The sequence below is a fragment of the Urocampus carinirostris genome, chromosome 1, assembly GCF_059441175.1.
Source record: "Urocampus carinirostris isolate Australia breed hairy pipefish chromosome 1, RoL_Ucar_1.0, whole genome shotgun sequence".
Classification (NCBI taxonomy): domain Eukaryota; kingdom Metazoa; phylum Chordata; class Actinopteri; order Syngnathiformes; family Syngnathidae; genus Urocampus; species Urocampus carinirostris.
The window spans coordinates 57,136,611-57,253,936 of NC_142349.1; the positions used below are offsets into that span (position 1 = coordinate 57,136,611).

The 117,326-nt window shown below is 40.0% G+C and overlaps 2 protein-coding genes and 1 non-coding gene across 3 annotated transcripts; all 3 read left to right on the top strand.

Moving 5' to 3' along the window:
* Positions 1-49,971: 49,971 nt before the first annotated feature.
* On the top strand, positions 49,972-50,168 carry LOC148376341 (U2 spliceosomal RNA). Its single transcript, XR_015848358.1, has one exon. It is a non-coding gene; the product is annotated as a U2 spliceosomal RNA (small nuclear RNA).
* Positions 50,169-65,426: 15,258 nt separating this feature from the next.
* Positions 65,427-95,158, top strand: LOC148376342 (zonadhesin). Its single transcript, XM_088319648.1, has 29 exons — positions 65,427-65,622; positions 65,690-65,736; positions 68,731-68,805; positions 70,032-70,246; positions 70,327-70,408; positions 71,518-71,915; positions 72,494-73,058; positions 73,130-73,326; positions 75,812-76,201; positions 80,004-80,296; positions 80,373-80,641; positions 81,286-81,363; positions 82,335-82,472; positions 82,552-82,808; positions 82,883-82,967; positions 83,050-83,091; positions 84,578-84,712; positions 84,779-85,035; positions 85,114-85,198; positions 85,548-85,784; positions 85,865-86,005; positions 86,378-86,634; positions 86,698-86,782; positions 86,863-87,450; positions 88,240-88,448; positions 91,538-91,691; positions 91,776-92,122; positions 94,346-94,475; positions 94,568-95,158. Exons 1-29 carry the CDS (start codon positions 65,546-65,548, stop codon positions 94,708-94,710), a joined length of 5,976 nt encoding a protein of 1,991 aa, XP_088175774.1. The 5' UTR covers positions 65,427-65,545; the 3' UTR covers positions 94,711-95,158.
* A 7,715-nt stretch (positions 95,159-102,873) lies between these two features.
* LOC148376343 (collagen alpha-1(XIV) chain-like) lies at positions 102,874-112,587 on the top strand. Its single transcript, XM_088346451.1, has 14 exons — positions 102,874-102,944; positions 103,061-103,120; positions 103,251-103,310; positions 103,452-103,511; positions 103,628-103,687; positions 103,817-103,876; positions 103,995-104,129; positions 105,949-106,107; positions 106,177-106,296; positions 108,984-109,148; positions 109,240-109,389; positions 110,523-110,549; positions 112,077-112,144; positions 112,220-112,587. The coding sequence occupies exons 8-14, from the start codon at positions 106,044-106,046 to the stop codon at positions 112,298-112,300; spliced, it is 675 nt and encodes a 224-aa protein (XP_088202577.1). The 5' UTR covers positions 102,874-102,944; positions 103,061-103,120; positions 103,251-103,310; positions 103,452-103,511; positions 103,628-103,687; positions 103,817-103,876; positions 103,995-104,129; positions 105,949-106,043; the 3' UTR covers positions 112,301-112,587.
* The last annotated feature ends 4,739 nt before the right edge of the window (positions 112,588-117,326 follow it).

Consider the following 117,326-nt stretch of genomic DNA (forward strand, 5'->3'; position numbering starts at 1 on the left):
TCTTGTGCCTTCATCGTAATTCGTTTGATGTATTGCTCTGCCCTTTAGTATTACTACAAGCATTGTACCTAACGCAAAGAAAATGAGTACACGTAAAGGTTTTACGAAGCAGACAATATTCTTAAATATATAAGAAAGCTATTGTGGGTGTGATTTCAGCCAATAACATATCAGCATTTTCCTGATGCCATGACACAAAACAATAGCCACCAGTATTTTATTAGATAAGTGCTAATAGCTGACAGGCACTATCCGCACTAACACCACAAATGTTAAATTTTATACAATTATGGGCATGCAAAATAATTTGTAGTTATTGTCGTATCATGTGGAAAATTCCGTAAATAGAAGCAGAAAAAACATCTTATTCCACACTGTAAAGTGAAAATGTAGTAAGGCGGGGACACTGCAGCCAGGGGTTCTACCATACAAGTGTTTCCCATAGAATTGTATGAGACCCTGGTGGGCAGACAGTCTAGAACAGGGGTGGGCAATTAATTTTTATCAGGGGCCGCATGAGAAACCTGAATTGTGTCAGAGGGCCACCAACTTTCTTTCATTGTAAAATGCTCAAATTAAATATTTTGAATAGCTGATGCTGATAATCAGAAGAATATGGCACTCTGTAAATATTTATATTAGGCTATGTGAAATTGTGGTGTATTGGTTAAATAAGAAAAACAATCATTGAACCAGTGCAATTTATTTTTAACTTGTTAATTTCCACAAACAATAACTTGTAATGTTCTCCACCTCATGTTACCTGTTCAGTGAGAATAATCCAGTCTGTTCTGGGCTTGAACAAGGGCATCGGAATCTGGCGGAATGTCTGAAGTGGCTATGCGAAGGACAGCTGAGAGGTGGTCAACAGTCATAGAGGATCTATGTTTGGATTTATTAAACTTCATAACTGAGAATGTCTGTTCACAATGATAGGTAGATCCAAAGAGGACTAGGATCCTCTGAGCATGCTTCCTCAGGTGTGGAAAGTTCTCCTCTTTGAGGGAGTAAAAATCCAGCAGTGAGACTGACTTGAAGTGACTGCCAGAAGTGTGTCAGACTGCAGATCTATGAGTTCCATCTGAACTTCACTTGGGGCATCATCCACACTGCAGTTGAAGGGAGAAGAGACCATGTGCATTTCACTCTCAAGAGTTTTGAAATCGCCTTGAAAACTCTGCATGCAATGTTTCTAACATGGTTGAGTACTTTTGGAGGTGATCGCCTGATCTTTTGGCTTCCTTAAGTGTTGGCAAGTGGGTCAGAATGTTGTCCTTCACTTGGCTTGAGAGAAGCTGCAGTTTTCTCATAAAAGCCTTCACTGCACTGTACATCTCATGCACAAAAAGGCCCTTGCTCTGCAGTTTGACATTAAGTTCGTTCATTAGTGCGGTCACATCCACAGTGAATCCGAGGTCTGCCAACCAGTCTTCATCTGAAAGTTCTGAGACGTCATGACCTTTCTGAACACAGAACTCCTGAATCTGGTTTCTCAGGTCCCAGACACTTTTCAGAATTTTGCCAAGGCTGAGCCACCTAACAGTGCAGTGATAGCTTATGTCACCATGTTCAGGCTCATTTTCCTCCAACAAAGCAACAAACTGTCTGTGATTTAAAGCTCTCGCTCTGATGAAGTTAGCTATTTTAGTGACAGAATCAACAACATGTTTCATTTTTAACACTGTCTTATACAACACTTCCTGATGTATGATACAATGCAAAAATGTCAATTTCTGATCAGGGTTCATTTCTGTCACTTTATTCTGCATTCTCTTTAAAAGTCCAACATTTTTCCCGGCCAGATTTGGACAACCATCTGTTGTCACACCTGCAAGCTTGTTCCATTTCAGTTCTAACATGTCCATACATCCATACATGCATTTACCTCTCTGAACAAGTCATTACCTGTGGTTGTCCCTTTTATTGACTGCATGGATGCCAACTCCTCCTAATTTGAAAGTCTGCGGTTATCCCACGTAAGAAGATGAGCAGCTGGGCGGTGTCACGTACATCGCAGCTCTCATTCAAAGCCAGAGAAAAAAAGTCAAAGTCCGCCGCTCTTTTCTTCAGCTGAAGCTCTAAATTTCCCGTGATTTCCTCAATCCGCCTCGTTACAGTGCGTCGGGAGAGTGAAACGTTCTCAAACGCGCCCTTTTTTTCTGGGCACATCAGCTCAGCAGAGTCCAATAAACACTCCTTAATAAACTCTTCGTCGGAAAATGCCCTACTTTTTCTGGCGATTTTATGAGAAATTACATAACTTGTCCTGACGGCTGCATCTCTGGAAGTGTGAAGTTTAGTGAAATATCCTTGTTGGGTTTGTAGTTTTGCTAGCAATGCATCAGACTCCCTTGCACGCTCTTCACCAGACAGGTTTCTGTATTCATCTTCATGCTTGGTCGTGTAGTGGCGATTCAAATTATATTCTTTAAACACAGCAACCTGTGTACCACAGACTAAGCACACTGCTTTACCTTTAATTTCTGTAAAGAAATATTTGGCAGTCCATGTCTTGTTGAAAATACGGCATTCGTTATCAACTTTTCTTTTCTTGGGGTGTACCCTGGCGAACAGTATCACCTTCACTCACTCAAGTGTATACGCGCGTGAAGGCGCTACGTCTATGACGTGTATATGTAGTCAAAATAAAATTTCAAAATAAAAGTTGAATTTTTTTTTTTTAATTTATGGTGTTTATGATTGGTCTTACGCGGGCCGGACAGGGACGTACAAAGGGCCGGATGTGGCCCGCGGGCCGTAATTTGCCCAGGTCTGGTCTAGAACAAGGGTCTCAATCCTTTTGAGATTTAGGGTTATACGTAATTAAAATATATTATAATGTTTTTAGTAGTACAAGTCTAAAATAGCGCCACATGGCGGATGGGTGGTTAGCACACAGCCCCACGGTGTGGAGGTCCATAGTTCAATCCCATCAACCGCAGCCTCCCGTGTGGAGTTTGCATGTTCTCCCCGTGCCTGCGTAGGTATTCTCTGGGCACTCAGGTTTCCACCCACACTCCAAAGAGGTTGATTGGCCAGTCCAAGTTCTCCCTAGGTGTGAATGAGCAAGTGAATGTTCTGTCTCTATGTGCCCTGCGACAGGCTGGCAACCAGTTCGAGGTGTCCCCTGCCCACTGTCCAAAGACGGCTGGGATGGGCTCCACGCCCCCCACGACCCTACTGATGATAAGCGGTGCAGAAAATGGATGAATGAAAGTTTTTAGTATTTCTGTGGGACTAATTAAACCCTAATGGCCCTCCAGAATCTTCCTATGGTATGCACTGCATATATCATGTTGTTTAGAACAGTGTTTCTCACCTGGTGGGTCGCGACCTACTTTTAGGTCACACCCCTGTTTCCAGTCGGTTGCGGAGTTTTTGCCCTGCTAAAATAATGCTCAGAAAAAAAGAATATATCTGGAGATCAATTACACTTCTTAACAGATGGCAATTATAACAAAATAAGTGCAGTTCTCCCATGAATTCCTCCAAAATTAGGCAAGTTATATAAGTAATGTGGAAAAAGTTTTGCCTATTTTTTTTTCAAAGCACAATGTTTTATAAGTTTTAAGTTTGCCCATTGATAAGCCAATAGACAAAAATTTCATTTTGTGTAAATTATTCAAGAATCTTGCGCTTCTTGTTGAATGTATTTTGAGTTTGTAGATAAAACTGCCACATAAGAAATGTATTTTTCTATCATAGTGCGATGTTGATTGTTTAAGTTTCTCTGCTAAAAGTAAATAAATTGAGTTGTTTTGAAAAATACATATATATATGTATATCTATATTTGCTCATTTTTATTTCATGTCTGCTCATGTTGAGTCCGTTAAAAATGTCTGAAGCCAAGTAACAGTAAATCGTTTTTGATTTCATTAAAAAAGCAGCTTTCTGAGCATTAAAGGGAATATGAATACTTAAAGTTGTTTTGGTTCTGCTGATCTTTTTCTTTTGAAAAAAAAGTATCTGTGGTTCAAACTGCACAATCCTTTTATTTTCGATTCGGGTCACGGCCTGTAATTAGAGTCGGTGGCTAGGTCCTGACAGAGACCAGTTAAGAAACATTGTTTTAGAACAGTAGTTCTCAATTGGTTTGACTTGAGCATCCATCATTAAACCCTCGTGAAAAGCTAAGACCCAAATCAAGAAAAGAAATATGCTTCTCAAATTTAACCAGTAAAATGATAGTGCAGTTTAAAGAAGCGTTAGGGTAATAAAGTCACCTTTTTTTCCAAAAATAAAATTACCAGCAAAACCAAAACGACTTCAAGTACCATATATACTCGCATAAAGGCCTACACCTCGTATAAGCAACCTTTTAAAACTGCTTTAAAATAGCCACATACTAAAAGACTTTTATACCCAGAATATTAAAAATAAAACAATCTTCAACTCAACATTAATAGTTTTGTCAAAAAAAAGATCAACATACTGGTAAAAAGATAGATAGATAGATAGATAGATAGATAGATAGATAGATAGATAGATAGATAGATAGATAGATAGATAGATAGATAGATAGATAGATAGATAGATAGATAGATAGATAGATAGATAGATAGATAGATAGATAGATAGATAGATAGATAGATAGATAGATAGATAGATAGATAGATAGATAGATAGATAGATAGATAGATAGATAGATAGATAGATAGATAGATAGATAGATAGATAGATAGATAGATACTTTATTCATCCCTGAAGGGAAATTCACATTTCCAGCAGCATCCCTGAGCTGAGAACAATACAATAATAAAGCAAAAAGAATACAATATACAAATACCCAGTGTGACGTGCAAATGCCCACGGCCCTGAAAAAAGCTAGAAATATAAAAAAATTAAACCATTTTAAATGTAACTTCAAGTAAAGTCATGTTTTTTGGATTTCCCCTAATCAACAGAAGTCTCAAAGGAAAGCATGGACCACAGACTAGTCAAAATTAATAGAACAATAGTGATTTAATCACCAATGGCCAAGACAATAGACAACATCGATCATAAAGTATAGTAAAATAACACACTCACTTGATTTAAAGGGGCAGTGTGTTGTATTTAGTACCTTCATTCAGTAGAAAAAAACAGTGATTTGAATAATAGGCAAAAATACATGGACTATCATACCAATGTTAATTTATATCAATATTTATAGGTTGAGGAATGTGTACTTATTTTGAATAGTAATGTAGCACTTTAATGGCAGACAGTACAATAATTCCATATTTCGCCATCAGTTCCTTCTTCAACTTGATCATTATTGTTACTGTTTTCCACTTTTCCTGCACCTTATCAATACATTTCTTCTGACCCATTATTATGACAAAATAATAATAAAAGTAATACACAATACCAATGAAATAAGATGCGGTCCTTTTCAAACACAGTTGGGATAGCGCCAGTTGACTGAACAGGAAGAGAAGATCCAGCATGGATTGCCATCTACTGTGTAATTGACCCTCTGTTTTTTCATTTTCCTAGCATCACATTTCCACGGCAAAGGCCTGTGATGTGACCCACTGAAAACGGGTCCTCGGCCCACTTTGGGGTCCCGACCCACAAGTTTAAAAACAATCCTTTAGAATAACCACAAATGTTTGTCTGCTGATTTTCAAGACTGCTTACTAACTGCAGGACTGATAAATATTCTATATAAGCCTCGTTATGTACACAGCAAATTCGAGTGAGAACAAGAAACACCGACCTTCCTGGGGATTGTGATAGGTCCATCAAACGTGAGAAAAACACGTCTCCGGAGGATACGTTACCAAGGGTACACGATAAACATCCAGTAAACACTTTGATGCATACATTAGGATAATGCCACAGCTATAAGCAGAGCTTTAGTTTAAATATGCATAGAATTCCAGAAAGGTGTTTGCGACAAGCCGCCGACTGGCTGCGGATTTAGCCGAGTGTAGAGAGGCATAATTAAACGGCAAAGCCATGTCATGTTTCGAATAAAAAAATAGGTCTGAGTTACAAGTGTAATGTATTCACATTTATTTGTACGTCCTCTAAGGAATCAGACAATTTCGGATTGTCTTTGTTGTTTTTTGTGAGAACGGTGTGCAAAAGTGCTCTTTGGAATTCAAAAGGCAGCGCACTGTAATACACGGACCTTACCTTTTATTGATTATCCTTCGAGCAGTTTTGACGGGGACTCCTCGGAGAGTTCCGCAACAGAATTAAAAGCATGGAGGAAGAGGACGTGAGGTTTTCTATTAGGGTTGAAATCCGACGGTCTGTCATAACCGCTGCCTGAGAGAGAACTTTTGTTTATTGCTGTCCTTGCACCACCATGTCAACAACAAACGGTTAAAAGCACAATTGGGAGGATCTTTGCAGGGATTTTTTAAGTACCACATACTAGAAAATGTATAAGGAAGTCAAGCGTGTTGTACACAATGTTCTATACATTGCCGTCAACCCAGAGGTGGGAGTACATTTACTCCGTTACATTTTACTTGTGTAAGTTTCGGGGAATTTTGTACTTCTAGGGTATTTTCAAATCCCTATACTTTTCCTTTTCCTTGAGTAATTATTTGAGGGAAATTTTACTCCGCTACATTAGGCAACATTGAAGTTGTAAGTACGTGTCTGTCTTTATTATGACAGAGACCTCTGGAAGGCACTACCATGTTTAACCAATCAAATGTAGCAGCCTCGTCACATGACCATATTCAACCTTAGAGGGGGAAGTGAAACAGACCGAAAATGTCGCTTAGCAATACCGACCAAGAAAACACAGAAGAGAGGAGAACCCCTCGCCTCACATGTCAAGTCAAGTCAAAGGGCTGCACAGATTTTTGCAAACCACAGACTATCCCCTGATCTAAAACCTACAAATAATACACATATATTGTCAACATAAAATATAGGTTATTCATAGGCTTAAGAATAGAAGTGTGTTTTAAGCTTAGATTTAAACATTTCCTCTGAGGTTGAGAGCATTTTTCCCTTAAAAGGGTGCAAAACACCAGCTACAATTTTCAATGTCTCCTTTGTTCAAGTTCAAGGGCTAAGCTAGCTTGCAGAGCCTGTTAAGATAAAAACGGCTACTTGTCAGGGAAGACCAGAACAGAGCAGGAGACCCCAGAGCGTTCATGCAATTCATTATTTGGGGAAGCGTAAAGGTTAGCGGGAGGCGCGATGACCGTCGAACGTCAGCAGCAACGCCGTGAAGACAACTTCGGAAGACGTAGCCAATCGTAGCGTGGGACGGAAGCAGGTTGAGTTTACCAGGACTGGAGACAAGATCGTAGCGTGGGACGGAAGCAGGTCGGATTTACCGGGACTGAAGAGAAGATCGTAGCGTGGGACGGAAGCAGGTCGGATCGGAGGCAGGCAGGCAGAATCAGGTAAACAAGAAGGCACGGGTAATCGGGAGAGTCATACGGGGTACAGAAGTAATCCTCAGACAACCAGGTCTCGGCGTAGCGTGCTTAAAAAGGGAACATAAACCAATCAGGAAGCGCATTCCCGCGCGTCAGATGATTACCCCAGGTGGCTCCACTTGGGTAATCATGACATTACTTGGTGCTACATGAGCTTAATTTATTGATTCCATACAATTTTTATTTTATTGTTTGTTAAAGAACATGAATTTGTGTTAATTATTTTAATCTAATTTCAAATTAAATGTATTTTTTGTTGATTGGATGGACTTTGATAATTTGATAATCTGAATGGTTGTTTTAAGAGAAAACAATAAATACGACGTTGCTGCAGTTACTCAGTACTTGAATCATTTTTATATATCATTCTGAAGTAACAGTACTTTTACTTGAGTAGAATTTTACTCTACCCACCTCTGCATCAATTATCAATCCTATTCTAATTCTAATATAAGAGATGCTCCATCTTGTTTTTCCCTATCGATACGCACAACCGATTAAATGATAGGTGTGAACATATCACTTCTAAATATTATACAAGTGCTCCGATATTGGATGGCACCCATGCCTTGGCTTAGAAAAATGTGTCACTCATTCTTATCAAGTGGCAATAATGTACTTATTAGTATATTTAATAAATGTTAACGTTTGTCCGATTATGGCTGTAATGGTCTCTGATTGCGGCGCATACTATAATTCTCACAAGACAAATTTAAAATTGGTATCTAGTATTTTTTAGTACTTATTATTGGTATTTTTGACTTACCTGTATTTCTATCATTCTGTGAATGTACAGAGACCCCCTCATTTTTTCAGATATCAAGGGCCCTCACACAGTTCAACATGCACGCCCAGTCCACCCCTGTGTGGTCCCCCCAACCACCACACGAAAATTGGATCCCTTGCTAGGACCCTCGACACACCATAATGGACATTGAAGCAGCCCTGCTTGTGTGGGTACAGCACTAGGTGGTTTCCTAGTTGCGTGCTAGCATCAAGTGTTAGCTTAGCTAGCCGAGCAGTCTAGGCTATAGGTGTCCCCTGCCCACTGCCCGATGTCATTAGATGTTTTGCATTTTAACCCTGAAAAAAACTGAAAAAGTAATTATTGATCCAGCTAAATTTCTTGTTCTCAAACACTACTCGGAACCTTTATAAACGTAATATCAACCAGAGTGATATGCTCAAAAATGTAGGTGGTCTTTACAGCCCCTTGAGACTTTTTGTGATTAAAGGCTATACAAATAAACATAACTTGACTTGCCAACCAATCCCTGCCTTTCTCAAAAATCTGTTCGCCCCCAATATGAAAAGTCCCTACCACCAAGAATTTCTCAAAGTGACTTTCATAATCTAACTGAGTCAGCATAGATAATGCTGTCTTTTTTCATAGATGGGTCTTCGGGGGCCCTTGGCCTTTTCAATAAAATTTCGGTGATGCGTTTTGTAATGCATTGGTCATACTTCAGCATAAACACACAGATATGGGCACGCTCCGCTACTTCAGCAAAGCAGGGCACTTCTCCCTTAAATTGCCTTTTCTCCAACTGCCTTTCGTTACGCGTTTCACTCGGCTGCGCAGATATCATTTATTTATTTCGTGAAATAAAACCCCCCCTGTTGCGACACAACAACCCCACTGACCTACAATAGACACTCGGAAAAATCGAACGACGGGCAGCGGCGAAAACGTAAGAAGGAAGATCGATAACGGTAGGGAGGTGACGATTATTGAGCTGTATAATTAATATAATTGGAGCGGAAATTGACAGATGACGTCGCATTTGGCTATCTTAACGTCTATTCTTCCTTGACAGGTACTGGGAGAAAGAAGAGCGGTTCGGAGTTAGCGATTTGCCATTACGTGAAAGTCAATTTTGCCTCCTGTCTTTCTTTTATCCACGACAATTATGGGGAGTGTGTTTGTCTGGTGGCAGGGAAATAGGCTGGCTTTTGTTTGGACGAGTGTCAGCCATAATGAAAAAGCAGCATCAACTCCCGATGGCGGCTGTTTTTCAGCGTCTGTCTTGACGCCGGGTAGATAATAACTATTGATTGCTATTTAGAGACGAAAAAAACAGGAAAAGAGTGATATACTGCAGCCGGGTTGGGTGAGTACAAGGTTAGGGCATGAATTATTTTTGCAGTATCACACATGTCAAGTCAAGTCATGTTTATTTGTGATGCCCTTAATCACAAGGAGTCTCAAAGGGCTGCACATAACACAGATTATTGCAAACCACAGCCTATTATTACACAATCCCCTGATATAAAACTTTCATGAGGGCTAGGAAAAACTCAAAAACCTCAACATGAGGAAAATGAAGAAACATTGAGAAGGGACCACACATGAGGTAATCCCCCTTTCAGGACGTCCAGGCTGCAATGGATGTTGCAAAAACAAATAATACACAGATATTGTTAACATGAAATATAGGGCGTTCATAAGATATACAGTAGAATAGTAGTGTTTTAAACCTAGATTTGAAGATTGAATCTCACGGGACAGAGCATTCCACAACACCAGGGCCCGAATATGGTTCTCTTCTTGGCTCTTGGGATCACCAGAATATCAGCATTTTCAGAGCAAAGGATCCGGACCGAAACATACATACATACACACATACATACACACATACACACATACACGCATACACACATACACACATACATACATACATACATACATACATACATACATACATACATACATACATACATACCTACATACATACATACATACATACATGCATGCTATTCTTCCTTGACAGGTACTGGGAGAAAGAAGAGCGGTTCGGAGTTAGCGAAGAGCGGTTCGGAGTTAGCGATTTGCATGCATGTAATGGTCTCTGATTGCGGCCCATCTATCTATCTATCTATCTATCTATCTATCTATCTATCTATCTATCTATCTATCTATCTATCTATCTATCTATCTATCTATCTATCTATCTATCTATCTATCTATCTATCTATCTATCTATCTATCTATCTATCTATCTATCTACCTACCTACCTACCTACCTACCTACCTACCTACCTACCTACCTACCTACCTACCTACCTACCTACCTACCCAGTTTATATCCCTCGAGAGAGGTGACCGACAGCAAGACAAATACATACAAAAAAACAAAGAAAATAAAAAGGGGAAGAAATAGCAAAAAACACACGCAACATTTTTTGGAGATCCATGGCCATCCCGAATGCTCAAACACCCAAACAAGTTAAGCACATCTGCACCCAAGTTGGTCATGCTTTTGCCCTCCAGGATGAAACGGGACACAAGAAAGCGGCCATGTCACTCGGGTCAGGGTGACACAACACACTTCTGTTCAACAGCAGGGCCCTACAGCTTACACCGGTTTACCCCTGCCGCATCATATAGGACCGAGACCTAGGGGGAAATAAAACCTGAATGATATGAGGGAGCAAGTCCATGCATGATTTTCTATAATACCAACAGAACCTCACTGTGAATTTGGAAGAAGAGTAGATTTTTTTCCAGGAGAAAACTTAAACCACTCTTGAATTATCTGAAGTGAATGTTAGGGCTATTAATCCAATAATTACATCATACAGCTTCGGGAAACATGTCTCCAAAAAGAAATGCTCAAATAACTTGAATTTATCAATCAATACTTACTTTGTTAGCAATAAGTAGAATGACAAGATGATGTCATAAGCAACAGAACACGGATGTACGGATCAGTGCTTTTTTTTTTGGAGCCAAAGCACACATTTCTTCATTAAAAATCTCGTGGCACACTGTCTGTCGAAAATGCATAAAAATTAATTTCCGGCAGCAGTTTCATGTTTTTTTTTTCAAGCTTAAATTGTTATGTTGCCAAAACTGACACTATAGTATTTTTTTCTTATTATGTGTTACCAAAGACAGGTTATCTATTTTAGTTAATAATGTTGCTGTAATTTCACAATAGTTGTAACTTGTTTTTATTATATTTGCATGTTGTTTTTTAAGAAAATTAACAGAAATAATACTTAAAATTGTCATAAATGATCTGTCCGTAGAAAACCTTTTTCCATGTCTTAATAATTTGTTTCAGTTTTTGTAAGTAAAATAAGAAAATAATATTAAAATAGGCGAGATTATGTTAAATATTTATCCTCTTAAACATTGTTTCAACAACATAAATTGTAAAATATACTGTACCACGTCATGTGAAAATGATGAGTATTTAAAAAAAAAAATAGATGTAATCCAAGACCAAATTGTATTATGACCAATGTTCCCTCTAACCTGAGCGCGTGAAGGTAAAAATACAAGGGTTCCCCTGATGTTGTGTTCTAAATGCGGTGTTTTGAAGTCAAGGTCAAAGTAGAATGAAGTTGAGTAAAGTCAGTAGAGTTTTTCGAGAACCGGCTTCTTCGGCTCGGCTCACTAAAAGGAACCGGCTCTTTCGGGTCCTAAACGGCTCTTCAGGTTGTTTTTGCTTCTTTCATCCCTATATGACCAAATATTATGAAAAAGTATGCACAAAATGACTTAAAGGAAGGGGGAATAGAACAAAAAAACAAACAAAAGGAAGAGAAAAAAGAAGGAAAAATTCAGAAAAAAGCCAGAAAAAAAGGCAAGAAAGAAACAAAAGAAAAAAAAGTAACAGCGCGGAAAAAATAAACACAATGAGATTTCTTTTAAAGGAATTAAAAAAAAAAAAAGAAAAAAAACAGAAAAAGAAGACAAAGTTTGTGTTGCATTCAAATAATTTCCAATTATACCAAGTCAGTCTTGAGGCCAACATTGTACTTCCACCAAAAAATGTGATTAAATACAGTTGTGTGTCGTGCAACCGACTAAATAAGCCCCCAAAAATGTTAGTAATATGCGACATAAGATACCAGGAAAAATAAAGAAATGGAAATCTTGTGAAAGAATTGTTGTAAAAACAAATGACGTTTGCAGGCCGTACAACCTTTGCAATAATACATTAGTCAATTCATTCAAAAGTGAAAAAAAAAATTGCATTGCCGGAAACTCAGTAAAATGTAACTTGATGTCAAGTTTTGGACATGTTTGATAATGACTTAGTTGCCACACTTTGGATATGCTGTTGCTCACTGTTGTTTCCAGCATTGCTTACCGACTTTGTGTGAAAGCTCAGACCCGTGGCAAATTAGAGGGAACATTGATTATGACCTCTGTAGACGTTCAAAATATATTTATAAAGCCCCAATGTGTAATATTTTACCCCTAGATGGCACTCTGTTGTCTAATACTAGCGAGGGCCAGTTATACATGGCACAGCGTGGCGGTTGAATGTCAGACAAATATGGCACGATAAAAAATAGCATTGGTATGATGGTACCACTAGGAGGCACTAAATATAACACAAATTTCCCTTAAGAAGAACATACATGATTGTAATCTTTCTTACGAGTAGTGGTAATGGCCAAGCTCTCAATTGCCTTACGCAAATTACGGAGCGGTAGAAAGCAAACATGAGCAAATTGTTCTACAGAAAATCTAAATACATTCTAAATATGAGGAACGAAAATGCATTGGTTCATTGTAACAAGAAGTATCGGCTGATTAAATAGTATAGAACTCTCCAACGCCTCGAACAGATTGCGGAGAGGTAGATGGGAGACAGGACCAAGTTGTGCTACCACTTCTCTAGAAAATTGAAATATATTCTAATGAGGAACATACGTTTTTAGAATCTTTCTGACAATTTTGGCTGACTGAATCCTGAAAACCGAGCTCTCCATTGCCACGGGAACATTATGGAGAAGTGGAGAGTAGACATGACCAAATGGTAGTACTACTTGTATAGAAATTAAGAATATAGTCAAATAAGGAATGTAAAAAGTGTTGGCTAAAAGAATAGTATAGCGTTGCATCAAGTAACTAATCATTCGGTTCTTTTCTTCTATTGGGCTGATAACTGCGAGGTCCAAAGACATGTTTTAAGATTTAATCGATTGTCTACCAAAGACACGTTTAACTCTGTAACACAAAGCCAAAGGGAAGATCTAAAAGCTGTTCACTCGCATCTCTGGCAGTGTAGCTTCAGTTCAACATCACAAGGTAAGAACCTTTGCCGTCAGAGGCAAGTGTGAGTATATCTGGGGGTGGATCAGAGATTCTAAACACTGAGCCTTCGATTCTGCAAACACCTCTACCACTATAAGCCAAAATAAACCAGAGTAAGAAGAGCTTTCTTACCCACCTGGGCAGGGATGATCCTCCACCTGCTACAATGATTTTCAATCTAAGTCAGCTCAACTCTTTTCACAAACCTCAATCGGGAAAATCTGGACCAAAGCTGTCCGTACAACTTTAGATGCGTTACTTCTACGTTGGAAGCTTAAAAAAAGCTGGCGAAGAATGTCAGGAAAGCAAATAGACTGTTTTGAGTCATTGTGGTTCTGCCTGGCAGGGTTTCAAAATCATCCAAAAAATCAAATTAATATCTAAAAATGATCAATACCGAGATGTATATGTATAAGTTATATATAATATCCATGTTATCCAGTGTTGTAAACAGTAACTTGAAAAGAGTAAAAAAACTAAAGTTCTAAGGAATAACAATATGCACTACACATAATACCTCCGGAATACAGACTTTTTACTTAGCGGTGAGTAATGAGATGTTTTTGGCCCCTCTTTACAGCATTTTCTCCACTATGCAAGGTAAACAACAGATTATTTCCGATGCTGCAAAAAATGGTCTCCAAGATGCCTGTCTGTTGTTGGTCAATGTTATGTTCGATGCGGGTCTGCTATTGGTTTGCGTCACACTATAATCAAAATGCCTTTATGCTATTGGCTGAACTACCTCCCACAATGCCTTTCTGTCCCTTTTATTCAGTTCAGAATTTCACATGATTTGTAAATACATTGCAAGTTGTTGATACAATAAATTGTTTTTTGTAGTATATTTTCTATGGGTCTAATTTAGTTGCCTACAATGTTTCACTCAGTTGTTATCAATGGCAATTAAGGCAATTCAAGTCAAGTAATTTGGGTCAACATTATAGGCAGTACACTGACAAACCATCAAAGTGACATCCATGAGTAATTTTGTGGATTTTGAGGAAAGGTAAAACGGAACACATCCAGACAAGAGCATGTTTCTTTTCCCTCGATTCAGAAGCCACACTCCACAAAATGAATCCTAACTACCAGCTATTGTGGCCTCAGTTGGACACAGAGATAGGGGCCACTCCCCTCTTTCGAAGTTGCCTCTGAAACTCATGCATGGAAATTGCCCGCTTGATCCAGGACAACGAATGGGGACCCAGCAGGACTGCAAAGAGATAGGAGGAATGAAAAGCAAGAGCGGTAAGGCAGCCGTAAGGACATTGTCCTCAGGTAGAATGCTCAGCACAGAAATATATAGACAGGTTCACTATCTATGTGTTCAAAGCCCTGCGAAAACCTGGTGCCAACTGCATGCGACGCAATGGCAAAAAGAGCACGGCAGCGAACAGGAAAAACATACAGAGAGTAATCAACATGGTCCAAAACATCGGTTGCTCTCTGCCCATTCTGATAGACATTGCTGGCTTTTAAACCTGTAGCAGAAACATCATCATTATGAAAGACAATTCTCCGTGCAACCACCACCTCTTTGATCTTTTGTCCTCTGGTATGCGCTACAGGTCCCTCAAAACTAGGAAAAATAGGCTAAGAGGTAGCTTCTTACCTAGGGGCATCACAAACCTAAACAAATGGACAAAACTGTGAAAACTTAATTTCATTGCACTATTCGTCTTTATTGAATTATTTTTATTGTGACATAGGCCAGTTTTTCTAAGTACGATGTTGTGATTATTTTTTTCTCTTGCCTATTGATCCTGATAGCCTTAATCGATTTTCTCTTCAAAGTTCTTATATTACGTGTTTTACCTTGGTGTGCCATGTTGAATCTCGATGCGTGTAGAATTTGTCCAGACCTACAAATACCTGGGTGTGCAGCTGGACAACAAACTGGACTGGACTGCCAACACAGAAGCTCTATGTAGGAAAGGGCAAAGCCAAGTCAAGTCAAGTCAAATTTATTTATATAGCCCTTAATCACAAAAATGTCTCAAAGGACTGCACAGGATTACAGTTACAAAATTACACAATTACCTGATCTTAAACTAGCAAACCAGCATGCGGGCAAGGAAAAACTCAAAAACCTCAGTGTGAGGAGAAAAGAGAAACCTTGAGAAAGGACCTCACATGTGGTAATCCCCCTTCCAGGATTGAACAGGGTGAATTACAATTAGCATTACTGTACACAGAATAGTAAACACTAGGTAAGATGTTGAAAATGTCCGGAAAGAGCATGACATCAACGACGACGCCAGCTGGTAAATGCAGGGGTTGACATGCTGCAGGTCAGACCCCGGTCCGCTGACCCATCCCAAATCATCCTTCTCCATCGTATCAGCCAGGCAGGCCTCAGAAAAAGACAGGACAAAACAGAATACGAGGTGGGCATCAATCATATGCTTTGGAATAGAAGTGTGTCTTAAGCCTCAATTTAAAAACTTCTGTTGAGGTTGCAGATCTTATCTCCAGAGGCAGGGCGTTCCACAACACCGGGGCCCGGATGGAGAACGCTCTCGAGCCCGCAGACTTTACTTCCTCAGAAGGCTGGCCTCCTTCAAAATCTGCAAAAAGCTCCTGAAAATATTCTACGAGACAGTTGTGGCAAGCGCCCTCTTCTATGCGACAGCGTGTTGGGGAGGCAGCGTCAAGAAGAAGGATGCCTCTCGTCTCAATAAACTGGCTAGGAAAGCGAGCTCTGTTGTGGGCAAAGAGCTGGACAGCCTAACAACAGTAGCTGAGAGACGGGCACTGGAAAAGCTGCGGTCAATCATGGACAATCCATCGCATCCACTTCACAGCATTATCTCCAGACAGAAGAGAAGTTTCAGCGACAGACTGCTGTCACTGTCTTTTACTACGGACAGACTGAAGAGATATTTTCTTCCTCATGCCATGAGGCTCTTTAACTCTACCCGGCAAAGTAAAAGCCCACAGTAAACCACACCACCTACATTGCATATTACCGAATCTTATTGCAATATGTATTCTGTGTAGCACTATTTAGTTATTCTATATAACACGCTACAGTGGGCATTTGCACGTCACACTGGGTATTTGTATATTGTATTCTTTTTGCTTTATTATTGTATTGTTCTCAGCTCAGGGATGCTGCTGGAAATGTGAATTTCCCTTCGGGGATGAATAAAGTATCTATCTATCTATCTATCTATCTATCTATCTATCTATCTATCTATCTATCTATCTATCTATCTATCTATCTATCTATCTATCTATCTATCTATCTATCTATCTATCTATCTATCTATCTATCTATCTATCTATCTATCTATCTATCTATCTATCTATTGCACAGGTGTCAAACAGGCGGCCCGTGGGCCAGATCAGGCCCGCTAAGGGATTGAATCCGGCCCGCGAGACAACACTCAGAGAAGCGCAAGAGAAAAACAAGCTGCAGGTTGAAATATGTCAACTTGATGTAGCCAAAGCCAGGTGCCTCGAACAAAGACACTGTACTTTCTCTCTCTCTCTCTTTCTCTCTCTCTCTCTCGTTTTTTTTCCTTTCCACTCCTTTTCTCCCTCTGTCTCTGTCTCTTTCACTCTCTGTGTCTCTCTTTTTCTCTTACTTTGTTGCTCTTTGTCTCTCTCTGTGTATTTTAACCTCTTTTGCTCTAACTTCCTTTTCCTCCTTTTTTTTTTCTCTTTTCATACCCTTCGCGCTTTCTTTTCTCTTTTCTCTCTTTCTGACTTTCTATTTCTCTTGGGATTTCCTTCTTCCTCTCCCTTTCTTTTCCCCCTCTCACACGACTTTTTATCTTTTGGTTCTCATGCTCTCTCCCTCTCTCTCTTTTTCTTTCTTTGTCCGCCTTCTCTCCTTTTCCATCCCTCTTTCTCTTATTTCGTTATCTTTCTTTTTCTTTCTCTTTAATCTACTAGTCCGGCCCCCGACAGAATGTTTGTTTTATCGTGTGGCCCCCGAGTTAAAATGAGTTTGACACCCCTGATCTATTGGATCCCTCAAGCCGTGATCTATAACTCTCACTGGAGCGGTTCGCAGCCAAGTGTGAAGCATCGGGATAAAGATCAGCACCTTCAAGTCAGAGACCATGGTTCTCAACCAGAAAATGATAGCAGGATCGTTCTGGATTGGGGATGAGATCCCGCCCCAAGTGGAGGGGTTCAATATATTTGTGGTCTTGTTCATGGGTCAACATAGGATGGAACAGATGATCAGTAGACAGATCGGTGCAGCGTCTGTCGTCATGCGGACCCTGTACCATGTGTGTGTCATGGTAAAGAAGGAGCTGAGCCAAAAGGTAAAGCTCACGATTTACCGGTCGATCTACGTCAGCATCCTCAACCATGGTCATGAATTGTGGGTCATGACCAAAACAAAAAAATCCCTGATACCACCGGCTTAAATTAGTTTAATCCAGAGGGTGGCTGGGCTCTCCCTTAAAGATGGGATGAGAAGCTTGGTCATCCTGGCTCCTCTGCATTGAGAAGAGCCAGTTGAGGTAGCTCGGGCATCTGTTAAAGATACCTCATGGACACCTCCCCCGGGAGATGTTCTGAGCATATCCCACTGGCAAGAGGCTCCGGAAATGACCCAGGACACGCTGGAGTGACTATGTCTCTACGCTGGGCCAGGAATGCCTCGGTATCCCGTTGAACTCGGTTGATGAAGTCACTGGGGATATAGAGGTCTGGGCTTTCCTGCTGAGGCTGCTACCCCCGTGACCTGACCCAGGATAAGCAAAGGAAATGGATGGATGGCGCATTCAAACATCACTACTTGTATGTAATAGGTGATAATAATTAACTAAAAGAATAAATAATGGAAATATTCATGTCAAAGAGAAATCAAACTGTATGTACCTTTGGTACAAGGTTAATTGAACTGGTACAGTAGAGTTGGTGGGTGGATGCAGAAGGTTGATGGAGACTGAGAATTAAAATTCAAACAGATTTTGCAAAAATTGTCATGTTCTCAGAAGACTTTGCTGCATTAATTGTTTAATTATTTTAATCCTATTATGCTCTTCAATTGGTTATGGTTGTAGGTTGTCGTATTTCTCGATAAGCGCAAGCTTTGCTTCAATGGTAAGCGTTTTTTACGTATCCCTTAAGAATCACTGCAAATTTGAGACACATAGCTCAACAATTTAGTTTGTTACACAGCATTCTTAATTGAGAGGGAGAGAGTTCAGTCAATAGCAAAGCAACTCCATGAAACTGTAACGCAAATCCAGAGCAGACCAGCATCTTATATGATGTCAACCAACAGCGGAAAGGCATCTTAGAGATGTAAAAGGCAGATAACAGTCATACGCAAAACCACGTAAAGATAGAATTTTGGACGTTTATGGACAATTTAAATAATTGGTTGTGGATTTTGTACGGTAGGGATAATGCTGTAATGAATGATCAACATCGTAACTAGAAAATATAGAGAACCCAGGACTTCTAAACCTGGAATCTCCTGCATTGGTTGGATTTAGTTTTGATAACGAACCAGATTTTGTGGGCTTTGCAAAATCTTGACGCCCTGAAAATAACTGGTACTGAATGAGTTCATTTGTCCATAAGAAAATCCCATACACACCTGCACACTCTATTTCTTTCTTTCCAACTGTGCTTTACATTCTAGTTCGACGTAAAACCGCAGCCAGATTGTGTGATCCATGCAATTTTGATGAAAATCAGCAGGGTGCAGGCAACAGTGTTTAGCTCAACCAGCGGGAGAGAGAAGAAAATATGGAAGAGGGAGGAGAAGCTTACGTGATGTTTTATTCAAGGTTCTGCAACAACAAAGACGCAAATTTTCTTTACATTTTCTCTTAAAATCTATCATTTAGGGGAAAAACGTTTTGGTTAAGGATTACAAAAAGACCAAGCCATGAGAGTTCAGGTAGCTTAAGCACAATGAAACCTTGAGTAATAAATCAGGGCAACATGGGATGCCTCATTGAAGGCAGCTGAGTGTCTCCAAACAACGGCACGCCAGAAAAGACAAGCTAGAGCGCCCCGTCGTTGCTCCCTGACAAAGTGCACCGAGCCAGTGAGCGGGTTAGCGCTCACGTTGATGGATCGCGACAGCGCCCTTGTTTCTACTCACCGTCAGTCTGCAGAGACATTGTCAGATTGAATTGTCGTATGGTGGATGTGGTATAACCCCCTAAGATGAGGTTAGCTAAGTATACATCAAACAATAAAACTGCCTTAGGTCAAGATGAACTGCACATAGTTCACTGAATATGATACAGGAGACCAAAAGTTACGGGGTCCTGATCAGTGCCATTTTTACACCAGATGTAATGGATTGCACAACTTACAAAAAGTTAAATTTTTGACTTGGGCAGCACAGCAGCGCAGTGGTTAGCGCATGTGCGGCACAGCTCATGTCTTGGGAACCTCCTGCATGGGTTCAAATCCAGCTCTAGTCTTCCTGTGCGGAGTTTGTATGTTCTCCCCGTGCTTGCGTGGGTTTCCTCCGGGCACTCAGGTTTCCTCCCACATTCCAAAAACATGCATTTCAGGTGAATTGGTTGGTCCAAATGGTCCCTAAGTGTAAGTGGTTGTCTGTCCCCGTGTGCCCTGCGATTGGCTGGCAACCAGTTCAGGGTGTCCCCTCCCCACTGCCCGATGATTGCTGGGATGGGCTCCAGCACCCCCGCGACCCTACTGAGGATAAGCGGGGTAGCTAATGAGATGAGATAATGACATTGTTGACTAATCTTAAGTTTTGAGGATAATCAAGATGCTTTTGGGCAAATATGAGAAGAATATTTATGTCCTTTTGTAACAAGGAACTCTCTTAAGGGCCCGGTCACACAGCCTTTCACGGGCGTATCGAGGCTGAATCACGGCCAAAAATTTCTGCCTGTGAAGCAGACGCTGTTGGACGCTTTGAGATCGCCATACAGACGAGATACAGCCGTGCTTTACACGCGGTCGGAAATTCACACGCGGTCGGCCGCGCGAAAAAGTTTTGCGCTGCTCAAAACTTTAGACCACGTGTAACCGCGGGCGCCACACGTGGTACACACGAGGTAATGACGCGGTACAGACACGGAACGACGTGCTACGGCCGTGGCCAGGGCGTGGTTACACGCGGGTAGGACGCGAAATTTTAGCGGGTAATCGTGGGTGGAGCACGGTCATAGCACGTTTGTTCTGCGCCTGTATCGCGGTGTCATCACGTGAATTAGCGTGTGTAACGCGTGTGACGGTCAAACGCCTTTCTCCGCATATATATAGCGCGATTTGCCGAGCACACGTCAGTTGTGCTCGAGACGTCAAGGGGTGAACATGGATCCCCGCCACCGTAGTGACCTCTTCTTAATCCATTTTTATTTCTTGACATTTCTTTTCATTTCATAATTTAATAAAATAAAAATGAAAAACTATTACAATAATAACATATTGGCTTCTTCGGTGCCATAGCTTGAAGTCTTGATCTTCACGGGACTGTGTCTTGAGCAGTCATGATTTCTACAGTCCGGCTCGGCAGCTTTTATACCCGTGGTCCACACGCGGAAATGACGCGGAAATGACGCGATGAGGAAGCGGAACAGTCGCCGGCGTCTGTTTTGCGGGCATACCACCGATGAACAGCGGGTTGGCCAATTTTGCGCATTTTCCATCGCGGGCAACCACGGGCAAAAAAAAAAATCGCAAAATTTTACCCCCGATACAGACGCAAACGGCTGTGTGACCGGGCCCTAAGGTAAGATCTCAGGCGAACTGAAATTCGAGTCGGTCGGCCCGAAATGTCAATCTTCAATATAGGCTCTGGAAGAGCTTCTCTCTCGCTGTTTTCATTTTTTGAAGTATCCACTGATCATGTGTTCTGAGTTTCCTTTTCTTTGTGCAGATTTGTGCAGCTTGTCAAGTGTCAACCCGTGCTCGTAACCTTGCTACTCTGTGTCCCGACAGTGCCAACGTGCTCGCCAGCGCGCTATTTCGTGCTAGTTGACACAACCACCACTTGCTACTCTGTGTTGAACAGTGCTGTTTTTTCTATGTCTTTACCTGGGGTTCAGCATTGGCTTATGAGAACAGGTTTTTAAATTCACGTAGTATCCCAGGGGTCAATTGCATATCCACAATGAGAGCCAGCATACGAAAAAATTCTTAGATTTCTGCCTGTGAAACTAAGATTTCATTTTATTCCCTGTTTAAAAAAACCTTGTTTGACCTTTTCCCTAAAGCGTTTAATATTATTCCTCTACTCAGTTTTGCGACTTTCTTCCCCGTTTAGTACTGACAAGACCCAAAGGGGCCCTGCTGTATGATGGAGTGTTTTTACGAAGTGCTTTAACGTTGACTCAAGTAGTCGTAAAATTTATCATCCTACGCACAATTCAGTTGATGGAGATTTTGTAGAAAAAAAAACAATGAGACCCAGCCGAGGCCTTATTAATAGTCGTTTCTTCGCCACCACGACAGGAGGACTGAATAAAGAATGACCGCAATGTTCTGTCTTTATTATTTCATAGGGAGCAAGTTGGCTTCCCGTGATTCCTCTAGCTATCGCGCATCAATTTTAGCCTCGAGGGGGTTATTTTGAGAAATGGCGGAGCCAACAACAGATCCTCTCTCATTGTTGTTGACTTGTTCAGTTATTCGACCATGCGGCAAATGGACACATTCTCTCCCCAAATGGAAGCTTCACTTCTGAATGATTAATTAGCAAAAAAAAAAAAACAACCTTTCGGTGGATGTTTTATGGCAGCCGATGGGCTCTTGGCAGCCTCTTGGGCCATCGCAACTGCGATGCTGTTAAAGAAAAGTGTTGATGGCAGCAAAAAACAAAGACTTTCGAATTCATGGACTACTGCTTTTAAGTAGGCTTTGAATAGCCTGGGTTAAGGTTTTCGTGTACAGGTCAATCGGGGTGTTTTCTGAAGTGACAATTTGGAAAATCCAGGTTCGCACACCTTTTTATAGCCGAATTTAAGCACTTTTAAAGCACTTTCAAAGCTTATTTTCCAATTTCTCCAGTAAGTCAAGCCAAGTCAAGTCATGTTTATTGGTAAACCCCTTCTCACAAGGAGTCTCAGAAGCCTTACAGACCTCAGACTATTGCAAACGACAGACTATTATTACACCATCCCCTGATCTAAAACCTACATGAGGGCAAGGAAAAACTCAAAACCCTCAACATGAGTAAAACAAGGAAACTTTGATAAGGGACCGCACTCTACTATGTTTTTTTTTTTTTACCTGAGGAAGAACATTTTCAGCCAAAAACGGGGCATGAAAACTGACAAAGACCTAGCAAGCTAGATAAAAGAAAAAAGAGGTACAGTTAGTTATAGCTAGTGTAAGTTGCTAACTACAGTGGCTAGCGTTGTTTTGTTCAGGTACAACTACTGTTGTTTTCATTTTATGTTTTGTTCTGTTAGAACTAGTTGGTGTTCCAAAATATTCCATGTTGTATTTTGTTCAGTTGGAACTAGGTATTGTTTCAAAGTATTCCACATTGTCCTCATGTTTTATGTTTTGTTCAAATAAAGCTAGTTTGTGTTCCAACCTACTCCGAGTCTTCCTTCTTTCATCTTTTGTTTATTTAGATCTAGTCAAATTATATGGCAGTAATGAGCACTAGAGCCTGGGTTGATGTCTTTGAATTCCGAAAATGTGTTAGATCTGTTTCATTATATGATAACGATACATTTTCTGTAAATAGATTATTTTCTCTGGCGAAGCCGGAACCCAACACAATTTGATTCAATATTTCAGTCCATGAACTTAAAAAAACAACCCCCCCCCCCAAAAAAACAGGCAAAAACAAAATACTCGGTCCTGTTTTTATTTAATGCAAAATTTATATTAAAGGCATTAAAAAAGAACAAGAAGGCAGCAACTGAAAGGCGTTGACCCTCCTTCAGGGCCACTTCTATTTCCGGTGCGGGTAATTGTAATGTGTTAGTCAGAGCGGGAAGTGGAACCAATGGAGATGTGATTAGTCTGGCTAGGGAGTAAATGAAAACCATTATCAAGGTTTTCCTCTTAATGCCAAACGCGGCAAAGGTGATTTAAATGGCTAAATCTGCAGCGACGATCCGGAGGAAAGGGGGAGCCCAACATGCTGATCTTGTTTTGTTTTGTCACCTGTCTTTGAATGAGCAATATTTGTGCTAGTCTCCCCCAATACAATAATGATTTAAAATGACTCGCCTTTCTACACATTACACCAGGGGTTGGGAACCTTTTTGACTCAAAGAGCCATAAAAGCAAAAAATATTAATTTTATTTTGGGAAAGAGCCACACCATATATTATGAGACAAAATTGCTAAACCCGCACCCCAGACAAAAGCTTAGTCTTCAGCACATTTATTTTTGATGATTTGATAAAAAAGATGAAAAGAGAATAATGGCAGAGCCCCTGTCCCAAAATCAACAAACATACCACTTTAAACTTGTCTCTTTCTTGCAATTACTCAAGATCGGTTTAACTCCTTTTGACCCTTTTTTTCATACATATTGGTTTCAAAACAAGATGCAAGCAGTTATTGTGTAAAAACGTCACAACATTCTGCAAATAGGGAGCCTAATGAGCTCACTTTTGGCGCAGATGGCGTAGGGCGAGAGATGGGAGGGAGTGCTTGCGCTTTTTGCATGGCTCCACCCATCCCTCCCACTCACCCAATCAAAAGACTAAGTTCTCTTCCGGTGTTTTGGCGTATTTACAGTGTGTTCTGTGGATTCATCATAAGGTATCTGAACACTGAACACAGATTATATAGTGAACTTTTATATAAAGGATTCTTAAGCGTTGTACAGCCAAAACGAGTTTTTCCCCCCCCTTTTTTGTGTGACACCTCGACTGTAAATTGTAGTGAAAAACGTGCCCTATATATAGCATCGGTTATTTAGCTTTGAATTGGATTTGCGTGTACCTGAATAGGATGAAGAATTCAAATTTCGAACAAGATGGAGAAATTTTGCATGCAATCAAATTTGTCTCTGAGCCATAGATATTCATAGAAAGAGCCATATATGGCTCGCGAGCCATAGGTTCCCGACCCCTGCATTACACCATCCCACATAAATGGCTAGTGGTTTTAATGGCTCAGACAACCTAATGATGAAGTTGTGTTGGTGTGGAAAGCCTTGAGATACAAATTATAAATAAATTCTGTATGCTCCTAATGCAAAATACACATTTTCTTCTACATCTAAATTAAAGGTACAGGAGGTTACAGCATCCCTATCTTACGATGTTTTCATATTACGATGTGGGGGGAAAAGCACAGGAAGAACATAGAAACTCCGCACAGGATAGCTGGTAACTGGCTTTGAACCCATGATCTCAAGACTGTGCCGCGGACGCGCCAACCACTCAGCTGCCGTACCACCCAGGTTTTGTTACCACTATAACCTTTGCTCACTGACACTCTTTCTTCTCTCAGAACTTTGCATTGCAATACAAAATGGGGGCATGTCCAGTCATGACAGCTGCTTGCTGTGGAACGTAAATGTGTCTTTCTTATCGTGAAGCTTGTCATTCATTGTTTGCGGTTTTCTATTGAAATAAGAACGTATAGTATGAGTATTATTAGGGCCCAATTTACGATGACACAATCATCACTCAGACTTAGTCAACTGCTTAATCTTCAACCTATTAACACCTTTGTGTACAAGTTGAGCTTTTTTTAATAAAGCACAATTAAACATAGTTTAAGCCAACTGCCTTTGGGCATATGTTCATGATAATATTGAATTGTTTTTTTAAATGTCTTTGGTGCAAATAATTTGTTGTTCCTTTTTGTTAATTACTGGTTGGTTGGTTTTTTTGTGTGCGCTGTGCCCAAATAAACATCATGATTTTTTTAATTTAACTGAAATAAAAAGTATCTTGCTCACACACAGACTCACACACACAGTCACTATTAAGATATCAAGCAGAGGCTATGCGTCACGCGAGCTACTGGGCACTAACATTACGTTTCCTCACTTAATCACTCAGACTTTGTCAGGAAATGAAAATAAAAACTTGATCCTCAATCGTCCTAACATTGTGTGAAAATGGGTTTTCATTTTATATACACAATTAAACACGGATTAAGATGATTTAACCGAAATAAAAAGTATTTAACGCACACACGCACAGTCAATAATCAGCTTAAAAGCAAGCGCTAATATCAGCTAACTACCAGAGACGAATGTTGTATTTCCACTCTTGAAAAAGGAAATAAGAAATGAATTAAAACAAATAATGTAATGAATTAACCTTCAACTGAGCTCCCTTCACCCTCGTCGGTGACTCCATGTTTTGGTTTTGATTGCTGCATCGCCATCGTGGTGCTCCCATTCCATATTACTTTTGCTAAGGTTCAAGAGACGCACTTATTTGTTTTGAAAGGTGTGGAGTGCACACACACTTTTGCAGACTTTGGTCTAACTGTTTTCTCCGTGTCAGTCATGTTTCATGAGTCAAATTGACCGTAGCCTTTGAAAAAAGCCCCTTAGTTCACACTCCACCTCATTGGCCCTTCGAGATGCTCAGTCACGGATGAATCACACGACGCAAGGAACCGATGAACTAATTCGTTTCCAACGCTTTTAGTCATCGATTGTATTCGATTTTATCCATTCGTTGTTACAACCCTACTATATATTATTCTGATACTAATGTTCATTATGCGTATGTGTTATGTTTGTTACGTTCATCCATTGTGATTTCTGGGTTTTTCTTTTTAGTTTATCTCTCTCTCACAGTGGACATACACCTACAATGAAAATTTCAGACCCCTCCATAATTTCTACGTGGGGAGAAATAGCAAAATAGAAGGGTGTTCAAGAATGTATTTTTTTCACTGTTTATATACTGTTTATATATATATATATATATATATATATATATATATATATATATATATATATATATATATATATATATATATATATATATATATATACATATATATATATATACACACACACACAGTTCTGAGGTCATGAGATCGAACCTTCCTGTGTGAAGTTTGCATGTTCTCCCCGTGCTTGCATATATATATATATATATATAGAGCTTTGTATATCTGGGGTCCATGGTGACAGACAATGGGGACCTAAAACCAGAGATTCTCCGCAGAAGAGCCCTGGCAGCATCTGCTCTGCAGTCTCTCTGGAAACCACTCTGGCGGCACCAGACCATCGCACGCAAGACGAAGCTCCGCATTTACAACCTCGCCGTACTCCCTATCCTGCTTTATGGCTCAGAAACATGGCCCCTGAACGACACCCTGGCCACAAGAATCGATGGTTTTGATAGCAGGGCTCTCAGAACCATCGAGAACATCAGGTGGCCCCAGCGAGTCTCCAATAAAGAGCTCAGAGCCCGCACGTGCCAGCCCCAAGCATCTTCCTTGGTCGCACAACGCCGCACCCGCTGGTTTGGCCATGTCCTTCGTCTACCACCAGACCATCCGACACGAGCCATTCTCCAGTTTGACCCAAAGGCCGCAGGCTGGAGACGACCACGAGGGAAACCCCGCACTCGATGGCTCGACGTCGTTGCGGGCGACCTCCAACAACACAGAGTTGCCGTAGAGGATGCAGAACAGCTGGCACAAGACCGCCAGCATTGGAAAAACCTGGTTCATCTGGTCGGCTCAACGCACAGGGACGGGACCCCCCGACCTTCGCTGGAGCAATAAGTAAGTAAGTAAGTATATATATATATATATATATATATATATATATATATATATATATATATATATATATATATATATATATATATATATATATATATATATATATATATATATATATATATATATATATATATATATATATATATATATATATATATATATATATATATATATATATATATATATATATATATATATATATATATATATATATATATATATAAGGGCAGCACGGCGGCGCATTGGTTAGCGCGTGTGCGGCCCAGTTCATGTCTTGGGAACCTCCTGCGTGGGTTCAAATCCAGCTCCAGACTTCCTGTGCGGAGTTTGTATGTTCTCCCCGTGCTTGCGTGGGTTTCCTCCGGGCACTCCAAATTTTCCCTAGGTGTGATTGAGCGAGTGAGTTGTCTGTCCCCGTGTGCCCTGTGATTGGCTGGCAACCAGTTCAGGGTGTTCCCTGCCCACTGCCCGATGATTGCTGGGATGGGCTCTAGCACCCCCGCGACCCTACTGAGAATAAGTGGTGTAGCTAATGATATGAGATGAGATATATATATATATGATATAGCATTTTTTATCCTTTTACCTAAAAATAAAGCAAAACTAAAAACAATTACACTTGAAACCAGCATAAATGCTTATTTTGTTTGAGGAACTAGTTAAATGTATTATATATATACTGTATATGCATACTAAAATGTGCAAATATTGAAGGGAAGATAAAGCAAGAATATTTTAAATGCAACACATTTTGTAGCTTTCTGTCTCAGATCATCAATCTTAGTAAGTATTCTGGAGAAATCCTAATGCATAAAACTGAACATGTTTACACTGCTGCATTTATCTCCATTGCTGTAATAAAATGTACTTTAAATCTTTCAGTTATTTGGCTTCCATTAAATGACTAATTATTCAAATGTGGATTAAATATTTTGGTACGGTACGCAAGAATTTCTCTGCTCAATATAATTCAAGCTGTAACAAGCATGAGGAAAATAATTACTTTTTTCTCCTGGGTGTTATCAGTGCACAACTTTCAGAGTTTGCAAAACATAATCGAGGCAAAGTATTAACGCAAAACTTCTCAGCAGATATCGAGTTTGCTTGCTAAATACCGCAACAAGTCAATGCAAAGGAGTTGTTATTTCCTTTTAATGAGCAGTGAAGCATTGCGTGCTTAGGAAAGCTTTATAGTACAAAAGGGAACTATTCACAGCGATGAAAAAAACTAATCTGAACGGTGCCACGCTTTTATGGATTTAAATTAATACAAAAATGGATGAACACAAACTTAATAAACCGTAATTTGAACCGTTTTGAGGAATGTTTTTTTTTTCTTTTTCGCTTGTGATAACGTTAAAAGACAGAGAAAACACAGCAATGTGTTTCCGTAATTGCTTGAGTGCTCCGTGTCTAGCTGTTTATTTTAGGCGGATAAAAGCATGTCTGGATTTCACTGTTGGGTAGTGCGAAGGGACGTTTACAAGGTAACACCAACAACACTGGGAGTGTAGAGCTTTTAGAACAGACGAGGTTTTGAAAGTAACGCAGAAAGATGAGAAGGGCAGTAGACCCCCGGGATACAACATTGAGATGGGGATTGGGAAAGAAAGGTATGGTATCCAGAGACCGGGTATCCCAGATAAAAAACATTAAAATAACAGAATATAATAAAGTAAGTACTACTTGTATATAACATCTGTGTATGTGATTAACTTCACTAAATAGATATACATGTAAAGGACATATCATATTTGATCTACCTTTGGTGAGATTTGACTTGAGTTGGTTGAAAGGAGTAATGGATGGATGCAGAGGGAGAGGAGAGGGCGCAGAAAAACTTTCTTGGTTTAATCACCATGTTTTTGTTAAAAATGTTACAATTGTTGGTTGGATACTTTAGTGAGCGTATCTCAAGTAAAAATGTTCAAAACTGAATATACATAATTTATATTGGTAACGATATCCACTAAATACAACTTATATCTAATACACATGCATTTGATTAAAGAACATGATTAAAAAAAAGCGATATACATGTAAAGGAAACATGACATTTGATTTACTTGTGGTTAGACAGGACTTGAGCCGGTACAGTAGAGTAGTGGGTGGAAGCAGGGCTGGAAGAGAATGCGGGTATGAAAACTTAAAGTTGTTTTCCCTGGTTGGTTGTACAGCTTATCAAACTTGTAAAACGTTTTTCTGAACGCTGGTTTGTCAACGGTATTGAATGCCAATGTACCGTGTAATACAATCTGTTTGTGTGTGCTATTTTACAATGTCAGGATTGTATGGCGTGACGCGGGTGTCAAGACAAGTCAAGTCAAATCACATTTATTTGTATAGCCTTTAATCACAAGGTGTCTCAAAGGACTGCACAGGATTACAATTACACCATCGCCTGATCTTAAACCAGCATTCGGGCAAGCAAAAACCTTGAGAAGGGGCCTCACAAGTGGTAATTCCCCTTCCAGGATGACCAGGGTGCAATAGATTTAGCATTGGGTAACAGTACACAAACATAGTGAACACCAATAAAAGAGAACATTAGGTTGTACTGTGTAAACTTCACGTATATCAAAATGACAAGCTGCAACCCCTGGATTGTTTGCTTCTTCAGGATACCATGACACAAACCAATAGTGAACCAGCATCTTGTATGTCTTCGACTAAAACAGACAGGCATTTTGGAGACCTAACTCGTCATACGTACAAACACCACAAAGTTTGAATTCTGAAAATGTTGGAACACACAGAATAATTTATTTTCGATGTTTGTTCAACAGCAGAGACTCTAAGAACCTGTGGCGTGGGATCCAGACCCTTAAGACTACAACCCCTCTCTACTCTCCACAGACCTGCGGCAGCCCCAGCTCTCTGCCTAACAGCCTGAATGACTTATTTGCCTCCTTTGAAGTGGACAAACCACCATTGCACAGAAGATCCATCTTCTCCTTGGCAACTGGGTGCTGACATTATGCCTGGACAGCGTAAAGTGATCTCTCAGGGGGACAAATGCTCCGAAAGCCCCAGGTCCTTAAAACAACCCTGGTCAGTTCCTGAGACACTGTGCTGGAGAGATCACAGATGTCTTCACAGACATTTTAACACTTCTTTGCCCCAGGCTGTCGTCTCAACATGCCCCAAAGCCACCATGATCATCCCAGTCCCTAAGTCGTCTCCCTCCAGCTGCAATGACTACCGCCCAATAGCACTCCCTCCCAAATCTCTCGATCTGCTAGACATGCAGCACATCAAGTCCGCCTTCCCATCCGCCCTGGACCCCTTCCAGTTTTCATATCGGTCAAACTTCATGACCGACAATTCCACCTCCATTGCTCTCCACTCAGCCCACTTGCACCTCAAGTCCAAAGACTCCCATTGCAGGAGACTGTTCATTGAATTCAACTCAGGTTTAATACTATAATCCCCCAGCAGCTCATCAAAAACTTGATCCGCTAGCAGTTAAAAATTTCCTGTGTAATTTGCTGCTCGACTTCATTTCAGGGTGCTCACAGGCAGTTCCAGTCGGCAGAAACAGCTCCAGTACCATCATAATAAGCACCACGGCCACTGAGGTTGCGTGATGAGCACCCTACTCTTTACTCTGCTGACCCATGACTGCATTCCAACGTCCAGCTCCAACCTTTTTATTAAGTTTGCAGAAGACACGTCTTTGGTGGGTCTCATCAACAATGGCGGCGTGACAACCTATAGGAGTAAAGTGAGCAGGCTGCCCCAACAGTGTAAAGACAGCAATCTCCACCTGGATGTGGAGAGGACCAAGGAGATTTTTGTTGATTTCAGGAGGGTGCACACCGAGCATGCCCCACTCATGATCAACTGTGCTGCAGGGTGGGCAGTACCAAGTTCCTTGGCAAGAACTATAACATCACATCCATGCCCAAAAAAGCCCATCAATGGTTGTATTTTCTCTGCAAATTATGTTGTTGATGTTATTTAGTGTGGAAAATGTCTTGACGAGGTCCAAAAAATACATCGTAATTCACATAGTAACATGAAAATATCATCTGCTTGGGACGCTGTAGCCTGGGTTCAAAAATATCTCAAATCAAAACAAGAGATGCGTGCCAACTCATCGGCACTAGAGGTAAACGGGATGGAAAGGGAAAGCGGTGCGCCGGGTAACGAGGGCTGATTGTTTGTGACTGCATCGTACGAAGGTTGATTTCCCAGCTGAAGAACCAGGGCGCTCCACGCACATCACAGCTGTCGGCGAACGAATTGCGCCCGTAGCTTGAAAATATAAAGCCGGATCCGCTTTGCTATTAAGCTTGAAGGTGATGATGTGTGTGTTTTAAATTTTTGCTGAGGCAATTCAAGTCTATTTGCATGGAAATGTGCACTCGGGCGCTACACCAGCGAGATGTAAGAGGAGAGGTGGCTGAGACTGAAGGGCGGGCGCGCTCGATTACCGATCTGACGCTAAAATTTGCATGACAGTTTGGCTCATCATCAGAAATCGTCTTCTACGTTTTTTACATCCCGTCGCAAATGTGGTGTTTTTATAAAGCTTTGTCTCATGTAAAGAGGTGTAATGGTACATTATCTTTTCGAAAATGTGTTGAGGAGGTTGGATTTTAAAGGGAATGCAAATAGTGTTGGGCGCTATCCTGTGCCTTGCTTAAGGTATGAAGAGGTAAAGAGTAGACACGACCAAGTTGTGTTACAACTTCTTTAGAAAATCTAAATATATTCTGATGAGGAACATAAAAGCTTAGAATCTTTCTAACATATAGTGTCAGCTGATTGAATATTATACCGTGGCGTCAAGTAACATTATCATACCTGTCAACCTCCCCGGCTCCATGCCCTTACAAACTGTCGTATTTTCCCTTACAAAATACAAAAAAATCTTACACCATATGTTTTTTCAAACGTGTTTATTTATGTAGTTTAACATGTTATATTGTACATGTGTTTCGTTATATCATTCTGTACATATTCTTGATAAAAAATAAAGTAAAAAAAAATCAAGAACAATTGTAATCAGCATAACTAAACTATCCATTTATAACACTTTAAATTTAAATTGGTAAATAAAGATATTTTTGGAGGAAAAAATTAGTTGGCATTTCTATTTTGTAAACCAAACTATAATATCAACCATTGATGTGTAGTGCCTAATTTCGACTCCCCTGCAAAATCCTCCCCCCTCGCGTGAACGTGCATTCTGCCGCGCTTCTGATAATAGCTTTATTGTTTTAATAAGCTCATTATATAATACGATTACTCCTTGTGATTAAGGGCTACACAAATAAACACGATTTGACTTGACATGCCTAGTACATCACATTTAAATATAAATTAAACTGATATTCATTTTTTCTTTAAATTATTTCAATTATTGTTTGATTTGAGATAATTTTGCAAAGAAGACTGGGCCAAAATCCCTCCACAGCAATGTAAAAGACTCATTACAAATTACCGTAAATGTTTGATTCACGTTATCGCTGCTGAAGGTGGCCCGACTCGCTATCATGTTCACAGGGCAATAACTTTTTCACAAGGGGCCAGATAGGGTTTGATATATATATATATATATATATATATATATATATATATATATATATATATATATATATATATATATATATATATACATATATATTTTGTGCTTAATTAAATAAAATCAACATTTCAAAACTGAATTTCGTATTTCTTTGGGTTTTCTCTGTGTGATATAAAAATTGGTTCGATGATCTGAAACTTTTGCAAAAAAATATGCAAAAAAACAAAATCACAGGAAAAAGGAAGGGGGCGCTGTATATATGTAAAAAAATTCTTTGTAATGTACCAAAGTCTCTTTTTGTCCACCCCACCATCAAAAAGAGAAAAATCTGTTGAAAAAAATAGTGCAGATCTACAAGTAGCCACATCAGTATAATGAAAATAGCATACTATATATGAGGTATAGTATGCAGGAAGAAAACAGGCAGGTAGCAGGAATTCAAGCATTCACGTAAGAATATCATTTAGCTGCGTTATAAAGAATCTTTAGATTGGTTGAGTTGAATTTGGGAGCATTAGTCAGCTTATTGTTAAAGTGCACATAACAAAATCAAATAGATTTTTTTGAATGCTTTTGCAACGGGACACAGGTAGATGGTCTAGCTCCAGCTGGTGTTACACATTTGTTTTATATATTTTAGTTTTTTTTCTTTTGGTTTTGTTGTTGTTTTACCTAATCTGCAAAATAGACGGTAAATGTCAGTCTCACACGACACCATTTACTTGTTGCCATTAAGAGTGATTTACTGAACAAGTCTCATTCAATCACGTGATATCCCTTTTAACATATAAATACAAAATAACATTTCCATCAATTGGTACTTTTCAAGAATCATTTAACAAAAACACCATAACTGTACCTTCCAAAACAACTCACTTTGTGTTATATGGTAACCAAATATACATATCAACATCACAGTACACTTTTAACCCAGCCCCGCATAACGTAGCATACCTCACTCTGTTGCTTATGCTAACGGACGACTCACTCGTACTATTTCACTTTTTGTAAACTTTACAGAAATCACAAACAACCTTTACAAACATATTTTCACATATTATCATCCTCACAGTAAGTGTGTTACCAGTATAAACATCTCACCTGCAAAATAGATGGTAAATGTCAGTCTCACACGACACCATTTACTTGTTGCCATTAAGAGTGATTTATTGAACAAGTCTCATTAAATCACGTGGGTTCCCGTGAGACTTGCCCCAAAACACCCTTCTCCCTTACCTGTGAGACTATGTCATCTAGTGGTGATATACTGGTACTTCACTTTTTCTGCTTTACAAAACAACACCAAAATCCCAAAACATAACATTTTAACTAGTCAGCAACCCTTGTTGCGCCACACTTTGTTCTGATGAGTTGCTGCGACAAATTAGCAATCGCTGTCATCCTCCCTACTTCTCCGACCTCCTTCACACTGCCATGCCATCCCGCACCCTCAGATCATCTTCCTCGCCCCAGCTCACTGTACCCCCTGCCCGCATCAGCTCCATGGGGAGAAGAGCTTTCAGTCACTCTGCCCCCATCTCTGGAACTCATTGCTGCCTGTCCTCCGAAACTCTACGACCCTGTCCACCTTCAAATCCCGACTCAAAACTCACCTCTTCAGACTTTTCCTGACCATTTGCCTCACATTCCCCCCTTTCATCTCTAAGGTGTTTTATTTACTATTTATTACTTGCTTGTTTTACTCTTTACTCTTGCTTTATTGTTGTGTCCTACTATATGTACAGCAACGTTGGGTTTCCTGAAAGGTGCTTCGAAATACATTATTATCATTATTATCATTATTATCTGTCAGGGAAGAGAAGAGCACCTTTATCAGTTTTGCGAAAAGCAGCCAAGAGAATCCCTCATCTCATTATTAGCGTTTGACACATTTTTCCCGAAGGGGCAGTGAAACTGCCGACTGATAATGAAATTAAAATGCACCTCATTGATAAGCTCCAACAAGCTTAACTACTTTTATGACTCTGAGCTCATGACATCCCATCATTGGCAAAGATAACCGAAGCGGAATGTGATTTGAACAGGATTAATTGTGTGTTTTATACTATTCCAAAATACCTGCAACATTTTGAATACCCCACAGATCCTTAAAGCCCCAGTGTATGCTGTATAGTTACTCCCACTGGTGTAGAAATACTTCATTAATTGAAATAAAACACTATCGATTCAAATATCTTGAGAAAACACACAAATTCTATCTCAATACTATATTGTTTTAAAGACACATAGGTTTAGGAATTTGTAATTATATTCCACAACGTTCAACTACAGAGGCCCAGATGACGTTTTTGCAAAAGTAGCTTGTCCCAGTGGTGCTTTTTGCACTTGACGGACACTTATCGCACTCACCTGATCCCTAGAGATGATGTTCACTGAATCCTGTCATTCAGGCATCTTAGATTATTTTTACCACTGTTTCGTTCTCTAGCCACTTAGGTGCAGGCTATGGCTCGTCATCGGCGGCTATTGTTATTATTTGCTGCTCTATGTAAATAAAACTTGCTTCATTTCAGTGGGGCGGCAGTAGCTCAGGAGGTAGAGCGCTCATCTTGGGATCAAGGGATCCCAGTTCGAGTCCCAGCTCGTCCGTGTTACATGTCGAAGTGTCCTTGGGTAAGACACTGAACCCCTAATACCCCCAATAAGCAGGTTAGCGCCTTACATGGCTGCAAGGCCGCTATTGGGAAATGTGGAGCACATTGTAAAGCGCTTTGGGAAGTCATTGACTTGAAAAGCGCTAAATAAATGCTGATCATTTCATGATCATTTCAGTGTCACTCACCATTTACAGTTGAGTCACACGATTCAGGCATCTGGTGCATATCATCTTGGACTTTTTTCTCCAGTTTCCTTCTGTAGCCACTCCAGTCAGGCACTTGTTTGCTGGTTATGGCTCACCACAAACCAATATTGTTAATATTAGCTGCTCCAGCTTCGTCCTTCATTGGCATTCAATTTCAACAGGCAGTTATGCAGTGTCTTTAATTGAAACATCTTTGACTTTTTTCAGTAGTTTCCTTCTCTAGCCACATATGTTAGCCACTTGGCTTCAGGGTGCGGCTTATTGTAATTTTCAGCTGCTCCTACTTTTTCCTTTAGACCTGGAGAGGAATGGGTGCCACCAGGCTGTACTTGCCTATGACACACCACAGGGAATTGTCCCCCTACAACCCTAATGGTTAAGTGATCCAACCATTCCACCAACTTTATCCTTTATTATCCATCAGATTTCATAGTTGGTCATGCAAGTAAATGTAGCCGAGTTCGGTGATTCTGGATCCTTAAAAGTATGAAATTTGACTTGAATTATGATAGTCGTGAATTGTTGCAGATGGTTACTTTAATAACTGTTTTGGAAATTGACTGGCAGACCCATGTGACAAGTCTCTATTACATCTACACTGCAACATACTGGCATGCCATTTTAATTACACAACTTATTTACTGAGGTCCCAACCTGCAACCTTTTTGTAGAAAGACCATCTTAACTGAAACTACATGTATCCTAAAGGTGTTTTACCGGCAGCTCACAGAATGGACAAATATTTATACCATTTTATAAATGTTGTCATTTATATCCCGTTTATAAAAAGTTAGCTTCCTATGAGGTTTATTGCAGAATATTCTGGGCAGAAATGAACTACAGAACAACAGTTGTAAAATTCTCATGTCCGATGTCAAGATGGCCGACAATTACTTTTAGGGCGGTCCATGATTTAAGATAAAACCTAAACTTTAAGGAAAACTAGAAAAAGTACAGTGGTAGTGGAAATATCCACTGCACAACGACTCTTTGTTTAAACTGGTACTTAGAACTACTGATAAATGATGTCAGGCTCCAAAATATTATTTAAAACTTAAACAACTGAAAGGCTAAATAATAACGACTAAAAAAAATGAATAAAACTTATAAATGATTCAAATATTAGACCTTATAAATCATATAATCATGACTATAAATGCAGTGATATATTTCAATATTACAGCAGAACTCCAGCTTTAAACACATCACAGACATGTTTAATGATACTTACACAATCAATTCAATACTAATGACTCTAAAAGACTAAATAAATACAAATAAGGTTCAATTTGCAATAAATTATTCCTACTTTGACACTTATCCTTGAGAAGACTCCCACCACTCAGCCTCAACTGACGTGATTATGCAAATACTTCTGAAGATTTATCATTTCCTTTTGGTATACCTCAACAGAGTCAATGCCAAGTTTCAAGCTGTCCTTGGAAAGGTGATGCAGTCGTACAAGGAGGCTCTTTCTCACCATATGTCCCTTTGCAGTATCAGGGATCCCCATCCTTGCACGGGGCGTTTTCATTTGGTGGGTGTTTAAAATTGAAGTAAACCCCAGCGATATACCATTAAACAGTTCTGTGTTGGGGATAGCAAAGAGAGGGTTGCCACATAATGGGTGATCCAAACCAATGCAAAGGTTTCCGGATCGGGAGTTGGTTACGGCAGTATTCCTTAGAGATAACAATGTGTGTGCCTTTATTGTATTTAATGATAACTGCAAGTTTGTTTTCATGGTTATCATGTTTTTGCTTTTCTCTTTAGCATTACTGTAAGCCTTGGGACCCATAACAAATAAAAAAGATTGCAATTTCTTTACAAAGCACACAACTGAATAAACTGAACTGAATAAAGAGACAAGAGCGGCAGTGGCTCAGGAGGTAGATAGCTCGTCTTGGGATCAAGAGATCGCAGGTTTGATTCCCGGCTCCCCCGTGTGACATATTGAAGTGTCCTTGGGTAAGACACTGAACCCCTAATACCCCCAATAAGCAGGTTAGCGCCTTACATGGCTGCACGGCCGCTATTGTGAAATGTGGAGCACACTACAAAGCGCATAGGAAAGTCTTGACTTGAAAAGAGCTATATAAATGCAGATCATTTCATTTCATTACAAGGGGCATTGTGGGAAGGAGTTCAGTTCAGTTCAGTTCAAAAACATATATCAAGGAGCCGTGATACAAACCAAGAGCAGACAGGGTCATCTTAGAGACTTCACGAATCCCAGCTCGTCCTCACATACAAACAGATCACTTTTAATGTCATATAGGTTTTTGAACGGCAAATATTTGTTTGCTGATATTCTATAGTGGGGAAAAACCCTAAAAATCTTATTTCACGCCATGAAGTGAAAACGCCGTAAAGCGCCATCATTATATCCGCGGTTGACTTTAGTTTGCAATTATTTCATATGGAGACACCTCACTACATTGCCAATACAATAAAAAAATGACAAAACCAGAAAATTGCTTCATTCAAGCATTATAAGTGTGTACTTTTCACCCTTTTTTTCAAATTAAACATCAAGCTGGCAACAAAAGCCAAATTACTATTTGCGTGTTAAGACTAACATTTTTCATTCCCTCATAGGTCCAATCCAGACATCATATGGCCTATAGCCAAACCTTTAGCTGTTTTCTTCTCTTCAAGGGATGTTTACCAGCAGGGATTCTACGGTCGCTATTTGTTTTCTGTCAGTTTTGACAACCCGCCGCACAGCATGGGGACAGCATGTTTTGCTCGCTGCCAATATTAAGTTGCCGACTCGGTTAGCATCTCGCTGCTGTGCATCTAAATCACTGGTCTATAATAAGTGTTGGGCATGTTACTTCAAGAGTAATTAGTTATAGTTACTCACTACTTCTTGAAAAATGTAAACGAGTTAGTCCACGGAAAAATAACTATTTTATTAATTAAACAAGAAGTTGGTGTATGTCAGAATTTGAAATTTGTATTTGAAATTTGTATTTGAGTCAGTTGAATAGAGAAAAACAGACAGGTAATTGTGTAATAGAACATTGCATACCTGTCAAGTGTCAACCTCTACGGCTCCATGCCCTTACAAACTGTTGTATTTTCTCATCTCATCTCATTATCTGCACGGCTTATCCTCAGTAGGGTCGCGAGGGGTGCTGGAGCCCATCCCAGCAATCATCGGGCAGTGGGCAGGGGACACCCTGAACTGGTTGCCAGCCAATCGCAGGGCACACACGGACAGACAACTCACTAGCTCATTCACACCTAGGGACAATTTGGGCTGGCCAATGAACCTGACATGCATGTCTTTGGAATGTGGGAGGAAACCGAAGTGACCGGAGGAAACCCACGCAAGCACGGGGAGAACATACAAACTCCGCACAGTATGGCCGGTAGCTGGATTTGAACCCACACACAGTGCTGCCCACTGTTGTATTTTCCCTTACAAAATACGAAATAATCTTACACCATATTTTTTTTTCAAATGTGTTTATTTATGTAGTTTAACATGTTATTTTGTACATGTGTTTCGTTATATCACATACATTGTTAATTAACATTTTTTTGTGAAATACTGAGTTGCTCGACATTATTGAGGTTTATTATTAAAAAAAAAAAAAGTAGCTTGGACGTTCTCTGTAGAAGGAAAAAATACATGCAAATATGATTAAGTAGAATAATAATTTTCTTATTAAAATTATTAATTCATTTTCTGCATTAAATTATTGTTGGTAATATACTGATTAAAGGGATAACCACAAACATCTTTTTTCATGTTCACAGTGGGGTCGCAGGGGGTGCTGGAGCCCATCCCAGCCACCTGGATGTGGAGAGGACCAATCCCAGCCATCTTCGGGCAGTGGGCAGGGGGACACCCTGAACTGGTTGCCAGCCAATCGCAGGGCACACAGGGACAGACAACTCGCTCGCTCATTCACACCTAGGGACAATTTGGACCAGCCAATTAACCTGACATGCATATTTTTGGAATGTGGGAGGAAACCGGAGTGCTCGGAGGAAATCCACGCAAACACGGGGAGAACATGCAAACTCCACACAGGAGGTTCGATCTCATGACCTCAGAACTGTGCCGTACACGCGCTAACCACTGCGCTGCTGTGCTATACAATGTTTGATGTAATTACATTAGCTAATTATCATAGCTTGATTAAATAAGAATTTCATCTTACGACCACTTCAAATTTATGTCGAGTCCTCGGGTTCCACTATAATTCTTTGCAGGAATACATGGTGCATCCCGAGGAATTGTATTCCCCCGCAAAGGATTTCGTCCCTTGCTTAGTAAATGTTTTTTCAAGCTTGGTCAAGCTTGGCAAAGACTTGCCATTGACCTTGACACGGCGTCTGTCAACAGCGTCTAATTATCCTTTCTCTACGGACTGCGTTCCACCGTTCTCCCTATTGATTTTGGCCATTTTGTACCTGAACATTGTCATTAATCTGATTATGACAGTGTATGTGGCCCAGTTCATTAGGCTGGCCCATCTGTAACGGAGGCAGATGCCCGCCGGGCCATAAGGATTCATCACAGAGCCACTGAGGCCTGAAGAACACATCTCGCGGGACAGTGTGACCCACGAACAGTAACGGGGAAAGGAATGCTTCATTTTGGCCATGCGGCAAAGTTTTATCAACAAAAAACAACTACAGTAGTACCTCTTTATAAGAGCACCAATAAACACGAAAATTTTGGTATACAAGTGTTATTCGTCCAGTGAAGTCAAGTCATGTTTATTTGCAGGGTTGGTGTCAGGAAACGGACCGGGAAGCAGGAAATCGGAACTCATATGCATAGACGATCTGTCACTTTAATTAGGAAATAAAAGTTCTTCAACACACAAACGGACCAAAGACCAAACAAAACAGGTTTAAAGGCAATCAAAATTACAAACTAGGTATTACTCAGATCAAAAAGGCATGAACAGGTCTTCAACAAGGTAAAGCAATGGTCTGGCAACGGGCAGTCCCAAAAGGAGCGTTTAAGTACTCCACAAGCAATCAGTTCAATGCGTCTCAGCTGGTGTCAAGGGGCGGGGCCAGTTGGGTGCCATGACAACCGTGCAGGACATGACAGTTGGGAGGGTTACTAAAAATGTAATCCGATACTGTTACTAGTTAACTGTTGAAAAATGTAACTGGTAACGTAATCTGAATACGCTAATGTTGAAGTAACGTAACTGAATTACTTCGGATTACTTTTGGATGATTCCAATACCAAATATATAAAATATATATAAACGACAAAAGCAATAGATTTGAAATTACTAAATCGTGTTTAATATAAATGAACAATGTAGCCTTGAAATAATTTGGAGAAAACCAAGGTTAGATAGTTGCATGTAGTCCTACAAAACAGTGTTCACATTTTAACCACGAAGTATAGTTTATTGAGCAAAAATAATATTATCTCTTTTACATGGCAAAAAAAAATATGCTCCGTTTTAGTTTAGATTAATAGGACATTAGGGACCCAATATTGTTTTTAAAAACAAATGTTTACTTTCTATATTTCTTTTTTACTTGTTTGAAGTGGGAATGCTAAACCTCTTGAAAGTCCAGTTATCAAATTTACTAGGCCAATTAATTATTCTCACAACCAGTGTCTGAAATAACGTCTGCCTGGACGCCCGGGGCGTGCACCTTTTTCGTTGGGCGTACTACTTACAAAACGTCTCCGCCCGGGTGGCAGACAACTTTTTAAAGAAAAAAAAAAACTTTATTCCGATTTCAAAATCTTCGTTCGGTTTGGAAATTTTGGTTCGTTTGGCAATTTGCATACTCGGCAGCCGATCAGAAGCTCGCGTCAAATAACTTTGTTCTTCTGGACTTTCCCTGAGCGTTATAAGGTCGTGCATTTGCATATTCTTTTCCAAAGTGGATGCACAGCGAACACAAGAAAAATGGATAAGAGGTTAGGATTCAAGTCAAAACCTCAGCCGCAAAATGATTATTCAAAAGAAGCTAACAAAATTCATGACGCTACAAAACGTAAACGTACATTAAAAGCATCGTGGAAAGAGGAGTTCATGTGGCTTATAGCAGACGACGCAACGCAAACATTGCACGAAGGAAGATGAGTAAATACAGGTACATACTGATGGCAGTTGGAAAACAGCGATGTCATATACATGCAATGAATGTTATAAGTAGATTTATAATAAACTTAATTTTGAAATGATGTTCTTTTATATATTCTGATTATCAACCCTTAATACTTCACAACAATGTATTTTTTTTTTTGCGATGAGTCGTCTTATTGTGTTTCAAGTTGTGAAAAATGGGGCGGGCAACTTTATGGCTCGACAGGCAACTTTTCAGAGTTGTCTGCCCTGGTGTACGGTAACATTTTCTCATGAGTTTCAGACACTGTCACAACATAACACAGTGATCAAATACTGAATTTTGAACAACTATTACTTGCAATATAAAAAAAGGAGATAAGCGATTAAATTGCCTAATAGGCCTGACCGTATCACTAATGAGGAACTTCGCTGCAGAGTGCCCAATACATACAGGTTTGCTGCTTCTTGAAAGGGAGGGCTCACGAAAATTCAACAAAATGAGTGCTACTTTGAAGGTGAATTAGAATAAAGGTAAAAACAAAAGTGCTTTTACCTGGAACACACTCTGACAAGCGTGCATTGGTGGATAAGGTGCTGGTCGTACAACCTGCACAACAGATATGGCGTTGGCACGTAGCTCCTGTGTGAAAACTGTTGATCTATTAAATGTGTCATTGATTAGTTTTATTATTTAAACAGCACATCATTACTTTGACCCTGTCATTATCGCTTTAGTGGATTTTAATGCACCTTATGGCTATCCACATATGTGGATGTTTATACTTTTTTGCATTCATCCAATGTTTTAAGGTACTTATCTCAGCCCTTATCTTAACAGACAGCTTTCAAAATACATCTGTGTCTAGTTTTTAAAAGGGGCTCTCGTGAACATGTGAATACCTAACTTTGTGAGGAAAATTCCATCCTTGTAAGTTTCATTTTCCATTTTGTTTAAATCCACTCCTTTTTCCAATAAGAGAAGGGAGGGACATTGTGTCATAGCCTTTTGGAAGGAGAATGCTCTCCTGAACAATTGGTCTGGCATGCACTCTGTTTTATCTTATTTTGTGACTTTGAACTCCTCAACTGGACTGCTCTATTCATCCTTATTTTTTCTTCATCTGAATACTCGGTCAGGTCCTGAGAATTGAACACGCAGCGAGACAAATATTGTCGATGCCAACCAAACCTAATCCCTCTCTGTCTCTCTCTCGTCACTGATTAAAATCATGACACAATCCATCAATCGTATAAAGCATATGAAAAATGTTTTGAATAAAATTGAATCCCTGTAAGAAAGTCTTTATTTAAACTAAGCGCACCAGTAAGTATTTTTTCTGTAATGATATAATCACATTTTTTTGTATCCCGATTACGTTATGCCCTGTATTCTGTTAGTCTCCAAACCCTGTTTATTTGTGTAGTCTCAAAGGGCTACACAGCCTACGGACTACAATTACACCATCCCCTGATCCAAAGCATACATCAGAGCAGGGAAAAACTAAAATCCTCAGAACAAGGAAAATGAAAGAACCTTGAGAAGGGTCCGCACGTGAGGTAATGCTACATTCAAGATGACCAGGATGCAATCGATGTTGCAAGGGCATCAACAGATAATACACAGACATCATCATCATGAAATATAAGCAATAACAGTGTCCAGTTGAGAGCTTCCTATTCCAAAATCTTGACCGATGCAGCAGGTTTCAGATGACGGCGCACACGTTCAAGTCAGTAAAATGGTTCAAAGTGCATGCGAACGAGAATTGCACTAGTATGAAAACGGCCTGACAACAAAACCCAAGATTACAAACAAAACAAAAGCCTGGCAAGTTGGCAGTGAGCAGTAAAAGATGATAATCTGGCACGTCTGTGAATGTTGTGAATCTTGCTCTTTGCATTAGGTTAAATCCAAGCTATGAGCTGTACCAGAGGCAACCACTAGAGACCGCTCACTGTCGGCACTTGTGCTTTCCACCAAGCCAGTTGTTTAAAGTATTGCCTCACCTTATAGTGGCTTTATGTGACCCTACTTATGACTTCCAGAAAGGAAATCGATAATGTGTTTTCCAAGAAAAAATGACAATTGATGTCAATTGAAACAAAGTAGGAAATAAAAGACAATTATAGTTGTCGTGTGAGAGACCTAGCTAAGGAGTACAATCGGTCAACATCTCCTATTTGTCTGCTATTAAAATAGAAAAATGTCATCAAGGAAATAAAACCGACCAGGGTTGGGACTGTTTTTTCAAAATGGTGACCCACTTTTGGAGACGAGAAACTTGTGTTATTGTGGGTACATGACAAAAATCAAGTGATGGTGATGCGAAGAGCAGAATTGATGTCTATTTGCAGGGACCGAAAACTTGAAGCAGTGTCAGGTACAACCAGAATGGGTTTAAATGCCCGCCATGACTGGTTTGAGAAATTCAAAACTGACTTATTGGACTATTACAGGCTTGAGGCGTTGTTGCTGTCATATACTTTCTGGAAAATTTTTAACACATTACCTATTGTTTTCTTTAATTTATGCTAAATCTATTGCACCCTGGTCATCCTAGAAGAGGGGGTTACCACTTGTGAGGCCCCTTCTCAAGGCTTCTTTTTTCCTCATGCTAAATAAATGTGACTTGACTTCACTTGAAAAGAGAACTCGCTCTATGACTGTGGTTTGGCATGAAGAAGCAGCAAGTGCAGGTTACAATTCCGCAAGAGAGTTTTTGCATCGCAATGCTTCATTCAAAAAAAATAAAAATAGTATCCTTTTAAAATGTGTTTATGTTTATTTAAAGAAACTTTATAAGTCTAATGCAAGTGCTTAAGTATCATTAACAGTCTCTCGTGTTATGTCCCACCCCTAATAATCCCCTTCCCCCTCGTTACGTTGTCAACCGGCAACTCCCTCCATGGTAAGTACTCTAATAAATTCGCATTTTATTTTGGTAATGTCTTATTCATCGTACTACTGTATTTATTTATGTTTAATTACCTTTCAAACAGGTTTTTAGTTATCATGAAGATGTGTTTCATAGCTATTTAGAGTTCACTGGAATGCTTTTGAGAGGTTGGGAACGGCCCAATTAGATTTTAATTATTTCAGATTGGTAAATTGGCTTGTTACACAAGTAATTTGAGTTATGAGCACGATCCTTGCAGGAAATAAGCCCATATGAGGAGGTACCACTGTATTACCAATCCTTGGTTGTAGATTTAGCCTCTTCCCAGGTTATTGCGTACTGCTTCCATTCTTTGGGAGGGCGGCCATAATTGAGGAAGGTGGTCGAATGATGAGCCCTGTTGAAATCAATAGAGCGCCAAACCCTTGCAAAGGCTCGTTTGGTTTGACATTTGAAAAGGCCGCATGTTTCCCGGACGGGCAACAGAATGGCGGCTGTTGTTCTTTTGTGCCGGGCAAATTGTTTATCGACTTGGAAATGCGCGAGGGAGGGGGTCATTTGATGTCAGCGTGGAGTTCTCTGCAGACGTCGGCAAGGCGCCCGTGTGTCAATATAAGATTCTTTCAAGAAAGGAGGGCTTATCGAGAGTTGATCCTCTTGATCGGTGCGACGCTGGGGTTCAGAAATGCACGTGGTCCAAAAAGACTTTTGCATTGAAATTGTTGGCTAAATAAAAATATAAAAACGAAACCTTGTTTACTTTTTAATGATACTTGATGTTTCCTATTTTTGCTCTTAGCTTAGGGCCCGGTCACACAGCTGTTTGCGTCTGTATCGCGGGTAAAATTTTGCGTTTTTTTTTGCCTGTGGTTGCCCGCGATGGAAAATGCGCAAAATTGGCCAACCCGCTGTTCATGCCCGCAAAACAGACGCCGGCGACTGTTCCGCTTCCTCATCGCGTCATTTCCGCGTCATTTTCTCGTGTGGACCACGGGTATAAAAGCTCCCGAGCCGGTTTTGTGCCCAAATCCGACTCCTACGCAAACCCCCCCCGCCCCTCGCGTGAACGCGCATTCTGCTGCAATCGCTTTTGTTGGAAGCGTGCATTGACGTTGGTGACTTTTTCATCCGCGTTAACAAACGCATTTTGTAGAATACGATCGCACTTTATTGTTTAAATAAACGCGTTATATAGACTAGGATCTCCCAATTGTTATAATTAGCTCGCTTTATTGTTTTAATAAGCGTTTTATATAGAATACGATCGATTTTGTTGGAAGCGCAGCAGAATGCGCGTTCACGCGAGGGGGGGGGGATTTTATATACGGTGTGCATTACCGTTCGATTACGTTCACAACAAAAACAAAGACGGAATGGTTTAAGTTGTATTACATTCCCAACAAATGCAAGACGAAGTGGTTTTGGTTATATGTTCGCCATTACATTCCCTAAAAGTGAGATCAAACGAGGTAAAAGTGGTTGTAGTAGCAAGGGGATGCAAATCTCGGCAAGGATGCATTTCTCGGCATAACACCGGGCTGTAGAAATCATAACCGCTCAAGACACAGTCCCGTGAAGATCGAGATTTCAAGCTATGTCACCGAAGAAGGCAATATGTTATTATTGTAATAGTTTTTCATTTTGATTTTATTATCTTGTTATGAAATGAAAAGAAATGTCAAGAAATAAAAATGGATTAAGACGAGGTCACTACGTTGACGGGGATCCATGTTCACCCCCTTGACGTCTCGAGCACAACTGACGTGTGCTCGGCAAATCACGCTGTATATACGCGGAGAAAGGCGTTTGACCGTCACACGCGTAACATGCTAATTTCACGTAATAACACCGCGATACAGGTGCAGAACATGCTATTACCATGCTTCACCCACGATTACCCGCTGAAATTTCCCGTCCTACCCATGTGTAACCACGCCCTGGCCGCGGCCAGGGCACGTCGTTCCGCGTCATTTCCGCGTCATTTCCGCGTCATTTCCGCATCATTACCTCGTGTGCCGCCCGCGGTTAACACGTGCTCAAAGTTTTAAGCAGCACAAAACTTTTTCGCGCGGCCAACCGCGTGTGAATTTCCGACCGCGTGTAAAGCACTGCTGTATCTCGTCTATATGGCGGTCTCAAAGCGTCCAACAGCGCCCAACAGCGTCTGTTTCACGGCCAGAAATTGCTGGCCATGATTCAGCCTCGATACGCCCGTGAAAGGCTGTGTACCCGTGCTCCAAAGTATTCGCGCTGCCAACCGCGCGTGAATTTTCGACCGCGTGTTTAGCACTGCTGTATCTCGTCTGTATGGCGATCTCAAAGCGTCCAATAGCGTCCGCCTCACAGGCAGAAATTTCTGGCCGTGATTCCGCCGCAAACGGCTGTATGACCGGGCCCTAAAGTAAACTCCCAGACTATGGTTTCACTCCCTTACGATGTTATCTCGTTACGATGTGGACAGTTTTTTGGCCCTCGTTATGACTTTCTTCCTACCATACAACAACAACATTTTTGTTGACGTCATTTAACATGCTCATTTGCAACTGGTTTGGGTCATGAAGATGCTGAAATGCAATTGGCTGAACTCCCTCCCACAATGCCCTTCTCTTTCTTTAAAATATATATTTTTTTGCAAGTCAGGGATAGAATACTGTATTATTTGGACTGCATTCATTCACTATGGTCCCCACAACATGCAATTGTGAAAAGGGAGAAGCAAAACATGATAACCATGGAAACAAGTTTGCGATTGTCAAATTATACGTAGAAGTAAAAAACAAAACAAAAAAAACACTACTCTCTCTAAAAAGCTTCAACCAGATGAACTTTGGGACTGTTATTGAAGATAAGGAGGAAGTTTAAGCAAGGAAATCTTCAGGAAACAGGAAAACTCCTGCGAGTGGAAGTTTTAAAATCAGTTTCATTTTTATTCCACACTCGCTAGTCCACTTACCGAGCACATCACCCCAAAGAGAGTTCACATTTTACGTCCATGTAGTTATATATAAACATTATTTAACCTAATACATGTAACAACACAGAAGTAGTACTTACTACATACTATTTTGTTATTGTAATGGTTTTATTAAGGAAATTAGGGATTCGGAATGCATTCCCTATGCATTAAGACAGGTTTTGTTCCCCCTAATCTACAGCAATGTCTCTTTGCGATCCTCAATGGATTCATATTCCGGGGTCTAGTGTGTGTTAAATCCATCCATCCATCCGTTATCTGCACCGCTTATTCTCAGTAGGGTCGCGGGGGGTGCTGGAGCCCATCCCAGCCATCTTCGGGCAGTGGGCAAGGGACACCCTGAACTGGTTGCCAGCCAGTCGCAGGGCACACAGGGACAGACAATTCTCTGTTTTTGGAATGTGGGAGGAAACCGGAGTGCCCGGAGGAAATTCACACAAGCACGGGGATAACATGCAAACTCCACACAGGAGGTTTGATCTCACGACCTCAGAACTGTGCCGTACGCGCGCTAACCACTGCGCCGCCATGCTGGTGTGTTAAATCATTAAAAGTAATTTTATTTTTATTTATCTATATAATTATTTGTACTAAATGAAGAACTCAGAACATGAAAACATTAGAAACAAGATAAGAAATATAAAGAAGGTACTAGCATTGTTACACTCAAATATGCCCATAACTAATCCCCAATGGGGACAATCATCAACTATATTATAAACAATTAAGGTAATTGAGTCTTTTAAAGACATGGAAATTATTAAAACCAGAAAGCACTGGATATCAGAAATTATACAGATTATAATAAAAACGCTGTAAGAAAATGTGCTAAAAAAATAAATTAAAAACAAATATTTTTTTTTAAAAATCTCTTTTAGTCTGCCGTACCTACTAGCCTTTTCATCCACCCACTTATACCACTGTACCAGCTCAAGTCACTTCACACGTAAGGAAGGTAAAAATTGTCGTTATTTAATATTATTTAGTCATATACATGTTTATTTTATATACTATTTTTACCAATCTATAATATGTATATACCATTATCATTTTTTTTCCTGGGGTATTGGGGTTTTGGAATGCATTAGTCAATTACTGTAGGTTACTATTTGTCCCCATACAACAATTCACCTTGGATCCCCAATTAATATTGTATCCTGGGGTCTATTGTCTTCACATGACAATCTCCTATATAACTGTTAAAGTAACAAGGGGGCCCAGTTGGATTTGAGTTTTTTTTAATACTCTCCGCCTAAAAATACTGCTCCCTTCTATCCAGTGTTAAGTGAGCTTTCCTTTTTTATGCCTCAAAAATGATACATATTTTTTCCGTCAGAGCTCCTTAGGCAAATCCAATATTATTAGAATAAATGCAAATGAGTTGGTAGTTACAATACCAAAGGGTTCATTTCCCATTTTTCTAATTGCGCTTGTGCATGCACGTGTGTGAGCTTTGATTAGTCTTACATGCTCTACTGCACTTAAGCCCAGGCAACCTCCGCATTTTGCTTGAAGCTCCTCATCTTTTCTCATCTTTTTTTTTACTTTGTTTTTTTTGAACAACTGTATTTTTCAGTTTGTAAGGCCCACCTAAAAACCATAAGTTGGCCAGAATTGTTGGTTTCTTAGCTCAGGAGGTAGAGCGCTCGTCTTGGGATCAAGAGATCGCAGTTCGAATGCCAGCTCCTCCGTGTTACATGTCGAAGTGTCCTTGGGTAAGACACTGAACCCATAATGCCCCCAATAAGCAGGTTGGCGCCTTTCATGGCTGCACGGCTGATATTGGTAAATGTGAAGCACATTGTAAAGCGCTTTGGGAAGTCTTCATTGACTTGAAAAGCGCTAAATGAATGCAGATAATTTCATTTCATTTTTTCCTCACACTGAGTTTTGAGTTTTTCCTTGCCCGCATGTTGGTTTAAGATCAGGCGATGGTGTAATTGTAATACTGTGCAGTCCTTTGAGACATTTTTGTGATTAAGGGCTATACAGATAAATGTGACTTGAAATTGGAAATTGTGCTTAATACCGACCCGTTTATGTCCATACCGCCCTGAGATTGCCCGGAAGCTAAGCATGCTCCGGCCGATTTAGTACGAGACCGCCCCCGAATACCAAGTGCCGTGAATCGGGTTATTTAGCGCACGCTCAAAACTAACTGTACCTCTATGTTTTTGGCATTTATTTGTATATTTCAGGATGACTTTCTGTTTTCTCAATTTCCTAACTGGTACCCTAAGTAAAAATAGTTTGATAATGAGATAAAAATTAAATGCATTTTCAATGGCATTTGTATCACCAGTGGTCTAGTGGCTTAGTTTTGGCCCGAGATGGAATAAGAGCTTGTTCTGTCCACTCCACGCATCGCCCCGGTATTGCAGTACCTCCGGGAACGGTGCATTCGCAATGATCGCAGCAAGGCTTTAGGGCTAGGACCTTAGCTTGGCCTTTTGGCTGAGAGTAAGTGTCCCGGCTCCTAGGCTTTGTAGCGTATTATGAACTGACCGATAACGGATAATGGATAATGAATAACGAAGATAGAACAATAACCCTTAAAAACCCCAAAACCCCCTCTGCAATGATCAGGACCCTAACTTGGCCTTTTGGCTGAGAGTTGATGCCAGGTCCTTAGCTTGGCCTTCTTGGCCTTGCTTGGCCTTTTGATGCTAGGTCCTTAGCTTGGCCTCTTTGATTTTTGCATTTCGGAGATGGAATATGAGCTTGCTCTGTCCACTCCACGCATCGGCCCGGTATTGCAGTACCTCCGGGAACGGTGCATTCGCAATGATCGCAGCAAGGCTTTAGGGCTAGGACCTTAGCTTGGCTTTTTGGCTGAGAGTAAGTGTCCCGGCTCCTAGGCTTTGTAGCGTATTATGAACTGACCGATAACGGATAATGGATAATGAATAACGAAGATGGATCAATAACCCTTAAAAACCCCAAAAAAAACCCTCTGCAATGATCGCAGCAATGCTTTAGGGCTAAGACCTTAGCTTGGCCTTTTGGCTGAGAGTAAGAGTCCCGGCTCCTAAACTTTGTAGCGTATTATAAACTGACCGATAACGGATAATGGATAATGAATAAAGAAGATAGTACAATAACCATTATGGGCGACAAAACATTATTTTTGTGGGATGCGCCCTAAAATCCAGCGGCCCTTATATTGCAGAATATACGGTATTTTCTACTACCTTTAAACAGCAGAGATGTAATTTTAATTTTCCGACCGGGGACCAGAACTTCATCACTGGAATAACTGAGATAAATTCAGCCAGAGACGAGATATCAATAAAAGTCAACTGATGAATTAGACTGGATTGAGGAAAAAACGATGACTAAAATGTGAATTTTAGACCGTCTGCTTGGGTATGACATCACCTTCCCACATGTTACTTCCATTATTAATTAGTAGACGTCCTCTGGGTGGTCATGTAACATTTCCGAGTTTTTGCCTGACAGTGCTTCTCTTAGCTAAGAGCTGATGATGTCATAATTTCTGCCCTTTAAGTGACAGTGTATTATAATTCACCCATAGAGGTTTTTTTCGTTTAGAATAGAGCTAAAAAGACAATACAGACGGATAACACCTTACAGAATTAGGAAGACTACTTCCATATTTACTTGCATGATTAAGAATGAATTTCAGCCATTGACAAACAGGCTACTGTTAATTCCCTTGAGTGAGTACAAAAATGTAGGCAAACTGTAAACACCCAGAGGAGCTGAAAAGATCCAATAACTTGAGTTGGTCAGAGCTAGGGAAAGTTTAGCAGCTAGTGGGAAAAGCTATTAAAAAGCCTGTGAAAGACTGCAAGGGCAAAGCGAAATTTGTCATGTATCGGGACCATAAATCCCGTAACCAAGCGACGTTTGAAGGACAAATCAGGGGCAGCTAACAATAATACTACTGGCTAGCCATAGCCTGCAGCCAAAGAAGAGTATTTAGAGGAGGAAACAGTAGAAAAAAAATAAATTGTGAAATTGAGACTTTCGAGTTATTTTCTAATAACTTCAGTAAAATATCATGGTCAAAATGTCAAGCTTCAATTTCAAAGTAGCTTATTAAGCAGCAGAGTGTTCCATATTTATTATTAAACTCACTCATCAATGTAATTAAAAACCCTGATTTTGTTAAGAAACTTTTAGCGGAATGACTGGTCGATTCAAAAACCTAATTAGCATAATTGTCCAACCATATTGTTTTCCTACCGTGTCACCCTGCTCCTAGTGGCAAAAAGACACACAAGTGGCCCTGCCTTAAATTAGTCAAAATGTTAAATTTGGAGACAAATGTGTTGAATACTGAACCAAATATTGCATTAATCAAGCTAGTAGTAAATCAAACAGGCTCTATTTCTAAAGCACACATTACGCTATTGGCTAAATAGTCAAGCCAAGTCAAGTCAAGTCAAGTCATTTTTATTTGTATAGCCCTTAATCACAAAGAGTCTGCACATGATATTGTACAGACTATTAATTCAGACTATTATTACACCATCCCCTGATCTGGAAACAACATGAAGGCAAGGAAAAACTCAAAAACCTCAACATGAGGAAAATGAAGAAACCTTGAAACCTTGACCGCACATGGGGTATCCCCCTTTCAGGATTACCAGGCAAAGGATGTTGCAATTACAAATAATACAGAGATATTGTCCACAAAAAGTTTAGGTTATTCATATGCTATAGAGTAGAAGTGTGTTTTAAGCTTAGATTTAAACATTTCCACTGAGGTTGCAGATCGGATCTCAGGGGAAAGAGCATTCCACAGATCCGGTGCCCGGATGGAGAACGCTCTCGAACCTGCGGAACACTTCTTGGCTCTTGGGATCACCAGTAGACCGGCGCTTTCAGAACTAAAGTTTCGGACCGGAACATAGGGGGAAATCAGATCTGAAATGAGGGAGCAAGTCCATGTATGATTTTGTATAATACTAAGAGAACCTTGAAATCACATCTTAAGGCTAACAGGGAGCCAATGCAGGTTAGCCAAAATCGGCGTGATGTGATCAGACTTTTTTGTCCTAGTCAAAAGCCTCGCTGAGGCATATGTACCGGCTGAAGACTCTTGATTCTGGACTTCGGGAGACCGGAGAGTAGTGCATTACAGTAATTGAGACGGGAGGTAACAAACGCGTGAATTATAATCTCCGCATCCGACTGAGACAGCATAGGACGAATTTTAGCAATGTTGCGAAGATGGAAGAAAGCGGTTCTAGTAATTTTCTTCAAGTGTGTTTGAAAGAACGGATCGGGGTCAAATATGACACCTACATTTTTAAGTGAGTCACTCTGTGTGATGTGACATTCGTCAATGTTCACAGCAGTTTTTGAGAATAAATCACGGCATTTAGATGGACCAATAACTAACATGTCGGTCTTTTCAGAGTCGACTGCAAAACATATTTTTATCGGCCTGTAAAAATGCCAGCATAACTTCCACAATTTAATGCAAAGTAATTTTTGTGTTCAGCATTGTTACGATAAAGAAGTGTCAAAATGTAAGTGTACGATGCGAGCACACAAATACACCCATACCAAGTGCACAGAGAAACTCACGCAAATGTGCCTTTTTACAATCAAAATGAATAATCAGTTTGACACACTGCAAAAAAATTAATCTTACCTTATTAGACAAAAATGCAAAGAAAGCGAAGAGCTAAGTTGGTCAGAGCTTTTATAGGATTCAGTAAAGTTGCTATCTTTGGCAGCTGGCGGGAGTAGATACTTAAAAGGACAGTTAAACATTGTTATAGGAAGCGTCAGAAACCTGAATCCCAGAACTCAAAGTGGCTATATTTAGTGAATAGCGAGAAAAGATACCAAATTGACTAATAAAAGATTGCAAGAGCAAGCATCATGACGTAGAATCTCAGAACCTAGCGACCATTGCTAGCATGACCAGCTGTGGAAGGCGAGTGACACTGAAAGACGAACATGGAATAGCTTACTGTAACGATAGCAACTTAAAACGAGCCATAGCCTGCAGCAAAATGGCTATTATAGGTGGCTAGAGACGGAAACAGTGGCAAAAGTCACATGGGTGAATGGGAGTCAGGGGTCGAAAAAGGCTTGCCTTGAAAAACAGAGGTTTGCAGACGGGCTGACAACAGGGGATTAAAAGGAGTGGGTTAAAATAGTGACAGAGAGCCAATCAGAACCTGCGGCGGGTTGCCCCAAATGAATGGGCACAGCTGAGTCACATCAGTAATCATGACATTCAGCTGCGGAAGGTAGGTGTTCGTTAAGTGCTTCGTAATTCGGGCTTCTGAAATAATGAGATGGCTGCCAAAAATATCAGCTTCTTCAAGTTATCAATTGCGGCAAGCCATAGCCTGTAGCCAAGTGGCTAAAATGAGTGGTTAGAGAAAGAAACAGTGGGAAAAAAAGTGGAAGATAGCTCCATCACGGAACTCAGAAACTTAAGCTTACATGACAAGCTGTGGACAGCTAGTGACACCCAAGATGGACACAGAACAGCTAAAAGAAACAGCGACACTAGCGTCAAGCCACAGCCTGCAGCCAAGTGGCTATCATGGGTGGCTAGAGAATGAAACCGTGGGAAAAATTGGAATATGCTTGAATGTCAGAACTTGGCGAAGGTCAAATGTTTGGGGTGGTCGTGTCCGCTAAGTGGCTGTTGAGTGCTAAAAAACACCACAGGGACAAGCAATTTTCCAAAATGTTTTTTCAGGCTTTTGTAATAGTCAAATGGCCGCTAAACAGGTCAGCCTCTTCAAGTTGTGCGATATTTTTTTTTCTAAATCACGTTAAAGGGATAGTACATGTGTTTTTGCTTATTATTTGAATCAATTGTGTTCTATTTAAATATATGGTTAATTTTACGTGACTAGGGATCACTACATAATATATATTGGGGCTTTAATGCGCTACTGGACTGAAAAATCTTCTCTGATTCTGTTGCAAAAATTAACATTGGCAATGTGGTTTGATTATATTCCAAGGACAAACATTTGCTGCGCTTGTGTTTCCGTTTTACGAGAAACGCTTCAACCGATTAGTTCCAGGCTGAACCCTTCCATTCTCATTGATTTCAGTCACAACCGGAAAATAAAGAAAAAAAATCCCTAACTTAAATCTTAAACTTAACTCTTGGACAGTGCCATTAGGTGTTGTGTGCCATTGAAGGTTAAGTACTATTTAACGACTGGAATAGGGTATGTGCACCATTTTATGGCCAAATCCAAGCACTTTTTAGGCGCTTTAAGAGCCAATTTTCTAATTTTTCAGTACCCGGCATCTTGGTCTCTTTAACTGTCCTCTTGAGTGCAAACCCGTGGATGTCAGGTCCAGAACGGAAACTGGAGCCACTTGCGTGACCTTTACCACAAGTTTTATTGAAAGAGAGAGGAAGGGCTGCTCCCACGATCCGGCGTTTGCTGGGCGCGGGAAGCTAATTGCTCTCGTACTCGGATTGTGATCCAAACACGGAAGTGGATCTTCCGTACCGAGCGATGGCGGTGTCAGGGGCCGAAAACTGGTCGGTAAGCCGGGACTGGTAGAGCAAGACGTGGTCGGGGTCGTAAACGAGACATAAGCCAGAACGGGAGAGTAGACGTAGCCGGGAGCAAAAAGGGGTCGTAAGCGAGGACGGGAGAGCAAACGTGATCGTGATCAGAAAACGGGTCGTAAGTTGGGACAGGAGAGCAGAAGTGGTCGGGAGCAAAAATGGGACAGGCGGGGGTCAGCGTCGAAAAAGGCTTGCCTTGTGTACACGGAGATTCGCAGACGGACGGACAACAGGGGGTTGACAGGACTCGGTTCAAATACTGACAGGGAGCCAATCAGAAGTTTTCTTGACGTTGTGTGTGTTCTCCACCATTCATGTTTTGTTCCGTTAGAGCTAGGAAGTGTTCCTACATGTCTGGATTTGTTTTCCTTTAATGTATTTACAGCTAGTTAGTGTGCCTGCTTTATATTTATTGGTGATGTCAACATGGTATTCTGATAGTTGTTCTGTCAGGATATAAGTGTTGTCTCTTTTTCATGTTTTGTTCTGTTAGAGCCGATTGATGTTGGAATTCTGTGTTCTTGTAAGTATGTCCCTGCGTTCTTTCACTTTTGTGTTTTGTTCAGTTAAAACCAGTTGGTATTCCAATATTTTTCGGCATTGTTTTGGTTTCGTGTTTTTTTTCAGATTGAACCAGATGAATTTCTATTATGTGCTTCGTCTTCTTACTTTCATGTTTTTTTTATTATATTATTTATGTTTTAAGATTATACAGCAACGATGCATAGTCGAGACTGAGTTGAAGTACCTATGATGTGTCTGAATTCGGAAGATCCTGAAAATCTTTGATGTTATGTTTCTGTAAACTATTGAATATGGATTAATTTTATTTAAATAAAACTTTTTGTTTACATGTATGGATTTCTTTTCTCCAGCTAGGTCAGGACTGGTGTTTATCTTAATTCAAAAGTTAAATATAATAGTTGATCACTTTCAAAAAAATGCCTATTAAAAAACAAGTGACATGTTGGTGACCGGACAGCACGGCAGCACAGTGGTTACCGCATGTGCATCACAATTCTGAGGTCATACGATCAGACCTTCCTGTGTAGAGTTTTCATGTTCTCCACGTGCTTGCGTGGGTTTACTGCAGACACTAGGGTTTCCTCCCAAATTCCCAAAAACATGCATGTCAGGTTAATTGGCCGGTCCGAAGTGTACCTAGGTGTGGATGGGCAAGTGAGTTGTCTGTCTCCGTGTGCCTTGTGATTGGCTATAAACCAGTTCAGGGTGTCCCCTGCCCACTGCCCCAAGATAACTGGGATGGGCTCCAGCACCCCCGCGACCCTACTGCTTTAATTTTAATGATACTTAAAACTAAGCGGTGGATGGATGGATGTTGCTGACCTTTCAAGGTTATACAGAAGGCGTAATAAATTACATTCAAGTAAGCGTCATTTGACTCCACCTGCATTCATCCATTTGTCCACCAGCACGGGATATCTCCACTCGGATAACGGGAAGACGTTGAAAGAGAAAAACAATTAGGAGACCGTACGAGGTAATGAAATGGCGGACCTCATTGTAGCGTGTAATGGAGAGCAGTTCGAAGTTAATTGAGGGGAGGCGGGACACTAAACGTGGGAGAATTAGCGGACCCCATTCCTTATCAAAACGCGAATGACAATTATCTCGCTTTAACGGGGCGGAGATGGCGAGATCAGTCATTATCGTAATTAAATTCGTACTCTTTTCATTCATTTCTCAGCAGCGAATGGGGGCCATTCAAATGGAGAGACATCGAAAATCTAGGGGAATAGAAAGAACTTGTAGGTGTTTTTCGGGATGAAAATAATTATGTTTGGCCAATTCATTCACTTTCAATTGAATTCACAGGGAACTATTTTGGCTTGCAAAATAAGCTGTGATACACCAGCAAGAGTGGGACACTGAGGACCTTTTTCAGAAGGAGACACAGTGCCACCTTCTGCTGGTGGAGTGCACACTTGAAGCAGATGTAAATCATTAAAACGAATATGCTCTGATTTTTTTGACAAGGCACTCAAATTGCTCTCATGTGGCTTTAAGATCAGTGGATGTTGTTACTTAGCATCTGTCAACTGGGAGCATGTAAAGCCCTTCTAACTGGTCTGTGATTTAGGGCTATACAAATCATTGTGACAGGAAATTCAGTTTACATTGGAGCTTTTTTGAAAAAATAGGGATTTCTGATCAACATTGACAGTTTTGTCAGGCTAAAATAGGTCACAGCCTGCAAACCTTAGGGTTTCTCAACCCTTTTTTGAGCAAATGCACATTTTTTCACTAAAAAATCTCAGGCCACATGTTTAAAATGTTTGAAAACTAATTTCTGGCACCAGTTATTTTATTTATTTTTAAAGCTTAAATTATTGTATTGCCTAAAATTGTTCTTATTATTTGTGGTCATCAGGGCTTAGGAGGTTAATACAGGTTATTCAATTTGGTTAATAATTTGGGAATTTTTTTAACAGTTATTAAAGTTTTACTACTTTTTTATCTCGTATTTCTACAAAAATAACAACAATAGGAATACGGTTCTATTTTGACTATTGAACACCTGCAAAGAATACTGTATTAGACTGGGAGGTCGGTGGTTCGCGCCCCGGCCGAGTCATTCCTAAGACTTAAAAAGTGGTCGGCAGCGCCCTCTGTTGGCTGCGGCTGCATCGGCTCGCTACAACGGGTCAGGTGCAATCGACATTTCGTTCTGTGTACATTGTTACACAGAATGACAATACAAGGAAATTATTATTATTATTATTATTATTATTATTTGTTTTTTTTTATTTTGTAAGGCAAAACTAGAAAGATATTAAAATTAAAAATTATATTTTTGCAGTGTGATCCTAAACAAATTCATCAAACAAGTTATTCAATATAGTGCACTCCATCAAGAGCAGATTATTAGCATATCGAATAATTTGTAATCTACTGCCACCTAATGTTATGGATGAATGCTACAGTCACTCGGCTGAGCATTTAAAGAAGGCAAAGATACTGAAGAATGGCATGCTCTTTGGTAAAGATAAAATTGGGCAATTTCTAGCAGTTGGTTGGTTGGTAGGTCGATCGGTCAATTGATCGGTCTTTGGTTGGTTGGTAGGTTAGTAGGTTGGTAGGTTTGTAGGTTGGTTGGTTGGTTGGTTGGTAGGTTGGTTGGCATGTTGGTTGGTTGGTATGTTGGTTGGTTGGTTGGTTGGTTGGTTGGTTGGTTGGTTGGTTGGTTGGTTGGTTGGTTGGTTGGTTGGTTGGTTGGTTGGTTGGTCGATCGTTCAATCGATCGGTCGGTCGGTTGGTTGGTTGGTTGGTTGGTTGGATCCCTTAACCACTAGGGCCACCGTTTCCTGTAGTGTGTCTTGGGCAAGTGGCGCCCATCCTTCTCCAAGACAAAACTAGAAAAGGTCTATTTTTCCAAAGAATTAGAACAGAACTAAGGCTCTCTTTATTCAAATTTAACGTGAAATGTATTCAAATACTACCAATCTTTAAAAATTGGACAAACTTCAAAAAGAATTATAGATTTTTCAGTATTCAAAGTGAATCCCAGTGAATTGTGACTAAAATAGCCCATATTTTTCTCATTTAAAAAAAAATAAACCTGGGATCTGTGCTTGAATGTATACAGTACATCTAAGTCAACCATGAATAGATTTTTGACTACTTCCCTGACTCTTTTCCAAAGCAGAACGACAAATGGTGAGTGCAGCGTATATATGGAAAATATCCATTCCTCAAAGAGTCGATCTCTCTGCAGTTGTAGTTTATCGTCACAATGGCCTTTTGCCCTCATCTTTCTGGTCCGTGTCTGTTGGGCGAGGTTGAATAACAAATGGCCTTTTTTATTTGCTAGAGACATGCAGGATGTGTGACAGCTTTGTGGATTTAGTGGGATTGATTACTATTTGTAGACTTCTAGGAAGGGCTACATTTCGGAAGACTATGTACAGTACATCCAGTACCTGATAAGTGGATTTAAAGACCCGATGGAACCATTCTTTGTTTTATCTTTGGACCATACTACACTTCATCCCCAGTGTGTTTGATATAGTGACCCCTAGTGGTTTACAAATACTTTATTCATTTCACTATTGATTTAAATATTAAGCAAAAACACATTTACTATTTAATAAACTGTTATTTTCTAGACATGTGTAATGATATTACACAATATGAGACACTCGTTGAAAAAACTGACATATTTGGCAGCCATCTTTTTCTACAAAAATCCATAAAAACATTTTGCTAAGCTACAGTGCCTAGTGAAAGTATTGCCCTTCCCAGAAACGTTCTGTCATTTCGTGTTTCAAGATGTGCAAAACTGATCGAGACATACCCAAAAACACTTGAAGCTGTGATCGCATCAAAAAGAGTTGCACAAAGTATCAACACGAAGGGGGTCAGTACTTTTGCAATGCCTACTTTTCAATTTTGTGTTTGTTATCACAATATGAACTGTTGAATACATTTGGTTTCTTTTCTCTCATGATGGTGATTTGGAGTTTTTTATTATCTATGAGTTTAAGCCTGAAATATGGCAATGTATTGAAATGTTCTCAGGGTGGGGGGGACAAGACTTTTGCTAGGCACTGTAGCTTTTTACATTGATTCTTTTAGCACTTAACAAGTACTTATCTTCCACGGTTGATCCCTGCATGCGAGGGGACTGAGTCCCATCTTTAAGGAATAGTCTGATATTTCAACTATTTCCTTCTCTAACCACTCATGTTATGCACTTTTTGGGCCGCCATCTTACAACTACAGAAGCCTGAGTGACCATCTTGCAAACGCAGCTTGTCGCTATCGTGCTTTGGAAAGGACACTTTCTTTCCGCAGCTGAGCCCTGAGTCCCATCATTCATGCATTTTTTTCCAATGTATCACTCTCTAGCCACAAATTTTAGTCATGCTATTCAGGCATGTTTGACTTTTGCCACTCTTACTTTACTACCCACAGATGTAGTCCCATGATAAGGCATTTGGTGCGGGGTTTTTTTTCCAGTTACCTTCTCAAGTCTCTAATTTCAGTCCCGTGATTGAGACATTTTAACTTTTCTTACCGTTTTCTTCTCTAGTCACTCATTTTAGTCCAGTGATTTAGGCACCTGGTATTTTGTTATAATCAACATTTGTTTTCTCCACTGTTTCTTTCTCTAGCCACTCATGTAAGCCACCGCTCTAGCCGTTATTGTTAGCTGCTACCGCTCTGTCCTTCAGTGTGTCACTCGCCTTCCACAGCATTCAAGGTCTTGACTCTTGACAACTATTTCTTGCAAGGGCTTTTTAATGGCTTATTTCATTATCCGCTAAAGTTAGCTCCTACCCTAGCTCTGAACAACTCTGGCCTTCGATCTTTGCAACGACTCTGGAGGTGTCCAGTCTGATCGGTCAGTCTCTTGTTGTTTGTGGGAATTAACAGTGGCTTTCATGTCTTGTTGCTAGCTGATATTAATCCACACTGTTTCATTCTCTAGCCAGTCATGTTAGCAACTTGGCTGAAAGCTATGGCGCATTTGTTTTCTGTTCTCTGTCAATGAATGTTGCTCTTGAAACATTTTACTGGCCTCTTTAGTAGCTTCTTCCACTAGCTGCTAAAATTAATCACTTACTCCAGCCTCGACTAGCTCTACCTATTCATTTGATTTAACAGTTCTGCAGGAATCCAACTTGTTCAGTCTTTTGTTGTCGCTTGCGGGAATTAACAGTGGCTTTCATGTCTTGTTGCTGGCTAAAATAAATGCCTGCTCACATATGAAAATAGCCTAATGGCCGCTATTGTCATTGTTCACTATACGTGTGCATAGGGCTTGCTTTGTGCTCCAGTTTTTATTTCACTGTTTCCTTCTCCATCCCCTTATGTCAGCCACTTGGCTGCAAGCTATGGCTCACCTCAAGCAGCTATCGTGAGCTGCTTTGTCATTCACTTTCATTCGTCCTTCACAACTGTGATTCAAACATCTTCAAACTGTTTTCTTTTTCCCACTTTTTCATTCTCTAGCCAATCTTGTTAGCAATTTGGCTAAAGGTTTTGGTGCACCGCTATCTGCCCTTGCTAGCTGTTCTGTGTAAATAAACAGTGTTCTTCAATTGTTTACTGGTCTTTTTAGTAGCCTCTAACATTAGCTAAAGTTAGTCACACCAGCTTTGACCTACTTAGCTATTCATTGTTTTTAACCGCTTTGTGTGAATCCAGCTTGTTGAATCTATTGTGGTCACTTGTCGGTAGATTTCAGGTCCTGTTGCCGGCTAAAATGATTAATCCCGCAAGAAAATTTGAATGTAGGCTTCCGAATTTTAAAAATTGTTTCCTTAGCATATCTTGTTCCAATGCATACACTTCAGCTCCGTTCTAAGCTAGAATGACTAGTGGGGAATTATTACTTAAAGCCCTTATCATGAGATAGGCAAACCTTTTCAACTAATCGTAGGGTGTGTATTACGGGTAATGACGTGACTAAACGATTTCCCAATTTCCTTGAGTAAAGTCGTCTCATTTATGTAAAACACAAAGAAAATGAATAACCGGGACCGACAAAACATTAACCGGACCAAATTTGAATACCTGCCGCACAATGTGTAGGTGGCACCAAAAACCTCTTGGAACAAAACTTTCATCACTAATGTTCTCGTTTTTATCTCTGTGGCTGCTTTCATGTGTAATTTGTCATAAACTGCTCGGTTTTCTTAAAGATAAATCGGTATTATCTATTGTAAAATCAGCCGGCTGTCCCATTAGATAACAGCAGGTAGATTGCATTATCTGGCCAAAATGGCCTTTTGTGGTGCCCAGGAAGGGCTTATGCGTGATGGGCAATGTGTTTAGTTACATCGGAGGTGTACATGAGCTACTTTACAGTGGCTTAACAAAGAGCTTCTTTTTAGCTGGTCAATCCAAATGTTTGTTTTTGGGCCGAGCGCTCTGTTGACACAAAGCGGCTGGACTTCTGGAATGCGAAAGGTGGATGTCTCCCTTATCGCTCTTCCCACCTGTTGTCATTCAGGAGTGAGTAAAAAGAGGCTCTCTAAATATCCTGTTACGCAATAGTTTCCTCACATTTTAAGATATGTTTAGTGTCATGTTCTGTAGTTTCTGTTCTATCTGTCATGTTTTGTGTTTTTAGGCTTACAGTGAAAATGTTGCTCTATTATGTCGCTTGGGTATTTGTCTTCCTTTTACGTTTGTTAGTTGGAGCTAAGAAGGTGAGCCAACATATTTTGAATGGTCTTTATTTCTGTAAGGGGAATTATGGTCTAAGTGGGCCGAGTATACCATATTCTATACTTTTACTTTTAAACATTTATATTTACTCAAAAATCGTGCAGTTGCGTTTTTGAGTTGTTTTCTTGAGCGAGCGCCTGCAAGGTCAAGAGCATAAGCTTCCCAGGCCAAAGGAACTTTGTCTCTACAGCCTGGAGGCCACTGGTGGGCTCCCTATCTCATACCTGTCAACCTCCACGGCTCCATGCCCCTACAAACTGTCGTATTTTCCCGTACAAAATACAAAATAATCGTACACCATATTATTATTATTTTTTTTTTCGGAATGATGCACGATGGGAAATCCCCAGGCGGCAGACGCATGCGCACAGAAGCATCAAACCGCTCGCTTCGTTTGCAATGAAAAAAACGATACCGAGATAGAGGCTTCCGCGGCGAACTCCTTTGACTTGATTGATTTGCCGTTTCGTGATAGTCGGTGTATACCGGATGGTACCCATCATTGACAAATTTGCGTTCTTCCCTACAGATTTCCTTGAACGTCGTACTTGTCTGAAAATCCATAAAAAACCTACTTTGTACGGCAAAACCGTACAGGTTGACAGGTATGCTATCTGTTATCAAACAGGTGCACAAAACTCCTTTTGGCTAACCCATACAACCCAAGGACAGGAGCATAAGCTTCCCAAGCGAAAGGAACTTTGTCTCTACAATTTGAAGACCACTGTTAATTTTCTCAAGACTCCTATTTATTTTCAAACAATGAACTACTGTGATGTATCAATTATTATACTCGCACGGCATCTAGCGACCAACACTATACACTGCATTAAATATGTGATTCCTGTCCAAAACGATCAGAATGCGCTTATGTGCACATGTTTTATTCTATCCTCTAATCACATATCTATGAAACAGTATAAAAAGAGGCTCACGCTTCAGTCTGTGGGATTATTTCATAGCAATCCAAGAACACAATTTTGCCTTGTTTCAATATTCTTTTCTTTAATAAACGAGTTTGATTGTGACTCAAAAGTCTTTTATTTCATCCGGACATCGTTTTGAACCTGACAATTTCTTGTTCAGTTCAGTTATAGTTGTTTCATGGTGTCATCATCTTGGTTATCTTGTTATTAGTTTTATCGAGGTGTGAGTAGATATCCTGAAGCGCCCTTATTTTCATGTTTTGTTCAGTTACAACTAATCAAACATATCCCACGTTCGTTTTTTTATGTTCTTGTTACAGCAAGAACTGTAAGTGTTTCTGTATTATATTACATGTTCTCATCGTCATTGCACTCTCATTGTTATGTTCACATATGGAAATGTTTCTTGTGTCGTCTTCTTTTAATATTTTGTTCTGTTAGAACTGGCTTGTGTGGGATCAAGAGAGAGTTCTTTTGTCCACGAGGGAGTATGTTCCATGTGTCCAGTTTTTATGTTTTGTTTGTTGGTATTCAGTAGATCCATCGTCACCTTTCATGTTTTTTTTTTCATTTTAATATGGTAGACGTTTCACTATTATGTAGCAGTTATGCGTCGTCGACCATGGTTTGATGTCTTAAAATTCTCACTATCTTATTAAACTTTATTGTTCTGATTTTGTAGCCTGTTCAATATTGATGCGTTTTCTGTTGGTAAATCATATTCTAAAATCGTAATTTGTTCCTATATTTATTAGATCTGCTTCTTCGGCCATGTTGGAACAAAATATTGTATATAGTGTATCACAATGGCCTATCAGTTGGCAGTATTGTTCTTAATACGTATAGCACAAAATGGACATTTTTTCATGTGCTGATAGTGGTCAGTCATGATTTGTGATACTTAAGAAAAACACTCAGAGTTGTAGTGTGTAAAAAAAATCTTCAACACATTGTCTAATTTATTTGTTTCATCCAAAAGCAAATATTAGATATTCCTCATATTACACCATAGCTAATTGTCGTATAGTCGTCAAATCAATAACGGCTGAATATTACCTCAAAGTTATCGTCCGGTTAGAAAAAAAAGAATGAATAATGCCTCATGAGTTTAAACATTAGTAGGACTCAAAATCGGGCAAGAAGACTAAGGAATTTTGAAGGAGTGCTGGGAGAGAAGCTCTCAGATAAGAAAATTCTGTTCCATTTCACTTGTCCAATAGTAACAAATGTATTTATGCCACTTGATAAGATTCAATGATATAAAGCAAAGCCTCACTACTTCGAGCTTCAGTTATCCCTGGTTTACTCCTTCATGGAAAAAAAAAAAAAAAAAAAAAATATATATATATATATATATATATATATATATATATATATATATATATATATATATATACATATATATATTTATTTATTTATTTTTTTAAATCTTGAAATAAAAATATTTAATGAAAAGGAAGAAAGAAAAAACAACTGATGGTCCCCACACATTAAGGAACTGCCCTGGCAGGCAATATTCAAGCCGATTGGCCATTTAATGTAAAAAATAAAACAACAACAACAACAACAAATGCTTCCCACACTGACGGCACTGCTCTCGTGACTTCGCGAGAGGGGAGCAGTGGGGGTGCAGGGGCTGCCAATATTGACTTGAGATCTCCAATGCCAATTCATAGTGTCCTAAATGCTGTATTTTGACCGGACACCTGCTCTGCTTCCCCTGCATCTCGCTGAGAAGGGTTTGGCTCTTTCGTCATGCTGCCAAATCAATGCATTCTCTCTCTCTCTCTCTCTCTCTCTCTCTCTCTCTCTCTCTCTCTCTCTCTCTCTCTCTCTCTCTCTCTCTCTCTCTCTCTCTCTCTCTCTCTCTCTCTCTCTCTCTCTCTCTCTCTGTCTGTCCCTCTCTCTTTATTTCCTGAATGATTAATTAATCAAGTCCAACACTCCTTTTCTGGTCATGTTATAGTTATTGCAAATGTTAACATAAAATAAAGACAAAACTGTAAAGAATTCCATTTTGTGTGTGCTTTTATGTTTTAGGGGAGTGTGAAAGTAAGAAGTAGAGTTACTGGTATTGGTCTCCAGACACAGGTTATCAGGACGAAAAATAGTTATTGTGGTTCCCTAATCTTTCTTTCATGTTTCCGTATTGCTCAAAAATGTACATCATCCACAACCTTATAATTATGGCCTAGCAACACTAAAACATCAACCTTATCTGCGTTCATTTCCCGCACATCATTTTTTTTTTTTTGAGCCGTGGACCCAGGGCTTTGTTTTGAACCTGTTAGCCCCCGCCCAACCGACCGCAGTGCTTACCTGGTTCAGCAGTGGGCTATAAAAGCCTGACGTCCGGAGCCTCCCACGCGGAGTGACACAGGAGAGCCTCCCCACTCTGCCGTGCCGGAAAAAAGGACGTTACATTCATTTATCAGTGTTTCCTGACCCCTTCATCAACCATCATCAACATCATCAAGTGAGAGTATTAGCAAAAGAAGGTATCAAGCATGTTTGCAGGTCCCTGGACACATTTGTTGGTCACAGTCACTCTACTCTTCCTAACTCGGACACAGACTTTGTGCAGGTGATGAGTAAAACACCTTTCTCTTGCAAGTGAGATAGATATTCACTTGTATTTCCCTCATTTTTAGGGCAGACATTTCATCTGTGAAATTACCGGACTGGAGAAAGGATGCAGGTATGAGAGAATTGCTATTTTCATGTACTTTGCTTTCTGTACAGTCATGTTCTGTACTTTGGTGCTTTGGTGGAATTTTGGTCTTTGATGTCACAGAGGGTGGTGAATTTATGGTCTCTACGTCATGGAACACTCATTTATTGTTTATCAATATGTGGGTGTATATTATGTGTCCTCTTTCTTTCATGTTGTGTTCACTTTGAGATGCCCCCGAAAATCTCAGGATAAACAGTTAAATGGGCTATTATTCAATCAACATGTGGATGTGTGTCCTGCGTTGTCGTATTTTCATGTTCTTGTCAGGTAGGGGTCAGAGTCCCAACGTAGCCTAGATGGTAAGGCGCCCGCTTTGAGACTGGGAGGTCGGTGGTTCGCGCCCCGGCCGAGTCATTCCTAAGACTTAAAAAGTGGTCGGCGGCGCCCTCTGTTGGCTGCGGCTGCATCGGCTCGCTACAACGGGTCAGGTGCAATCGACATTTCGTTCTGTGTACATTGTTACACAGAATGACAATACAAGGAAATTATTATTATTATTATTATTATATCCTGCATTGTCTTTCTTTCATGTTCAGTTACAGCTTGTTAATTCTGCCTACGTTATATGTCATGGTCTTGTTGTCATGACACTCTCATTCCATCACGTGTGGAATTATTTTCTGCGTTCTCATTTTCATGTTTTGTTCTGTTAGAGTGGGTTGGTGTTAAATTGTGAGGTAGTTGTTCTAGCCAAGCGTGAGTATGTTCCCAATGACATGTTTCTTTTCTATTTTGCTCAGTTAGAACTGGGTGGTATTCCGAAAACATCTAGTATTGTCCCCTTTCAGATTTTTTTCATATTTGCTAGTTTGTGTTCCAACTAGAGTTAAGACCAGGCCTAAAAGAATTCAGACCAACCCGACCAAGGCCTGTGGGTATTAAAGCCCTACCCAGCCCGAGCTCAAGATATACTTAACCATGATTTACAGCACAAATCCCTAAGTCAACCCAGAATTTCACATTTTGTTTGTGAGGACTCGGGAGGAGGAGAGGTGATTTATGATAACAAATTAAAGCTTGTCTATTGTAAAACAATCTAAGATAAACACGACTGTAGAAATCTTAAAATATTTAATATTTATGTATTTACAGTGGTTATATTTACCAAAAATGTTCCACCATTGAAGGATTTTTTTAAGAGTTGACAAGTGAATTCTAAGGCTGTTGACAGGTTAAAATTTAGACCATAAACCACAGCGGCTTGTCAAATCAACTCACATTTATTTATAAAGCCCTTAATTACAAAATGTCTTAAAGAACTGCACAGGTTACAATTACACCATCCCCCGATCTTAATCTAACATGCAGGCAAGGAAAAACTCAAAACCCCAGCACGAGGAAAATAAGAAACCTTGATGTTCTTAACAATTTAGAACATCACTTTGCGAGAGAAACATATGTGTCTTTTTGCTTTCAATTTTGATTAATTGAGATCCAGTTGGGGTTTTTACATTATATTGACCCTTTGCACACGTGACCTAACCAAGTGACAACACCATGACGGGCAGTAGTAAAACCGTAGTAAACAGTGGGCGAGGCCAGTTGACAGTAGACAACAACAGAAAACTACTATACTATTTAACACCATTAGCAATGACTAGTCAAACGAATATTGTGCAACTGTTGGATGAGGTAGCTCAGCTTGACGAAAAGCACAAAGGGCACTATGTAGAGAAACTGAGGATAGCATTAGCAATGTTAGCTAAGGAGCCATGCAGTCTTCCTCCTGACATATTCACACATCTAAACAAATCTTCCAGTCTGCTTGATTTCAGTCCACAGGATCTGTACCACTGTATTGTAAACGGAGTATCCCTTACTGATCTAAAAGCTGGATTCTTACCAGTTCTTTGTAGCTGGTACATTTTACTGTGCTTCGTTTTGCCTACAAATGTCCACCCGAGTCTAAATGTCCGTGACAAAAACGACTTTGTATCTAAATTTTGGAGGATTGTAATAGAACAGTAAAACACGGGGCATTTGTACCATGTATAGAAATCACTTTTGAGCGTGTTGAAAATATTTATTTTGGCAAACTGAAGTTCTGAATGTTCGTCTCTCTATTTATCCATTTGTAATTTGGCAGTTCATTTTGACATAACAGGCTTTATGGTAGAGCACATAACAGTTTTTAATACATTACTGTTTTGAATTCCTGCTTAATCACAACAATAGAAGTTCATTTCTGTAGTAAGTTATGGTAACTGTAAGACACTAACGTAGCTAGTTCGCACTAGCTAAATTATCTTACTCAATGTCTTTGACGTGACTTGTACCTACTCAACATAAAATTTCTTGGAAAAAAATCAAACGCACCTTGTAAAAAAGGTAAGCTGCAAATCCTGAAATACTTAAGGGCTGCCAGCCTGCCAGTGTTCTGACTCAGAAAAACACCATTCCCTCTGTTTGACTGCAGATAAACATAAACAGTCTTCATCAATAGGGCTAAAATTCCAAATCGGGCATAACAGCTTGCTCACCACATAGGAATCAATAACTATAATAAAAAGTGATGTTTATATTCTTCTGTAGGGGTTATTAGTATTTGTTTCAACTCAACTGCTCTTTCCACTGCGGTATACTCAAGTGGCTCTAGCCGTCCGTTATGGCTCTCATTCTGCTAAAGAAGGCAACGTGACGTCATGTGCCAAGGGTCAATAGCTGGGATGTGTAGTAGCCTGTGATGCAGTATATTAGATGTCTTTTAATTCTGAAATGTGTGCTTCATTGTTTTGTTCTGTACACTATCCGATACCGATTCCTTTACTGTAAATGAAAGCTTTTTCGATAATCGTATTACGTTTCTGCCTTTATGTGAACCACTTGTCCTGACATATTAGCTCAAGGCAGATACTTCCTTTTTTTGTTGTTCAAGTATCATATCAATGATTTACAAAAAGGTGACACAATTGGAGATATGTAGTCCATTTATGCATATTGTTTTATCATATTTGACAGAATATGTTACGCAATGCTCCTTTGGCAAACAAGACAATGCAGTGTGCGACTGGACCGTGAGTCATCACAGATCAGGTAAGTTCCATATACTGCAATTGCATTTATACCTGAAACAATAAGAATTTATGTTTTAATTTTTCATATATTCATTATATTTTGATTTTTTTTTTGCAATTAATACTGATCAAGCGCTCCTTCTCCAAACTAATGCTAATACAGCTTTCTTTCTTGTTCTACTCTGCAAAGCTTTTTCATTTACAGAAATGTGAGGTTATATTAAGCTATATATTAAGTTTTTGCTGTTTTATCATATTTTGGACCTTATCTTTTAGTGTAACAATACCTCATCTAAGTGTAAATGTGTAATATAGCAAAACGGTGTGCAGTTTTGCTAATTTTAACCTTTTTTATCCTATTAGAAGGATAGTTAGTGAAATATATAAATGATCTAGCAAAGTGTGATAAATATTAAACAATCTGGCAATGGAGTATTTTTTTAAAAGATATACAAATATATGAAAAACACACAAAATTCAGTATGCATTATCAATATCAAAATCGGGGCAGCACGGTGGTGCAGGGGTTAGCGCATGTGCAGCACAGTTCTGAGGTCATGAGATCGAACCTCCTGTGCGGAGTTTGCATGTTCTCCCCGTGCTTGTGTGGGTTTCCTCCAGACACTCCGGTTTCCTCCCACATTCCAAAAACATGCATGTTAGGTTAATTGGTCGGTCCAAATTGACCCTAGGTGGGAGTGAGCGAGCGAATTGTCTGTTCCTGTGTGCCCTGTGACTGGCTGGCAACCAGTTCAGGGTGTCCCATGCCTACTGCCCCCAAAGATAGCTGGGATGGGCTCCAGCACCCCCGCTTGGAATTTTCTAATATGGCTTCAAGTCATAACTGTGACTAAATGTCCTCAACATCATTCTCCCATAAATACCAGTCAAGAAATGATAACTTTTTTAATATACTGCTTGAAAAATAGGGCAAAAACATGGGATATTTCATCTTTATTACTTAGAGGTATAAAGTTCTTGAAAGCCCCCGTGTGTATCGTATAGGGACCCATAGGGGTGTAAAAACATTTAATGTATTTAAATAAAACACTGTTAATTCAAATACCAAGCAAAATAATATGTCCAATCTTAAAAACATGATGTATTACTTTTTCCACTGTTTCCTTCTCTAGGCACTCAAGTTAGCCACTTGTCTGCAGACAATGGGTTGCCTCTATCTGCTGTTGTTACCTGCTTTGTTTAAATAAAGCTGTGTGTTAAGTCTCGCTGTCATTTTACCTCCAGGTGATTTAAGAGTGGATACAATACAAAGTGATGCACTTGATGAAGATGAAGCCTGTCTGGAGTTCTGGTACTTGGTCCCACCTAATGCTCAGAAACTTCGAGTTTTGCTCAAAAGCAGTACCGGTCTGGAAGAAATCTGGACCTCGCCTGCACTCACCCGTGACGTTTGGCGACAGGTGTTTGTGCCGCTCAACATGATCGAGCATGGGACAAAGGTACAATTTTTAAAAGGAGGAACTTAAAATTGTATTTTCTTCAACATTCAAGTAAATGTCAATTATCTTCTTTCGATTAGGTTGTTTTGGAAGTTGTCCAAAAGGTGTCCTTGAAAAAACAGGTCACATTTAACCGAATCGGAATAAGAAGAGGATTGTGTGGTGAGTGCTGTACTAAAGTAGTGGCCAATGTTTCGTGTGTTGTCTTCCTTTCATGTTTTGTTTTGTGAAACTTGGTTGGTGTTGGAACAATATGTAGTTCTTTCATTCACACCTGGGTATGTTACGGGCATGATCTTTATTTTGTGTTTTATTCAAATAGAACCGGTTGGTCTTCCAACATATCCTGTGTTGCCTTTTTATGTTTTGTCCAGTGAAGCCAATTTGCAGACATGGGGACTTGAGACTTAGTGACTTGGACTCGAGTCGACTCGAGTCGCTGTTTTTATGACTTGTGACTTGACTTGGACTTGGCAATCTAAGACTCGGGACTTGACTTGTGACTTGACTTGCCCAAGAAAAAAATACTTGGGACTTACTTGGGACTTGAAGGTGAAGACTTGAGACTTACTTGAGACTTGCACATGTGTGACTTGGTCCCATGTCTGCGGCAATTTGTGTCCCAACATATAATCGTCTCCCTTTCATGTTTTGTCCATTTTGATCTAGTGAGTGTTGCGACATTACATACAAGTAGTGTTTTGCCGTATCAAAATATCCTTGCAGAGAGAAGAACACGGGCGCATATGGAACTGGAACACTCTAATGTGTGTGTTTAGCACGAAGGCTAACCCAGGGGTTGGCAACCCAAAATTTTAAAAAGGCTATGTTGGACCAATAAAAAAAACATATGTTTGGAGCCACATAAAATGTAAAGCTTTATATAATCCTTAAAAGTAAGGAAAGACATACTGTATGTATATATACATTGCAAAACGTTAAGAATATTTTAGTCATGTTTTTCCTCCTATTGAAATCATATGATTTTCCATTATCAATCGTTTTTAAAAAGCCTCAGAGAGACAGAAGGGAGCACCAAAGAGCCACATGTAACTGTTGCCGGACCCCGTACTGAACCAACCATTGCAATTGGAATACTCACAGTCAGACTAGGACCTTATTTGGATTATTTGGAACTTGGCTTTCCATGTTTGAAATACTGGCAATAATCCATTTCCAATCAGCCTTTTGCCTGTATGTGAACGTATTCTTTGTCCCACTTTCTACATCTAACATATTCAAAGTTATCATTTTGGTCTCATTTCCCACAGGACACCAGTGTGATCCAGACAAAGAGATCCGGACAGACCCGTCTACTCGCTGTCTCTGTTCAAGTGGACATCTCCACTGTACTCGCTCTAAGTGTCCCGAGGGTGAAAGCTGCAGTCCTAAAAAAAGAAGCCCCAGGGAGCTGTCCAACACCGGGACTTGCACCATACATAGCAACACCGACTGTAGCACCTTTGATGGAGTGCTATTTCGCTTCATGACCCCCTGCAACTACATTCTGGCCAAGACCTGCTCTTCCTCTCAAGCTTTGTCTACTTTTAGAGTGGAGGTAGTGAGCGCCCATGACGGGAATTCGTCAGTTCCAGCTGTGCAGCAGGTTATCGTGTCTATGGGGAATGACAGAGTCTCTCTCGTGAAATGGCAGACACGCAGGGTTGTGGTGAGTTATCAGGACCAAAATACAGTAGACCACTGGGATATGATATTCATCATTTTTGGGGTGGGGAATGGCCTTGTGGGAGGTAGTTTAGCTAACAGCATACCGGTATTGTCATGATGCAAAGCAATAGACCAATAGCATCTTATGGGACAAAGACTGAAAGCAGACAATTATCTTAGTCATGCGCACGAAAACCGCAAAGAAAACATTTTTGGGCATTCGAAATAATTTGTTGTTGGTGTCGTACAGTGAGATGTTAAAAGAGACCCAAAAACTTCTTATTCCACACCATTATGTGAAAAAGTTGCAAGGCAGGGATGCCGTATAAAGAATTAAACTAGTGGGTCTGATCTTATCTTTCTCGTCAGAGATTAAAGAACCCCAGGTTAGCAAATGTCCAACGAGTATGATTCATTTTCTAACAAGAAACCTGAATAGCAATTGAATGGGCCCTTTATCGTGTTTCAGATAAACATTCAAGCACCGAGCAACCAACAATGTCGCTGCCATACGTCACTGTTTTATTTATGACATCCCTAATCCGAATCATTGTAAAAGTATTATCGTCTTTTTTCTAGGTCAACGGCATCTGGAGGAAACTCCCATTAAGATTCCGAAACGACACAGTCAAAATCAAGAGTAACCTGGCAGCTGTTTCACTGAAAACCAGTTTTGGTCTCTCCGTGTCTTATGACAAAGCGGGCAACGTACAGATCAGCCTGCCCTCCGTCTATTCAGATCAAGTCTGCGGTCTTTGTGGAAACTTCAATTATTTTGCAGAAGATGACTTCAAGGATCCCGATGGAGCAGCTCTGGACAATGCTTCTGATTTAGCAAACAGTTGGCAGAGCGACTATTCGACGTCCAACTGTGAAATGACTCTTGTTCCTCTTCAATGCGATCCTACAGAAGAGGCCGAGTACGCCAATGAGCGGAATTGCGGCAGCCTCCTTTCCAGTACCGGGCCTTTTGCAGCTTGTAGATCCAGTCTGGGAGCACAAAGCTACTTCAGGGGATGTTTGAACAAAATGTGCTCCACTCGCGGCGACCCTTCCGTGCTCTGTGAGATGCTGCAGGCATACGCCAATATTTGCAGTGATGCTGGGGTCATTGTGCCCACATGGTGGAATTTTACCATGTGCTGTAGGTTACTTCATTGCTTGAAGAGTAGAAAATTGATGAATGTGAAAAACATTTCTTTCTTGGTCCCACAGCACCACCATGCGGCAAAAATAGTCATTACAACTCATGTGCCAAAGGATGTAAGGACGTGTGCTCCGGAGAGGATCTGATGGGCTCTTGTGGAAGCTGTGAGGAAAGGTGCGAGTGTGACCATGGATTCAAACTCAGCGGGGGCAAATGTGTTCCAGAAGATGACTGTGGATGTTGGTATAATGGACAACACTATCATGTAAGGATGATAGCTGGTATGGGTGTAACGGCATATGTCACTGATATACTGGTATACTGTAATCCTGTTTTTCGCAGTTAATGGGGACCGAGACCCCCCACGCTGTGTAAAAATCCGCAAAGTAGCGCCATCCCATTTTTAACATGCGGTCTGCCAGCCCCTAGTTGATAATGGGTCAAAGCCGCATAGGTGCTATTTATGTGAGGTGGAAAAAACTGAACTAAATGACACACATTTTCTCCTCTTGACCCCTGCATTCAGCAATAATCGACTGGGGATATTGGATCGCAACCAAAACTTGTTACTGCTGAGTGTTAAAATTCAAGTTTGAGTTATTTGAAATCATGTATTGATTTAGTAAACAGCATGTAATTTATCTAGTTGGATCCTTTTTTTTAGTACAATACTCTTGTTCAGTATCGGTGTTCGGCCATTGAATTAATTGAGTACTGACACATTTTACCCCCGTATGAAGTTACTGTATTTATTAATTTATTTAGGTTCCCATGCATTCGAAAATACGCAAAATATTAATAAGTCGTGTACCTAAAATACAATAATTATTTGAATGTGTACATATTAAAGATAAACATAATAGAGATAAAAATCTCAAGTGATACTAAACTGATTACCATACCTTTAAGCAGCAGTTCAAACGTACACCATCAGCATTTTTCGTAATCATTTCCTTCTTCAACTTTACAGTTGTTCTCAGTTTACCTTTCCCTTATCGCTAACTTTCTTCGGACCCATTATTATCTGCGAAACAAATGTGGTAAAAACAGAAATCGTATTTAATTCTCAACACGTATTGTGGTACTGAGGATTTTTCTCGAAATGATGGCCGCTCATCATTCGACTGTTTTTAGGTTTGTTCATATTCAAAATGTTCTTTTTAATTTAAAAATAAAATGTATTCGAATTTTGGGTTCAAATACTGATTTGTTCGAATGGAAAGTACAGAGAAATCAATGCATTACGTTTTTATTGATTTAAATATTTATTCAAATTGGATATATACCAAACGAAAACCCTTAAGAAACACAATCAAGGGAACTTTTACCAGGGTTTGGAGGGTTACTTCAAAAATGTAATTGGATAGAGTTACATGTTAAAAAAAGTAATTTGTAATGTAATCCGGATACCATAATATTGCAGTAATGTATTGCATGTAACTCGATTTCTCCAATACCAAATATACATAATACAATAATATGCTTAATATAAATAAACAATGGAACATTGAAATGGAGGTCGGTTGGTTGCTTGTATTAATACAAAAAGTGCTTATATTTTAACCACGTAGTAAAGTTTTAATAAGCAAAACAAATGTTGTTTTAAACACACAAAGTGTTCAATTTTTAAATTTCCAACAAACTCTAGGTTGTCTTGTATCCAAGTTCAAGTTGTTTGAAGTTGTTCTCTCTCTCTCTCCACCCCACATCTATCCCTCTCTCTCTCTCTCTCTCCCTCTCACTCTACTTCAAAATTATTCCCCTCTCTTAACCTCTCTCTCTCCTTCTCTCTCCCTCCCACATTTCTCTCTCTTTATCTCTCTTTCTCTCTCTCCCCCACATCTCTCTCTCTCGCTCTCTCTCTCTCTCTCTCTACCCCACATTTATCTCTCTCTCTCTCTCCCTCTCGCTCTAGTTCAGAATTATTTCTCTCTCTTAACCTCTCTCTCTCCTCTCTCCATCCCACATTTCCTTCGAGACATTTTTGTGATTAAGGGCTATATAAATAAATGTGACTTGACTTGACATTTCTCTCTCTTTATCTCTCTTTCTCTCTCTCTCTCCCACACATTTCTCTCTCATCTCCTCTCTCTCTCCCCTCCTTTTCTCTGTCTTCCTTGCTCTCTCTCTCTCTACCCAACATTTATCTCTCTACCTCACATCTCTCTCTACTTCAAAATGATTTCCCTCTCTTTACCTCTCTCTCTCTCTCCTCTCTCTGTCCCACATTTCTCTTTTTCTCTCTCTCCCTCTCTCTCTACCCTACATTTCTTTCTCTCTCTCCCTCTCTCTTTCTTTCTCTCTACCCCACAGTTTTTTCTCTCTCTCTCTCTCTCTCTCTCTCTCTCTCTCTCTCTCTCTCTCTCTCTCTCTCTCTCTGGCACATTTCTCTCTCTCTCTCTCTCTCTCTCTCTCAAGTGTCCGCAATTGAAATTATGATACACACGTTTCGTCTATTGGCGCATTAGGAATCGGTAAATATAGTTGCAAATAAATCGGAATGCTTCAAAGTAATCCTTATCTTAACTCAATGTACCTGTCAATTGATTACGTCTTTTGTCATCATTTTACTTTCTTGTTTTGTTCAGTTCGTGCCAGTAGCCCTGTGATTGTAACAGAGTAGAATTATATTTTATTTTATCCTAAATTCGTAACGCCTTCAGATGTATTCCGTTACCCCCCAACCCTGACCATGACATTCCTTTGTCCTCAACTGTGCGAGACCATTTTTCTCAAAAACTCTTTTCCAGAAAGGACAAACATTCCTCGAAGGAGAGTGTTCTCAGCAGTGCCAATGTTTGGGTAACAATTACATCGACTGCACAAAATCCAACTGCGCCAGAGGAGAAGTTTGTAAGGTGGAGGCCGGGGTGAAAGGATGTTACCCCGTCAAAGCGGCCACCTGCAGCGTGTATGGTGACCCGCATTACGTCACCTTCGACGGGATGGCCTACGACTTCCAAGGGGGATGCAGTTATACGCTAACCACGGCATGCGGGGGAGAAGGCTCAACCCAGTTCACGGTGACTGGTCATAACACGCATCCACCGCGTCAGAACATGACTCGGTCCAAGCTGGATGCTGTGACTCTTCAAATTGAGGACTTGAACCTCACTTTGAATCAGAGCACCGACGTCTATGTGAGTCATTTTGATACTTATAGACCTCAGTGTTACAGTGTACCAAGCTTAGAATATTTATAATTAAATTTCTATCTTTTTACCTGGGGGTATTTTCCTGAACACAAGGCGCACCTAGTAACCACAAATTGGCCAGTAATTTATAAGTGCACCTTATAACCCAGTGCGCTTTATAAAGCAGTTAAATGAAATGAAATGATCTGCATTTATATAGCGCTTTTCAGGTCAATGAAGACTTCCCAAAGTGCTTTACAATGCTTCACACTTCCCCATTCACACACACTCACACACCAATAGCGGCCGTGCAAGGCGCCAATCTGCTTATTGGGGGCATTAGGGATTCAGCGTCTTGCCCAAGGACACTTTGACATATAACACGGAGGAGCCGGTAATTGAACCTGCGATCTTTTGATCCCCAGACGAGTGCTCTACCTTCTGAGCCAATGCCGCCCTAAAGTATTTGCCCCCTTCCTGATTTATGTGTTTTTTTGCATATGCATCACTCACAGAGGATTAAAAATATCAAACTAATATCATTATCACACAGAGAATACGCAAGGGAATATAAAATGCAGTTTTAAAATGTTGATTCCACAATAAAATACAAGCCTTTCCAGACCGATGTGAAAAGTAATTACCCCTGAACCTAATGGCGTGTTGAACCATCTTTGGCAGCGATAACATAAATTAAACGTTTAGATGAATGGTAATGAGTCTTTCACAACACTGTGGAGGAATTTTGGCCCATTCTTCTTTGCAAAATTGTTTTAAATCTGCCATATCAAAGGGTTTTCAAGCATGAACTTCCCATTTAATGTCACACCATTGTATCTGAATTGGATTTATTACGGACTATGACTTGGCCACTTCAGAATCTTCATTTTGTAGTTTTTGAGCCATTCAGAAGTGGACTTGCTGGTATGTTTCAGATTGTTGTCCTGCTGCTCGATCCAAGAGCGCATTTCACATTCTACTTTTCCACATAGGCAAGGATAGGCCTAAATTGGTTTTGTGCCTTGGTAAATGGAATCAACATTTCAAAACTGCATTTTGTATTTCATTTTTATTACAGATATATAATTTCACATGTTATTTTCAAACTCAACTAAAAGAAGGCACTCCAGGCTTGTGTTGATAATTTCAACCTTGCCCTTGCGACTAGTACTCCAGGTGTAACTCATATATATATTTTTTAGAAAGTCTATGCAAATTAAGTATGTAAACGTACATTTATCAAAATGTTTCATTTTCCGCTTCCCACCAAGCGTTTCACATTTCTGGCTTTCAGTTTCGGCCCCAAATTTCCATTTCGTGGCATTCCTACAATTTAGCATTTATTTTTACTTTACGGAGGTTATCCTCAACCACGATTGGCAAAGATGTCCACAATTCAGATTAGAAAGTTGGTTACTAAAGGGTAATCATTCATGACTTTTGGTCACAAAAACTTTTTTCTAAATAGCATGTTGTAATTCATAACTGTCACTAGCAGGATTGCGCACGCTTATATTAAGGGTAGTCGATTACTAAATGTCTGTGTCAGGTCATGAGAAGACGTCAGTTGCTTTATATTAGTCCTGTGTCGACACATTTAACTGGCCCTTAAATGGCAAATATTACAATTTTGGTGCACACTGATGCAGCGCCTAGTGGATCTCCAGCGATTTTCTTTTTAAATTTCTCGTGATTTTCAGGTCCTTTAAAACAATAACACCTCCTTCCAAAGGGAGACAACCCTGAACAAGAGCACTAGACTGTGAAAATATATTTAGCTAGCTGTATAGAAAAATGTGGGCAGCACGGTGGCGCAGTGGTTAGCGCTTGTGCGGCACAGTTCATGTCATGGAAACCTGTTGTGGGTTCAAATCCAGCTCCAGACTTCCTGTGCGGAGTTTGTATGTTCTCCCCGTGCTTGCGTGGGTTTCCTCCCACGTTCCAAAAACATGCATTTCAGGTGAATTGGCCGGTCCAAATTGTCCCTAGGTGTGAATGAGCGAATGAGTTGCAATTGGCTTGCAACCAGTTCAGGGTGTTCCCTGCCCACTGCCCGGAGATGGCTGGGATGGGCTCCAGCCCCCCCGCGACCCTAATGAGGATAAGCGGTACGGCTGATGAGATGAGATAGAAAAATGTGTACAGTATTCTCTCGTTTTTCGGGGAATGTTCCAAAAAGGTAAAGTAAAAATATATATACACACATATATTTATGTATTATTTTATGTATATCGCTATTATGTCAATATTATACATTGAAACCAAAGGACAAACCCTATCTAAAGCCTCAAGTATTTATCAAACAAATAAAAGCACTGTACTTTATAAACTTTTGTTCGTTTCATTTTGCAAATAACTTCTGTACTGTCATAATATAATTTTAAAATTAATCTTGTCGATTTATCGCACAACTGTATTAAGAACACAATCTACTTGACGTGATACCTTAATGCCATCTTGTGGACGTTATGGAAAATTATTTACTTTCCGAATGGCTACCCGAACTGTTAAACCATATTGGACCAAAACAAAAAATATATCTCTAGCCCGAAAAAATGTAAAAGCCTTATAAGGAAGGAAACACATAGTGTATCAATCAATATTCATTGGGAAATGTTAAAAGTGTGTCCTGTTTGTCTTTTTACATAGGGATCAGAATTTTCCGCGGATCCGCGGATTTCCGCTGTTTTTGAACCCCAAAGGTCATTCCCGTAAATCGTCTAAATTCGATGGGAAAATATTTTGGGGGGGTGAGGTATGATACGTGACTGTTTCATCACCCCAAGTTAGCAGTTAGAGATCACGAGAAAAATCGGCAAAAAGAAGCGCAGCGCATTAGATCTATAACACACAACAAATAGATCGACTCCTACCATTGGTCGATAGGTTCGCTGATAACCAATCAGCGGAGCTTTTGTTCAGAGCATTGGCTTTTTCAAACATGGCGCTCCTTCCGGTCTTTTCAAACGGTGAAATGAGTGTTTGAAAAAGTAAATATGAAAATACTAAGAAAAGAAGACGAGGCTTTTGTCTCCGAGATTGATAAAGGAATCAAGAATAAATTTAAGTGGTCATGGCTGGAGAAGACTGTCACAGACTGACATGTATTTTCTTTAAGCATGTTCAGTTTGTGCATTCTATTTTCAAATTAATGATGAATGGTTATTAATGTATATATTTTCATATATATTGTTGATTAGTAGCTAAATACAAGGTCCATCTTCATCATCAAAACACAACAACAATGGTGATGGTTGTAACATTGTAATCCCCCAATTGTTTTAAACATCTTAAAACTGAAAAAAATACATGGTTTCTGTTTTGTTGGATTTAATTCATTCTAGTGCAATTTTCACATAGCAAATAAGATAAATGCCGTTGGCTTCGGGTGGGTTTGCCCCCCTGAGCCCCCCACCGGGCTCCGCCCTGGACCTTGCCGGGGCCTGCGGCCCCTGGACCCTGGCTATTTCAGCTGAAAATGAAAATCTCCATTCTGATCCCTGTTTACAGAAATCATATTTTGCCATTAACAAACATTTTTGAAAGAGGGAGGGCCAAACAGCCTCATGTGGCTTCAGAGCAAGTTTGAGTCAAGAAGTCCAACTTTGTTGGAAATGGAATGCGTCTTCCTCTGCCTTTTGGTGCATTTTTTGGTCCAGAGCGTTCTGTTGACATGATTGCTTTTAGAGATACTTAATGTTGAAAAATATCGCACTAGCAGACACAACCAGAAAAGGAGCAGGGCCAATGTTCACTACGTTGTCAGCAATCTAATTCAATTCTAATGGAATGTGTTGTCTTTTTTCAGGTGAATCAAAGTTATGTCAGACTCCCATATTCCACCAGTTCTTCTTACGGTTCTCTCTGGGTTTACAAGAATCACAGCTACATAGTTTTAGAGACGAGCTTTGGACTGAGAATGGTGATAGATGGGCAGAACAGATTATTCCTGCAAGTAGACGAAAGTTACAAATATCAACTTTGTGGCCTGTGCGGAACCTACTCGGAACACCAAGACGACGACTTCATCAAACCCAGTGGCCAAAACGCCACCAACCCGTTTGAATTCGGTGATAGCTGGAGGGCACCGAACATGAACGAGTGAGTTATTTTACCCAAGAAAATAAGCCTGAGAAAAATAATGGATCCTTTCTTTATAATGATGCTCTCTCTTCAGATGTGTTTCCCACCCGAATGATCCACAGGTCTGCGCAAATGAGGAGGAGGAGAACAAAGCCTACAACGAGTGTTTTGTCATCCTCGGGGAAGCCTTCAGGGCCTGCCATGAAACCATTCACCCCAGCGTCTACATCAATAGCTGTGTGTACGACTATTGTGCTACTGGTGGCAACAGATATACCTTGTGTGAATCTCTTGAATCCTACGCCGTTGCCTGCAAGGTAGCTGGAGTAAAACTACCCGATTGGGCGACTGGTCCGGCCTGTGGTGAGTAATGACTCGATTCATTTAAGAGTGGAGTGTAGCGATAAACTAATTTGGTGACGTTGCGAGAAAAAAAAAAAAAAAAAACTTTCATTGTATTTATATCACTTGAATAATATAGCCAGACTGCAACCATTTCCCTCTGGGGCAATAACAGAGGTTCTCATGCATGCTTTTATCTACTCTTGTTTAGATTTTTGTAATACCCTGCTCTCCGATCCCCACAAATAGATTATTGGAAGACTGCAGCTATTACACAATTCAGCAGAACATGTGCTTACCAGGGCCAGGGTGTGGGATCATATTTCACCAGTTTTAACACGTCATTGTTTTTCTGTATTTTCAAAAATATATTAAGGTGTTTTTACTTGTTGAATGTTTTTATTTGTTTGTTACTTATGATTTTTGTTTTTAAAGCCTTTGCGTGTGTGTTTGCCCTTCTAGGTTGTTGCGTGAGGGGGGGAGGGGGAGTTATTACTTTCTTATTGTCCTGTACATTTGATATTTTATACAGCACTGAAATGTATTTTGTTGTCTGAAAAGTGCTTTACAGATTAACCTTCATTTGATATGATCATGGCTAGTTAATAATCCTGGGCATTTGTGTTGCTAATTTTATATCATTTTTGTGGTTTTGGCTTTTTCAGAAGTCCCCCAAACCACAGTTCGTTCCAAATCAACTCCAGCCTCCACAACTATTCCATTTCAAACACCAAATTCAGCTGGTAAGAGACAAAAATGTTGAGTTTTTTTAGTTATGGGTTAGTCAATTGTGCTGGTCCATCAGTCATCCTTAACCACAAGGGTCGCTGTTTGTTATATTCTGTAGGAATACTGAATTCAGCTGGTAAGAGACAAAAATGTTAAGTTTTTTTAGTAATGGGTTAGTCAATTGTGCTGGTCCATCTCAGTCATCCTTCAACACAATAGTCACTGTTTGTTATATTCCTACACTGTATGTGCTTAAGTATTCCAAGAAGTCACTGAGAGGAATAGTATTAAGAATGTCCCAAGAGGCTAAATTTAGTCAAATGGCTGCCTTAGCTGCCGAATATCGCTACTTGTTGGTGAAAGTGGAAGTCAGTCAGCTTTGTACTGATCGGCTAATTGGTACTTGACCAGTTATTTATGATTCCTGCATAACCCATGTTTTTGTTTCTTAAAATTGAAGATCCCTGTTTTTTGTAAACCGAGTTTGTAACCGCTCTTTCATTAGTCCAGTCAGAAAAGCCACGACTATTAAAACTACTGTATTATCGAACTATGACTCGCATCTGGCAAGAATGCTTACAAAGTGTAGAATGTGCTGCTTACGTACCTTAATAAAGTAGCTTAATTAGTGAAAAAGGCTTCTACACTAAGGCAAAGAAGACAATGCTCTTTTTCTGTGTAGAAGATGTTAGATATTGAAAAACAAATATCTAGTTTCTGTCGAAGAAAAAATGAGGATTGTTTTAAAAGTAGAAAAGTTAGTTTTAGGAATAGAAAAATCAATACGTATTTTATTCCACAAAATAGTGTAGATTTTATTCAGGGAATTCATTCAAGTTTTATTATTAAGGTAATACCTATATATGGTTCCAGTTTTGCGTAAATTCACTGAATATGGGTGTTTGTGGAACAGATTAACTGTGAAAATTAAGGGGATACTATTGTTCTCCAATTAAAATCAATTATTGTTCTCTTTACCAAATAGTGTGTCCCTTGAACTGTGACTTTGAGAAAAATCTTTGCGGATGGCAGCAACTCATTCAGGATACATTTGATTGGACCAGATATTCTGGCGCCACCCCAACAATTGGAAGTGGGCCGAACAATGACCACACCACTGGGGGTAAACCCAAAGTCACCCAAGCATTGCACTGTTTTAGGGATTATTTCATGACTGACTATCAATCTATTTGGCTGTTTAGCGGGATTCTACGTGTACATCGAAGGCGACGATGTAACCCAAGGAGACCCAGCTCGTCTGCTGAGCTCAGAGTGCCATTACAGTGGCCCGGTTTGCCTCCATTTCTGGTACCATATGCATGGTTCTGCCACAGCCATGGCCCTGAATATGTACCTGCTCCAAGGAAATACTGCTACAAAGATTTGGTCTATGAAAAATAACCATGGGCAACAATGGCATCTAGGAAAAGTTGATCTGAACGTTTTCAGCCCTTTTCAGGTTCTTCATCATCAAAGTGAAGATTTTTTTTGTAATGAGATTAAGTCTTACTTTGTTTTTTTGTCATTCATCAGATTATTGTGGAGGGGATCAGAGGCTCAAGCGCTCTTTCAGATGTGGCCATAGATGACATTTCCATACAGTTGGACTCTTGCTCAAGTAATGGACGATAAACGCAAAAATTGCATCTTGTATTGTTCAAGTCTACCCTTTATACTAAATTATTGTTATCGTTTACTAGGTAGTCTAGGAAGTGGAGCAGAAGTTTTTCCATTTGAGCCGGGTCAGTATGCGGAAAATGTCAAAATCAATATTGGGTACAGCAGACGCATGGCACCGGGTGACCCGGCCTTGCGATGTTTTGACTTTGGAATACGGTTTTTGGACCCTTTATTATGGCCATTTTTAGGGCTGTTATTGTCATACAAATAATTGCAGTTGAAAAATATACTGTCATTTTTCCCAGACCGCATTTTATGCTACTATGATAATATTACATATGCTGTACACCTTAATAAAGAGAAGTAATTTAATGTCTAAGAAAAAAAGTCAAGAAATAGTCAATGGATCATTGTTGACTTAACATTTTATTTATTTTATTTCAAAAATAATAAATCGCTTCTTTGATATTTTAAGGCTAACCGCTGTCCCTTGGTGTAAACTGAAGTGGTGCGTGGTTTTGAAAACTAAAAATTGACCGGCCATGATGACACACATGCTATCTGCTATCTGCTTCCATGTGAGAGACCTCATTTCAGTTGAGGGTGGTCACAAAAGGAAGTGGAGAAAAAAAAAGACTGTAATCGCTCATGTAAAAAATATTAGCGAAGATGAAAAAAGTCACGATTAGATGAATATGTCATATGTGTGATAGCCACAGCAATTTTCACGTGATACAACATCAATTCCAATTTCTTCCACATGGCCAAAAATGTATAAAATTCAAACTTTGCGGTGTTTGTGAGTATGAAGAGTTACGTCTCTAAGAGGATTGCCTGCTAATGGTCAATGCAATAAAGATGCTGGTATGCTATTGATTTGTTACGGAATCATGAGAATGCTAATATGCTAATGAATAAACTACCAGCCACAATCCTTTTTTCTCAATTCATGGGCTTTGTAAATAGTTTGCAAGTTGGCGATACAATTCAGTATTTTTTTTGTACTGCATTTAATCGTTTTGGGTCCCAAGGCTTGCGGTAGTGCTAAAGGGGAAAGCAAAAACATGATAACGATGGAAACAAAGCCAAAGAAAAAATAATAAGGCACACAAACCGCTACACTGCTAAATTGCGGGGCCATAAATAATCCACGATTGGCACTATTATTAAACACATCACAGCAATAAGAGCAACAAAATCTTCCAGAGGCATGACAATTATTGCAAGCGGATGTTTTAAAATCAGTATCATTTTAAGTCTGCCATTGCCCTTTGCTGCCTTACCCCACTCTGCATTCACCCGCTACTCCAATCGACCAGCTGAAGTCATGTCACACCAAATGTAAATACAATTTGTGCCGTTGTGTTATTGTTTAAAATGGTATTTAATCATATACACATATATTACACAGAAGTATTGCTTATTTTAATAAATTATCTGGGGAACCAGGGGTTTGGCCAACATTAGCTAAATATTACCGTAGGTTTCTATCCCTCACTGTACATTTCACTTTTGCGATCATCACCTCAAAACGAATTAATTTTATATCCTAGGGGTCTGCTGCATTCTACTTGTGTTAAAAAGTATTGGTTTTGTTTTGCCTTGCAGTTTGTAGCATAGAGTGTAGCTTCAACAGAGATTTCTGTGCCTGGAATCAGATGATCACAGACGCCTTTGACTGGACGTGGCAAAGTGGTTCAACGCCTACTCTAATGACGGGACCCTCTTCTGACAACAACGGAGGTATCAACATATTCATAAAAGTTCTTGATTAAAAATTAACCGGACCTGTTGATGTTTCCTTTCTAGACGGTCACTATCTTTACATCGAAGGCAATGACGCATCACACGGAGACACAGCTCGTCTTATCAGTCCTGAATGTTCGGCCTCCGGTTCTCAGTGCCTGCAGTTCTGGTACCACATGTACGGCTCGGCCGATACGATGGGCCTCCATCTATATTTACTGCAGGGCAAAAAAGCTGAAGCTATTTGGTGGAAGAGGAACGATCAAGGAAATATGTGGAACTTGGCTCAGGTGGACCTGACAGTCACAGGGCCGTTCCAGGTTAGTCGATTCCAAATCACATTAACAAAACATAAGCACTGACATTTAATAATTGTGAAAACATATTTTTTTCTAAAGATCATCATAGAGGGACGCAGGGGTTCCAATGAAGAATCTGATGTCGCTGTGGATGATATTATGCTTTATCATCAAAAATGTTCAGGTACCAAAGACAAAAATATAGTATTACAGTGGATCCCCAGGATATGACATAAATCTGTTTTGGGGTGGGTATGGCAAAATTATTGAGGAGGTTAGAATGCTATGGCATTGTAAAGCTCGTGCGTTCCAAACCACCAGTCCATCAGATAAAAAGATTAAAATAACAAAATATAACTACTTATGTGTAATATACATGTAAAGGAAAAATTATATCTGATTTACCTTTGGTATGACTTGACCTGAGCTGGTTGAGTGGCATAAAGGGTAGATGCGGGACTACTCTATTAGAAAATCAAACATATTTCCTGTTTAGAAGTTCTTAACTCATGAAAATTCTTTTAAATATTTAGAGCTAAGTGGCGTGATGACAACAATGCCTCCCGAACCTGAAGGCAACGTCACAGATCTTCCAAGTGTCACAGTACCTTTGACTGAAGTTACAGAGCTCCCCATGGTGAATGTTACAGATCAATTCCCTGTTACAACTGTACCACTAGTGGCAAATGTCACAGGTCATCCTGAACTCGAAACAGCTGATTTAATGAAAAATGATGATACTGAGGCTGCTGAGAGCCGAGTACAGTCAGGTGAATATTGTTTGCAAAGTCAACTATTTTTCTCACCAATGGTGAATGTATCATCAATGATTTCCCATTTCTGATTTCAGCAGTATGCCATCTCGACTGTAATTTTGAGAAAGATCTTTGCCAATGGAATCAACTTGTTGCTGACGTATTCGATTGGACAAGGCAACGTGGTTCAACACCTACATTTGGGACAGGGCCCTCTTCGGATCACATTACAGAATGTAATTACCTCTCTGACTCATTGCCATTTTACTTTCAGTTTGTTAATGAGGCCGGAAAGGTATTTGAAGTAATTACAGACGCCAATAACAAGTCAAGCATGCATTTAAACCTTAACTTCCTTCTTTCGTTTTGAACAATTCTCAAGCAAGTTACATTTATTTACCTTTGCAATCAAGATTCTGATAGGGGTGGGTGAGCGAAAATTGGATCTGAATTGAAAAAGTTTGAAAATATTTTTGATAACTAACAAAAGCCTGAATTTTAGTAAATAAAATACCAATCGTTTCCTTGGGTTGTAAAAAAGATTTAAAATCCGGAAGAACATTTTACAGGCATTTACATGGCTAATAAATCTTACATTTCTTATCCAGATGGCCACTATCTTTATATTGAAGCCAACAGCGCATCATATGGGGACACAGCTCGTCTCATCAGTTCTGAGTGTTCGATCTCCGGGCCTCAGTGTCTGCAGTTCTGGTACCATATGTATGGCTCAGCAGATACAATGGGCCTCCATGTATATTTGCTGCAAGACAAAAGGGCTAGTGCTATTAGTTGGATAAGAAATGATCAAGGAAATATGTGGCGGCTGGGCCAGGTTGATTTCACATCAACTGGAACCTTTCAGGTATGAAAAACACAATTTTCAGCTAAGCTAAGCAAAGAACTAAAATGTGCTGTGTGATATTAGATTCTTTTTGAGGGTCGACGTGGTTCAAATGAGCAGTCTGATGTGGCCATTGATGATATATCCCTACATAATGGACGCTGTTCAAGTAATTATATACTTTACCTGACATTCAACAGTTTTTACACGTTGACCTGCACATCCTATTAAAAGAGATGTGTTTTGCAGACTTGGTTAAACCTACTCCTGATGTACCGATGACAACTCACTCAGTTCCAACAGAAAGTTATACAACCCATACAAACAACACATCAACAACAGAAGCATTAAAGCCTATAATCACCACTACAACCGGAGTAACCACCTTGGGAATACAGACAAGTCGACCAGAAACAACTGAGGCCTCATATCCGAATGCCTCAACAGAAGCATCCAGTACAACGATTTCAAGTGAACATAAGACCACTCCTATAGCTCCTCTGTCATCAACCAAGCACCCAGTAGATGAAGTAACAAAAGAACCAGAACCTGAAACAACAACTGAAAAAATGACAGCAAATGTTACCTTCCCTCACACCACTGCTAGACCTACAGGGCCAACAACTGAAAGCCACGAACCGACAAGTGAATCATACCCCAAAACACCAGAGACTCCACAGGGAACTGTTGGACCTCTATCAACTACTAGTCCTGAAACTCAACCTCCAAATGCAACAATGGAAACACATTCAACAACAACCACTAAACCACAACATCCAAATGAAACTCAACACACGACAACTGGTAGACCAGAGTACCCAGTAACACAAGAACCAAGTGAGTATGACCAAATTGGAATACTTTAAACCACAGGTGTCAAACAGGCGGCCCGGGGGCCAGATCAGGCCCGCTTAGGGCTTGAATCCGGCCCGCGAGACAACACTCAGAGAAGCGCAGGAGGAAAACAAGCTGCAGGTTGAAATATGTCAACTTGATGTTGCCAAAGAAAGGTCCTTCGAACAAAGACACTGTACTTGTATTTATTTTTCTTTGTCTCTCTCTCTCTCTCTCTCTCTCTTATCCACCCTTTTTCTCCCACTCTCTGTCTCTGTCTCTTTCACTCTCTGTGTCTTTTTAACTTATTTTGCTCAAACTTCCTTTTTTCCTTTTCTCTCTTTTCTCTTTCTCTCTACCTACCCTTTGCACTTTCTTTTCTCTTTTCTCTCCTTCTTTCTATTTCTCATTGGATTTCTTTCTTCCGCTCCCTTTCTTGTCCCCTCTCTCACGACTTCTCTTTTTATCTCTTTTGTTTCTCACGCTCTCGCCCTCTCCCTATCTCTCTTTTTCTTTCTTTGTCCTGCCCTCTCTCATTTTCCATCCCTCGTTCTCTTATTTCTTTATCTCTTTTTCTTTCTCTTTAATCTACTAGTCCGGCCCCCGACAGAATGTTCGTTCTATCGTGTGGCCCCCGAGTTAAAATGAGTTTGACACGCCTGCTTTAAACCATACAATGACAATCCAAAAAGCATTATTCTTTTATATTTATTTCTGAGTAAAGAATTTTCCTGACAATAAGTCGCTCCTACGTACCAGTAGCACTGATTGTCTCGGTCTCTCCCTTCATAGATCCTTCCTGCCAACGGAACAGTCATTACAGCCCTTGTATGCCTGCCTGCAGACCAACCTGCAGATTTTTGAATGGTCCACAAAACTGTAATCAGACTGGATTTTGTGAACCAGGGTGCGTGTGCGACGAAGGATATGTGCTCAAACAAGGAGTTTGTGTGCCAATCCAACAATGTGCATGTGTGGACGGAGACGGGAATAAATATAATGTAAGTCACAACCCATAGTCAGTGCAAAAATGTGGTCGTCAGTCCATGATCGTTATTGCTATATAATAAAATAATATAATAAAAGATATAGAATACAAAAATACCCAATATAACGTGTTGATATGGAATATTTAAATAGTGCTACGGAAATTACACACTGTAATAAAAATAGAGTAATGTGCAAATGTGGGAGTGGGGTTTAATGTGGGCTTTTACTCCCCGGGTGGAGTTAGAGAGCCTCATGGCATGAGGAAGAAATGATCTTGTCACGGTCGCCTTGGTGACCAGTCTGCCCCGCCCTCTGGGCAACAGCTGAAGCAGTTTCCACTAATTGTGTGTCTGATTTAAGGCTGCATTGTGGGCTCTGCGGTTGCGGGTTCATTAATACTCATTATTCACAATCCCGGTCTGTTATGCCTTGTCCTGTTTTAGTCTGTTATGCCTTGTCCTGTTGAGTTCGTGCCGGAGGAACTCTGTATTGTTCTGTTTTGCCTCGGAGTATTGGGCGACTTTTATTTTATTAAATAAAACCTATGGATCGTCAACGCATTTGAGTTCTCCCTTCATGCCTCCTGCCTCCGTTCTGGTCCGGTCACCTTCCACGCCACCACGTCTCGTGACAGAATGAACCCGCCAACAAAGAGAACTCAGCGAACGATCCCAGCGCGACTTGGGGAGAGCTGGAGAGCGCAGTTCGGCAGGCGCCTACTGAGTTGGCCTTCCCTGCTCGTTCGAACCACGGCCCCGCCCGTCGTGGCCCTTGCTGTGCCTCGAATCGACTCCCGGGAGGAATTGACGCCTGCCTGTTCGACTCTCATGCCTGCCTGCCCGACTCCCGTGCCGATTGCCTGCTATTCCGTCTCCCCTGCGTGCCAGCCCGACTCCGACTCCCAAGCCTGCCTGTTCGACTCCCAAGCCTGCCTGTTCGACTCCCAAGCCTGCCTGTTCGACTCCCAAGCCTGCCTGTTCGACTCCCAAGCCTGCCTGTTCGACTCCCATGCCTGCCTGTTCGACTCCCATGCCTGCCTGTTCGACTCCCATGCCTGCCTGTTCGACTCCCATGCCTGCCTGTTCGACTCCCATGCCTGCCTGTTCGACTCCCATGCCTGCCTGTTCGACTCCCATGCCTGCCTTGAGTCTCCCTGTACTGATTTTGTTCAGTCTTTCCTGTCCTGTCTTGTCTGTTCTGAATCTGTTCCCCCTGAGTCTGACTCTTCTGAATCTGTTCCCCCTGAGTCTGACTCTTCTGAATCTGTTCCCCCCTGAGTCTGACTCTTCTGAATCTGTTCCCCCCTGAGTCTGACTCTTCTGAATCTGTTCCCCCCTGAGTCTGACTCTTCTGAATCTGTTCCCCCCTGAGTCTGACTCTTCTGAATCTGTTCCCCCCTGAGTCTGACTCTTCTGAATCTGATCCCCCCTGAGTCTGACTCTTCTGAATCTGATAACCCCCTGAGTCTGACTCTTCTGAATCTGATAACCCCCTGAGTGCGACTCTTCTGAATCTGATAACCCCCTGAGTGCGACTCTTCTGCATCGGCCTGACCTGAGTGCGACTCTTCTGCATCGGCCTGACCTGAGTGCGACTCTTCTGTAGAGGCCTGACCTGAGTGCGACTCTTCTGTAGAGGCCTGACCTGAGTGCGACTCTTCTGTAGAGGCCTGTCCTGTTTACCCGTTCTGATTCTGCTCTGATTTTGCCTGTCCTGTTCTCGTCAGTTCTGCCTGTCTGTTATCCCCTGTCCTGTTCTCGTCAGTTCTGCCTGTCTGTTATCCCCTGTCCAGCTTGCCCGCCGGACCCCCCCCTGCCGAGCGCCGATTCCGATCCGCCCGACGCAGATGGCGCCTGTCTCTCCCCGTTCCTGCGTGTTCGGAGGAGGGAGCGGGGTTGCCCCAATCGTGAGCTTAGAACCATTCCGGGGCGTGAGGTTGTAATTTTTTCTTTTTTGGGACCTCGGGAGCTGTCCCTTAAGAGGGGGGCTCTGTCACGGTCGCCTTGGTGACCAGTCTGCCCCGCCCTCTGGGCAACAGCTGAAGCAGTTTCCACTAATTGTGTGTCTGATTTAAGGCTGCATTGTGGGCTCTGCGGTTGCGGGTTCATTAATACTCATTATTCACAATCCCGGTCTGTTATGCCTTGTCCTGTTTTAGTCTGTTATGCCTTGTCCTGTTGAGTTCGTGCCGGAGGAACTCTGTATTGTTCTGTTTTGCCTCGGAGTATTGGGCGACTTTTATTTTATTAAATAAAACCTATGGATCGTCAACGCATTTGAGTTCTCCCTTCATGCCTCCTGCCTCCGTTCTGGTCCGGTCACCTTCCACGCCACCACGTCTCGTGACAGATCTCCTCAGTCTGTCCATGGAACAAGACTGTTACAGAAGCTGCTCATCTGTTTGGAGATGATGCTGTGAAGTGGATGTAATGAATTGTCCATGATTGAACGCAGCTTGTTCAGTGCCCTTCTCTCAGCTACAGTTGTCAGGCTGTCCAGCTCTGTGCCCACAACAGAGCCCGCCTTCCTCACCAGTTTATTAAGACGAGACATCCTTCTTCTTTGCGCTGCCTCCCCAACACACTGCCGCATAGAAGAAGGCGCTTGCCACAACAGTCTCATAGAACATTTGCAGGAGCTTTTTGCAGATGTTGAAGGACGCCAGCCTTCTGAGAAAGTACAGTCGGCTTTGTCCTTTCCTCCACAGAGCTTCTGTGTTGGCAGTCCAGTTAATTGTCCAGCTGCACACCCAGCTATTTGTAGGTCTGAACAAACTCTACACATTCTTCTTTGATAATTAAAGATTCAACAACAAGCCCTGTTACCACTCGACAGAGACACAATTATAATCAAGTAAGATAACTGAATCAGTCTGGTGACAATAGTAGAAAATTGAATCAATAGTCTGTTTTTTTATTATCAATTGTTGTATACAATGTTGATTCATTGTGTCAACCCCAGTGTTTACCTGGTTTTACATGATCAGAACATTGACGATAATTCGTTTGCATTCGGGTTATTGCCTGCATGTACAGTAAGGACTTTAACCACCCGTAAGAACCCTGTTTATTGGTACTGTGTTGGCTTGTTGTGATTTCAGTTTGGTCAAGTGTGGTATACCGAACACTGCAGCCAAAAATGTCAATGTGACCGGGAAGATGGTGTCGGAGAGATTGACTGCGATGGAGACGGATGTGATGAAAACACCGTTTGCCTTCAAAATGACGAGGAGGGTTATTACTGCCAGAAAACAGGTACAGTCAGGTTTTGTGTCTTGCCACACCGTTGCATTTCTAAACTTTAATAAAATCCCTGATGAAATTCATCTCACACGACAGGTTTCAATGAGTGTATGATAAACGGAGACCCCGGGTACAAGACTTTTGACAACATGAAGCACGACTTTGAAGGAGAACACTCATATGTGCTAATGCAGACCAAAAACTTGCCCAGTAATCTCCAAGATGTTTACGTAGAAGGCACGATGGGCATAAATACATCCAATGATGAAAAAGAGGATGCAAGTAGTGAAGAAGATGAATATGATGATGATGATGATGATGAAGATGATGAAAATGATTATGATGACAACAGCGACGAGCATGACCAACACCACAGACTGCAAAGGCTCAAGATTCGAGTTTACAATCACACTGTGGAGTTCAGGCAGCGACAGAAGTTACTTGTAAGTTTCAATAAGAATTAGAATCAGAATTTGAATCGTCTTTATTGTCATTGATTTCAACGTTCTGAAACGTTGTATGCAATAAAATCATACATGGCCATTCAGGGTAAAACATGTAATATAAAGACTTTGAGGAGGAGTTTTATAATGATAAAAATGATACAATGATACAATGTGTTGGTTAGTATTAATTTATTTTTCGAACAGGACGTCATCAGTGTCTCCACCTCCTTCCTGTATGCCTTCTCATCCCCATCAGAGACAAATCGGCAGCAAACCTAACAATTGTGTTCTTGGGGTGGGTTGGTGGATAGTCCGAGGTACACAGGGTGAACAGTAGAGGGCTCAACACACATCCTTGGGAAGAGACGTAGCGGCCAAGTTTCACAGTCGGTTGGAGAGGAAGTCTATACTCCAGCTGCAGATGGAGGGGAGACCCCCAGTCAAAGAGTTTCTCCACCAGGATCCGTGGGAGGATGGTGTTGAATGCAAAGTTGAAGTCTTGATTTTGTAAATCGCAGCCTTAAGAGCGGTGTTTATCACATCATCAGTGGAGCGGTTAGTCCTGCGTGCAGGTTGATGAGGGTCCAGTGTGGGGGGTAGGGAAATTTGGATCTGATGGGAGAACTATCCTTGATGCACTTTATGACCTCAGATGGTCCCTTCTCAAGCTTTCTTGACTTTCCTCATGTTGAGGTTTTTGAGTTTTTCCCTGCCCTCATGTAGGTTTTAGATCAGGGGATGGTGTCATAATAGTCTGTGGTTTGCAATAATCTTTGGTCTGTGCAACCCCTTGAGACTCCTTGTGATTAAGAGCTATACAAATAAACATGACTTGACTTGACATGTAAGAGCGACAGGTCATTTAGGCCGATCACTGATGACTACTTTGGGATGGGGATGATGGCGGAGGTCTTCAGGCAGAGTAGAATGGTGACTTGTGACTTGGACCGGTTGAATATGTTGACAAAAGCCCAACCAAGCAGGTCTGCATATTCCTTTTTCACCCTCCCTGGTATTCAATCCAGGCCGGCTGCCTCTCGGGTTTTGCAGTTTTAAACATATCTCAGTTGTCAAGTAATTTCCAGTCAAGTCATTTTTATTTGTATGGACCTTAATCACAAAGAGTCTCAAAGGGCTTCACAGGTTATTACACAGACTATTTTTTCAGACTATTATTACACCATCCCCTGATCTGGAACCAACATGTGAGCAAGGAAAAACTCAAAAACCTCAACATGAGGAAAATGAAGAAACCTTGAGAAGGAACCGCACATGTGGCATCCCCCTTTCAGAATTACCAGACAGCAAAGGATGTTGCAATCACAAATAATACAGAGGTATTGTCCAAGAAAAGTATAGGTTATTCATATGCTATAGAGTAGAAGTGTGTTTTAAGCTCAGATTTAAACATTTTCACTGAGGTTGCAGAACGGATCTCAGGGGGAAGAGCATTCCACATCACCGGTGCCCGGATGGAGAACGCTCTTGAACCAGCGGAACACTTCTTAGCTCTTGCGATCACCAGAAGACCGTCGCTCTCAGAACGAAGGCTTCGGAGCGGAACATAGGGGGAAATCAGATCTGAAAGATATGAGGGAGCAAGTCCATGTCTAATTTTGTATAATACTAAGAGAACCTTGAAATCACATCTTAGGCTAACAGTGAGCCAATGCAGGTTAGCCAAAATCGGCGTGATGTGATCAGACTTTTTTGTCCCAGTTAAAAGCCTCGCTGTAGCATTTTGTACCAGCTGAAGACTCTTGATTCTGGACTTCGGGAGACCGGAGAGTAGTGCATTACAGTAATTGAGACCGGTGGTAACAAACGCGTGAATTATTGTATGCCCAACTGACAAAGTGGTTACTAAGCATAACCTTTTGAACTGAATAAAGAGAGCAATATTGTTGGAGGTGGTGTAGCCAGTATCATATCAGCATTTTCATGATGCTGTGACACAAAACAAATGTGGGCCAGCATTTTAGATGAAGTCAACCAATGTCAGAAAGGTACTTAGACACATAATTATGCTACCGTACAAACACCGCTAAGTTTTATCAATTTATGGACACACAAAATACTTTATTGTTGATGTCATATAGTGGGGAAAATACCATAACAAGGGCCCAAAAAACATCCTATTCCATACTCTTAACCGAACGCGTCATAAAGAAGGCTCACCGTATCCCGTGATGTACCAGTCATGATTCTGCTCTCCTGTAGGTGGACGGACGGAAAACTAAGACACCCGCTTCACCGTCTCTCGGTTTAATGATTAAGAAGCGGTCTTCTCATATTTATCTGGAAACCGACTTTGGCCTTTTCATAAAATTTGATGGACGAAATGACGCAGGTAATAATGTTAATAATGAATGTATGAAAAAAATAACTACAATATCCGTGTGTATGCTTTAATCTCTGAAATACAATATATTATTCTTTTAGAAATAACCCTACCACGGACCTACAAAAGAAAGGTCGGAGGCCTGTGCGGGAACTTCGATGGAAAAACCTCAAATGACCGAATGAAACCGGACGGCACTGTAGCCAAAACCGTTGAAGAGTTTGGAGAGAGCTGGAGAGTCTGACAGACACGAGAAAACTGCAGTGCTGGCAGTCCACCGGATAATACTCAGCATAGTGAAATGAAATGAAAATGAAATGATCTGCATTTATATAGCGCTTTTCAAGTCAATGACTTCCCAAAGCGCTTTACATTGTGATTCACATTTCCCAATAGCGGCCGTGATCTGTGCAGCCATGTAAGGCGCTAACCTGCTTATTGGGGGTAATTGGGGGTCCAGTGTCTTACCCAAGGACACTTCGACATGTAACACGGACAAGCCGGGATTCGAACTGGGATCCCTTAATCCTAAAACGATCGCTCTCCCTCCTGAGCTACTGCCGCCCCAAGTGTCAGCTTTCATTTTACTTCTTACCAAACACAACCTAAATAGTCAATGACTTCCTTTTACAAATTTTACGTCACGTTTGTTTTCACCTTGCCTCAATTCAATAAACTCAACTGTTGCGCTACTATGACGATGCTTACTAACATTATTTTCTCAGAGGGTATTTTGATCGCATTTTATTTAAATGAACATTCCAAACAATCAATATTATACATCAAACTGGAAACAAAGTATAGATTTTAACTGGAAACAGCCAAGTCAAGTCATATTTATCTGTATAGCCCTTTATCACAAATAGTCTCAAAGCACTGTACAGAGCACAACCACAACAACAAAACTAGTAAAATATAGCCTCATCTATATAAAATATTTTTGGGGAATGGAAATATTTGAACAAAATATAGAAAAAGTAAATCTGTAACTTTGTGTATATAGAATTCAAATGTCAAATATGATTATATCAATGATAATTATACTGTAAGTTCATACTCAGGTAAAAAAACTAAAAGGGAGCTAGATAGTTAGCTAAAACAGTAAAAACCCTCTTAATAGCCAGACCAAAAGCTAACTTGTTTCATGTGTCTGGAAATTATCGGACTATAAGCAAGTGCTTCTCAAATAGTGAGGCGCCATTGAACTCGCCAAACTTTTTTTTGTCCTTGAATAAAGGGTAATTGCACCTCCACCCCAATAGAGGGCTTTCAAAACCCCTTGTTAGTACATACCAATATTCACTTATCGTATGTCTAATTTTGTTTTTTGGCTATACAAATAAACATGACTTGACTTGATTTACTTGATTTTTGGATTATTGTATTTTCATGACCATAGGTCGCACATAAAATTCTCCTATTATCTTTCTATTGTGCGGCGCGCTCTACCTCATACAGAGCATTGGATGCAGAAAAACTTGGTGGTCATAGGGTTGGGCCCCCACCCGACCCTGGGAGGTCACAGGTTCGAGCCTCGGCCGATTCAAGACTTACAACATGTTTTGGTGAAATCAAATGTTTTTGTGTGATCCTTTACATTCCCAGCTAAATGTGACTTCTATGCATCTCCTGTTACTTTTAAGCCTCTGTTGTTTGATTGCCATCATATTCCCTGGCACAAAAGAGGACGTGTCACAGGCAATGCATTGTTAGCGGGAAAAACTCATGGATGCTAACGGCAATTTCAAAGTTATTGTGCTTACGGAGAGGCAGAACAGAGTTGTCCCCCCAAATGTTAATTACATCCAAATGCTTACTTCCCCTCTGTTAAATGTTCTCTGTGTTTCCATCCGCAGTGGTTTGTTGTTTTACACGCTAGGCGGAAGAAAATGAAAACCGAGCAGCCGCGAAAGAATTGAAGATCAATGAATCGATGGTTCGCAAGTGGAGGAAGCTGAAAAACAAACTGCGACATGTTTGTATCCGTGTGATTAATGTTGTAATCAATATTTAAAGAAACTAAAAGCAAACTCAGGCAGCACGGCGGCGCAGTGGTTAGCGCGTATGCGGCACAGTTTCAAGGTCTTGAGAACCTCCTGTGTGGGTTCAAATCAAGCTACCGGAATTCCTGTGCGGAGTTTGTATGTTCTCCCCGTGCTTGCATGGATTTCTTCCGGGCAATCCGGTTTCCTCCCACATTCCAAATACATGCATTTCAGGTAATTGGCCGGTCTAAATTGTCCTTAAGTGTGAAGGGGCGAGTGAGTTGTCTGTCCCTGTGTGCCCTGCGATTGGCTGGCAACCAGTTCAGGGTGTCCCCTGCCCACTACCCGATGATTGCTGGGATGGGCTCCAGCACCCCCGCGACCCTACTGAGGATAAGCGGTGCAGCTAATGAGATGAGAAAACCAAACACAGTTTTGCTGTCGCTGTGTATTTAAATACACACACTTCTTTGCTTGTCTGCGTTGTGCCGAAAAATGCATGAAAATCTCCCCCTTCGCGACACAAACGTACCAAAAAATCTTTGTATCTAATTTCTAATTTGGGGGGGAATGTGATACAACAGTAAATTATTTATTATTTGCACCTCCTGTCGCGTTAAATTCAGAAATAGAACCAGCTACAGAGAATGCGCCATTTCAAACGGTGCTCCCTATGCTCGTGAGTATACGACCTCTGAATTCCAATTGAAATAACTACTTTACATCACGATTTCAGTCATTGGCAGTCTTGCAAAATAAGGCCTTTACACCAACATTTCATAAAACTCCCAATTATTTTATTTATTTGTTTTTTTATGCTAATTTTTCATTGGATGCTATCATTCTGAAGAACCACGTAAAAGACGTTGAGGCATGGTTAGCTAACAGGCATGCGTCTATCACCCATTTTTTCAATTCCCTGTATGTATAATGAGCCATTTGTTATTTCGATAGCAGATCAAGTCAAGTTTATTTGTGACGCCTTTAATCACAAGGAGTCTCAAAGGGCTGCACGGACCACAGATTATTGCAAACCACAGACTATTATCACACTATCCCTTGATCTAAAACCTACATGAGAGCAAGGAAAAACCCAGCATGAGGAAAATGAAATCTTGAGAAGGGATCTCATTTACTCTGACAGAAAAGATCTTTCAGAAAAAGAGGAAAAAAGGCTTCAATAAACAGAAAAAAAACATTTGAAGTAGCCCCCCAAATATGTTGAGAAACAAATGAATTCATTAAAGAAAAAAAAAAAAAAAAAAAAATATATATATATATATATATATATATATATATATATATATATATATATATATATATATATTTATATATATATATATATATATATACATATATATATATACATATATATATATATATATATATATATATATATATATATACATAGTAAGTAAAAAAAAAAGTTTTGTACATGTCAAGCCTACGCAATACTGTACTACTTCCGTACGTCAGAAAAAATATTTTGAAAAACAGAAACAAATGTATTAAAAAGAAAATCACCCATAAAAAATTGTAAGCCAATGCAATACTGTACGTCAGGAATAAAAAACATATTTAATGAAATGGACAATAAAAATAATTGTCCAATCGGGTTTTCTTAAAAAGTCAAGTAAACGCAATACGCTTCAACATATGGGATATGTGTTCAAATACATTTCATAGAATTTCAAAAAAATAACTCTATAAAGCTTACTTCCCTCTGTTGGTAACCGAACAACATTCCTATCAATTCAAAGCAATGGGCGTGCCAACAGAGGTAAGAAATTCGTATTCCCGAAATGAGCAACCGCAAAAAGAAAAAAAAAGGAAAATGAAGAAAGAGTAAAACCAAACCCATGAAGTCACTTTTGAGTCATTTTTGTGAGACACTGCAAGAGTTGACAGTCATGATGTATCCATTTTTTGTGAGTTTCTGTCTGCTGTCATTTATTCCTATAACAAATGGTGAGTCTTTATTCAATTTCTTTTGAAGGAATTCACATTTACTACTGGCCAAGTGGGCAGTCTTACCTGTTTTAGACATGATTTAATGCTAATTAAAGACAATCATCAGATATTTGAATTCAAATTGAAAGTAAGACATACAGTATTCTTTGTTATTTGCAGTTTATCCGTTCTATTGCCACCTGTATCATCGTATTTATTTGTGTATTACTCTTTTTTTTTCAAACCTAAGAAGTAACTCAAACTTTAGGTGTGCTTTATACACAAAATTCTATGCTATATTGTTGTATTTGAGCAATGATTAATATTGCATGTAACAGGAATCGATACCGGGGTCACAGCGTTGAGAATGCCGAATCCTAACCACTAGACCAGTGTGTGTCAATTAGTGGGTCGGAACCCAAAAGTGGGTCATATTTAGTTGGTTGCGGGCCTTTGCGTTGGAGAAATAATATTAGGAAGAAAACAACGGAGGGTCAATTATACTCTTTAACAGTAGATGGTGATAATGCCCTGCTCCATCCCTTCTGGTAGGGTCAATCGGCACATTTAAGAGGGACCACATCTCATTTTATCGTGATGTTGTTCGTTTTATTTCCTTTGCAGGGTTGGGTAGGGTTACTTTAAATTGATTACTTTCAATTACTTTTGGATTACTCCAATACCAAATATGCTAATAAAAGACAAAAACTAAACATGAATAAAGTTATGACTCACAACACGTGGTAAGCTTTCTCTCCTGGCTTTGATCTCCGGCAAAACTAACATAAAATGCGACAGAAACAAAATGAAACTAAATCCAAACAGCTTGCCAACATCATTTTTGCTGTTCCATGTATTACGTTACTCCCCAAGCCTGCACAAAATTTAGTAATTGTATCCATATTTAGTTTCTTTTGTCTTTTATTGGCATATTTGGTATTGGAGTAATCTAAAAATAATTGAAAGTAATCAAGTCAAAGTAGCCCTACCCAACCTTATTCCTTTGTCTAACTATTACAATGGGTCCCAAAAAAGCTTGTGGTAAGAGGAAGGAAAATTGGAAGACAGTGACAGCAACAAAAGGGTCAATTATTCTCTTTAACAGTAGATGGTTATAATGCCCTGCTTGATCACTTCTTCCAGTCCGGTGAATCGACACATTTAGGAGGGACCACATCTCATTTTATCGTGATGTTGTTTGTTTTATTTCCTTTGACTGTCCATATTAATGGATGCCAAAAAGGTTAATGATAAGAGGAAGGAAAATTGGAAGACAGTGACAGCAATGATCCAGTGAATAAAGGAAATTATTGCGAAATATGAAAACGGTGTACGAGTGCCTGCCATTCAAGCACTGCTGGAAGGTAAAGTCAATTGTTTAAATTGTTACATAATTTAGCATTTTACCAGTAAGTTAGTGTTGATTAAAGGGATGTCGCTTATACGCACCATAGGCTTATATGTGAGTATATACAGCACTTAAAATAATTTTGCTTTTGCTGGTCAAAGATGAATATATCATACTGCCTCTGCTTTAAACTGCACAATTATTGCATTAGATAAAATAAACAAGTGTAAATGTTTTGAATTTTTTATGAAGTAAATGTTTTATCCACAAAAAATATTGAAACTGTAAACCCACTTTTTTTTTTAATTTTGGTTTTCTGCAGCACTTTCTGTTCCATTGAAAATTGTTAACTTTGTAGTACCTGACTGTTTCATGCCAGTGTTGTTTGTAGTAACGCAATGTTCAATAAAAGAGGATTTAAAAAATATATTTTTTTAAATTAAAAAAATGGTCTTGAGACACCCTCTGCGGGATTAAAGTGGTACTACCACTCCTAGTTTCACAAGGAACTTATTTAGTGGCTCAAAATCTGCGTAACACAACAACCTTGTTAAAAAAGCTTAGTGTGTATTGGCTGATGTGACATTTCCGTTTTATGTTCCATTGTAACATCTGTTCCCAGCTAAAATAAAATGGTTCAAGCCTGACCAGAAGGATTTTTTATTTTGGCTTTAGGAGTTGAATTAAAATGTTTGCGGTCATCATGATATTGAATGTTTGACAGAAATAAAATTCAAAAAATAAACTGGACATAAAAAAGTGACAGTGTCCAGACCTAAATAAAAAATTATAAGGATGCAAATGTAATGTTTTAGCTTGAAAATTCATGTTAATGTCAGCATTACTGTTTAAGGGTTCACCAATTAAATGATTTACATTTTCTTTCTTTTTTTTCAGCACAAATCGCCCCAGATGACAATTCAGGTGATGTAACATTCAAGTAGTAACTACATTTTACAAAGTCACTTATACTTTGTTTAGAATACTTCTCCATTGACACACATTGCCATTGACACACATGGGTCTCTTTTTTATCAACAGATGCCAGAACAATTAATACATAAAATATAAACGTGAAGTTTTTCCTCAGGCATAAATCCACCAAAATGATGGTGCCAATCGCTGTTAAACTTGAAAAATGTTTTAGTTTTCAGCTGCCAACAGCAAAAATACAGTGCCTGGTGAAAATATGCACAGGCTCTGTGGGGGGGTCAAAGGTCTGTGAAAGAAGATACTGGAGCACAGACAGCATTATGAAGACAAAACAACACACCAGGCAGGTCCAGGATATATATATATATATATATATATATATATATATATATATCCACCAGAGCCATATCATCCTAATGGGAGGTGGCTAGAAACAAGAACACATTCACATTTTTGACCCTTTCTGGGATATTGAGACAGTGGAGGGGATTCCCAGCCCCCTTGCTCACCTTACCCAATTTATGTGTTGTAACATTTTGTTGGGAGTCATTAGGTGTCAGAACCCCCCCAATTCCAACACCTAATGTCGAACGCCAAGCAGGGAAACAATGTTTTAAGTCTTGGGTATTACCAGGGCAAGGCTCGAACCAGCAACCTCCCATTCTCGGGGCGGGCGCCCTACCCCCAAAGCCACCGACTGGATTTGGGTCCAGGATGTGAAAAGGTTCAAAGCAGGAATGGGATACAGAACATTTTTCAACATTTACACATCTCTCAGAGCACTGTGCGAGCAATAGTATAAAACTAGCTGAAAACATTTTTCTTTTCAGTATTTGGTGACATTTTTACAAAATAGCTTGGCTGTCACCTTGTTGTGAAACCATTATCTACGAAAAAAATGAAGGCGAAAATTAGCCGCAACAGTTTTAAGTAACAGCGAGACAGAGACAAGTTTGAAGTGGTATATTTATTCTTATTAGAAAAAGGGTCTGTCATTACTATTATGATTTCATAAATGTTATCAAATCTTTAAACGTCAAAAAGTGAAGTAAAATTTGCTTTTGCCTGGAGAGCGGGTTAAGCGTTTTGGGGGAATTTTTTCTTAAAATATATGGTGTGGCTCTCTCCGATGAAAAAATAAAATCTAAATGTTTTGCTATTATGACTCTGGGTCAAAAAGGTTCCGACCCCTGCTACAGAGCATTTGGGGACGGATCTGAAAAATGCTGTCCACAAACAATCACCTAAAAACCTTTAGGAACTTGAAGGGTTCTGTAAAGAAGAATGGGCAAATTTCTGTTTCAAGATTTGCAAAAATTAAAGCGACATAACCCAAAAAAATTGGCACTTGGCTGTGATCGCAGCAAAAGGAGAGTATAATTGCAACACCTACTTTTCTCTTTTTTTATTTGGCAGCAAACATGATGATTTTTTTTAATGATTATGTCTCACAAGTGGTTGATTCTTAAAAAATATATGAGTTTTTGTGTCCATAAGTTTAAAGTCTGAAATATGACAATACAGTATATCAAAGCGTTCTTTTACAAGGAACTGTGAAAAGCTATGAGTACTTTTAATTTTCTACACATGCAAAATTTATTTATAAGGCAATACTATACACGAGTGCATTAAAATGCAATAATTTTGGGAGTAAATACCACAGTATCAATCAGGCAATTTTCGGGGCGTTTTTCAATACTGTATTGAGAAAGGTTAATGTACAAAAATATTCTTAACTACAAAATATGGTTTAATGCGATATGTCAATTCCTTAAAGCACAGTGGATGCGCTCATTTTTTAACCAAATACCTAATTAATGAATAAATATAATTTGCCTTCAGTCACTTTTTGAAAAACAAATAATTCAACTTAAAATAATTGTTCAGCTACCAGGAGCCCAGTAATTGGCAGCCCAGCATGGAACAGCTAAACTTACATTTAATTTATTTCCATAAACAAATGAATAATTGATTCATAAGGTTTAGTGTACATTCACTGATCAAAATACAAAAATTAACATTATTTTCTGCTTTTTCATGTAAGAAACAGACATTCCGGCTACAGTCAGCGCAGGTAACGGCTGCGCACATCTTTAACTTTATTTTCCATCAATAAATGCATAATTGATATATAAGCTCTAGTCTACATTCACTGACTAAAATACATAAATGATTATTATGTTCTGTTGATTTACGTTCAAGCAACCGACAATCCGGCTATAGACAGTGTGGCTACAGACCTTCCGGCTGTTGACGACGCAGGTAACGGCTGCACAGATTTTCCATCGACAAATGCATAATTGATACATAAAGTTTAGTGAACATTAACTTATTAAAATACAAACATTTACATTTTTTTCTGTTGATTCACGTTCAAGCAACCAACAGTTCGGCTACAGACAGTGTGGCTACCGACCTTCCGGCTGTTGACAGCGCAGGTAACGGCTGCGTACATCTTTAACTTTGTTTTCCATCAACAAATGCATAATTAATATATAAGGTTTAGTGTACATTCACTGATTAAAATTAAAAAAATTACATTTTTTTTTCTGTTGATTCACGTTCAAGCAACCAACAGTCCGGCTATAGACAGTGTGGCTACCGACCTTCCGGCTGTTGACAGCGCAGGTAACGGCTGCACACAGATTTTCCACAAAGCTTAAACTTAATTTTCCATCAACAAATGCATAGTTGATATATATGGTTTAGTGTACATACACTAATTAAAATACAAAAATGATTATTATGTTCTGTTGATTCACGTTCAAGGAACCGACAGTCCGGCTACAGGTAGTGTGGCTACCGACCTTCCGGCTGTTGACGACGCAGGTAACGGCTGCAAAGATTTTCCATCGACAAATGCATAATTGATACATAAAGTTTAGTGAACATTAACTTATTAAAATACAAACATTTACATTTTTTTCTGTTGATTCACGTTCAAGCAACCAACAGTTCGGCTACAGACAGTGTGGCTACCGACCTTCCGGCTGTTGACAGCGCAGGTAACGGCTGCGTACATCTTTAACTTTGTTTTCCATCAACAAATGCATAATTAATATATAAGGTTTAGTGTACATTCACTGATTAAAATTAAAAAATTTACATTTTTTTTCTGTTGATTCACGTTCAAGCAACCAATAGTCCGGCTATAGACAGTGTGGCTACAGACCTTCCGGCTGTTGACGACGCAGGTAACGGCTACACACAGATTTTCCATCAACAAATGCATAATTGATATATAAGGTTTAGTGTACATTCATTTATTAAAATACAAAAATTGTGATTATGTTCTGTTGATTCACATTCAAGCAACCAGCACTCAGGCTGCAATCACTGTGGCTACCAACCTTCCGGTTACCGACCTTCCGGCTACCGACCTTCCGGCTACCGACCTTCCGGCTACCGACCTTCCGGCTACCGACCTTCCGGCTACCGACAGCGCAGGTAACGGCTGAGCACAGCTTTAACTTTATTTTCCATCAACAAATGCATAATTGATATACAAGATTTGGTGTACATTCACTGATTAAAATACCAAATTTTACATCGTTTCCTGTAAATTGGCTTTTGAGTCTCTGACAGTGCAACTACCTTCAATACTAGTAAGCCCCTCTGCACTTAGCTACATCTTTTTTCCCAGAAAACCCCATGCGATAACTTATAAAGCAAAAAGGACATGAATTTATGATAATATTATACATAGCAATGCCTCTCATTTATCATCAGCAGCAACAGATAAATTCCTACACCCTCGTTTAGCAAATAATGTACCGCAACAACGACAAAATTTACAAGCAGGAAACAACCCAATTGTAAATGGAATACTGGATGTATGGAACAATCTGTAGAATCTATTACATGCTTACAGAATAAGGAAGACACGAGAGCGTTGTCATCATGCAAATTGACGTAGTGTCTGCATTTAACCTTTAGAATTTAAATTGAAACTAATTTTGATTTTGTCAGTGTTTAAATTCAGTATTGCACTTGTTTGCTCTAAAAGTATACTGCGTGGCTGCTTCCTGTCTGTTTACTAGTGTGAGGTTTTCCTTACTTTTTATTTTTTTAGAATGGAATTTGTGGGCAAGGGACGTCTGCTTTGCAGTTATCCTTTTAACCAACAGAAGATGCCAAAGGTCCACCTCAAGAATTAGCTTTCAAGAGGAAATCTCATGTTCGAAAATATATTTTTTTATCAGGGGTGGCGAACAAAGAGCCGAAATTTTTTAAACTGTGAGAGTCAAAGAGCCACACCACGCACTGACCTGCCATGACAGACGGACACACACACAAACACACACAATTAAAAACATATTATTTCCCATAACACACTCCTCTCCTTACAATACAACAAGTATTGTTCTTGTGTTGATTTTAAGGAAAGTGTCCACCCTCGAAAAAAAAACCTAAACATGAAAGAAGGCAAAGTGCCACAGTATATAGAAAATATGATGAGGCAAAGAGCCGCATTCTTATTGGCCAAGAGCCGCATGCGGCTCTAGAGCCATGTGTTCGCCACCCCTGTTTTAGATCATCCTCGTAATCTGAGGGGCACAACCCAGTACATGGATGTTTATTTCTAGTTTAAATTTTATTAATTCAGCAGCTCATTAATTTTTATAAGAATTATTATTCGGGAGAACATTTCAAATAAACACCAGCACACGTTGTTTGAGTTTATAGACTACGGGATTTATTTGTAAAAAAAAACAATAAACAAATATATCAACAAGACAAACTCAAATCTTTATTATAAATCTATAGACGCCGGCCATCTCCTGGAGCTGTAAACATCTTTGTCCGGAAGCACACTTGTAGAGGCCTGGTGTGCAGTTTTTTAAAGATGTCCATCACAGTTTGTGGAGACTGGCATAAAGACAGTAGACAAGTTTGGTTCCGTCCATTGTGAGCGCAGGCCAGTTTAGGTAATCCAATAATCTGAGAAAAGGTGTGTCTCAGGGGACAAATGGTGAGGCTTTCAAGGTTGCTTCTTTTTGACAGAGTCTGTAGCTGGGGGTGGGTGTATTTGTAGCAAAGGGCATCACCCCACACTAGTCAAGTCATATCGACTTAATCCCGAAGTTTGAAAGGGCTGCACAGACCACAATCACAACATCCCTCATCTAAAACCTATGTGAGGGGCAGGGAAAATCTCAAAAAAACTCCATATTTAAGGCTGCCACGCTTCAGGTCAGAACCAAGTTGAGAGTGAAGTTTGCATCGAGGACTGTGAGTTCTTGTATGTGTATTTACACTTGCTTAGGTGGAGGAAATTCCACGTGCAACTCCTCAGAGGTCGCCGACATTGTATTCCTTTTGGACAGCTCGGGCAGCATCGGTGCCGGAAACTTTGAATCAATGAAAGTCTTCGTGGAGAGATTTATTGGGGCCTTTATGGTGGATATTAACCACACACGTGTCGGTAAGTTTCATCACTTCATGTCATGGTCATCCACATGCACATGGCATGCATGTGATGGGTTGTTCACAGGTTTAGTGAGGTACAATACCTTCCCGATGTTGAGTTGGCACCTGAACACTCATGCGACCGAAGCTGCCGTTGTGGAAGCCATCAGGAACCTGAGGTTCAGGAGCGGGGCCACAAACACAGGTACTGTTGTTATTCGAGTGTAGCGTGCACACATGAATAATGTGCACCTATTACTGAGAGAATTAAAATCTAGTGTTAAAAGTATTGGCAATGATTTGTAGTGTCACACAATTTAGATAGATACTTCATTCATCCCCGTAGGGAAATTCACACTTCCAGCAGTATCCTTGTGTTGAAAATAAAACAATAATAAAGGAAAAGGAATATAATGAAAAAATACACAATGTAACGTGTTGATATAGAGTATTTAATAGTGCTACATAAAATACACACTAAATTTATGAGACTACGTTAAATCAATTCAAATAAGAGTCAAATAAATTTGGGGGGGATGTTGAGGGGGTATAGGACCACTTTGGTATGGCTGAGGGCGCTATAAGTCCATGCCATCATTACAAACAAAAATGTCAAACATTACAATGAGAACAATTTTGAACGGAAAAGGATGTGCTGCGGCATTACAGAGAAAAAAGTAATATATCAAAATAAGAAAGGATAACAAATAATGAATGATGACGTATTTACAGTGCCGTGAATATTTCTGTGTTTTGGCATATGTATTGCTCAAAAAGGTTTCAGATCATCAAGCCAATCTCAATTTCCCAAGGAGACAACCCAAAGAAAAACTAAATTTTAAAAAAAAAAAGTTGATTCCATTTATTAAGGCACAAAAAATTCGAACCTCTCTGGCCCAATGTGAAAAAGTAATTTACCCCTGAACCTAACGGTGAGTTGAGTCGCCATTGACAGGGATTAAAAAATTCCCGATAATAGGTAATGAGTCTTTCACAACACGATGGAGGAATTTTGGCCCACTCTTCTTTGTAAAATTGTTTCAAAGTGGCAGGTTTCACAAGGGGCAGATTTTTAAACGGGCATTATATATAATTTCCACTTTGGAAATGTTCATCAGAATCAAATATTTCAATTTTTTGCTGTTTCTTCCTCCAATTGTAGTACGATCTTAGGATGAGGTGGTAGGAGAAGAGTATCTTATATATTTTCATGTGTGTAGCATACATTTGTATGTATTTTTGCAAAGGTAAGATCGGGCCTAAAAAATTAAACCCGACTTGACCTGAGTTGCGGGTATATTAACCCGAACCAGATCGATTAACTTGAATTGATGAGCGAGCCCGAAATAAACCCCAAGTTTTAGTTTGCCGCCAAAATAAACACGAAGCTTTACTCCAGCCGTGCGTACTGAGCTACGCAACTTGGGGTTTACTTGGGGCCGTGTCCCTCAAATCAAGTCTGCACTGCAAGTGCAGCGCCAAAATGAACGTTTTGAAGGAAAGACATATTCAAAATTAAAACATTTTGACGATGTGCTGCGAGCGAAAAGGAAACTGTTCAAAATGGCACGAAAAAACATTTTGAATTTTGCACATTAGAAGTTGCAAATATTGAAAGATTGATAGTTTGGTAAGGATTTTCTTTATCTAAATAATAATTTGAGTAAAAGTAAGTGCATGCTGTGTAGATCTTCAACAAAGGAAAAATAAAATTTAAAAAAAAAATAAACCGTGAGAGAAGCTCGACCGGCCCGACTTAATGATTGACATCTTATCTCCAGTACACTTGCTCGTTTAATGATGTCTCAAAATATAATTCTTAACAAATGTCAGAGAGTGAAATTGTAAATAAAACAAGGGTACATTTTTAATATCAGTGTTTGACATTAAACTGAATCACCAAGCAATTCACTCAGACAGTATATTTTCGCTTACATAGAAAACTATAACAGATATTGCATTATTTTCCTGGCAAGCAAACATAACATGTGATTGGTATGAATTTGTCAATATATTTCAATTCAGATCTCCAAAAATACAATTTACAAAAACAAACTTACAGTCATTGCTTTCTGGCGGCCTCAAACGATAAGAAGAGATATTGACGCAGTACACATAAACCTTCGACTGAGATCGAATTACTTCCGTTTTTTTTGTTTTTTTTTTAACAGTGCAAAATGTAAATGTTCAACAAAAAGTTATGCTACCACTTAGCGGTCAAAACGTAAATTGCATCTATTCTTGAGGTCAGAACCATCACCATATTTTGAATGTCAATCAAGTCATGTCAATTCATGTTTATTTGTGATGCCCTTAATCACAAGGAGTCTCAAAGGGCTGCACAGATCACAGACTATTATTACACCATCACCTGATCTAAAACGTACATGAGGGCAAGGAAGAACACAAAAACATAAAAATGAGGAAAACCTTGAAAAGGGACCGCACGAGAGGTAATCCCCTTTCCAGGATGACCAGGCTGCAGTGGATGTTAAAAAAGGGCAAACACATACAGCCCACATTTCTTAATATTATTTTAATGACAAAAAGTATTGCGCATTTATAGCATACCCTTTCCTGTTTATCGCGTGAAATAAGAAGAAAAATTCTTCAAATTAAAAAGGACAACATTGTTTTTGTAGGGCACTCTAAGAATGGGTAAAACGTACATTTATCCAGCACGTCCGCCACTACTCCCACTGCCCGGATAATGCTCACATGAGAGAAACTTTCTATACTCCCGCCCGCGCAAACTACCCAAATTTTAATTCAAACGCAACAGCTCAGACAGCCCGCCAACTCTCAAGGACCCCGCTTCTCCCTTCCGAAGGTTTTTTTCCTCAGATCTACATGATTTTTTTTGCCTGATCACTGTTTGCAACCTCCATTAAGGCAGGGCGCTGACTTTCGTCCTGGAAAACAGCTTCCTAGCGGAAAACGGAAACAGGGCCGACGCTTCCAAGGTCCTCATCCTCCTCACGGACGGAGAGTCGGCGGACGATGTGACAGGACCCTCCCAGGCCCTGAGGGACGCCGGTGTCAGAGTATTCGGCATCGGTACGAGTCCCGGTTGCGTCCAGGGGTGGTTTCACGCGAGTTGGCGCTGACTTCCTCCTCGCTTCCTTTCCTTCATTTTTTTTTTTTGCAGGGGTGGATTTAAAAAATGTCGACGAGCTGAGGGTCATTGCATCGCGGCCACCTGATAGGCACGTCTTTGACGTGAACGACTTTGACGCTCTTGGTGGCATCCAAGACTCTCTCTTGGAAAATGTCTGTGAGGTCATCGATGAGATTGAAGGTGAAGTACATTCAAACTATAAGTCATACATCGGTGTATGTGTAAGGTGCGGAAAAATTGGGCAGGATAGGTTGGCCGACTATAGGGTCGGGAACGTATGGCTAGCAAGCCAGATATGGTTCTTCTTATGATTACATATAGCTCAGTGATAAAGGTTTAAAAATAAATACATAAAATAAAGGCCATCAGGCCGGCTGAGTGCTTAGCACGTTCGCGGCTAATTTCTGAGGTCATGGGATTACATCTAGCTACCAGCCTTTACATGTTCTCCCCTGTGCTTGCGTGGGTTTCCTATGGGCACTCTGGTTTTCTCCATCCTTCCAAAAGGTTAATTGACAGGTCCAAATTATCCCTAAGTGTGCAAGTGAGTTGTCTGTCTCGATGTGCCCTGCAATTGTCTGGCAACCAGTTCATGGGGTCCCCTGCCCACTGCCCGAAGACGGCCGGGATGGGATAAGTGGTGCAGATAATGGATGGATAAAAGCCATCACAATCTATTCTATGACGTTCCAATTTTATGCAAAGTATCACAAAGCTGTATGTTCAATCCAAACTAATAAATATCAGTCATCCATTATCTGCACCGCTTATCCTCTGTAGGGTCACGGGGGTGCTGGAGCCCATCCCACCTATCTTCGAGCAGTGAGCAGGGGACACCCTGAACTGTTTGTGGCCCAGTCACAGGGCACACAGAGACAGACAATTCACTCTCTCATTCACACATAGGGACAATTTGGACCGGCAAATTAACCTAACATGCATGTTTTTGGCAAGTGGGAGGAAACCGGAGTGCCCTGAAGAAACTCACGCAAGCACGGGGAGAACATGCAAACTCCACACTGGAGGTTTGATCTCATGACATCAGAACTGTACCGCACACGCCCAAACCACTGCTCCGCCGTGCTATATATATATATATATATATAAATATATATATATATAACACAAACATGTAAATTTGATTGAAACTATCATGTAAAGTAGGGAATATAATCCTTAAAATGAGCAAAATCATTTGTCATTTGGGTAAAATACAAGCAAGTTTCTATGATTTTTGAGAAAAAAAAACAATGTTGACTACTGCCCGTCAAATAGGAAATAAAATACTTTTGTTTTTGTTTTTGTGTTGGTAGATGATGTCCCCACGGGAGAAGGAAGAGGTACAGTATCTCAGCAAGCACACACGCAAAAACACAAATTCACTGAGCTGGAAAATACGGGAAGAAAATGTTACTAGTTTACCCTTTCAAACAGCAATGCATTGCTATGCATTCACCAGTAGATAGCAGCATTTTACATCCTAGATACTATCCAGAATCGTCCAGACGTTATTCTATTCAAGATTTTACTTAAATGCAGTTCAGTTTATCTCCTTATTGCGACGCAAGTAAATTAAAAAAAAAGAAGTTTCCCAATAACTGTCTACAAAATTCCTTTTCATAAAAGTGAGCAGACCCCCAGTACATGCTATTAATCAGATTCAGATTCAGATTCAGATCTACTTTATTGTCATTCTAGTACACGTGTATACAGAACGAAATGTCGATGCATCTGACCCCCACAGTTTCCTTGAATGTACAGATATAAATAATGTTGTATTGTATTTTGGCTACGTGTAGTATTTTACCATAGTGCCGATAGTGCAAGAAGAGTAGCTAACCAGATGTGCAAAATGGGCAGTCAGGTTAACAAGTCAGGTACACAGTAACATTAACACTGTAACAATAACGCTGTAATTACAATAGTGCAGAGAGCAATGTGCAAGGAGTGGCAAGCTATAAAAAAAAACTGCCAGTAGTGCAAAAGTCAGATTAGCCAGATTAATCCTTTCTAAGGCGGGGATTGCAAAGTGAACCCCAGTACCACATAAAAAAAATATATAAATTAAAGAAATAGTGCGTGGTAAGTTCTACTTATATGTGATATTTATACATATTGCAACATAACATTACAAATAAATATACATGTAAATGAGAAATGAAACATTTCCCTTTGGTGTGAAATGACTTGAGCTGGTCAAATGGAATAAAGGTTGGATGCAAGGGAGGGGCACGGCGGACAGTAGATTTCAAAACTTCCACTTTCAAAGATTGTCATGCCCTTAGAAAACGTTATTGCTTTAATTGCATCCTTATTTGTAATTATTGTCCCAATGGTCTTTGATGGGCTGGGCCATATTCCTGAGCAAAATAATGATGCCTGTGACTTCTTTGTACTGATAATTGCAAGATTATTTCCTTGGTTATCACATTTTTGTTTCCTTCTTTAGCATCAATGCAAGCCTTGGGCTTATCGTAAATAAATAGAGCAGAAAAAAATATATCGTATTGCCGTCTTGCTTGGTCTATACAAAGCAAAACATATGCTGAACTGAATAAAAAGAGGGGCATTGTGGGAGGTAGTTCATCCAATAACATAATCGGCATTTCCAAGACCAGATTTTAAATGACGTTGACCATCGGCAGGCAGGGATTATAGATGCATAGCCTGTCATACCCGCGAAAAACGCAAAGTTTTAATTAAGATTTTGGGTTTGCAAAATAATTTATTTATTTGGGGAAAATGACACAAGAGAAAGGCCGAAAAAACATCTGCAATAAAGTAAAAATGACATAAGACTGGAACACCGTATTTACTGTACTATGATAATTTGATTGATGACAACCTTTCTTCATGTTTTCTTACAGTGTATGCACATATAAACTTTCGTTTTTTACATCACCTGGGAGTCGACGTGAAGGAAGTTCTGGAACAAGTGAGTGAATGTCCTTTGTGTGTAGAATAGAAATACATATTCCTGCTTTCATTGTGAATGTTTTCACTCTGGCAGTTCCTCCGGAATGTAACTCTTGATTTTTGCAACGATTGCCGAATTGACTTCAATACGACGGTAACTCCAGACCAGCTTTAACAAGTTTGACAGAGTTCTTACTTCTTCACAAGAAACTGTGAAACTGAGGGGTTCCCAAGGTCATTGAGAATTTTGTGAGCTTATTCCAATGCATATTCATTAAGTTCAATATATCGTTTTTTGCTTGAAAATACTTGGCTGTCATATAGTTGTCAAAAGCTAAATAACTGAGACTTTTTTATCTAAAACACTTGCAAATGCTGTACTTACTGTAAATGTGTGTTTAATATTATAAATGTAAACAAAAAGGAAGCTAGTATTAAATGAACTCTTGTGCTTCACTGAAATTTGTATGCAAAACTACAAGTGTTCCCATATCATAGAAAGCCCTGCTGCGCTCTAGGGTCTACTTGGTTCGCCAGGGTCTCATAAACTTCTCATCTCATCTCATCTCATTAGCTGCACCGCTTATCCTCAGTAGGGTCGCGGGGGTGCTGGAGCCAATCCCAGCAATCATCGGGCAGTGGGCAGGGGACACCCTGAACTGGTTGCCAGCCAATCGCAGGGCACACAGGGACAGACAACTCGCTCGCTCATTCACACCTAGGGACAATTTGGACCGGCCAATCCACCTGAAATGCATGTCTTTGGAATGTGGGAGGAAACCGGAGTGTCCGGAGGAAACCCACGCAAGCACGGGGAGAACATACAAACTCCGCACAGGAAGTCCGAACGCTGGATTAGAACCCACACAGGAGGTTCCCAAGACCTTAGAACTGTGCCGCACACGCGCTTACCACTGCGCTGCCGTGCTGCCCGGGTCTCATAAACTTGTATCATTTAAAAATATGGTCATATTTTAAATACATATATAAGTGAAGTTAATCAAAAATATATTTAGTTTCCACATAATATAAATGACGGCAAACACCACTGTGAACCCCTCCCCTTGTGCGCATTCGAGTATTCATCCCACCCAATTGCACTGTGACTGGCTAAAATGTGACATTGAAGAGCGTCACGCTTCCCCAAAGTTAAACATTTTTCAACTCTGGGCGACCAGAAAAAAAAGCTTAGCAAGGCCAGAACGGGCCCCTTTTACAGCCAGAGTTTTCTACCCAAAGCCACTTAGCTATAGAGAGGAATTTCATTGAATGGAACAGCAGCGGGCTCACTTATGATGTATTTTCATTGGGGAGAAATTTAGATGTAAACATTTTAGCATTTTGATTCAAAGGAAAATGATATAAAGATTCTGACATAGATTAAAACATTTTACCTACGTACAGTATCGGTCATTTAAATCAAAACCGCGTTTGCCTTCTCAACAGATTGTTAGGCTTTACACTAAACTTTAATGAGTCTTATGAAATAGCTTGACTACACACATTTTAAGTGAGGCTGCTTGAAATATCAAAATCCTCAGGTCTCTACAACTTTGTGGATGACAATTTCATTGTCTGTAGACATGAAAAATTCCTTTTAAGTGTACATCAGCACAAGCCCTCCAAATGTTCCTGAGATAGTGAACTTCTCAGCCGGTTTAATGCATTTTAAAGCAGAGAAGCTCCACTCACATGAAACCCAAGTACAGGAAAGGCTCAACAGGAAATTATATGCCAGCCCTATGACATGGTAGGCTTCTGTGAGGAGGTTATATTGTGCGAGGACCTGTTTTGTTTAAGTTCAAAAAGTGCCTCAGCTTTGAGGTACTGATTCAGCTTCTTCTGCCACTGATAGACAATGCGTCAAACGATCACCCTGCTGGCCTCAATTGGCCCCTGGGCAGCAAGTTTAAGACCCCTTGCTCTAAACTGTCCACCCACCAGGGTCTCACACAGTTCTGTAGGAAACACTGTACATGTGCAAAAATTGAAACCGTTTTTGTACATGTATTAGTCTGACAGATGGTGATGGTGCACAATATGGTAGACTAGAAAATAATTACTTATGAGGCACGCCTTTTGGTATCAACTTCCTTGAATTCATCTCCAGGAAGTTTTTTGGTTCCTTCTTTTTTTTTTTTTTTTTTTTGGTAGTATTCTTGGGCAAAAAACAACATACACGACCATGAACCCTCATTTGTTGCAGGGGTTACATTCAAAAAATTACCTCAGATGGGGCAAAATAGGTCAATAATAAACGTTTTCTTTAAATAATACCTATACGAAAAATATTCTACTCCATAACCAAAGAACAAAACAAGCTTTACAAGCTCAAAAATTTGTTTAACACACTGTATCTTTTTGAACCTATTTTGAGTGCATTTTTTGGAGGGTGGCTTCGAAATGTTTATTTCAATTTTAAAGTTCTGTTTTTTTTTTCCTCTAAATATTATTTTTATGTTTAGAGATATTCTCTAATTACCTCGTTTATAAGGAAAAAATCCCCTAAACAGAAAAAAAATGGAAAAACAAAAATGAAACCCGCGATTTTCCACTATAGGGGAAAAAAAGCGGTATGGATTTTATTATATTGAAGACAAATGTTTTGGATTTTATTCAAAATAAAGCTATTTGGGCATTTGTTTTCTTTAATTGGGTTGCAGCCTTTCATTAGGGTGCGATGATTGGTCCTCAATTCAGACCAGATAGAAAATTCAAATATTAATCAAGATATTTTTGTCTTGGCTTATATTTGGGGGTTTGGTGGGCATTTACATCCACGTTGGATAATAATCTTCCCTTCTCATTGCCCTCTTTTTCCCTTTTGTCATTGTATTATTAAAAGTAGCCTCCAGTCTTTGCAGGCCTTTGAGACTTCTTGTGATGAAGGGCATCACAATTAAACATGACTTGACTTAGAGACCTCTGGTTTGGTAGACTCTGAAAATAAGAAGAGAAGACACCCGTTCATTTTGAGCTTGCAAGGAGAACAAGCGAGGACTGTGCTAAATCCTGAAGATGCAAGAAAAATCCAACCATTTCTAAAATATTCTCCCCTGAACCTTCTCTTTATTAAATTCTACTAGGTTCCGAAAAGAAGATTAACCCTACAAAGTGTCGAAATCAAAGAACAAAAATATGACTTGCAAATATTAAAAATGAAGCAAACAGCGCTTAAGTGCTCAAAAATAGCCCAAAAAAAGACAACCATGCCAAGTCATAGCCATGTTTCCAATAGAATTTTGTGAGATCCCCGTTGGGTGGACAGTCTGGGGGAGTGCAGGGGCATGAGCCTCCTCCCTACCGCCAACTCGCCGCCTGTAAGAAAATTTAATACATTTTAAAATCAAAAAGACATCAATCTGGTGCACTTTCAGAGTAAAATTAAGAGGCTAGATCTATGATGAATGTGTGCCCTCTTAAACTATTGAATCATAAATACAGTAGTTATGAAAAGCAATGACACATCAAACAAGTCACACCCACAAAGCATGGTTAACAAGACAGGAGTTCAATGCAAATTCAATATACTTTTCATGTAATTACACTAAAAATAATTATTGTTCTGATAGCAATACTGTACTATTTTAGGATATTGTATTAGCGAGTAAATAGACCAAAATCACTGATATGAGTTTTGAATTGTATTTGAATTTAAATATAGGACATTTTGTGAGACCCACGTAATTGAGTGCATGAAGTGAATGAATGATTGAATGTTAAATGGATGCTTGTAACAAGGGAACACTCCCCACTTTTCATTATTTATTTTCATGTTATTTCACTTATAGGTTAATAGTTGTTTGATAATGCTGTCTCGTTTTCTTGCGCTTTAATTATTTAACACTTTTCTGTTAGTTTTGCTAAACTTTTGCACGTGTAGTCATGATGTTGAGATCAGGCACCGGGGGCATCAAAGGGGTCCTGGTTGGCCCGTTGGAGGAAGAATGAATGCGAGACCAACAGGAGAGCGCGGAACACAAAAATGAGGTTTTTGAGTCTTTCCTTGCCCCTCATGTAGGTTTTAGATCAGGGGATGGTGTAATAATAATCCTGCAATAATCTGTCATCTGTGCAGCCCTTTGAGACTCTTTGTGATAAAGGGCTATACAAATAAACATGACTTGACTTGACAAATGTTAAGAAAGTTGATGCCAACAAAAAGGATTAAAACCATTTCAACCAACGCACACCGGACTTATCATTGCCCTCCTTGAAGTGTGCAACAATTTGGTAAACTTCAGTATTAAATATCCGTACCGCTGCTGTTGTGATTGCTGCTATGACAGGCCTCTTTGACGGTTTACATGCGGTTATTGCATACCTGTCAATCTCAACCAATTGCTGTACCTATTCATTTTTGAAATTCCCGTGTTAAGCTATAATAAACCTTACAAACTAAGCGCGGCAGCCATTTACTCACAGCAAGAACTATGTAGAGCACATGGACAGCTATTTGATACAAGCCTGTATTTTTTTTTATCTACAGTGAACTTTTAACGAATTCAAACATATTTATAATAAGCAACTTTATAGTAGAGCAACACAGAATCCCTGAAAAATACACTGCACAATTAAATAAAAATTCATAACATTACCTTTCCAATGATATCAAAAACTTGCATACATTCATTCATTTATTCATTATCTGCACCGCTTATCCTCAGTAGGGTCACGGGGCTTGCATAAAAGAATTTTTAAATATTTACAATTGAACTTTTAACGAATGTAGCTTAAAAACGGCACAGAACATGTGAAAAACACATAAATATAGATTAAAATTGTGTATAGTAAAAAGAAAAATATCATCAGTCCCTACTGAATATTATGATTTAGAAATCCTCTGCTTTAAAGCCATATCGTTAAAATAAATCCAAATTAGGATTATTTTCCTGCTTGTACTCATTTTTTTCCTTTTGACCAGCTCCTGTGGTCAATTTTCTGCACCCCCAAAACCCATCCCCTCCCCTTATGCTAAGCGAACAAATGAGCTAGAGGTCGCCCAACTACCAGTCAGGCCGATTATCGGCACCGATATTTGGGAATTTGACAGATATCAGTTTCGGTATTTTTGTGTATTCGACGGGCCGGTTATTTAGGCTAGGATGCAGCCCAGCCTCTCTCTCCCTCGCTACCCACTCTTCTGATTGGACAAGCCACTGGGGGCTGAGCCACTTAGGCACAAAGAATAATGTTAGAGC

Excerpts from the sequence above, each read along its gene's own strand:
- LOC148376342 (XM_088319648.1), top strand. The coding sequence starts at position 65,546 with ATGTTTGCAGGTCCCTGGACACATTTGTTGGTCACAGTCACTCTACTC. Across the intron at positions 76,202-80,003 it reads ATCAGAGCACCGACGTCTAT|GTGAATCAAAGTTATGTCAG; the intron begins GTGAGTCATTTT and ends GTCTTTTTTCAG. Across the intron at positions 83,092-84,577 it reads AGTTTTTCCATTTGAGCCGG|TTTGTAGCATAGAGTGTAGC; the intron begins GTCAGTATGCGG and ends TTTGCCTTGCAG.
- LOC148376343 (XM_088346451.1), top strand. The coding sequence starts at position 106,044 with ATGAAAGTCTTCGTGGAGAGATTTATTGGGGCCTTTATGGTGGATATT. Across the intron at positions 109,149-109,239 it reads TGTCAGAGTATTCGGCATCG|GGGTGGATTTAAAAAATGTC; the intron begins GTACGAGTCCCG and ends TTTTTTTTGCAG. Across the intron at positions 110,550-112,076 it reads CCCCACGGGAGAAGGAAGAG|TGTATGCACATATAAACTTT; the intron begins GTACAGTATCTC and ends GTTTTCTTACAG.